At 48.6% G+C, this 143,216-nt stretch overlaps 2 protein-coding genes across 3 annotated transcripts; one reads left to right on the top strand and one right to left on the bottom strand.

Annotated features, from left to right (window-relative positions):
• Positions 1 to 36,716: 36,716 nt before the first annotated feature.
• MSH3 (mutS homolog 3) lies at positions 36,717 to 128,509 on the bottom strand. The gene is made up of 25 exons (XM_040985861.1): positions 128,302 to 128,509; positions 127,933 to 128,239; positions 127,318 to 127,488; positions 125,984 to 126,207; positions 125,261 to 125,458; positions 123,642 to 123,758; positions 122,851 to 122,968; positions 121,132 to 121,277; positions 119,955 to 120,121; positions 100,132 to 100,244; positions 97,339 to 97,453; positions 90,775 to 90,859; positions 88,563 to 88,672; positions 80,893 to 81,025; positions 79,180 to 79,367; positions 78,279 to 78,447; positions 76,197 to 76,261; positions 73,702 to 73,818; positions 71,474 to 71,581; positions 68,941 to 69,052; positions 61,794 to 61,951; positions 49,089 to 49,275; positions 44,560 to 44,689; positions 39,356 to 39,527; positions 36,717 to 37,408 (listed from the first exon to the last, which is right to left on the bottom strand). Exons 1-25 carry the CDS (start codon positions 128,491 to 128,493, stop codon positions 37,318 to 37,320), a joined length of 3,693 nt encoding a protein of 1,230 aa, XP_040841795.1. The 5' UTR covers positions 128,494 to 128,509; the 3' UTR covers positions 36,717 to 37,317.
• On the top strand, positions 128,393 to 137,523 carry DHFR (dihydrofolate reductase). Of its 2 annotated transcripts, none has more exons than XM_040985980.1 (6): positions 128,393 to 128,471; positions 129,143 to 129,192; positions 131,013 to 131,118; positions 132,596 to 132,722; positions 134,445 to 134,560; positions 137,351 to 137,523. In XM_040985980.1, exons 2-6 carry the CDS (start codon positions 129,168 to 129,170, stop codon positions 137,427 to 137,429), a joined length of 453 nt encoding a protein of 150 aa, XP_040841914.1. In that variant the 5' UTR covers positions 128,393 to 128,471; positions 129,143 to 129,167; the 3' UTR covers positions 137,430 to 137,523. The 2 variants fall into 2 exon arrangements, with proteins under 2 accessions (XP_040841914.1, XP_040841913.1); XM_040985979.1 differs by lacking the exon at positions 128,393 to 128,471 and adding an exon at positions 128,739 to 128,890.
• Positions 137,524 to 143,216: the final 5,693 nt, after the last annotated feature.

The following is a 143,216-nucleotide window of genomic DNA, read 5'->3' as shown; positions in this document are numbered from 1 at the left end:
GGGAACACAACCCTTTCATTTTTACAATGCCTCCTTGAGTCCGCTAAGCCACTGCAGCTTGTTAGCAGGGGAACTGCCTCTTCTCCCCGCAAGCCAAGCCTCGTCTCCCCAATGAACTCATGTGTCATTTTGGCCCTTCCCCTTGGTGCAAAGCAGCACAGGAGGTGGCTGCAACCTGTATAAGCCACCCCTCCCCAGCACACAGCAGGAGAACTCATGTTCTAAAGGGACATGCCTTCTAGCCACTGAAGTGCTGAAGAGGCCACCACCATTTGCAAACACAAACACTCCCACCACAAGCGGCTGCTGGGGACCGGTGGCCTTGGACCTTCAGCCCTGGCCCTGGGCCCCCTGAAAAAAAAAGAAGGGGAGGATGAGAGATGGTTATGCAAATGAGGGTGGAGGGAGCAAGCACTGCTGCAAACCATTTGCCCCTCTTGGGTTTCACGGATTCTGTCCCGGGAGGACATTAAAATCTCTAGAGGAAACAAGTTTCCAGCAAGAGCAGAGGGAATTCAGAGCAAGCTTGAGCCTGGCCCAACCCAGCCACTGGGATCACTTGTGGAGTGAACCAGCACATGAATGCCTTCCTTGCTGTCTGGTTGGCTGGCTGGCTGGCTGGCTGGCTGGCTGGCTGGCTGGCTGTCTCTGTCTCTCTCTCTCTGTCTCTCCCTCCCCCCCTGTAACATAACTCTGCCTTTCAAATAAATCTTGAAAATTAAAAAAAAAAAACCGCAATGGCTATGCCCACCATAGCTTGGTCTGAGTGCTTGTAACCCAGGCATGTGTGTTTCTGATGGGCAGGCTGCCATGACATGACTCCAGGCCCATGACACACACCCCTGCACTGTGTCCCTTGCTCATGCTGCATGCAGAACCACCGTTTCCCTCCCAACTCCTCACCTCGTCTACCAGGGTCAACTGCAGGTAACCTCTCTCCCGCTCTCTCTCCCTACGCAGCCTCACTTGTCTCTCCTCTGGAGTTATTCTGTCTGCACTGGGTTGCAGGAGGCCTTCAAGGTTTTCCCCACGTAGCCAAAGGCAGATGATCAGAGAGGCACTTTGCTCCTAGAAGACCCCAGCCTTCCTTCTGTCACCTGCCCTGCATAGGGGGAGACCTTTATCTGTACCCCATGCCCAGGCTCCCAATTGCAGAATGAAACCACTGCATTGTACGGTGCCCTCTCCCCACTCCCCGGCAAACGGGGTCTCCCTAATGCTGCACAGCAATGCATAGCCTCTCTGCTCCCAGTAGCCTTGCCAAGTGTATTCCAAACCCAAGCCCACCTGCTCACTGGAGGGTGGGAGCAGGGGTCCACAGGTGGCCCAGGCCTTCCCATGTAGTTCTAGGCCCTTACAACCCCATGGCTGATTGTAAATGGCAAAGTGCTTGCATGGATTTGTCAATGTTGCCCAAGGTCAGGAGAGGGTGTCTCTTCCCACAGCATGGGAAGATGGTGCTGGAGTGTGGGTGCTTCTTTTATTTGTGCAGGCCTTGGTGCAAACCACAAAGAAATACAGAGGAGAGCAACGTGCATGTGCTTCACATTTGAGAAGAAACACAAAACACCATACACCCAGCCCCGGCAAACCACCCACGCTGCGCTGCGTTTCCGGGCCTCCAGCTCCTGCCTGCTTGGGGCCAAGGACAGGACTCTGAGCCAGAGTGGCAAGGCGGCACGCACTGCAGTGGTCCTGGTTTGCGGGAACTCTTGACGGGGACCACAGAGACCATCAAGTGGCTAGGAAGGGAAGAGCCCACAGCTGCTACCTGTGGTTTGGAGGGCATCATTACCAAGTGCCTGGGTATGGACTAGGGACTGCACATTCATGTCCTGGCCACACAGAATGCCTGTTGGTGCTCTTGTACCAAGGAGGGCTTTTTCTGCCCGCTGTATCCAGTAACAAGAAGCTAGAGTCTGCAATCATTATCAGGTCAGTCAAGAGCTTCGTATCACTAAGGTGGCAGCAACATTGCCAACAGCCCTGAATGAAGCCACAGCTCCTCCCTGCACCCCTGCCAGTGCAGGCTCACACACCCAGATAACACAGAATGCATCAGGCAAATTTACCAAGGGCCTCCAGAACCGGGAAGGCACTGAGCTGGACCACCAGTGCCAAGCCGGGTTTTGCAGTCTGTGTTCCCCAAGCTGCTGAGATGTAATGAGAATGAGAAAGGAAGAGAACTGCTGACAGTGACGACGTGGCTGCGTCTCACAGGTGCACAGCAGCATTTCCAGCTCACACGGTGCCTCTCCCCAGGAAAAGGCCCGGGTTCCTGCAACACGTGCCCTAGGAGGTAGCGGCTTCCCTCACGGGAGACTTGCAGGGGAGTTCCTGACTCCTGGCTTCCAGCCCAGCTGCTGTGGGCCTTTGGGGAGCAGACTACAGATGCAAGATATATCTCCTCTCTGCACATATACATACATGTAAACACACACACATATGCAGAATGTACATGTCCATATGAGGGTGCCTCGGTTCAACTTCTGGCTCTGGCTCCAGACCTTGGGTGACAGTGGTGATGGCTCAAGTGACTGGGTTCCCGCCACCCGCATGGGGCACCTGAACAGCATCCCAGCTCCTAGCCGTGGCCCAGCCAGAGGCCACTGTGGGCATCGGGGAGGCGGGGAGACAGCAGACAGGTGGTCTCTTCTGTGTCTATCTCCCTCTCCCAGGCAGACATCTCCCCCCCACACACACGCACACACACACACACACACACCCCACACCCTAAGAGTGAGCAAGCGTAAAGGCCAAGGATAGGCATCACCAATGCGGAAAGCAACTGAGAAGGCTTTCCAGGGCGTCCATAAATTTCCCGCTTAGTAACCTGGGTGCTGGTTGCAGTCGCCTTCCTGGGGTGCAAACTCATTGAGCCCCACACTTGTGGCCGCACACACTGCTGAACCAGTGTGCTGCGTTTCAAGCAGGAAGTTCCAGAAATGATCACTGTCCCCAGGGGAGTCCCAGAGCAAATGGCACCTCCTGCTCCAAAGAGAATTCACTGTACAGCCCCTCCCCTACTCCTGGGTAACAGCGCTGGGGGAGCTCTCCCTGGTGTCTGGGTTTGGGGGGCTGGGGGAGCTCTCCTTGGTGTCTGGGTTTGGGGTGAAGAGGAACTCCACCTTCTACAGGCATGAGTGCTGCTCTCGGGAGAAGGATGTCTTGTTCTCCTACGGCTAGCGAGCTGGCCCCCCACTGCTCGCCCTCTGTCCCTCCCCCTCACCAGGTGTGACCTCACCAGGTGTGACCTCACCAGGTGTGACCAGGTGATCTGGGACTTCAGCCTCCAACACTGACCTAGGTGCAGGATGCCATCCCAGCACTGACAACCAATCCAAGGAGCAAGGAAACCCTTTCACCAGCCCTGGCCAGCCCCAGCCCCCGTGGCTGCCCTCACTCACTTGTCCTAGAAACTTGTCTGTGGCAAGGGCAAGGCCAGGGGCTTCTAGGAACCCATGCGTGCTTCACCAGGCCCTGCGCTGAGCAAGCCGGAGCTGTTCCTAACCATCATCTTCAGAATTCCTGCAGGAACGCAGTCACCCAAACACCATGAGATTTCAGCGTGTGGTTGGCTTTATGCTCTCTCTGCACCCCACTTAGCAGTGACTCGTCTGGCAGCAGGACAACTGAAAGGCTCTTTCCACAAAGAAATGGATCCTATCGAAGCCTCTGCAAAGCACTGAGAGACGGGGAGTGATGCCGGTGTTAGCAGAGACCAGAACATGTGTCACGGAAGCTAAGGCACATGAGTTCACTGCAAGAAGGAGGGTAACAAGATGTGGAAGTAAAGTTCTTGCTTGGAGTACCCTGTGGTTGTGTAAGTTCATGGCTGTGCTTGCTGTATAATCGCAAGGAGCTGAGTGTCATTTACACTTCTTTAGATGAAAGAACACTGGTCACTAAGAGGCCACTCTGATGTCAGGTATCACAGGGCTGGAGAATCCTCCATTGTGCCTAGTTGCATGGGGGACAAGCAGGTGGTCCAAGTGTGGCCCAGATGTCAAAAGACACAAGCCCCCAGTGCCTTGATGGGGGTGCCCCAGACAAGTCCATCTCCACCTGACTTCACCACAGGATTGAGGTCCAGTTCAGTATCTGAGGGACTGGACCTGAGATGGGCAAGCAGAGTCTGAGGATAGGGGCCCTTGAGCCTGGCTACGGCCCCAGCAGGTGCCCTAAACTGAACCTGGCCCGGCCCCAGTAGGTTGCCACTGGGCCTCATTACAGCCTTAGAAGGTGTCTCCAACCTGGGCCTGGTCACGCCCCAGCATGTGGCTCTTGGGCCTGGTCACAGCTGCAGGTGTCTCCAACATGGGCCTTGGAGAGGGTAGAGTGGGGGGGTTGTCTCTGGGCTGCTGACCCGGGTCTCACTACAGCTGACCACAAAGCTGCAAGTGCCAGGCCCTCGCCCAATTGATCAGGCTCCCCGATTCAGTCTTCAGGAGAGGAGCCGTGCATCTGGGCTGGTGATGAGGCAGCATGACCCACCAGAGTAAGGGGTGGGGAAACCCAAAGCCAGTCCAAGAAACTGCCAAGCACGGTCAAACCATGGCGAGGCTGCCAGCCATGCCATGGATGCCATGTCCAGGGTAGCACTGCTATTAGTGAATGTGATCATGGTGCTCACATGCATGAGGTCATTGCAGACCCTCGGTCCAGCAGGTTAGGGGTCAAGCTCTGATGTCACTCATCTAGAGCAAGGCCCTCAGGAGCCAGGGCCGCATGTCCCTCGATTTTCACACCCATAACTACTATGACAATGACGACACCACAGACAATGGTGACGAGGATGGGGCATGTGCCCCCTGACTCCCACACAATGACGATGATGATGACCTCATGGTGTTGTGAAGACGGGACACGTGCAATCTGTGAGCGTGGTATCAAACACCAGTGTGCGTTTATTACTCAGCCCTCATTGTGTTTGTTTGACCCACAACGTGTGGGCTTGGCCAAAGTGTCCAGAAACTCAACAGAGTCCCAGCCTTTCTTGCTATGAGCCATCTTCAGTCACAGCTGCTGTCTCGTCTTTCACGTTTTATGGAAATAGCCCAGAACACATTTCCTGTGGCACGTAGTCCTTCCCATTTCCTGAGCCGGGCATCAGCCCCTAACTGCGCCAAGCAGGTACACCTGGCACTGCTCCAGGCAACAGGCAGGGGGCGTGGTTCCAGCTCCTGGAGCCTCATTCTCTCTGGGAGGCATCAGCAGCTACATTGCTGTCCAAACTGCACTCCTGCTCTCCTCCAGAACTGGAATCCCATGCAGAAATCCAGCCTGCAACAAAACATCTTCCATTTCCAAAACTGTGATGTCTACATATCAGCAGCCCCTGGCTCTCCCACCCCCCCCCAAGGATTTATTCACTTGCTTTTTATTATAAAGGCAGATTTACAGAGAGGAGAGGAAGAGAAACATCTTCCATCTACTGGTTCACTCCCCAAAAGATCACAGTGGCCAGAGCTGAGCTGATCCGAAACCAGGAGCCAAGGGCTTCTTCTGGGTCTCTCATGCAAATGCAGGGCCCCAATGACTTAGGCTATCCTTCACTGCTTTCCCAGGCCATTAGCTGAGAGATGGCAAGTGGGGCAACTGGGACACAAACTGTTGCCCAGATGGAATGCTGGTGCTTGAAGGCAGAGGATTAGCCTGTTGAGCCAGGATGCTGTCCCAGTCTGTGGCCTTTGACCCAATCCCTAAATTCTGTGATGTGCCAACAAGGCAAGCAGGACCTGAAAGGTTACCAAGGCAGCTCAGAGAGCCGCTGCATACCCCACCCTGCCTCCTCCCATGACCTGTGGCAATGGAACTGTGAGTGGGTTTGCTCACACAGCTCCCCGATGCTGTGGCTGCTGCTGTCTTCTGCTGTGACACGACTGGTGACAAAATCAGCTCCTGGAAGGAGTAAACCTAGCAGGGTTTCACTCGAGGAGCGCATCTATGTTTCTGAGATTTTCACCTCGAATACAAATTGGCAGGCACTCTCATCATGGGGGAAGCTGCAGCCACGGCTGCCGTTCATGGAAAGCACAACTTTTTGGGAATACTGTCCACCCCAGGTTTTGTTTTTTGTTGTTTTTTTTTTAAGTATCCGAGGAAAACAGACTTAGCAAATGCAAGTGCACAGGGATGCCAAAGGCCTGGTGAGAACGTAAGTGATGAGGTCGCATGGTGAGGTGCCGGTCCTTCTCACCTGTACCCGTGGCTGGTGCCTTGAAGCCACACTTCAGGACAGCCTCGTGGGGGTTTCCCAGGGACATGACAGAATACTGCTTTACATTTAGAGCTTTGAAAGGCAGAGCAGCACACAGAGAGAGGGGAAGCAGCGATCTACCTGCTAACTAGTTCACTTGCCAAACGTGAGCTAAGAGCCAGGTAGGCTAGGCCAAGGTCCAAAGCCAGGAACTCAGTCACGTCCCGCACAGGCGACAGGGGCCCCTGTCACATACTGCCCCTCTGGACTCATTAGCAGCGAGCTAGCTCAGGAGGGAGGGAGATGGGACTTGAACTGGCACCGTTACATGGAATGCAGCCTTACCCACCAAGCCACGATAGCCAGCCCCCTGGCATGCCCTGGACCAGCTTTTACACGTGGTATAAGGCAGGCATGTGCAGCAATGCCTTAATTTGTTTGCAAACAACAGCACATTTTTACAGACTGATTATTGAGATTCTATCTGTTCCCTATTAAGTTGCCTCTGCATCTTTGTCTAAAATCAACTGGTTACATTCATGTGGTATCTGTCCTGGGGCTTTCTACTCCTTTCCATTGGTTGGAATGCCTGTCCTTTGCCAGGAATGCACTGCCTTGATTACTGCTGCTTGATACAAAGTCTTAATCTCAGACTTGTTTTGTTCTTCTGTTTCAAATTTGCTTCAGCTATTCCAGCTGTTTTGCCTTTTCATGTAAATTTTGGAACCAGCCCATCAATACCTATAAAAATGCCACATGTTTCAGTCAGGGTAGCATTGAATATATAATGTGAATCTTGATAACAAGATGGTTGATATATAAGCACTATATTTCTGTACCTTTTTAGGCATCGCTGATTTATTTCATCGATATTTGGTAATTCCAGGAGAAATATCTACAAATATTTTGTTAGCTATAAAGCTAACAATGTTTAATTTTTGATGGCACTATAAATGGAATTGCCCTTTTATATTTCATTTTATTTTTTTACTTGAGAGGAAAGGAGGGGCAGAGGAAGGCAGGCAGGCAAGAAGAGAGAAGGAAGGAGGGAGGGAAACAGGGAGACAGCGAGCTCCCAACTTCTGGTTTGGGGCCCAAACACCCAGAGCAGCGGGCGCTGGAACAGGCCAGCATCTGAGTTAGAGCTAGAATCTCTAAATTCCATCTAGGTTTCCCATGCTGGTGGCAGGAACCCCATAACTTGAACCATTGTCACAGTCCCCCAGGATCCGTACCAGCCAAGTGACAAACTCAGAGTCAGAGTCAATTCACAAACTCACATATTCTGATACGAGATTCCTCATCTCAGTCACCAAGCTAAACACTAAGTGTTTCCACGTTTAAAACAAACCAAAAAGATGTAACTGCCTTAAAGGCAGAGTTATAGGGGAAGGGAAGAGGGCAGTTAGGAGAGAATCTTCCAACCTCTAACTCACTCCCTAAATGGCCAGGGCCAGGCCAGGCCAGGCCAGGCAGAAATTAGGATCTGGAGCCTCTGAGAACTTGAGGTAGCTTCCACTGCTTTCCCAGGTGCACCTGCAGGGAGGCTGATGGAAATAGGGTTGCTAGGATTTGCTAGGATTTGCATCACAGGATTTGTATCACAGGAGGCGGCTTAGCCGGTCCAGCCACATCAGCCCTAGACTTCCACTGCATACCTCACAGCGTATATTACATGCAGTTGGTGCTTGCTCCTTCACATATTACTCCAAGCTTGTCTCTTTGCTTGAAGTGGGGAGGCAGGCTCCTTTGCATTTTGTGTATAGGCAAAAATGGGCTGCTTCTCCACTCTGCAAGCTGCTTCTCTTTCCTGCCACACTGGCCAGGATTCCTGGGGTGCTGCTGCACATCGGGGGAGAGCAGACTTGTTCATTTTTGTGCTTCATCTTAGCAGGCAAATGTTGGCTCTTCCACCACACAGAAAATCCAGCTACAGTTTACTTTAAATGCATGATATCAATTTTTTAAAAATTCTCCAGTAAGCCACATTCACTGGGAGTGCTTCTCGTGAGCGGATGTTAAATTCTGATAAATGCTTTTTACAGCATCTTCAGAGATCACATGGGATTAATCAGACACATTCCAGAACACGGTCCTCACCGAGTTCCTTGTGTCTTCTCAGTCCACCAGCTGGGACCTGAGGACAGAGGGAGACAGCTGAGGCCTGAACCATGAGGAGAGACGTGGGAGCTTCCTGCCATGCGCGCTCCTTGGTGGTTGTTGGCACGTTCTCTGCTGCTCCACATCCCTGAGCATTCGCCCCGTTCAGGCCTCAGTTCCTTCTGTTTTGCATCAGTCTCTGGCCCAGACGACCCCTATAATCCATCACCACCACTTCGTGCAGACGGCACTGTCTGGCTGGCTAGGGTTGGCATTGTAACAGCACGTTAAGCTGCTGTAACACTGGCATCCCTTACTTGAGCAATGGGCTTGAATTCCGGCTGCTCCACTTCTAATCCGGTTCCCTACAGATGTGTCTGGGAGAGCAGTGGAAGATGCTGCACCCACAGGGAGGCCCAGAGGAGTTCTGCGCTCCTGGCTTGAGCCTGGACCCACCAGGGCCACTCTGGTCATCTGGGGGAGTGAAACAGCAAGAGGGACCTCCCTCCCTCTCCTTCTGCCCCTCCATCACTGTGTCTTTCAAGTAAAGCATTTTTTGAAGAACATCTGGCTTCTGATTCTGGCTTTACTCCTGGTGAGCGTGACACTTTGTGTTTCTCAGTTGCACCATCTGTCACAGAAGCGATGGGACCTTCTTTCATAAGGCTTGTTGAGAAAACTCCACATGCTAACTTATGTGTGGCGGCTGGCATTGTGAAACTGGCAGGTAGCAACTGCTGGCCAGCATGACAAAGTGTGCCTGCACACAGTAGGTGCTCCATGAAGGCTCTGCTCTTCTCGGATACAGACAGAGCCAGGGAAACCAGAGATGTAAGACAAACCCCAGCCTATTGCAGGGACATGTGTTTATCTACTGCTTCATCCCCAGATAACGTCAACAGCCCGGAGTCCCAGCTGTGTCCGACGTGGGCACAGGGGCCCAAGCACATGGACCCTCTTCTGCTGATTACCCAGGTGCATCAACTGGGAGCAGCTCTAGAGCCGAGCAGCCAGGAGAGGAGCCGAGCAGCCAGGAGAGGAGCCGAGCAGCCAGGAGAGGAGCCCAGCAGCCAGGAGAGGAGCCGAGCAGCCAGGAGAGGAGCCCAGCAGCCAGGAGAGGAGCCCAGCAGCCAGGAGAGGAGCCCAGCATCCATATGGGATTCTGGCAACCTTATCCACTGCACTACGAGGCAGCTGACGGTTTTTTAGCAGCCCTCCCTACTGACTTCCTAGACCTTACCCTGGCCACAAGCTTCTCATGCCACCCTCCAACAAGAGCGGTCACTCCCTCCTGTCTACTCCCTGGAGCCTTTGCAGCTGTCCTGGCCACTCTGGTGCAGCTCCTGCTCACCCCACTACTGTCCTCTCCTTCTCCCGAATGTGATGGGGAAAAAGGATCTCATTTGATGTCCAATCTATTCTTGGTGATTCCGCTCCCAAAACAGCCCCTTGGGAATCAGGCACATTCTGTCCAACAGTCAAGGCAGAAGGAACAGAGGTCCTCCACGGAGACCCAATGCAGGCAGGATGGTTGTAAGAGGGGACTGCGCCTGGGCCTCTGCCACGTGCTAGGGTACAGTGCCTCTGTGGTCAGACCCGAGGGAGAAGCGGTCGTGGACTGTCGACAGCACACGTGGAAGATGCCCCGTGGCTGAACCTGAGTTATCTCACCAGCTTATGTGATGCCAGAGCTGCCTGGGGAGACAGCCACCTGTTCCATATAAACTCAGCTGGAAGGGAGGATTCTTAGAGCTTTAAAACAAACTGAGCGACATTCACACATGTACACACAGACACACAGATAAAAACCACCCCCACTGCCAGGAAGGGTCCACTTTGAGCTGCAAGAGCTGGCATTCCCACAGGCACTTTGTAATGCTGTTAAGGCCAATTGCAGTGACACCAAGGTCTCGCCAGACACTTGATGGGAACCAGGTGAGGCCAGGGCAGCCTTGGTGCTCCTGTGCACCTGGACGGGGGCTGAGCCAGAGCAAGTGTCCCCCAGGAGGTTGGTGAGCGAAAGGACACAGGCCCACAGCTGCTCCCAAACACATACCAGGAGCAGGGCTGGGTTGGTTCTAAGTCATACTTCTCTTCGTCCATAAGATTTATTTAAAAGGCAAATAAGCAGAGAAAGGCAACACACACAGAGGACTGCTGTGACCACCGGCTACAATGTCCAGGGCTGGGCCAGTCTGAAGCCAAAATCTTCATCCGGGTCTCCCACATGGTTTCGGGGACACAACTCTCGGGCTACTTTCTGCTGCTTTCCTGGGCCATTAGCTGAGAGCTGGGTAGAAGTGGAGCAGCCAAGACTGCAACCAGCACCAGTGTGGGATGCCAGTATCACAGAAAGGGATTTAATGTACTAGGCCATGGTGCTGGTCCATTACAACTATTTTTTCTTTTAAATCCCTGTCCTATTGCTATACAATTGGTCAGTTTGGTAACTTGCCCAAAGTCATCACACACAGAGAGGAAACAGCCATGTCACCACAGTCAGGATCCAAGGGCAGGTTCTGCCCCTCTGGTGTCGGCAATGCCCGCGTCACCAAGCCGAGCGGAGGGTCATTTGTGTAAGGAGAATGCCGAATGCCGTTTATTGAAACTCCAGGCTGCCTTTTATACTCTGCCTAGTTCCTCCCAGTATTTATCCAATCCTTAAAATCCCCTGGGGACATAACTTGACAAACAGGAAGCAGGAACTGGCGGTTAGGCTGGGGGGCTAAATGTGTCACTCCAAGACTGCACGCCCTGTTACACCTCTTGAGAAACAAGCTAAACTGTGGAGTCCACCCTTGGGAGACCGGGCCCTGCACTCTGGCCCTGGGAGGACATTGCATCCACAGGGCCCATCTCAACTGGGAGAACCTGCCTGCACGCCACCAAGAGCCTGTGACTCAAGGGGGCAAGAGGGAGGGGTCAGCAAGCCCCAGCCCCTCCCTTCTCCCCAGCACAGCCTAACACAGGATCACAGGATAGCGACTGAGGGCAGCACTGGGCCATATGGAAACATCCAAACTTGAGGCCTCTGGGCATCCCTCCCTGGACCCCTCGGGGATCTCTCCAGGGAACTGTGGGCTCTGTGCCAGCCAAGCCTTTGAAGGTTGAGTCCTGCCTGGCAAACTTTACTTCCTGTGCTCCTGGGCCTGCACGCTGCAGAGCCACCCATTCCCTTGCCTCGGCTGAAACCATGCCAGCCTTGCACACTCCCCTTGCCTCACCAGAGCTTGAGTCAGGTCTGAGGCGGACATGGTGGCCTCGGGGTCTGGGTGGTCACAGGGATCCACCCACTCACTTCTCTGCTCCCCAGCAAGCCATGAGCTGCCACCCCCGCCTCTGTCCTAACCAGGCACAGCTCACCCCTCTGGAAACCTCTCCCCACATCCAAGTCTTCAGGAACCCCCTTATCCAGCTGGCCCAGATCCCTCAGGAAGACTTTCTGCACCCCTCTCCCTGTGCATACTATTCACTCACTTTTAAAAAGTGATTCGGTTTTATTTGGAAGAGAGAGATCTTTCCCAAAACCCCATAACTACCAGGGCCTGACAGAACCCAAACCAAGAGCTCTGAAGCCTGTCCAGGCAGACCCCAGAACTTAAGCCATCATGTGCTGCCTCCCAGCACGCTAGCAGGGGCTGTACCAGAGGCAGGAGCAGGGCATGGCGTCCCACCTGGCAGTGTCACGTGCTGTACCGTGGGTCCTCCTGCCCTTACGTCCATCTTTCTATAAACTGACATACTTCTCTTGCCACCAGCCCCCGCCCAGGTGATCTTAGCTCTCTCTCTCTCTTTTTTTTTTTTTAAGATTTATTTTTATTAAAAAGGTAGATCTACAGAGAAAAGGAGAGACAGAGAGAAACAACTTGCATTCGCTGGTTTACTCCCCAAGTGGCCGCAACAGCAGAGCTGAACTGATTCAAAGCCAGGAGCCCAGAGATTCTTCTGGGTCTCACACACAGGGGCAGGGTCCCGAGGCTTTGGGCCGTCCTCCACTGCTTTTCCAGGCCACAGCAGGGAGTTGGACGAGAGGCAGAGTAGCCAAGATACGAACTGGCACCCGTATGGGATTCCAAGGTTGCAAGGTAAGGATTTAGCCACTAGGCTACTACACTGGGCCCAAACTTAGCTTTCAATTCAAGGTTTCCAAAGATTTTTTTTTTTCATTTCAGTTTCTTAAACAATTTGAGAGGCTAAGAGAAAGAAGTAGGGGGTTCCCAACAGCTAGTTTGTTCCCCAAACTAGCTTACAGTGATACGGGGCTGGGTCAGGGACAGAGTCGGAGCTGGGTATGCAATCCAGGTCTCCCACAGGGCTGGCAGTAGGCCAGCTGGTTGTCATCACCGCTGCTTCCCAGAGCTTCTTGTGGCAGGAAGCCAGAGGCAGAGCGCAGGCCGGGCACTGAGCCCAGGCCCTGCATGGATGCTGGGCCCGCCGCCTGCTTCCCTTCTGCCTCTCCTGTTGCTGCCTGTAGCCCACTCAGCCGCAGCACACGTCAGCAGATGATCAATAGCAACATCATGGCACGTTTCACTTCAACCCTGCACTGAATCAGCGTCTTCTACCGATCTTAATAAAATCTGCTCGCTCAAGAGTGTTTTGAAACCATGCCAAGTCATGTAGATTTCCTTTAAAAAAGAGAAAGACGCAACAGGCGCAACTGGTGTCATTTGCTAACTCCTTGTCCCTGTCTGTTTCTCTCTGACACTCAGGTTTGCTTGCAAAAGCTCCTTTCTTTCTCAGACATGCTGGTTTTCCAGCCCCAAGAGTCACCACGAGGCCCACAAGACTCTGCCCCTAGTCACCACGGCGCACACGAATTTCAGCCCCGCTCTGGGTGAGATGGCTTTTATGAATTAGCCCAGAAACCTATGAGTTTCTCTGTGACCTCGTTTCCATGGAGAAACGCATTTCCAAGAAGCCATGCACAGGCGGCCCACGAGAACCTGGCCGCTGACACGCCGCCGGCTGCCTGGGACAGGGAGAGCCTAGGACCTTCATTTGCCGCAAGAGCTGCAGCGACAGAGCAGTTCCGGGCACAATTAAGTTTATTTTGGTAGCCACCCTCCCCCTCACACGCAGATGTTTCTGGAAGCTCCCAGTGTGCAAGAAGGGCAATTCTCCAGCAACAACAATGATGATAACAAAAATCCACAAATCCAAAGGTAAGATCACCATTACAGGGTGTAAGGGCATGGTGCCTTAGCGCCACGATGATCTTCCAGGACACTGTGTGTGAGCGGGAGGGGTTGATGGATTTCTTTCTATTTATGTCAAGCTTTAATAGTTCAAGACATGAACTGTGCTAGGAATTCACAGGTGAAGACCCCACCGACCGCCACGTGAGACCCAGACAGCACGGGAAAGCTGCAGACACCCGTGCAGGTCAGTCCTGAAATCCAACCGAGCGAATGCAGGTAGGATCTTACACAAGAAAGCTAGCAAGTTATTGTGGAAAAGATCAATTTAGATCACTTAGAAGAAAAAAAAACCCAAATCCTGTATTTGCTGTTCTTAGTGGGATGCTTTGAAAGGATGGAGGCGAATGATTCCATGTATCAAGTTTTATCTATTTCTCTCTTTTTATCAAGGTAAAAAAAAGCACGGACAATACAAACGGATGCCACGCATAAAAAGGACAGATTTGGCAAAAGCGATATGTATATAAACAGATTTTATAAACACCAGAGTGGTGCTAGAACAATGGAGATATCTGCTATCTGGAAACCTGAAAGTCGTTTTTATGATGTCCAGATCCCATACTCCATCCACTACAACAAAGAAAGAAGCCCCCCCAAAAATCATATTCCTGAGACCTCTTCTAGCCTACAAACCCAGACAGAAGAAAATGCTTAAACACAGCAAAACCTCTTTGTGAACCAGCAAAGCAGGGAAAAACAAGGCCCACCTGGAAACCATGAAAGACAGCACAACACCAGAGGGCAGCGGTCCCAGGGCCGCGAGAGAAGCAGACCAGCCCCCCAAGCCCAGCTAGCACTGAGGCCCAGGGCTCCTGGCAGGGCAAGCTCTGGCTTACCCAGAGTGGCGGCCACTGCCATGCTGAGACCGGCAGGGGGATCTTCATCGGGGCTTTCGTCATGAGGCCCTTCTCTTCTCACTTGCTTACCACCATGAGCCGGAGCAGCAGCTCTGCTAGCAGCTCTTCTGGCTGGACCTCTGATGCTGGTGCGGGCACACACGTCGGGGAGCCTCGGACCTGGGTAGCCTCGGAGACACCAGACACTATGCCAAATGGTCCCAGGGAGCAGGAGGCAGCCACCAGGACTTCATCAAGTACAACGCCCCACACTCAGCAACCTCCCACAGCTGTCTGTTAACGAGTTAATAAATCCATCAAGCCCATCAAGGGCAGCTGCAAACCAAGCTCAGTGGGAAACAGGCCAAGTGAACAAGGCTCAGTCTGCGCATGTCCAGCCAGCCAGGATGACCTGCCCAGCCAGGCCTGGGGCTCGGACAGTGCAGGAAGACTGCTCCAGGGGAGGTCATCGGGGAGACTCCCCACCCAAGTGCTCTGGCCCCAGGTGTGTGGTCTCTGTGGGGTCCGAGCAGCACACCCTGAGACCCACCACACTAAGAGGGGAAGGAGGCAGCCACACAGGGATGGCTCTCCCCAGACTGCAGCCACTGCTTGGAGTTTTCTAGAAGCTTTCCTGGATTCTCCTCCTTCAGACTGTGGGCACCTGTGCATGGCCCCCAGGGGCTGTCCACGGGGAAATCAAGGAGGCGGGAATGGCTTAGAGGACCCACATGACATGAAGGCAGGTTGAAAAGTTTTCAGGGGGTGCAGAGGTGGGGCCATGGATTGAGACAATTAACCTTATTTTGGTGCCAAGACACTATGCACGGGTTGGTTTTTTTTTTTTTTTTTGTCTTTTTTGTCTTTTTTGTTTGTTTTTGTTTTTGGTGGCTCAACACTAAGTTCTTGGGAGACCACAAACCTGTCTCAAGTTTTCCTGTTATTAAAAGCACAGCGCTCGGGGTGAGTGTTTGCCTGGCACACCTTCCTGCTAGGAGGTAGCAAGGTGGAGGCTCTACCGTCCCCAGGGAAGTGAGGACTCAGGTCCCGGCTCCTAAACACAGCCCTAGCCTATTTGGAAGGGAAGGAGCCAGCTGAAGCTCTCACTCACTTCCCCTCTCTGACTCACAGCCTCGCAAATATATCAATAAATAACTTTTTTTTTTTTAAGGCAAGCAGAGCCAGCAGCCTTCAGCATTCACGCCACAACAACGGCACCTGCAGAGCAAAGCTGGGGCACAGCAGCCTTTATAAGGATTTATTCCAATATCCCACCCTGGACCCTGCGCCATTTCTTCTTCCTCACTGTTCACGGGATTCGCGCCAGTGCAGCCATCCACCAATCGGATGTAACCTGGCATTCCACCTGAGAATCCCACCCCCAATCTCCCAGCCCCTTCCCCAAACCCGCCCACTTGCCAATCATCCCCAGGCATTCACCTGCAGGCACCAATCCCCTGGGGCCTTGCCCTCAATCCCTCCCAATCCCCCGCCCTCCCACACCTGGCAGACAAAAAAGGCCCCCAGGTGCGGTTCGCCCCTTTTTGCTCTCTGTCTTCCTCTCCTTGGTTCCTCTCCCCTGCTCTTCCTCCCTTCCCTCCCCTTCCCCTGTTCCTGCCCCACTCGGTTCTCTCTCTCTTGCTCTCTCTTGCTCTCTCTCTTGCTCTTGCTCTCTCCTTGGTTCCTCTCCCCTGCTCTCCCTCTCCTCCTTCTTACCTCCCTTCCCCCTCCTTCCCCTTCCCCTATTCCTGCCCCGCTGGAATAAACTTCCTAAGATATGTTGTTGCGTCTGGTGTTTTCAGCTCACGGTAAAGAACCAGGTTGCGAGAATTAGCTGCGGCGTAAAGTCTCTTAATATCGTATAACCTAAAACTAGAACTCTTACATTCTTTTAAATAACTAACATTTGGTGCCGTGACCGGTCGGTTTCCCCCGGCACTTGGCCACGTGGCCTTCGGGCCTTTGGCCACTACCGGGACCCGAACCGTGAGAACTGTGATCTGTGTTAACTGTCTTCATCTGCGCCACCGAGACTCGTCAGCAGCCATCAGAATCCGTCTCCATCCGCCCGCTGGTTCGTGAATTCGTCTCCAACGGCCTGTTCCTGATTTTGCCTTCTTCGGCCTGTTCCTGATTTCGCCTGCCGGTTCCAGAATTCTCTACCTCCACGTGGCCGTTCCTGAGTTCATCTAACTGACCGTGCTGGCATCTGCATCCATCCAGCAGCGCCATTGCCCAGACGCGTGCTCCCCGGTACTCCATCTCCACGCGGAGCACACGAGGTATTCCCCATCTTTCCGAATGCCACGTTGTTGCATGCATACACTGTTGTAGGTAGGGTTCCCTCCCCCAGCCCTTGGAGTTTTGGGTTTGGCTTGGCATATTTGCGCTCCTCTGAATAGGTCTGACTTTCCACTTCTGGGAGTTTTTGGGAGACCGGTTCTGTAAACCCCGGCCGAGTGCTGTGTCTCTTAGCCACTGGGCGGAAGTCCCCCGACCACTGGGTCACTGGGGGCCCCCCTGTACCTCCGAGTCGGGCCACTGGGCTGTAAACGACTTCGGATACAGGCGGTGTTTTGGGACCTGGCTCGTCCCTTACGTAGGGGGTGACGACCTTCTACGAGAGCCGTCTTTTCCTGACCACTGGGTCGTTTTTACGGACCACTGGGTCCACCTTGGTAAACCCCAGCCGGGTGCCGTGTCTCTTAGCCACTGGGCGGAAGTCCCCCGACCACTGGGTCACTCTGGGGGCCCCCCTGTCCCTCCGAGTCGGGCCACTGGGCTGTTTACGACTTCGGATACAGGCGGTGTTTTGGGGACCTGGCTCGTCCCTTACGTAGGGGGTGACGACCTTCTACGAGAGCCGTCTTTTCCTGACCACTGGGTCGCTTTTATGGACCACTGGGTCCACCGTGGTAATCAGTCCTGAGTTGTAATAATGGGAGCTATTTTTTCATTGCCAGTTCCTCCCAACTCCCCTTTGGGCTGCCTTCTAGCAAATTTAGGCACCCTTGAATTGGCTTGTTACCTAAAACTTTAATACGCCTCTGTGATGTGGATTGGCCCCACTATTCCCTAGCTAACTCCTTCAAGTGGTCAGTTAATGGCATTTCGGATCCGGACATCTTTCGGAACCTAGCTCATTGCTGCATGCATTCGGAAAAATCGGGGGAAGTCTCATTCCCTCTTCACTCTCGGCTTTCTGTCTGTCTTTTCCGTAGTTTTCTAGCCATGAAGTAGGAAACCCCAGTGCCCTCTTCCAGGGTCCTGGCGCCACGTGCAACCGCCATCTTATCCTCCATGTGCAGTCGACCCCCACCCTCTCTGTCCGCCATCTTGCCTTTTCTCTCCCTGCCATCCCCCACTGTTTGAAGGTCTCCATTTGCTCCCCACTGGGAAGCAAAGATTTCCTGTTTAGAACTTTTCTGTTTTAGCCCTTAGCCTAACTTGCTCTCCCAGTTTCTTTTGTCTTGACCACATCGAAACACCCTAAGGGCCTACATTTCTGTAGCTTTCCCTCCCACCCCTTAGCTGAGAGGGGTGGAGTAAGAGATAAGTGATTTAGCCTTTCTTTAAAAAAAAAAAACAAGGGAAAAGAAAAAATGCAACTTGTTCTGTAACTTAATGTAATGTGAAGTAAATAGATGCTTACATTTGTTTCTAGGTTCCAATAGATACTATTGCATCCATTGCAGATAGAGCTAGAGTTAAACAGTAAGCTACAGGTTCCAACTGAAAGCATCTTTAATTTGGGTTACTAAAAGCAAGATATAATTCTAAATAACTGGTAACTTTAAACTGATAACTTTAAAGCATTTTGAAACTTTAATACATGCTTACATTTGTTTCTAGGTTCCAATAGATACTATTGCATCCATTGCAGATAGAGCTAAAGTTAAACAGTAAGCTACAGGTTCCAACTGAAAGCATCTTTAATTTGGGTTACTAAAAGCAAGATATAATTCTAAATAACTGGTAACTTTAAACTGATAACTTTAAAGCATTTTGAAACTTTAATACATGCTTACATTTGTTTCTAGGTTCCAATAGATACTATTGCATCCATTGCAGATAGAGCTAGAGTTAAACAGTAAGCTACAGGTTCCAACTGAAAGCATCTTTAATTTGGGTTACTAAAAGCAAGATATAATTCTAAATAACTGGTAACTTTAAGCTGGTAACTTTAAAGCATTTTGAAACTTTAAACTTGTTTTTCAAAGGCTGTTACGAAAGCTGTTTTGTTTTATAATCTGTGTTAACTGATATGCATGTACATGTTTATGTGGCAAGCTATGTAGTCTATTTAATTAACATAGATGAAAGTGTTCATAGATGAAAATTGCTAAGTTAAATCTCTTCATTTTGTAAATAATTCCTTGAGATTAGGGCCACAGAGAAATCCTCCAACTTAGAATGCTTGAGGAATGACTGAGTATATTCCATTAGATCCTATACAGAAGAGAATAGGTGCTGTATAGATGCTAGATTCTTAACTACCCTGGACGTTAGGACAGAACTTTAGAAACTTACAAATGGGACCTGAACATACCCTGATATCCTCTTAAAGGGGTCACTATGGTCTTTTACCTTAAAGACCAGGAGGGGATCCCATGGCAGAGCAGGATGAGAGAGGTGTGTGCTCCTGGTTCCAGTGAGACCCCCGGAGGCCTCCCAAGTGCTCTTCGTTGCAGAAGCAATGGAAACTTCGCGAAGAATCATCAGAAAGGACACCCAGGGCCGTGTCCCAGCTACCAAGGAGGTCACTGGAGATGTGACTGCCCCTGAAGGCCAAGTACTTCAGGTCAGTCATTTCCCATTGGATCTCCCACATGGGACAGGAAGCAGCCCAGGAACCTGCACAGGCTCAAGGCCATCCACGGACTTCGGTGACACCACGGAACAGCACCCAAGAGCCCCGGGTGGTTCTCACAGTGGAAGGGAAAACTGTAAGTTTCCATATGGACACTGCCTTCTCTGTCCTAGCTAGCTTTGGCTTCTTCCCTCTCTTACAGTGACCATCAGGGTCTCTCAGGAGCCCCAAATTAGCTTAGGTGACAGAGTAATCTAGAAGCTCAGAAAAGAAGCCATTTCTAGGGAAAGGTTAGTTCACCTGTAACTGTTCAGCCTGCATCAATGACCAGGCTGCTGATAGACATGTTTGCCATCTCGCCCTTCAGTTTTACTAGACTTCACTGAGGTAGAACCCCTGAACTGTCATAAGGTAGACTTCATGTCCTCCTTATTTGCCGAGTCATTTCGGATTTCTCAGCTCATCTACTTAAGATTCTTATGTTCCTAAATTGCTAGTACATGCTTGTTAGCCTGTAAGTTAGTAGATTGCTTGCCTCTGCCTTAAAGTGTGTAAAGTTCTGTAAAATCTTGTTGGAATACTAAATAGTTAACATCTTGTGCCATCTACAATGTGACCAGTAGATCTTGTACCGGAATGTTTTAAGTGCTGTGCTTTATGTTCTAGGCTAGATGTCTTCTTGAAACTCTTAGGGCTTACAACGATTGGTAAAGTATAATTGTTTGAAAAATCAAACACTTGCCCATTCCCTAGCTAGATGCAAAACTACTATAGCATTTCCAAATGGAAGTTGGCTTGCATTTACCTGTATGTTCTGATGCCACATACTAATCCTTTCATTGTTTCAGATAACAATTTTATACAACCGAAAAGGTTTCATGTGTTCCATTGCATTCATTGGGTATGTTTCAAAATTTGGGATGTGAAATAGTTAAGTTAAACCTAATATAAATCTAGTCCATTGTTTTAATCTAATGCAATGTTTCCTCTGACAAAGGTTGAAACCGGACAATTATTTTATATCTAAGCTTGAAAGCCCAAGTATTCCAACTGGGTTTCTAACTGAACTCATGACCTGCTAAGTTGGGAAAGATTATAATTCTAATATGTTTTGTTATCTAGACCAAGAAAGAGAAGCCTTCAAGTGCCAGGCAGTAGTACTTCAGACATCTGATGACTTCTACCTTCTACCAGGAACCTCTAGAACCCCCCTACTGCTACAGTTGCTCAACGCCCCCTTTCAGCTCGAAGAAGCTAGAGCGGTCGTCGTCCCGTTATCCCTGTTCACTCCTGTTTGGCAATGTGAGGAGTTAGATAGTATGATAGGCAGTCAGGGTCTCTGGTTCCTGGTGAAGCTACTTTGTCTGCATTGACCGTTCAGGAGTAATGAAGAATCCAGTATAACAAGGCCTGGCTAACAGAAAATGAACTCAAGCCAGCTTTTCCAAGGGACTCTTAATAACCCTTCCCTCCATTCCCATCCACTGAAATGTAAAAATTCTTTTCTAATCAAACCATTAACAAGTTTCTTTTGCAGGACTAGAAGCATCCCTCCATCTCCTATTCCCACCAGGCTGCAACCACTGCCAAGAGAAAACAGCTCCTAGAAGCCATAGAGAACAATGCCCCTCTTCCTTTATATATAACAAAAGGGAGGAATATAAGGATTTATTCCAATATCCCACCCTGGACCCTGCGCCATTTCTTCTTCCTCACAGCTCACGGGATTCGCGCCAGTCCAGCCATCCACCAATCAGATGTAACCTGGCATTCCACCTGAGAATCCCACCCCCAATCTCCCAGCCCCTTCCCCAAACCCGCCCACTCGCCAATCATCCCCAGGCATTCACCTGCAGGCACCAATCCCCTGGGGCCTTGACCTCAATCCCTCCCAATCCCCGCCCCCCCACACCTGGCAGACAAAAAAGGCCCCCAGGTGCGGTTCGCCCCTTTTTGCTCTCTCTCTTCCTCTCCTTGGTTCCTCTCCCCTGCTCTTCCTCCCTTCCCTCCCCTTCCCCTGTTCCTGCCCCACTTGGTTCTCTCTCTCTCTCTTGCTCTCTCTTGCTCTCTCTCTTGCTCTTGCTCTTGCTCTTGCTCTCTCCTTGGTTCCTCTCCCCTGCTCTCCCTCTCCTCCTTCTTACCTCCCTTCCCCCTCCTTCCCCTTCCCCTTTTCCTGCCCCGCTGGAATAAACTTCCTAAGATATGTCGTTGCGTCTGGTGTTTTCAGCTCACGGTAAAGAACCAGGTTGCGAGAATTAGCTGCGCGTAAAGTCTCTTAATATCGTATAACCTAGCACTAGAACTCTTACATTCTTTTAAATAACTAACAGCCTTGGCTGCCTTCTTCCCTCCCTTCTGTAGGATCCTGGGAAGCAAGCTTTCTGCACTTAACAGCACATCTGAATAGATCTCGTGATGAACACAATCCTATGACAACATAGTACACAAATCACCTATGTAGGGGAAGCTAACGCCTTCATGCTCTTAAAGATCTATCCATTTATTTGAAAGGCAAGGCGGCAGAGATGGGGTGGGGAGAGACAGCCAGAGAGAGATCTTCCATCTGGTTCACTCCCCAAATGGAGGCGAAGCTAGGAGATGGGTCCCCCACACGGGAGGCAGGGGCCCAGGCACCCGACCTCTCCCCGCTGCCTCCCAGGGTGCACACTGCCAGGAGGCTGAGAGGCTGACTCTAACCGTGCACTCTGAGAGGGGTGCGATGCGGGAGCCCCAAGTGGGGATACACTGCCTGCGGAGTCAGTTCACCTGCCCTCTTTTGTTCCATAAAGAGCTTAAAATGTGGAGTCTAGATATTCTTCCCAACATTTTTCATTAAAATTCACATAAAACACAATATTATGTAATCATTGACTTCTACAGATTGTAGCCAAATATACGTAATCTAAATTTGCCATTTAAGGATGAGTAAATACTCAGTGGTCTTGGGCACATTAACACGCGTCGTCGGTGCCGCCTGTCTTCAAGGCTTCGGTACAAGCCCAGCACCCAGCAAACACTAACCCACTTTTCTTGTTTGTGTTACACGTTCTTCACAGCTTTTTAAAGTTTGTGTTTCCTTCTAACTTTGCCGCATTTAGACTCCCCTACATCTCCATGCATGCGTATGTCTGTGTGGTCACGCTCAGAACTGCGAGCTGCTTCCCTTCGCCGTCCCCCCACTGCTCCCAGGCACACGTTACCCGGTTCCTCCGTTCTACGGCCTGCCTTCTGCAGAGGGGGCCTCTCAGAGACGGCTTCTGACGTTCGGGTCAGCAACCAGGCATCAGCTGAGAACTGTTTGGGTTGAATCCATTCATGATCCGACGTGTGTAAGGCCACCAGCAACATCCAAGCACAGGTTCCTGTGCAAATACAGCTCCTCATTTTTTTAGGGTAAATGGCTAGAAGTGGGAATTCTAAACCATACGGCAAATTGGGTATTTAATAGAAACTGCCAAGTTGCTTTTCAAAGGGGCGCCATTTTGCCTCACACTAGTCATTTTTAACTGCTGCATTACTATTGCAGTGCCTAGTTTTGTTATAATAAGAAAAATGGCTATAGTTGGGGTCACAGCATCTTAGGCTGTCCGGCACAAACCGGACTCCCTTGTCAGAGTGCCAAGTCAGTTTTAGCTGCTCAGCTTCAGAGCCTGCTCCCTGCTAAGGCACCCTCTGGAAGGCAGTGGGTGATGACGGGGCTGCCTGGACCCCTGCCAACCAGGCAGGCTCCAGACCAGAATCTCTGCGCCAGGCCCCCTGCAGAAGGCCACTCAGTCGCAGCCTCCAGGCAGAGCCCACGGGCGGAGCACCTGGAGCCGGCTCAGCCCGGGTCCCTCCCTGGCCCTGTAGAAAGCACATCTGCAGCCTAGGGCAGGGGCCGGCAAAGGGGGTGCAGGCTCCACCATGTAGCTCTGCCTTTGTCAGCTGGCAAAGCCCAAAGGCTTCTCTCCCAAGCCGAGCCCAAGGCTTGGGGTCCCGCACTTGCCTGGCAGCTGGCAGAGGCTCCTCTCAGCAAGCGGTGGTGCGTCTCCGCCTGGGGCAGGCCTGGCCTCCTCTGAAATAAACGGGAAAGATGGACTTTCATCGTGTTACTGCACCGCCTCTCTCCCCCCACCAAGACCCTGGTTGCTTCTCTTGAGTGGGGAGAATGTTAAGGTGCTCAGGTGAGGGGGAGGAATTAAAATGGGAATTTCTGTGTGTTGGAACAAGGAAGCTGGCCTGGGAATCAAATCAGCACTAACAGCAAAATCTTGGCTGGGAGGATGGCGAGCTCTCCCTGGGGGGCGGCTTAGGGGACTCTCCTCTGCTCTCCCCAAAGGGAACTCTTAGGACGTTCTGGAAGAGACTCCACACCCAGAAACCCTCCAGTCAATACTCCAGCACAGGCGTGTGTGGGGAAATAAGCGCCCATACCCCACACATAAAAGCTGCAGTGCAGATGCAGACTGGTTCTCAGTTACTGGGGTGTCAGGCGCACTCTCCTCATTGGAACAGGAACCCAATGGTGACAGTGTTAGATGATGGCCACCGACCGCCCGCCTGCTGGTGGAATAATATCGGCAAGTTGTTCAGAGTTGAGATGAAATATTGGAAAATCCGCTCCTGGGCCCCCTTCGCGCAGAGGGGAAGGAAGAGGGAAGCGAAAAGGGTGTCTGAAATACGCGTGGAGGAGTTTTATACCCATCTAGACACGTGGGAAAGCAAAGGGGCTGTCTGTGCCCCAACTATGCAAGGAATGTCCATTCAGGTGTGCCATTGGTCACCTGGAATCCCGCCAGGTAGGTGACGTAGCTGGCTCCTGTGGCCCCTCCTCCTGTTACAGGCTGGAGCCTAGGAGATGTGGGGGCGGGGCAGACCAGACCCTAGTCTCCAGTGCCCTGGGCAGCCATCAGACAGTAATGATACAAATTCAAAATGTCCAGGTCGTGTGTTGGCTCAACTGGCTAATCTTCCATCTCCAAGCACTGGTATCCCAGCATCCCATATGGGTGCCAGCTGCTCCACTTCCCATCCAGGCCGAAACTCTGAGACCGTGTACCCGCGTGGGAGACACAGAAAAAGCTCCTGGCTGTGTTTTGGCTCACCTCCGGCCACAGCAGCCATTTGGGGAGTGAACCACTGGATGGAAGATCTTTCTGTCTCTCCTCTCTGTAAATTTGCCTTTCCAATAAAAAATAAATCTTTAAAAAAACTAAGATGGTCTAATATTACAGACATGGTGTGTAAACTCTTTGTATATTTAGAGTTTAGACTAAAAAATGTTATATTTATTACATTAAACTTGTGACAGGTGATAAAACAGGTAAAATGTAACATCAAACACTCAAAATGTGAAGAATGAAGCACAAATGTAGAATTTGTTATCTTATTTTTACTGTATTTATTTCTTTGGTTCTTATTATCCCCTTTCCTATCTTTACAATCAATCTTGTTATTATTTTGAGAAAGCTTGTTCTAGCCAAAAGAATGTTTTGCAAGCCTTGTGATAACCACAAAGCAGAAACCTACAATAAACTTAGCAGAAATAATCAGCAAGGAATCAAAGCATACCACCAAACAAAAATCACTTTACCACAAAAGAAGCTTGTGAGAGATGAAGAAAGGAAGAAACCACACTCAAAAACCAAGCAAGTATTAAAATGGCAGTTCTGAGACCTCACCTGCCAATAATTACTTTAAATGTCAATGGTCTGGAAAAAGAACAGGCCCCACATATGTGCTGCTGAAGGAGACTTCTGCCACATACAAGTGAAAGGATGGAAGAAGCCCTCCATGCAAAGTGGAAGCCAAAAGGCACGTCTGTCAGATAAGACAGATGTTTTTGTTTTGTATATAGATCAAACAGATTTTAAATCAAAAGCAGTGAAAGCGACTAGGGATGACCTTATATAATAAGATGCTGCATCCAGCAAGAGGAAACAACACTCATAGATACATATGCACCGAACACTGAAGCACCTAAAACATCCACGGAGGGAAGGAGACCATAACACAGTAAAAGCAGGGAACTTCAGCACCTCGCTTTCAGAAACAGAGCATGTAGACAGAAAATCAAAAAAAAACCAGCAAAATTAAGCTGTCCCCTACACATCAACTGGGCCTAACAGACATGAACAGGTTTGCCACCCGACAGCTCTAGAAACCCTCTCAACAGCACATCAATCTGTATGATGGAACATGTGGCAGGTGACAAAATAGTCTTAATAAATTAAAAGAACAGAAATAGGGCCCAGCGCAACGGCCAGTGGCTAAATCCTTGCCTTTCATGCGTCAGGCTCCCACATGGGTACTGACTTGTGTCCTGGCTGCTCCACTTCCCATCCATCTCCCTGCATGTGGCCTGGGAATGCAGTAGAGTACGGCCCAAAGCCTCGGGACCCTGTGCCCATGTGGAGACCCTTAAGCTCCGGCCATTGCGGCCACTTGGGGAGTGAACCAGTGGATGGAAGAGCTTTCTCTGTACCTTCCTCTATCCATAAATCTGCCTTTCCAATAAAAATAAATAAATAAATAAGAACAGAAATCATGTGGAGTAGCTTTTCTACTCATAATGCAGTAAGATTAGGAATCTGTAACAAGAAATGTAATTCACTGTAGAATTGGATTTTTTTTAGGAGTTTTTGAGATTTTCCCGATTCTTAATTTGCTCAGCAACTTGGGATTCGTTCTGAATGTTTCACATATTTTAGGTCTCTGGGTCGTGGTCAATGTTTATTTGGTTTTAACTGCTGACCTCCTTGCCTGGTTAGGGCGTAAGTTCTGACATCCATTCAGAAGGAGGTGGTTTTAGTGACCATTTAGTTTTTGGTTAGGTTTTTTTTAATGGTAACTTTTTTGGGTAAGTTTTTGAATCTTTTAAAGATCCATTTGTTTATCTGAATGGCAGTTACAGAAAGAGAGGACAGAGAGAAAGAAGGGGACAGAGAGAGAGATAAGAGACTGAGCCCTTCCATCTGTTAGTTTACTGCCAAAGTGGCACCATGGTCAGGCTGGGCTAGGCTGAATCCAGGAGCCAGCAGCTTCTATTGGCTCTTCCTTGTGAGTGCATGGCCCAACTCCTTGGTGCATCAGCAACGAGCAGGATCAGAAGTACCTGTACCAGTTGCAGCTAGGACATGAACCAGCATCCACATGGAGTGCTAGTATAGCAGGGGACAGCCTGAGCGGCTAGGCCACAACTCCAGTCTCTGAACCTTCAGTTGTTAGAGCCTTTGCAGAGTGAGTTACACCTTCCACTAGCATGTACCGGCTAGGCAGTCAGCTGCTGGTGGTTTGCACTATGGCTAGTTACTCAAGACTCTGGTCTGTTGTTCCAGAAGAGTTTCATGCAGGAGCAGCTTTTCCTTGAGCCGGGCACTTTCTATCCAGTTCTAGAGGACCTTTTCTCCAAACTCCCTCTTTTCTGTAAACTCTTCTCCATGTGCTCCTGCTGCCATTGGCCTCCTTTTCTGGTTGCCTGGCTAGAAAAGCAGAAATCCAAGGTCTTGCTTATGTCCCTTGCATTGTGGTGTGCTTTCTTAGTCGAATCCACCTCTGCTGCCAACTGTTAACACAACAGAGTGATAACAACAGTTACGATAACAACAAGGGGACCCCATTTCCAGTCTGTATGCTCAGAGGAAGGGAGTGTTCCATTCATGCTCAGGGTTCTGGGTGCCGGTGTTTCTGCTGTCACGGCGGCCACCACATCCTCTGCTCCTGCATGAGAGAGGACCTGGGACAGGGTGGGGAGACAGAAAACTCCTGGCCTGCAAGGAGAGTTCCTCCCTTTTTAGGTTATTTGTAAGTGACTTGATAATGATTTCTCCATCAGGGAAACTAGAAGAGTTAGGACAATCACCAAGAGGGTAGGGACACAGGAATATGCTGCTAAGGCAGGGCCATGACGTCCTCACCCTGGAGCTCCTGTTTGCAGCCACCAGACAGCTGCCTCACTGCCTACTGCATTTCTGACTCGGGAATTCGCAGCCTTCACAACAAGCACACATCAGGAGTTGGAACAAAACAAAACAGTCATTAGGACGTGGGAGAGCACGGTAATTAGTTGCGTGTCTTGCTAAACGAAACAGCTCTGCGTGTCGCTCCACCCAGCGGGGAACAGTCACAAAGAGACGTCGGAGGATGAACAAGGAACGCTGAAACAAAGGCTGCCCTCCGAACACACCTTACAGCTGCCAGGAAGCCCAGAATCGATGCCCAAAGGATCACCAGCAGGAACAATGATTAGCCTTTTAGCTTTTTGTTTTGTTTTGTTTTTAAAGGAAAGATTAGACTTTCAGGAGAACAGGGGAGGAACGTAAAATGCTACTTCTCCCTCTGAGAAACACAGGGCTACTAACACCGTCGAATGTTGAAAAGACACTGTCGATAGTGAATCAGGGTGGCCACAAATCAAATGCACAGGCGCCTGTTGCATCCACTTAATCGCTAGAACAGAATGTTACATGCACCAGTGACAGTCACAGCAAAGTTTTAAAATTATAAATGAGAGGCAAGGCAGCCAACCAACTGACCAGCCAGCTGGGACCGATACCCCTTACCCAAGAGTGGTCCTGGGCAGCACATTCACAGGGTTTTTATAGGGGCAGTCCACAATAGTAAGGTGGGCGGGAGGGGGGATGCCATACATTCCCTACCCATGTTGGCTGGACAGCCCATGCCTGGCTCTTCTCTGGTCTAGCAATTAAGGCAACCACCTACTTAATTATTTGGAGCCAGCTGTGAGATAACCAGACTTCAGCCTTGACTCATGAGAATTGGTGCCCATCAGTGCTAAAGGTTACAAAGGCTGTTTGGCCTGCAAGCTCTCACAGTTTCTTAGCAAAGCAAGAACAGAGGTTACCAAAGTATTGCAGTTAGCAATGAGCCATGCTTACTCCATTTTGTTTTCAGCTCAACACTCTGTAAAAGCAACTGTCAGATACAGCAGATGTGAGGCCGGCAGGTGAAGGAGGCTGCGGGACCCTGACAGACACCTGGTCTTAGCTGAAGCAGGACGCAGGTGGAGGGAGGAGGGGCTTGGGCGTGGGGGCCCCTCTTCCAGCGCTTGCTTGGCCCAACGGCAGCGTTGGTGAACGTCCACTTGCACAGCAGCTGATGGGTGAAGCAGCTCTGGAGGAGGAGCTCCAGCATGCTTGTTCAAGAGAATACAACTCTCTTGTTGGAGTAGGGTGTGCATGCAAGCACACCTGAAATGGGCACCTGCCATGCCTGTCACCCAGCAGGTACGGTCAGGCTGCAGGCCAGGTCAGTTACCTCCCCTCCCTCGTCTCGGCACCAGCGTGAGGGCAGGAGAGGAGCAGCAGTGGGAAGCAGCTCGTGATACAGCCAAGTGACTGAATGGAAAGCAGCCACAGTGGACCTTGTGGACAGACAGCTGATGAGCCCTGGGACCTCACTCCATCCTGCACTGAATGAAGGGGGTGCACAGGAGAGACTGGGGTTGTTCATTCCTTTCACCCCTCTGGCTGATGAAGACAAAACATGTATTGTGTGGCGATTCTGTGCTTGAAGAGAGCATACACCAACCACAGTGGCCGACCAGCTTCTCTGAATGTCACTGGGTGACACATAAGGAAAAAGGCAGGAGAATTAATATGCACCTTTACTACGCAGACCCAAGAGGGCCATGTAGAAATGACTCTGCAAGATAGGAAAAGAGCAGTAGTTTGCAAGTTGCCTATGTAAAAGCAATTTGTGTAAAAGTGGTGCATGCAGAATACACATTTAAAGAATTTCTCCTGGTGCCCACACATCCAGGAGGAAAAAAAAATGTGCCATGAGCCATCTCAGGTTCTGCAGAGAATCGGCAGGAAGAGAAAGTGACCACGACACAGCATAAGGATCTCACAGCCAAGGGGCTAGAAACAGTCGCTACTAAAATTACCATGCTGAGCCCAAGAAAGTGTCAACACATGGCGGCAGAGAATGGGGCCGGAAATTAGGCTCAAATGCAGAGATTTCTCTTCTCTATAAAAATAAAGCTGGAATAAAGACAAAAGAGACCAGGCTTCAAGAAAAATCTACAGACCAGGCTCGTTGATGAGACAAATCTTGTTTGTCTTGTTGAACTTCAAGAATAAAGTGTATGAACCCACAGGAAAACTGCCATCACAAAGGGTAAGCACCAGATGGCCAGCAGGATTCTGTCGGCAGCACAGAGGCTAGAGGGCACCGAAGCAAAGCCACTGTGCCCGAACGAAACGATAAGACCGCAGGTCCAAGCAGAAGGAAGCCAAAGTCAGCACGAGCATCAGAGCTGGTAACTAAGGGGCTGGTCAGGACAGCCACACCCTGCATCAGAGCCTCTGGGCTTCACACCTGACCCTGGCCCTGACTCCAGCTCGCTTCCTGCTAAAGCAGACTGCAAGAGGCAGTGTTAAGGACTTGGATTTGGATGACCTGGTTTGAGTCTCCTGGTTTCAGCCCTGAGTTACCAACTACTGAAGGCATTTGTGGAGTGGACCACTAGGTGAAAGCTTGTGCTCTCTCTGCATCTCACATACATAAAAACAGAACACAGAAGTAATTCAGGAAATGAAATAAACATGAGCAGTTTATCTGCTGGGGCTGGCTAATCCTCTACCTTGCAGCACAGGCATCCCATATGGGCACTGGTTCGTGTTCTGGCTGCTTCACTTCACATCCAGCTTCCTGCTAATGACCTTGCACGCCCAGGATCCCATATGGTTGCTGGTTCTAATCCTGGCAGCCCTGCTTCCCATCCAGCTCCCTGCTTGTGGTCTGGGAAAGCAGTCAAGGATGGCCCAGAGCCTTGGGACCCTGCACCCGTGTGGGAGACCTGGAAAAGCTCCTGGCTCCTGGCTCCTGGCTTCGGATTAGCTCAGCTCCAGCCATTGTGGTCGTTTGGAGAGTGAATCATTGGATGGAAGATCTTCCTCTCTGTCTCTCCTCCTCTCTGTATATCTGACTTTCCAGTAAAAATAAATAAATCCTAAAAAAAAAAAAAAACCAGGAGGAGGGAAAAACTACCTGTTGTCTTCAAGAGCTACAACTAAACCATTAGGACTCGGAAATGAAAAGTTTGGCCCTGAAAGAGCCGGCATATGGAAACCCAAGGACCGCTGAGTCCCAGTGCACTGACATGAGGCAGAGCTGAGTGCTTAGCCCTGAGAGAGCCGGCGTGTGGAAACCCAAGGACCGCTGAGTCCCATCGCACTGACACGAGGCAGAGCTGAGTGCAAGGCTCAAGCACTAAATGGAAAACTGTGGTTACTCTAGAACGAGGAAGGGCAGTGTAGATACACAGTGAAGATATACAGCCGTCATAAACCTTTATGTGACAGGTAACATGGCGTGTAAATATGCAAAGGAAAAGCCTCATAGACTTAGCATGCTTCTCAGTTCCAGACAGATTTGAGGGGAAATTATATACAATCTACAAAGTGTAATTAATATGGATGAAGTTGTACCATATGTCGGACGGGATGTGATTAACATAGGATCCAACACAAGGGCCAGCCAGGCGGTCAAAGGTTGGGCTCCGCAGACCATGTGGCCTCTGCCGTTATTCACAGGCAGTGGGCCAGGTTCGAGCCACACACCATGGTTTGCCTTCATCCCTGACTTACCAGTGTAAAACCTTAGAAAAACATGCACGTAAATCTACCGCCTGAGAACAGAAAATACACATCTCGCTAAGCAACTCATGGACCTTTTTGAAGTACTATAGAATGGCACGATTTTTAGAGTAGAAATGGAATGGCTGTTTTCCAACCACACTGAAACAAAATGCGACCACCAAATTAGGGATAATATGAAAACAGAAACAATAACAAAATCAGAAACAAAATAACTTCCGTGGCAGAAACCAGAGCCTGGCTCCTTCCTGCAGAAGAGGCTTGAAAGGCCAGGTCTGCACTCCTCCCACGCCCTGGAAGCTCCTGCTGCGTGTGGACACACCAGGCAGACCAAGAGCCAGACTCAGCCTCACGGGTGCAGACCACATGGCTCCACACGCAGCCTCCACGCTGCTGTGTGGTTTCTCTACCACCATCCTGAGGACACCACCTCTGTGAAGCACAGAGGAAAGCAAGCAGCAGTGGGCTCCCTACTGGGCACACTGCAGCAGGCAATGGGACATGTGCCCTAGGCACACTGCTTTTCATTAGAGTATCCAGGCTCTCTCTCTGAAATGCTCAAAGCTAAATACATTCCCCAGTGAATCTTCACAAGCTAGAAAGATTCTGTGATCCATAACCAAAAGCTTGGTCCACACAACCTGAAAATTTCAAAACTGTGTCCATTTTAATATCAAAGAAGAAAAAGCCTGTGTGGGGTCCGCTCACTCTGGGCAATGTGGCTTGCACTGAGCCACGCAGCTCCACTAAATGCACACATCCTCCGCCACAGCTTCATGGCTCCAGAGCAGAGGAAGCCATCTTCCAGGACGGAGTCTCAGAACAGGTGAAGGATAAAGCTCAACATCCGAATCAGCAAAGTTAGACCTTCCCACTGTCACGAGACAAAGCAGCTACTGACCAGAGGTAAAAACAACGGCTGGGTTGCTAGGGGAGGGAGGAGACTCAGTACATCCAATAGATTTTCTTTAAAGCTTTTAAAGAAATCTGGAATCGATCAAATCAGTAACGGTACCCATGAAGTAGCATCTATAGCTCAGATTAACAATATTTAGTACCCAAAACAAGGCACTTATTTGTTTATTCTTCTATTTGAAAGGTAGAGATACAGAGACAGTCAAAGAGAAGTTCTCCAAACGCCAACAGCCAGGTCTAGGCCAAGGAGAAGTCAGTAGGCAGAGTCTCAGTCCAGCGCTCCTAGGTGAGTCTGCACCTGCGGCCTCCCCAGATGCACATCAGCGGAAAGCTGGGATCAGATGTACAAGTGGCACTTGAACTCAGGCAATCCAAGAGGGGCGTGGGCACCCCAGGGACACCTTAACTGTTGTGCCAGAAGCCCACAAGCCTAATGAGGACACTTTCTGAAAATTAAAAATGTCAGAAAAACAGGTGTTGGCTAAGACTGTTCTATGCAACCAAGATAGCAGTCTCCATAACTTTGAGTAATATTTGGGGGAAGTTAGTTAACCTAACAATCATCACATAGCCTAATGAGAATGTTCCACAGAGGAACTGGCCTGAATTACAAAGCTACAGACCACAGACGGTGGTAAGACAAGTTCCTTTTTGTTGCCACCCCTAACCGTAGTGTGAAATATCAAATAGCACTTTGAGAATGACACAGCACGGCAGTCATGAATATTGATCTCGGAAGCCGGGAAAAGGTCAATGTTAATTTGTACAGCAGATTGGATTCGCCTGTTTTCCCCCTGGAATGCAACTGTGGGTGCTGTTTCACTAGCTCCATTCAGTACCACAGGCTGAAAGGCGGACACATTTCACTTCTTTAAGATACACAGACTTCTGGATGTGGTGTGGGCTCCTACCCAGACAAAGCCTTGATTAGCAAAAGAGGCATCTTTTCACAGGGTGTCTGACCTAGGAGGATATTTTTTCCCTTTGCTATTTTAACAAGTATTTTATTACGGCCAAGAGCATAGCATGCTCTAAGTGACAGACGAAGTAGAGACAAGATGGGTCACGTGACTGTCAACTCAATTAGGAACATGGCTTAGTCTTTTGTAATCCTTGAGACAAGAGGCTCACAAACCTGACTGCGCATCCCCGTCAAAGGAAGAGCTGAAAAGAAAATCCTGCGTGTCGCCACCTCAAAACCTGCATGGTCCATGAATGTTCACAGCAGCTATTCCCAACAGCCAAAAATGGAAGCAGTTGGAATACACGCCAGCTGCTGAGTGGAGTGGGTAAAGCGTGCTCTGTCCACCGAGATAAGGTTCAGAGACGCAGGGGCATACACTGCTGACACACTCCACCATGGGTGGACCCTGGAGGATGCTGGGCTCAATCCAAGGAGTGGCCCAGAGTACAGGATCTAGCTGATGGGTGGCTTCACTTTCTGGGATTTTAGTTACCCATATCTTAATATGGTCTTGCCAATATAAAATGACAAGCCAGTCATTTTATGACAAGTCAGACATAACTGACGCCACTCTCACCTACTCCATGTTCCACGGGAATCCTCCACATCCAGGCGTCCCTGCCTGCTAATGACTAAACTTAGGAGTTGCCTTGGCCACCAGGACAAATACTGTGGGATCAAAGGGCCCTTGTTTAAGGTCCCAAAGCACAGGAGTGATGCTGGCAAATTGAATACATGCCAAAGAGAAGCTTTGGCAAGGGCTTCCTTTAATTGAAAAGGAAAAAAAAAAATGTATGCCAAGGCAGTGAAGATATGTGAAGTCCTTATTAACCTCCTACTGTGCCTTACTCGCCCAGGTATGTATGTACAGGAAAAAACACAATGCACGCTGGGTTGCTATTACATGTGGTCTTGGGCATCTATGGGGAGCATCTGGCAATGCACCCCGCACAGGCTGAGTGGGACCACTGAGCCACATACTGTGTCACCCCACTCCCAGGAAAAGTCCACCACAGGCAAGCCCACAGAGACAGAGAGCAGACTGGTGGTTATATACAACAGCAGATTGTGGAGAAGAATGTTCATGGGTAAAGGAGTCGCTACTTTCAAAACTACTTCATTTATCTGAAAGACAGAGATCTTCAACCTGTTGGTTCACTGCACAGATGTCCGTTGGAGCTGGCACTTAGCCAGGCGCAAGCCAAGAGCCCGCACACCATCTGGGTCTCAGCACTTGAGTCACATCACCTGCTCCCCCACCCCAGTCTGCCACTAGCAGGAAGCAGGGACAGGCAGTAGAGTTGGAGCTCAAACCCGAGGCCTTTGGTATGGGACACAGGAATGTCAGCTGCACCGTAACTGCTACACCACACATCTGCCCACAGTTTGTTTTAGGGGGATGAGAAGGTTTCGCAATTGACCATGGTAACAGTTGGGCAATATTCTGAATGGGCACACTGCATAGTGTATAAATTGTGTCAATAAAGCTGTTAAGGAACTGCTTAACCCAAAGACTATGATTCAGTGGGATGAGGCTACTGGGATAGGCTGAGCTACTCAAATGCTTCTGCTTTTTATATTTGAAATATATATATATATTTCAAATATAAAAATATATATATAATATAAATATATATATATATTTAATCGGAGAATATATATAAAAATATATAAAAATATATATTTCAAATATAAAAATATATATATAATATAAATATATATAAAAAATATATATATTTAATCGGAGAATCAGATATACAGAAAGGAAGAGAAACAAAGAGGAAGATCTCCTGTCCACTGATTCACTCCTCAAGTGGCCACAACAGCCAGAGCTGAGCTGATGTGAAGCCAGGAGCCAGAAGCTTCTTCCAGGTCTTCAATGCAGGCACAGGGTCCCAAGCTTTGGGCTGTCCTTGACTACCCTCCCAGGCCACAAGCAGGGAGCTGGAATGAAAGTTGAGCAGCCAGGACACAAACTGGTGCCCATATGGGATTCCAGCCTGTGCAATATGAGGACTTCAGCCACTAAGCCACTGTGCCAGGCCCACATTTTTCTTTTAAATCATAAAATTTAAGGTCATTTTCCCTCTTTTAAGAATTTTATAGTCCTGTAGATTTAAAAATATTCTATCACAATAGCTATACTATCACAGAACATTTCAAAACCAGTACAGGAGTGGGTAATGAGTCTAACAGCTAACAAATGGCATCTCTCATTGCAGTACCCGAGTTCCTTGCCAGCTCTGATTTTAATTCCTACTTCCTGCAAGTGCCGATCCTGGTGACAGCTGAAGGAACTGCAGACCATGGGGGAGGCCTGTAGTGTGTCCCTGGCTCCTGGTTTCAGCCTCAGCCACTCTGGCTGTTCTGGGCATTCGGGAGTGAACCACTAGATGAGAGCTGTTTCTGTGTCTTTTTTTTTTTTTTAATTTATTTATACTTAGTGCAAAGGCAGATAAGAGGGAAAGATCTTCCATCTTCTGGTTCACTCTCCAAGTGGCTGCAATAGCCAGGAGCTAAGAGTTTCTTCCGGGTCTCTCATGCAGTTGCAGGGTCCCAAGGCTTTGGGCTGCCCTCTATGGCTTTCCCAGGCCACAAACAGGGAGCTGGAGGGGAAGTGGAGCCTTGGTGCCCATGTAGGATCCCGGTGTGTGCAAGCTGAGGAGTTAGCCACTGCAGCATCATGCCAGGCCCTGTGTCTGTGCTTTTCAAACAGCAACAAAACCACCCAAACCACACTCCAGTGAGAAAGAGCACCGGCAAGGCAAAGCAGCAGAAAGGAAGGATCAAAGCTGAAACCGGTCCCAATGCATGGAGCAGTTTTTTGGGTAGTTGGTGTTGTCAATGTAGAATCGCCAATTCTAAATTTGTACCTCTATGGCTAAAAATGGACAAGTACTAAAAGGAGCGGATCAACACCACTTCCTTTGCTTCCTGCCACCAACCCTGCCTCCCCTTTGGAAGGGTGAAGGGCTAAGAGAACAGGGAGAGCCCTGGGTCCACTAGCAGTCCCACTCGAACCACTGAGTCACCCCTAACAGTAGAACTGTGGCTTTCAGTTGGGAGCGCAGATCCGCCTGAGGCAAACTTTCTGACAATCCCCAAGGCGTCTGTGCAGCATTTACAGCTGGGATGCAACCCTGCAGTGTCCATCTGGTCCCCTGCTCAGGGTGGGCCTCCTCCTGCAGGCTGCTGACCCATGCCCACCTCACGCTGGAGAGCCTAGCCTGGAAGGTTCCACGCTCGGTGCCAGACACTGTGTCTGGCACAACCACTTCTGGATGCCTACCTGCCTACACGGTGACACTGGTCTCAGCCAAGGCAGAGACACAGGCAGTCCAGAATACACACCTGCGACATCTCCTGTGACAGCTGGACCCGCAGCTCCCTCGAGCATGCCTCGATTCATCTCCTTTTCTCCCTGCCTGCCAGCGTGGTCACAAGACCATCTCTGAAATCTGGCTAGAAAGAATATGAAACATGTAGAGGCACGTTGAGTGTTGAAATACAATATCATTCTTTTGAAGAGTACATTCTATCTCACTCTATTTTGAGACAGTTTTGATACTTTCACTGCACAGTGTTTCTAGAGGGGAGATGAAATCCATCTAACTATGTCCACCCTCAACCTAAAAAAAGACTGCCGAAGTATGGGTGACCCAACAGGGAGGCAGCAAACCACTGAGGTGCTGTGGGGACCACTGAGGATAACAGCCTCCAGAAGTGGACCCAGGGTGTTCACTGGATGTCGGGGAGCTATTGAGCTGAGCAAGGATAACGAACGGCTGGGAAACAAGGCAGAGCCCTTGCGCAAGAACCTATGTTTAGAAACAGAACACATGGGCCTGCACAGCCAGACTGTAATGCTGTCAGAGTCCAGGGACGCAGTGGAGCACGTGTCACCCTGAACCCGCAGAGAGGGAGTGCTGTCACAAATCAACAGAGTGATGGTCTCGGAAAGTTCCAGAGGAGCCGAGGAGTCCGCTCAGCTCTGCATGCTGCTGCGGTATGAGTGGCCAACTGGCTCCAGGATTAGAACCAAAGGGTGACAGGCTATCTGAAAAAATGAAAATTCAGGACACACCACCGTATATAGCAAATGCTCATTATATTATACTTTATTATTAGAACAAATGAGTTGATCCAACACTCTTGAAGTGACTTAAAACCATGACGATGTTTCCTCTTCAGACAGCCCCGTTCCTGCTGTGCTTTCACTGCTAAAAACCTGGCAATGGTTTCTGTTTAAAAAAAAAAAATCCTGCGTTCACGGTAAACTGATGGCATTATAAAAATTATTTTACTTCAAGTGGAAAGGTTGATTCCTGCCAGTTACCCAGTTGCCAATTATTTGAACTGGAACAAAAAACATGTCAATTAAATGTTTAGATTACACTCCCAAAGCGCATGAATTGCTTTCTGCCTAGACTTGTGGTTTTATGCAAGAGGTTCTGATTTTTGTGTGAAACTTCCTGTCTGTGAAACTTAGGGTTGAATAAGCGAAGTCTTACTATTCAAAAGGCACTGGGCTCTGAAACCCCGAGAGAGCAGGAACTTGAAAGCTGTCTTCGCACGAGGCAGAGCCCACAGGTGCACGCTGCGCCCACACCTCGCCCAGGCGGGCGTCACTGCAGGCTCCTGCACACCTGGACGCACCAGTCCCCGAATTCGGTGCATTGCAGTCGGGGAAGTCTACAGCCCGTCTTGAAGCTCCTCTGTCCACTCCCGCAGATCTTGTGCGCTGTGCGCTGCCCATAACTGTGTAAAGTACTTCAACCTTTTCCTGGAGGGGAAAAAAAAAAAACCAAAAAATTAGGTTAGAAATAAAACAGCAGAGGCAAATCCAGCGCATGGCCAGTTATGCAGAGCCTGTGGCCTGGGGATGGCAGGCCATGACACAGGTTAGAAAGCAGTGGCCACGGCAGCCTTCTGGGGGACCAAGGTTACTGGGACCACTGTTGCCTCTGCTCCTACTAAGATCCCTTGTGACAGGCAGGACAGAGGGTGACCTGCCCCTTCCTACTCTGGGTGTGTGTGTGTGTCTGCATGTACCCATGCCCCCCACACCCATCCAACTTGGGAAGAGAAAAGGGTAAGTGGCCAGTGCTAACAAGGCCTACTTTTTTTCTTTTTCCTGGAGAGTAGTGGGTTTCTGGGCTCTGGAGCTGGAATATTTGAGTTCTAATGACTGCTGCACCAGCCAGCTGTGTGACCCTGGATCTTCTTTCCCTTGTTGGGGCTTGTTTCCCTGGTCAGCATGTGAGGGTGCCAGCAGCATCTAAGTCACAGGGCTGGCCCTGGAGTGAAGTGAGTTAATGCACGTGAGAACAGCTGCTGGCACTGTGTCTGGACTTCTGCAAATGACCAGGCAAATTCCTTTCTGCACACAGCAAGTATGCAATGCACATGGGCAGCTACAATGAATCCACAGCCAGGCCCACACTTGGGCTGGCTGCTTTAATCCGGCCAACAGAACAGATGTTATACACTGATTTTAGTAAAAAGGTAATACAGCAAGTAGTGTCCGGATAAACGATCAGCTTCCATTCTGATGGGACCATCTCCTTGTTACGCGACATGTCAGTTGCAAGAGTTAAGATACGAATCACCTGTACTTTCCTGCCCTCGCTTTACAGGCCGGCCAGCAGCTTTAAGTGTAAGTCCTCCTCTTCTGCCACCATCTTCCACATGTATTTCATACAGTTAAGTTCTATTCTATTCCCATCCAGGAAAGCAACGAGAATTAAACAGAAGAGCTGAATTCATCTTTGGACTTTGCAGGGAAATCTGGGCTAGGTTTTTGATTTCATTTTGATTTTCAGAGATCACTTTCTAGAAACATTTCCTACTGCACTGTCCGTAGCAGCAACAGACAAAGTGATCGCATTCCTCCATCTCTGCTCTGACCTGAGGAGCGGCCATGGCACCTGCACCCCGTGCTCCTGTGTCTGCTCTGACCCGGGGAGCGGCCATGGCACCTGCACCCTGTGCTCCTGTCTCTGCTCTGACCCGGAGCGGCCATGGCACCTGCACCCTGTGCTCCTGTCTCTGCTCTGACCCGGGGAGCGGCCATGGCACCTGCACCCCGTGCTCCTGTGTCTGCTCTGACCCGGAGCGGCCATGGCACCTGCACCCTGTGCTCCTGTGTCTGCTCTGACCCGGAGCGGCCATGGCACCTGCACCCCGTGCTCCTGTGTCTGCTCTGACCCGGAGCGGCCATGGCACCTGCACTGGCCTGGCTGCTGGAAGGATGCTGGAGTGCAGGAGAGGAGGAAGGAAGTGGAGGAAAGGAAGATGAGGGCACAGAGCATCCGAGTCAGCAGCTGCTTCCTGAACTAGAATCACAGGTGCCAACCTGACAGCATCGCACGCTGGTCATGCCTCCCAGAACCAGATCATGTTTTCAGAGGAGCAGCCATGGACTCTTGGCAGGCTAGATCTTCTGGCGGAGGGCATCTGTTCATTCAGGGCCACAGCTGGTGACCAGCTGCAACTCCCCACCCAGCACACCAGGCTTCCTGGCAAGGGCAGGGTGATCTATGTGGCCTGGCATTTTCCTGGGAGGCTTCTGCCCAGATCCACTCCTGCCATTAAGGCTGTGTGCGGGATGCATTCACGCAGTACTCTGGGTACCAGGGAGAAGGGCAGGACAACGAAGCAGTCACGAACCATCCCTGAAGTGACTTGGGGAGAGGCTGAACACAGCGTGGTGCATTGCCCACAGACTGACCTTTTCGTGGTCACCAATCCTTCCAGCTCCTGTGACTTGCAGGCAGCTTTCTGCAGAACTTCCCCAGGGACATCTGCCAGCTTAGCCACATTCAGGCCATAGCTCCTGGCAGCAACTCCTCGGGTGATTTGATAAAGAAATGTGACGAAACCAGGGGCTGGCTCCTCTTCACCTAGGAGACAAGGTGGTGTGGGGGGGTAGGGAGAAAAAAGGGCATTTTGCTTACTTCGCATCCTGAGTGGCTGGGGGCTGGGCTTCCTGAATGGGTGGGCATTGCTGTGTGCCACCCAGGGCCCACAGGGGACTACAAGGATGAGTCCAGCCATAGGGAGCCAGGAGCTGCAGTGGGCCTCAGCGCAGGCCAGCAGCTTCCCCTGAGCAGTGTTGCGGCTGAGGTGACTACAGGACCACAGCAGCTGGGGGTCCTTGCAGGGCTGCTGTGGCCTGTAGCTACCACCTGGCCCTGCCTTGGGTGTCCCCAGCACACACCTCCCCAGTGCCAATGTCAGACTCTGGTCCCTGACTGCCACACGTGTTCAGACACATGAACCTTCAACTTTGAAAGAACCAGGATAAAAAGACATGCAAGAAATGCCGGGACGAGGCTGCAAGGTGTCGTTGGTCATCAATCAAAAGCATCACATGCAGCTTTTCCTGTGAATCCAGCATGACTGTGCCATGCGGTAAAAATGGCCGAGATACCTCGTGCTTGCAACCACTTTGGCAGCTAAGGACAGACCCCGTAAGCTTATCAGGAGCATTTTCTCATGTGTTAATAAATATGTATGCTTTCCTTCTCTTATTAGGAAACACTGAAAAAGTTGAAAGCCTAAATACAACAGGGAGCAGCATAATGGAATTCTCCTTAGCCTCCTCTCAGAGCTTTCTAAGGGCTGGGTGCTGGAAGTGGGAGGAGGAATTACAGACTCAGACCTCAACGACAAAGCACTAAGAATACCTCCTGCCTCCAAAGAAAGCTCAGGGAACACAAAGCGCAGGTGAGCAAGTGGGCGGGGAGAGGGCAGGGAAGAGCATGCAGGGAGAAGCTGGTCCTGCGAAGCCTGGATGCTCACACAAGACAGAGGCAACCCTTCCTCCTGGTCTGTCCCTTCACCTGGGTTCAGCTTAACCGGGAACACCTCCAGTGGCCATGGCTGACGGAACTTCCTAGCCCCACTGCTGGTCCTTACCAGTCAGACTCATCTGTCAGTCTATCCCTCTGCCTAGGGCCTACTTGTTAGGGCTGGACAATAGTCTGGATACCTTCAAAGGGGCCATGTATGGAGGGCCTGGCCCCCAAAGTCTTACACCAATGGGTTGTATTTATTTATTTATTTGAAGATTCACTTTTTATCTGAAAGACAAGGAGACAAACAGAAAGATCCTGGTCCCATGAGTTCACTCCCCAAGTGGCCAAGGACAGGCAGGCTCTGCTGCTTTCCCAAGTACATCAGCAGGGAGTTGGATCAGAAGTGGAACAGCCAGGGCTCGAACCAGGACTCAAATGGGATGCTAGGGTTGCAGACAGCAGTTTAACAGACTGCACCATAGCACCAGCCCCGATATGGAAGGGCTGAGGCCCTGAGGCTGCCTCCGGAAGGCTGTTCCTAAGAGGGCTGGTTAGACAGCTGCTTGGCCCAGCTGCTCCTTCTGCTTCCTGGCTTGCTGGGTGATCCTCCTACTACCTGGATGCTCACCTACCCCTCTCATTAGATGCCACATCAATGGGGCCACCTCAACTGACACTACAGGCTTTCAACACCATGAACAAAATAAACTCTTTCCTCTGTGTGTGTGTGTGTGTGTGTGTGTGTGTGTGCTACCAAATGCTTACTTTTAAGATTCTGTTTTCCATGAATTTTGTGAAATACTCTTCTGTACAGAGACAGCTGTAACGGTGCTTATTATATATAGTTGTAAAACAACACGAAATTACACAACATGTGACACCGCCCAGCACACCCCAGGAACACGTCTCAGTGCAATCAGAGGTGAGGTCCTCACCATAAACTGGCTCCCTTTCTGGTACAAACTGGGGTAAGGTGGGGACAGCAGTCATGCTGCCCCCTCCTCAGGGGGCTGCCCAGACCATCCCCCTTGAGGTGAGGCAAGTAGGTGTGCACAGTGCAGACACACAGAGGCGGAGGAAGCTGCGAGAGAGACAAGGAATAACAAACCTCACTTCTGCACGACCTGACACAGTCTTGGTGAGGACGCATCCACTTATAAGCTATTACCCTGTGTTAAGGGGAGATCATTGAGAAGTTGACCTGGCATTGCTTAGAGGAAGTAAGGGTAACAACTGGTATTTCTGCTCACTACAGGGAAAGTAAGCCTAACTCACTCCACGGCTCCACTTCTCCTGGCAGCCACCACAGCTTTAGTGTCCTTCAAAGGTCTGTTGGGACTGTAGGTCTGGTCCCCAGGCAGCAGATCTCGTGGAAGTGGGGCCTGGTGTGGGTGTGCCTGTGGATGGCTTCTTGGCAGTTCTTCCCTGGGGACTGTAAAGAAAGTGTAAACTTGGCCCCACCCACTCACTGTCTGTCTTAGTTGCAGACCTCACTGCCTGGATGGAGCATGCCTTTAGAAGATGCAGACTGGGGGTATATCCTGCCACAGGGCCTGGGCTGTGACCCTTGGACTTGGAATCCCTAAAACAGCTAAATAAGCAACAATCTCTACAACACAGGGTCAACTGAACACCATGGCAATGATTATCAAGATAGACACTGATCAAATAACTCTTGAAGTCATTTTTGGGGTGGATTCATAACAATTTAGGTGTGGGTTAAAAGTAGAATGACTTGTCCAAGTCTTTTACAGACATGAAATGTGTTTCCTGACTGCTGGCCCATTATTTTAAACAGACCAGCAGAAGACACTCCGGATGCAAAGCAGGCTGGAGGCCACCCAAAAGGCCTCTGATGCAGAGCAGGCTGGAGGCCACCCAAAAGGCCTCTGGGCATCTCACTGGTGACCCACGTGATAGCCGCTGATCTACCAGAGCTACAACACCAGAAACCAGGGAGCGAAAGAGCAGGGCTGCAAAAGTCTGAGTAGACATGATTTTCAATCTAGAATTCTAGTCCTGCATGAACCATAAAGGGCCTTTCCATTCATCAAAGTCTCCTTTAGATGATGCTAGCAGCTGTTTATCTGACATCTAAGAAACTCCTGGCATTATAAGGAATTAAACCTCAACCACTGACCTCAGGAATGGAATTCTAAGGCACAACTTGAAAAGTAGATCTGATTGACCCGAAGTCATCCGTATCTCCTTTCCTTCTAAGGACTGATTTAAGAACAAGCATGTGACTCGTTCTGAAAATCAGATGTGACAATCCCACGACACTAAAAGGCATCTGAGAAAAAGCTCCCTTGAGAGAAGCGGGCCTTCCCTCTCCTCGGGACATAACCGATGTGCCAATGGTGCCTGGCAGCTGTAGTTGTGATGCCACCAGCCTGGCCTACAGCTGGCCCAGCAGGGAGATCACACACAGGAAGAGCTGAGCCCACCCTAGCGAGGTGACAGGAATGTTAAGGCTCCTCGTGCAAGTCAGGGTCTGAATCTCTTACTTTCAATAAAATGCACAAGAGGACAGGTTAGAGACTTGCCAGGGTACTTGGCCAGCAACTGGTGGCAGCACACATACAAGCAGCTGCGGGGAGCAGGGGTAAGGGGCTCTGGGCAGCACCAAGCCTCCCTGGGGAGCAGTGGGCAGCAACAACTCCAGGTAACAGGCCGCAAGGGGGTCTGGGCAGCAGTGGGGATAAGTTGGAAACAGTATATTCAATCACATGGAGACATAGTGAGAGCAGCAGGGGGACAGGGAGACTCAGCGCAGCCTCAAAAATACCAACATGGGCAAAACCACAAGTCACGCTCATCTTCCCGAAAGTACCATGTGCAAAGTGCTCGTCTCCATACTTGGCTCACCAACAAGACTCACGCCACAATCATGCAAGCAACGACTGAATGAAACTGAACAAAATGTGGAGCGACATGCTGGCAGGACAGAGGGAGGGAGGGCCTGAGACTCCTGACGGACACCACGACAAGCCCAGAGGCCATGTTAACACTGATGGATCCTGAGGTGGGAGAGAGGACACAGTGCTGAGACACAGGACAGGAGCACTGCCTTGGGGCTGGGATGGAGTAGAGGGCAGAAGCTCCCAGCACGAGCCTTTTCACATCATTTAATTTTTAGAAGTTATGTTCATGGATGAAATTTTAAATTGATATGGTGACAGAGCACCTCAGGGGAAGGCTGGCTGTGGGTTCCGGGTCTGGTACTCCGTGGTCCTGATGGACCCCCTCCGTCCCGTTGCCCCGGGAGTTGCAGCCGACAAGCCTCTCACCACCTGCAGCAGGATGGATATGCAGCTTGTCCACGAAGGGATTTATAGCGTGTCTGCATTGGCCATTATTAAGTGGTTCTGGAGCCAATGCTTTGTTTTATTTGAACCAGTTACCCATTTCTTTTCATGTCCATCCTTATTACTTTTCCAAAACAAAATGTGGGCTCTGAAGTATCTTGGAAAATGGATTTCCCATTGTAGTGCACAACTGTACAAACCACCAGGGGCCCACAGGCTGAAGCTTCGAAAAGAGACTAATGAACAGGAGCAGAATATGCTGAAGCCCACTGGGCAACTTACGGTCCTTATGTAAATGGTGCCCCTTTTGCATAAAATTTCTCATTTCTGTAACACCAGTAATAGCTGGGAGGGCGGGGAAGACGCTGTAGACACACCCTCCCCTGTAGTTCCAGAAGAGCAAAGCAGGAAGGACCAGGAACTCAGAGGTGGGCTGTTGGCTCAGTTTAGTCTCGGCCCAAAAAGCAGGCACAGGCAAGGCACCTCTGGCCTGAGGAGGTCTCCCGCAGCACCAAGTTAAGTGCATGCCAGTGCAGGATGTGGCCCTTAGTGAGCAGTTCTGGGGAAAATCCTGGGCTTGTGGACTGTGATTACACTACACTGTCAAGATGAATCACGGGACGGGTCAGGGGCCAAGAAACCCCCTGCTTCTTGAAGAGGAGGGGATCCAAAGCTTAGGGAAAACACATCTGGACAAACGTAATATATAACTAAAATCCACAGCTTCCCTTGCGAGCAGGCAGTAAACCGATGCTCCTCTGAGTCTGAGTCATAAGGCAGGAACGGCCGAGCTAACCGCCCTGCGCCCACTGCAGGGACTTTCGTACCTGGGTCCTGTCTGGGCTCGTCCTCGGCGACCAGGAATCCCATGTGGTAATTGCCCACTTGCTGTGAGTAATGCTTTTCCAGTTCACAAACTGGTGGGTAATGGGTGACAAACAGGGTGAGGGACTTCACCTAAAGCAGTAAGATACACAACCGTGTTATTTGTACATTTGTATTTAATGAACAATTTGCTTCAACTTTCTGTTTTGAATTTCAAAAGTCGGGAGCAAGTTTTTGAAAAATTTCAAACTTTGAAAAGCTCCAAGAAAACTACAATGGACATCTACATATTGTGCTTCTAGATACCAAAATAAGACTTTTGCCACAGACCCCGTCTTTCCTCACACCCCCTTAGTCCTGGGCCATGTGGAGCTGCACAAAGCATATCCCTAAATCCTTAAGATTCCAAATACACATTCTCCTACCTGAACAGCATAAGTCACCACACTCAGGGAACGCGCTGCTCCAGAACAGAGCTGACACATTTCCTTCATCGCCAGGATAGCGTTTCTTTTTTTTCCTGCCTCTTGTTTGGGATCTTTTGACACTTGGAAATATCAAGGAAAATCATTCTACATAATGCCCTTCAATCTGGGCCTATTAGCTCCTGGAGTCTAGTTTAAACATTAGTGCCAGGAGCATTCCACCCGTAGGGGTCATGCACTCTTTCCAATGTGACATCAGGAAGGTGCAGTAGTCAACCGGACCCTTTCCAGACACTGGACAAACACAGTCTAGGTGAGCGTCCAGCAGACGGTGTCACTCCATAGGCCCAAGTCCTCTTTCTTAGTGATAAGCAACCTGTGTTAATGTATGAATAAACTGGCTGAAGGTCCTGCCCCCAACAACCTTTCCCTGCAGGTCTGACCATCCACAGGCCATCTTGGCCTGAATCAGGCATTATTATGGTGGTTCTGAAATTCTGACTTATGGAAAATACTCTCCACATGGATTGGCTCAGCCTTTTCCCCACTCATTCTCAGTTAAGTCAAAGTTAAGTTTTGTCTCAGTGGCATCTGCATGGCTGTGTGATTTAATGTACATCATTTTAAGGCATCTGTTATGTATTTGGCAAACCTGGATCTCAAGGAACATTAACCCTGATATTGGTCCAAAATGAGCAGAAGGGGAGTGATGAAATCAAAGAAGTGCGGTTTTTTATTCACCTACCACTCACCTCATTGAAAGCAGCACTTGTAGGCAAGGCCCAGCCAGGGTCTGTCGGTGCGCAGGGGCAAAACCTCCCCTTCCCTGTTTCCCCTAGAATGCTCTCCCCAGGCACTGAGCATAAATGGCACTGTGAAATTAAAGGCTTTATCCAGAAATCTGACAGAGGGGTTACAGTTTCTAGTCTAGTACTTAAGACACCAGGAAGTGGCCAGTCCAGCTGGACATGTAAAAAGGAAAGCAGTGAAAGATCAGCAACCCTTCTGAAAACTATTAAAGAGTGAAGTCACGGCAGACGGCTGCCTCCAAAGTCAGAGAGACAGGTGGACCGAGGCAAAGATTCAATTTCCTGAGTGAAAGCCACGAGTAGCAATCTCCTAGGGAAAACCAGTGCCAGGACAGAAAACCCTGTGGGCAAGCCTGGAGTTAAAACGCCAGGGAACCAGCCACGGGGGGTGGGAGGATGGGAGGGCACAGCTGCATGAATTTCATCTTCAGGAATTCGATCTGCTTCTCAATAATGAAGGAAACGATCCTGTGCCTCCCCCAGCAGCAGAAGGACCCAGAGAACCTTGGGAAGACACCAAAGCAGTCAGTCCCTGGCAAGGCTCGACCACAGAAACAGCTATCTCAGCAGGGTGGACACTGCTGGCAGAGCCTAACAGACAGAAAGCCCCAACACGGCCCCGCTAGGCTTTCACCCTAACAGGAGCACGAGGGGCCACGGAGAACTTCTCAGTGCAGAGGCACACTCACCAGGACTGGAGAAGCGCCCACTCCCAACTCCTGACCAGCACATTACCAAAGACCACTGACAGCAGCTCTTGTTACCCTGTATGTCAGACAGCTATCATGAAGTAAATTAAAAGTCTAAAGAGATAGTGAGCACCAGAATAAGGCTTAGCTGCAGCAGATGTTGGAATGATCAGACTGGAAAGCTGAAGCAACTAGGATTAACATGCAAAGGGGTCTTCGGGAAAAAGTAGACCAGAGACATGGAAATCCTGAGGAAGGGCCAAAGAGAAACACAAGCCCAAAAACATGAAAAGAAACAAAGGATGCCTCTGATGGGGCGATTGGCTGAGAACAGCTGAAGGAAGACCGAGCTCAACAAAATCTCAATAAAGAAGAAAACAATTAGGGTTACTCTGCTGTTAAAAGCTATTTATAATAGGCCTGACACAATGGCTCAGTGGGTAAATTCTTGCCTTGCACACTCTAGGATCCCATATGGAGATTGGTTCCTGTCCTGGATGCTCCACTTCCCATCCAACTCCCTGCTTGTGGCCTGGGAAAGTAAAGGATGGCCCAAAACCTTTGGACCCTGCAGCCATGTGGAAGATCTGGAAGAAGCTCCTGGTTCCTGGCTTCAGATTGGCTCAGCTCCAGCCACCAGGGCCATTTGGGGAATGAACCAGCAGACAGCATATCTTTCTGTATCTCCTTCTCTCTGCTAATCTGCCTTTCCAATAAAAACTAAAATCTTAAAAGAATTTGAAAATGCGCTTGGATTAGCTGTAACTGTAAACTGTAAAGGCTAAGGGAACCATTAATACAAGTATGAAAGGAAGAATAACTGATATGATAGGAAAGGAGAGAAAATGAGATCATATAATACACTCAACCAAACCACAAAAGGTAGCGAAAGCATGGAATAAAGTCAAGGGCAATAAATGGGAAGCAGTAACAAACAAGCAGGTGCTAGTACAGCTCTATCGATCACCTATGGGCCAGTGGTCTATAGGTACCAATGAAAGACAAAGACTGCAGAGTGATCAAAAACCAAGACTCTGTATGTTGACTGTCTGAAATCCATTTTGAATATAAAGCATTTATATATTAAAAACTAATGGGCAAGGGCTAGTATTACAGTATAAAGAGTTACACCGCACTGGCCTGCCATATGAGTACCAGCTCAAGTTTGGCTACTCCACTCGCAATCCAGCTCCCTGCTAACGTGTCTGGGAAGCCGAGGAAGGTGGCCCAAATTCTGAGCCCTTGCACTCACATGGAAAACTTGGAAAAAGCTGCTGGCTCCTAGATTTGGTCTGGCCTGACCCCAGCCATGTGGGGAGTGAAGTAGCAGTCAGAGAGGACCTGTCTCTTCTTCACCTCTGCCTTTCAAGTCAATCAATCAATCAAAAGAAAGCTAGAGCTGCTATACTGATTTCTGATAGAAGAGACTTCAAAGAAATCTGTCATGAGTAAGTACAGACATGATAAAATCATAATAAAACAAATTTTCTAAAAGAATATGTAACAACACTTGACAGGTACAGCCTGGGCAGGTCAAAGGGGCCAAAAGCGTCTTCCATTTCTCCCACATGCACACAGGGACCACACCTGGGCCGTCTTCCACCGCTTTCCCAGGCCATTAGTAGTGCAGCACTGGAACTCGAACAGTGCCACAGGTAGTGCTGGCTCCAAGAAAATGTGCTTTTTATCGGCTATTTGAGGAAGACAGAAAGAAATGAAAATGAGAAGATAGGAACAAAGTAGAGAGTGAGGAAATAGGGAAGGAGGAGGAGATAGCAGAAGAAAGCTGGAGGAGACAAAGCTCAGGGATGGGCATCTGAGGGAGAGAGGGCAGAGGGCAGAGCCAGCACAGAGAGGGCAGCCCCATGGTGAAGAGGACACCCAGGACCGGGCAGCCTGACACACAGGTTCCCTCTGACAGGCTCAGCAGTGCACTCTGCAGTGTACACCCAGAGGAAGCAGGTGCCACCAGACCTGGAGGTGATAGCAAGGCTCTCCCACTGAGGTCCTCCGAAGTACCAGGGCAGAAGTGGCCCTGACTCCTGGTGTTCCCTTGAGGGTACTGGATGTAGCTGCAGGACCCCTGACCCTGGCCTCAGTCCATCAAGGACAGTAGGATATAGTTCTGGGTGGAAATGACCAAGGAGGTTCATTTTGCTTCAGCAAGAGAAAGGAAGACACACATTAGCTTCAAACTTGACTTTGGGTGGATGTAACAGTTCAGTGAGTAGCACTCTACTGTCAAGTGGCAGGGTGAGGGTCAGTTTTAACAAGGGTGATCTTGACGATCTGGAATAAATTAGGAAAATGACGGGCACAGTGTGTGCCAACCCAGTGTTGCACAAAGGCCTATGATTATAGTTGATGAGAATGTATGGTATATTTCAATTTAATTAAGAGCACAAATTCCAAATGACTTAACAAACAAGACAGCAAGGTTATGGAAGTGTTGACTGCTTTCATTTAAACATTCCACACTATTTATATATTATTTCTCTATGTATATATCAAAACACCATACTGCACCAATGATTGCAATGTATATAATTATGACTGTCAATTTTAAAAAATGATATTAGTGTTTTTAAAAGGCAAGCAGGGCACTTACATCTCTAATAAAATACTCCAGAGTGGCGTAGGCGATGGCGATCCCATCATGAGTGCTGGTGCCCCTTCCCAGCTCATCCAGGATGACCAAGGACTGTGCTGTTGCCTTCCGGATAATTCCTGCTGTGTCGGTTAGTTCTTCCATGAATGTGCTCCGCCCTTTATATATGTTGTCTGCAGCACCCATCCTGCACATACAATGAAAACAGCATGGTTTTCTTCTGTTTCTTATTAGGAAGTCTAACAACACTTCATAATCAATGGATACAAAAGATTCCTACAGATCAGTCTATTTCAACCCACAAATACCAGAAATTATACTAAACAAGAAAAACATGACTGGCTGCTCCATTTTGGATTCATTTTTCTGTTAAAAGCTAGTGAAAAGCAGCTGAGATGGCCCAAGTGCTTGGGTTCCTGCCCGCCTCGTGGAGCACCTGGAGAATATTCCTGGCTCCTGGCTTCCACCTGACCCAAGCCCCAGGGCCATCTAGGGAGCAAAGGATTTTGTGTCTGCTTCTCCACCTCTCTCAATTACTCCAACTTCAATGTTGCTTTTAGGGACTGCCATGATGGCATAGTGGCTAAATCCTTGCCTGGCACACATCAGGATGCCACAACAGCGCCAGGTCATGTCCTGGCCACTCCACTTCCCACCCAGCTCCCTGCTTATGGCACGAGAGAGCAGTAGGGGACAGTCCAAAGCCTCGGGCCCCTGTGCCCATATGGAAGACCCACAAAAAACTCCTGGCATTAAACTGGCTCAGTTCCAGCCATTCTGGCTATTTGGAGAGTGAACCAGCAGAAGGAAGATTTCATTTTCTGTCCCTCCTCTCTGAATTAACTGACTTTCCACACATATAAAGAAAGAAAGAACTAGACCCCAAACACTGAAGGGTGTCTCTTTGTGAGGCATTTTAGATCCCACCACAGGAGAGCCGAGAAGGATCGTTGTATGGAAGAGAACTCTTTGGGCTTCATCTTAAAGCTGTTTGCTCTGAGAAGACAGAAGGCCACAGTTACGTGATTAAGAAAAAACTCGGTCTGATATTTTTAGGAGTGGCGACTGACTAATCTATCTAATCCCCTCCTCCCTCCTCGCCTATAGCCCTCATATAGGTCAACTGAGCTTACAAAGGCATCAGGGGAGACAAGAAATTATTGCTTCTTTGCATTCTAAAATCAAGAACAGTTGATCTGTTTTATGAGATCTCGAGATGATATTCCAGCTGTCGCTCACGTCTAGCAATTAGCTCGAATCACGACCACCGGGCCTTCCGCAAGGGGGCTGCCAGTGCGACAGGGAAGAGCGGCAATTAGCAGGCAGGCACTGATAAGCACTTGTGACTTAAATATTATAATTAGCAAGTAAAAGCAATGGTAAGTTATACTGCATCAGGACTCCTGGATACATTTTTTGTGCTTTTGAAAAACAAAATCTGGGATAAAATATATACAAGGGTACTTCAAAAGGCTCATGAAAAAGGGAAATTGGAATTAAAAGAAAATTTATGTGGTTGGGTCTTTGGCACAGGAGTCAACATGCTGGCTGGGACATCCCACCCCTTTGGCGCGCCTCGGTATAAGCTGCACCTCCACTTGCGATGATGGCTCAGGGGATTGCGCCTCTGCCAGGAACAGGGGAGACCAGCTTGAGCACTGGTCTTGGCCAGGACCAGCCCCAGCTGTTGCAGGCACTTGTGGAGTGACTCAGTGGATGGAAGACCTCTCTTTCTCTGTGACTTTCAAATAAAACGAAAGCAAATAAACACATAAGGCTTTAAAAGCTACGTTTAGTGTAACCAGGCATTTGGCATCAGGCACAATCACAATGTGGCATGGCCATGGCCGCCACCCACTGCTAGAACCTTTCCATCCCCCACTCTGCTTGCAGACTCTGTGAACTTGCTTATCCTACAGACCACATGTCAACAGAATCATAACAGATTTCTGTCTTCCAAGCTCTCTGTATAGAATCTGCAAAGGGGGACTATTTTGCTTCCTTTCTAAAACTTGACGGTGGTTCCTATTTGCCTCACCATAAATATTTGCAAAATTCCCCTGGTTAGTATTTCTGCCTCTTTTTCTTTGTATATTACATATAATTTTATAGAAGAATAATAATATGCTAAATAAGTACCTTAATCTCTGTAAAAAAAAATGGTAGAACAGGTCCAGTGTGGTAGCCTTGCAGCTAAAGTCCTTGCCTTGTACATGCCAGGATCCCATATGGGGCCCGATTCTAATCCCGGCAGCCCCACTTCTCATCCAGCTCCCTGCTTGTGACCTGGGAAAGCAGTCGAGGATGACACAAAGCCCTGGGACCCTGTACCCACGTGGGAGACTCAGAAGAGGCTTTGGGCTTCTGACTTTAGATTGGCTTAGCTCTAGCTTTTGCAGCCATTTGGGGAGGGAATCAACAGAAAGAAGATCTTCCTCTCTCTCTCCTCTTCACTGTATATCTGACTTTCCAATAAAAATAAAATGATAGAACAAGAAAAGAAAATTCAAGTCCTAGAAGAAAAGCTACAAAAGAATACCAATGACTGAAAGATAATTGGGCAGCAGATGGCATTTAAAAGGCACAACAAATATTAAGCATCAAATCTCTTTTTGTTAAACAGAAACACTGATCCACTGAGAGTGAATTCACAAATGATTTCCCACTAAATGTGGGCGTTTCTGAGAAGCCCTCAACAGCCAGACACATCAGTGCTGCCCAGGTGGTGAAATTACAGGTGATTTAAGGCTTTTCCTTTTTGAGCTTTTCTACAGTGGTTTTAAATTTTGCAGGATGAACAAACACTATTTGTGTAATTAGAAAACAAGTGGTATTTTAAAAATAAATGGTGCATTTAAAAACACTTCATTCCATATTGTAGCATTACATTATGATAAGGCAGAATGAACAGTAATTACCAGCTTTCTTCTAGCAAATTTGTTTTATTAGCATTGATTTGATTAGTCAAGAAAAACGTTTCTTTCTTAGTACAGTATTTTCCCTAATAGTTGCAATCAGACCACACTGAAGTGTTTAAATTTACTTTATAAAAGTTATGGAAATAATTAACTGCAAGCTCACTGTAGTGATCTTTTGATTCCAATGGAAATATTGTGAGGAACCCAGAGATTAACTTAGGAAAATGTCAAACCTGTATTGGCTCACAGAGGCCAAAGTTCAGTAACTACCTACAAAGCAGCGGTTAGCTACTTAAGAAGGAATGGGCAGGGGCTCTCCTGTCAAAGGAAATTCACAGAGTTGACTGTGTAAATCACCCCGATATGGCCAGTAAAAGACTCTATGAGCAAGTCCCAAGACCAGTAATGGAAAAGACCAGAACAAATGCTCTTTGTCAACTGTAACTGTGTCTGGACAGGAGCACAGACAACTCAGGCAGCAGAGAAAGATAAGACTATACAGTCATCAGGACCAAGATTAAGCAGATTAACCAAGAAGACATAGCAGGTAACTCAACATGACCATGGCTCATACATAGCGTGACCCTATTCCTCATTTTTCTTCTTGTTAGAAAGTGAGATTGATACAATGCTCCTTAAACTGGTCACATGTTGGAGTCACCTACAGAGATTCTAAAAAAAAAGAGTTCAAGGAAAATTTTCCTATTGTCTGCAAGACAATAAATCCATAATATCAAAAAGAACTGGTAAGATTAGAGCAGAAATGAATGAAACTGAAAACAGCAAAGCAATAGAAAAAAAAATCAACAAAACCAAAAGCTACTTGTTTGAAAAGATCAATGAAACCAATACACCTCCAGCAAGACAGCCAAGAATAAAAGAAGACACGAACTTCTAACACCAAAAATTAAAAATGAAATCTCACTACTGACCCGGTAGATTTAAGCATAGCAAATTATGGTAATCTAGACGAAACAGGTGAACTCCTTCAAAGACACATCTGCTGAAACTCACACAAGGAAAGAGAAAGTCTCAATAAGCGAGGTCTGCTAAAGAAAGGAGAAATTAGCAACCTTCTAAAACAGAAAGCTCTAGGCACAAAGGTCTTCATTGGGGAATTCTACCAGATTACTTATCTACAATGTCTTTTATAAGATGGAAATAGAACATTTATCACTCCAGAATTCCTTTCCTGCCAAAGCAGACAAAGATAACATAAGAAAATTTCAGATCAACATCTCCCATGACTGTATATCCTGATCAAACGGGATTTACCTCTGATATGCAAAGCTGGGTCAACAGTGGAAACACGACGTTGAGAATGTATATTGACATGAGTGTAATCCATCACATTAAAGGTTATGAAACAATTACATGATCATATCCACAGACGCAGAGAAAGCACCGGAACAGCCATTCATAATGTCAGGAATAGAGGAAAAGGCATTTTAGTTGTCAAAACACATATCTGTCACTGGCATGATGAAGGCCGGGAAACTCAGAGCTTTTTCACCGGGATTAAGAACAAGGAAAGGTGTCTGCTCTTACCACTCCTATTCATCATCATTCTGGAAGTCTCAAATACTGCAATAATAAGAAAAGGGGGAAAAAGTCATGTGGGCCACAGAGATTTATTCACGGATGACTTGACCATCTGTGCTGAACACACAAAAACTGACCATAAAAACTCCCGGAAATTGTCATCACAGCAAGGCTTTGGGAAACAAAGTGAACATGCAAAAGTCAATTGCTTTCATAAATGCCAGCAATAAAGTAGAATTTGAAATTTAAAATGCAGCACCATTTACATTACCAAAGCAAAATAAAAACCACGTCTCCATTCTTAGAAAACAGGAGAAAATCAAGATGAAGAAAACTCAGATTTCTCATGAAAGAATTTTAAAAGGGTTAAATAAATGGAAAGACACTCCATATTCATAGATTTTAAGACTTGATATTGTCAAGATGTTAGTCCTCTCCAAGCTGACAGATAGATTCAATGCAATAACAAACAAAATCCCAGCACAGGACATTATGGAATCAGCAAATTGATTCTAAAGTCTACAAGGAGCCCCCAGACCCAGATTAATTAGCACAACACCGAGGAGCAAGGTGACTGACACTGTCTGATTACAAGCCTTACCATCTGACTTGTGACTGAGACCCTGTAGTACACAGCACAATGCAACCAAGAGTCTTAGTCATTGTTACTGGGACAACTGGACACCCACATGCAAAAGGAACCCAAATGGATGCCACACTCTTCATAAAAATGAGTTCCAAATAGATCACAGACCTGAATCTAAAACACAAAACTCCTGGAATATGGCAGAAAAGCTAGAGACCTTCAGGCATGGTAATGACTTTGATGATCCACAAGTGAGCGAGGGATAAACTAGACTTTATTAGTAAAGTATTTTGGTTTTGTAAAAAACAGTAAGAGGAACAATGAGAAGTAGGCCACAGAGTATGAGAAAATATTAAAAAGACACTTCAGAGAAAGAACTGTTGTCCAAATTTACAAAGGATTCTTAAGACTCAATAATAAGAAAATAACCAGACAGAAAATGAATGGAAGATCTTAACAGATACCTCAAGAAACAAGACACAGATGGCAAATAAACTTAGGAAAAATGATCCACATCCTATGTCATTAGAGAGACAAAAATTCCAACAGGGAGACCCCACCTGCCAGAATGGCGAAAACCAGACACGGACACCACCAAATACAGGGGTAATCGGAACTCCCATTCCTGATACAAGCAGAAAAGTCTGGCCACTTTGGAAAGCATTTTGGTGGTTTCTTACAAGACTAAACAAACACACTCTTACCATATGACCCAGTGACCATGTTCCTTCACATTTACCTAAAGGAGTCATAAATGTATTAAATATGCAAAACCCACACAGCAGCTTTATTCATAATTGTCAAAGCTTAGATGCAGGGGTCAGCACTGCAGTGCTACTGGTGCTGTGACAATACTTAGATGACAAACAGTGAGTACGTCACACAACATTCCACAGCAAGAGGGACTCGGGGTACCAATGTGTCACTGTAGGGTCATCAGTTACAACAAACCCCTTTTGTGTAGGTGTTGATAATGAGGAAGAACAAAGGGGTATCTTGGAATTGAAGTTGCACCGCCACTTCATCAATACTCAGAAGCACAAGGAAGCAAGGGGAGTGACCTGAGGCATCTGAATCAGATGTGCTCTTTAAACTAGATGGAAGAAACGCAGGCAAACTTTCGGGGAGCTCTGAGCAGGCATTCTGGGTACCCCCAACCGACCACAAAGACAGAGATGTCAGGCTCTCAAGCAGATAAAGCAGGAAGAGCTGAACAAACCAGGAGACACCCACCCCATGGCAACATTTCTGCTGCCAATAACACCCTGACTCATTCAGGAAATGTCACCCATGTAGTTATTGTGCTGATATTTACTGCTGGTTAAGAGGACATGCACTGATTCAAGATGTTTTCCTTTGGTCTGTTGAAGAACGTGTTTTGCTTCGAGTACAATACTCTACAGTAGGTGCTTGACAAATATTTTCATAAATGAACTAAATTGGGTAAACACATCAGTTATCATCCACACCAGTTAAAAGCAAACATCCAAAATAATCTCACTTAAGAATATAAATGCCAGTCCTGTCACAGTAGCCTAATGCCTAAAGTTCTTACTTTGCAACCACCGGGATCCCATACCCCTGGGAGCCATCCAGCTCCCCACTTGTGGCCTGGGAAAGCAGTCGAGAATGGTCCAAAGCCTTGGGCCCCTGCACCTGTGTGAGAGATCTGGAAGAAGCTCCTGGCTCAAGGCTTTGGATTGGCGCAGGTCTGACCATTGCAGCTACACAGTGAACGGAAGATCTTTCAGTCTCTCCTTTTCTCTGTAAATCTTTCCAATAAAAAATACATAAGTCTTAAAAAACAACCAACCAACCAAGAATGCCCAGTGTCTTTCACCTTTCCACCTCTCTCTCTCTCTGGGACAAATGTAACAGCACCCTTCTGAGCACACAGCATCCGTGATGCTGCGGCCAGAAGGGAGCTCAGGGGGGATGCATTCTTGGAAATTAACTGGGAGCTGCTCATTGCAAAGGTCCCTTTCTATCTAATATTTAACTGGTGTAAATCCAAGTAGATAATGCCAACAAAAGAGGCCGATTGATTTGTTTATTTCAAACTATTTTCTAACAAGACTGCTTTTTGAAAACTTAATTACTGAGTACTTAATTACTGACTCTAAAAGTCTGACATTCGTCAGGATAACAAACCACGAATCTTACCTCAGTAGACACACTCAGGGCGACGATGAGTGCAGGCATCACAATGCTCGGATACAAATATACCAATTAAAGCCAAAGGTACAAGGAGACTTTAAAGAGTTTATAAGAAATGCGCATTATGAAGAAGCAACACATGGATTTCAATTTTTTAACATCAAAACAAACAAGTTTTAATTCTATTTTTGAAAGCTTTTGGAAGCACAATGCTATGCTTGCTAGAGTTCTACTTCAACTGCTGGCAAATCTGAGCACCAGCATGGAGTGTGGGTCAGGCCAGTTTCGGTCGCAACACATACCAGTGCACATTAAGGAATGCCAAGGTGAAGTGAGCAGTACCAGATGTGGTTGCAATGCCCAAACAGCACACATGAGAACCGGGGTGGGGGTTGGGGGTAGGAGGCAAAGCTGGCAGGGGAATGTAGGCTCCCCTGCTGGACAACCACTCCCATTGGAGAGCATGAGTTGGGATGGAGGCAGACCAGACCAGACCAGGCAGGGCTGCAACACCTATGGGCCTCATGTGAGCTGGATTGGAGAAGGGGGCCAGATTGGGCCGACTGTTCCAACTGGTACAATCAAAACTTAGAGTGGGTAAGGGTTGGTTGGGGTTTGCCACATCATCAGATGGCAGAGGCTGGCACTTGGGGCTAATTATGTTAAGCTAAATGCCTGCACCACCTGGAGAGTGCACAATCCAGAAGTTGGAGTGGCCTAGTAGGAAGACAGTGGGCACCTCCCTTGTGGGTAACCACTCCCACTGGAGAGCACGAAAACCAGGACAGGGGCAGAGGTGGCTAGACAGAAAGGCACCCGCCAATATGTGTGTGGGCTGGATACTAGGTTGATTGGGTTGAACTAGGCTTCAATGCCCACTGACAAGTACCAGAGCTACATGGGATGTGGGACAGACAACAAGCCTGCGGGACATACTGACATGCATGGGAACCAGGGTAGGGAGCAGGTCTGGTGGGAGTTATGGGGAGTCGCCCCAACTAGGCTGCAGCTCCCACTGGTTTGTGCGAGGATCGAGTGTGAAGTGGGTAGGACTGAGCTGGACTACAACACCCATTGGTTCAAATGGAAGACAGGGCTGAAAACAACTGACCCAGCAATTGCAACGACCAGCATATGCATAAGCTGATTGGGGTGACAGACTGTGCCAGACCTTGTACTGGCAAATTCACACAAGAATCAGATAAGGGATAATCTCAGATGAAGTTTCTTTGGAGATCCCTTCAAGTGAACCGCTGACCTCAGAACCCCAACCATGAAGAGACTATGTCAGCCGGTGGATTCTGAATAGGTTTCATCTCAATTGGAACAGTGAGATTGGCAGCAATTTAGAACTGCTGAACTATCAAACTGCTTGAGCAGGATCCTCAGAGCACGCCTCACATTGGGAACCTGGGATGGGTGGGAGGTTGGGTGGGGCTTTTCCCTTTGTTTCTCTTCTGACCCCAGATACAAGGAAAAAATGATATTAGTGTAGAAATAACGGTATTACCCACTTTCCTGTAGCCCTTGAACCTTTGTACCCTAATCAACTAAGTAAGATTACTTAAAAAAGAAAAAAAGCTTAGGGTAGGCATTTAGTCCAGTGGTTAAAACATGGAAGCAGTCATCATGGCATAGTGGGTTATGGCATCACTCGTGATGCCAGTATCCCATATGGTGCCAGTTCAAGTCCCAGATTTTCCACTTCTGATTCAGCTCTCTGCTAATGGGCCTGGGAAAGCTAAATACGATGCCCTAAACATCTTGGGCCCCTACAACCATGGAGGAGATCCCAAAGGAAGCTTCAGGCTTCTGGATTCAGCCTGGTTCAGCCCTGGCCATTGTAGCTACTTGGGGAATAAACTAACAGATGGAAGATAGGTGTCTCTGTCTACCCTCCCCTCCTCTCTAATTCTGTCGTTCAAATAAACAAATAAATAAACCAAAATAAAACTTTCACATTACACATTGGTATGCCTTGGGTTCCAGGCCTGACTCTGGCTCCTGACCCCAGCGCCCTCTAATGCGGATGGAGAGTGGCTCCTGACCCCAGCACCCTCTAATGCGGATGGAGAGTGGCTCCTGACCCCGGCGCCCTCTGATGCAGATGGAGAGTGGCTCCTGACCCCGGCGCCCTCTGATGCAGACAGTGAGTGGCAGCAGTGATGGTGCAGCTACTTGGATTCTTGTTACACAGGCCACTCGGACTGAGTTCCCAGCTCCTGGCTGCGGTCTGGCCCAGTCCTGGCCACTGTGGACATCTGCTGAGCGAGTAAGCAGGTGGTTGCCTCTCAAATGTAAACATATTTGAAATTGGTTTCTTCCTCAGGAGAAGGTTCCTGTGAGCTTGTGACACTCAGAAGAAAGGTTCCTGCCTTCCTGCAGAGCCATAGCTTTGCATCTACTTAATCATTTTTCTCAGGGAACAATGCACAGCACCCAGTAGGCATTCAGGAAGTATTTAAGGAATACACAAACTTCAGCATGGTATTCTAAATGTTCATCTGGGAATACCAAAATACGTAATTTAAAGGCAATGTTCGAGTCAAATATTATGTAAACAGCTCATTCTGCTGGATCGCAATATTTTTTCTTTAAGTACAAAAAGCATTTGAAGTGATTTAAAATAAAAATATGTTTCTGATAGCAGAATTATAATGAATGTGAAACCTAGGTTATAAGTTGTTCAGTAGATGCTCAAATTTGAAACAAAATTCAGCACAAACTTTTAAAATGCCAATTCTTGGCTACCACACTAGAAATCCCAATTTTAAAGAAATGTCAGATCTTTTAAAAATTGGGGCTGGTGCAATGGCTAAATCCTCCACTTGCAAGAACAGCTTCCCATGATGGCATTGGTTCATGTCCCAGCTGCTCCACTTCCCATTTAGTTCCTTGCTTCTGGTCTGGGAAAGCAGTAGAGGAGGGCCCAAAGCCATGGGGCCCTGCACCCTTGCAGGAATCCTGAAAGAAGCTCCGGGCTCCTGGTTTCAGATTGGATCAGCTCCTGCCACTGCAGTCATTTGGAAGTGAGCCCGCACATGTAAGATCTTTCTGTCTCGCCTTCAATCTGTAAATGTGCCTTTCCAATAAAAATAAATAAATCTTAAAAAAAATAAAAAGATGTGAGATATGATTTCAAAAGTAGCATTTTTAACAAGCATCATTCTAAGAACATGCTAAAGAAATACTGTGAGGAAGGGCAGGGACAGCGTGTGGCACACGATGCTAAGCCTCTGCCTGCGGCACCGTCATTCCATGTGGGCACCAAGTTCGGATCCTGGCTACTCTAGTTCTGATCCTGTGGACAGGCCAATGTAAGAGCTCTGTGTGTGCTTCTTTCTCTATCTTTGCCTTTCAAATATATATATTTTTTTATCTATTTCAAATATATTTATTTTTTACTAATAAATTTTAAAAAATCTTTTTTAAAAAAGAAAGAAAGAAATACTGTGAGAAGACAAACTAAATTTGTTGCCTCACCTGAGCCATGGCAGCCAAGACAAAAATGAATTAAAGAGCAAGCAGCAACTGGACGATAACTGGAACTGGGCAATTTGTCAGGGAAGGCCAAGAAACAAACTTACTTTGTTTGTTTGTTTTTGTAAACAAGCACAGTATGACGTGGAGGAAAACACAGTCTAACATTAAATCATTTAGCAGATGGCACTTCGTGTAACAGGAACGATGGCATGTCTTGAGCAGCTCTAGGGGGCACAGGCCGGCAGTGCAGGGGTTGTTTGCCCCATTTCACACTAGGCACACGGAGGGTGCGATTCCAAGTGGGTATGGCCTCCTTGGAGATCCTGGAAGGGGCATGGATCTTGCCACCCAGCAATTCCTCTCTGAGATGCAGCAAATCTTACACAAGAACACTAGAACAAGCATGGGAATCAAATGACCAGAACTGTGGTCATGCTAAACATCAGGCAAAGGAAATGAATGAACTGCACTAGATGCTTACAGTGGAACATCCTAGTCAAGAAAAAAAATTAAAGAACTGGAAATAAATGTACCTAGATGGAAAAATTCCATAAACTTAACAGTGAGGGGCAAAGTCACTTGCACAAAAATAGACGTATGGGACAGTGCATACACAGCTTCAAAACATATCAAATAGTTCTGTGCACTGTTGTAAAAAAAAATCCTGGCTATGTAGAAAAGCGCTCACAAGGAACAATGAGGCCAAGGCCAAGCTGCTGGTCTGGGTGGGGTGGAGGGAGGACCAAGTGCACTGGTCACTTTCCTGCTTTAGTAGAGTGGTGGGCATGAGGGAGACTGCTGAATGAATGAGTCACTTTTCAGTAAACACACTGACAATATGTAGGCATACCACTAAGCTATGTCCTAGCGAAGACTCCAGCAATATAATTTAATGTGGTCTATACAGTGCTGACAAGAAGATGGGGGAAGACTGGGCCTGCAAGGGCTGCAGAAAGTGCTTCTCAATGAGTTTTACAATCATATGGGATACCTGGAGTGACTGCCCGGACCCCATCCCAGACCGACCAGGATTCACAAAGGTCCAAGCATCAATGTCCGACAAAAGTTGCACAAAGGAAATAAGTGCTGTGCAATAATCGTTGCCTTCCATGCTAGATTTGCATCCAGTCAAGTTTCTATGACAAAAATGAAAGCCAGAAGCAAATGAATGAGAAACTAACTAAATGTTCTCTCACTCCCTCCCTGCCTCTGCTCCCTCTCTGGCCCTTCGCCATCCGGCTGCATCAGCACAGCTTCACAGCACTACCAGGCCTTCCCAACACCCAAAGAAGTGGCAGCTCTAATCCCATCACCTCCTCCTCACCAATCAAGCGCTGCACCTGCTACAGGATGTTCCCACTTGTTAAATCTTGACTCCAGGGTCAATTCATTCAACAGCCCTGCTCTTGAGTGTCTGTCTTACAGGTAGAAAGCGAAGTTCTAGGTTAAAGACGAAGAAGAGAATTGTGAAAAACAATGCACACTTCCTCCAGATGCACAACAGGATCGAACACACACAAAAATAACTCTAACACTCAAAACGGTGGGAGCCGAAAGAGAAAGAACAACCAAATATGGGAAGTACAGAGATGAGCGCATCAAGGAAGGCCTAGAGAAGGAGGATCTGGGCAATGAGAGGAATCTCACACGGGAAACTGACAGGACTGGTACTCTGGCGCAGGTGCCAGAACCGACAGGCAAGTACACAGAGCATTTCCAGCTGGCATGAAGGCCCGCCCATTAGCCAGCATTTCAAGCCTTCCACCCCTGCAAGGCAGAGCAGATGTGCTTTTAGCTGTTCAAATTTGCATTTTCTACATAGGATTCCATTTAAAGTAAAAACTCATTAACCAAAATAATTTGGAAACTGCTGGAAAAAAGGATCACCTAAGTCTCCTCTAGAATTAATACTCAGGATGAAATGACTCCTTTAAGCTTCACATTTTAACAGCAAATCTATTCATCTATTCATTGGATATTGTCGGCTTGACTTGTTACCAAAGGAACTGCTGCTTTTACCTTGTGAAAATGCCGTCCACAAGCCCCACCGTGGCCTCCTCTGCAGGGACATAGGAGCCCATCTGAGCCATGATGGTGATCAGTGCGACCTGCTTGATGTAGGAGCTCTTCCCACCCATGTTTGGACCAGTGATGATCATGACTCTCTCGGAGTCCCCCTAGAAAACGAAACAGAAATCAGTGATGCACCCCAAGGGCTGTGAAACATGCACAAGGGCTCCCACGGATGGGAGTGTGTTGGACCAACCACTGCTTTGTGTCTACTTAAAACAGGCCACAATATGAGTCTGTTTCCTAAAGCTGTAATGGGACACCTAAGGCTAGGTAATGTGCAAAGAAAAGAGGCTTCTTGGGCTCACAGTTCTTGAGGCCCAAGAGCTTGGCAACGTTTTCCACTGGCTTCTGGAAGGGCCTCAGGGAGAATGGCGTCATAGCGGGAGGGACACAGCAAAGGAGGAGACAAAAGTCAGAGATGGGGAAGGGCCGCCCTTGCTCTTTTTTTTTTTTTTTTAACATTTATTTATTTTTATTTGAAAGGCAGAGTAACAGAGAGAGATGGAGAAACAGCTCTTCTATCCACTGGTTCACTTTCCAAATAACCACATGGCTGGAATTGCATAGATCTGAAGCCAGGAGCCAGAAGCTTCTTTTGGGTCTCTCACATGGGTGCAGGGGCCTAAGCACCTGAACCTCCTTCCAATGCCTTCCAGGCCATCACAGGGAGCTGGACTGCAAGAGAAGCTCGTGGGACTTGAACTGGTACCAATATAAGGCACTCGTACCACAGGCTGAGGCTGTCTGCCACTGCAGGCTGTTCACCCAAATGGCTCTTTTTCTAACTCCTATTCATTTGGAAACAGTGGCCCTGTAGAAAACAAATTCAGAGTAGGAAGGACAGATGCAACTTGGCATAAAAAAGAAAACGAGGAGCTGGTGCAATGGCTCAACTGGCTAATCCTCCACCATATGGGCACCACTTTATGTCCCAGTTGCTTACCATCCAACTCCTCACCTACAGCCTGGGATAGCACTGGAGGATGGCCCAAGCCTTGGGACTCTGCACCATGCAAGAAACCTAGAAAAGCTCCTGGTTCCTGGCTTTGGCTTAGCTCTGGCACTTGCAGTCACTTGGGGAGTTAACCAGCAGATGGAAAATTTTTCTTTCTCTCTTCTCTATCTAAATCTGCCTTTCCAATAAAATAAATAACTCTTTAAAAAAAAACACAAAAACCTGAAGAAATGGGCCCAGCACAGTACCGTCCTCACCTTGCAAGCGCCGGGGTCCCATATACGCGCCGGTTTGTGTTCCTGTGGCCCTGCTTCCCATCCAGCTCCCTACTTGTGACCTGGGAAAGCAGAGGATGGCCCAAAGCCTTGGGACCCTGCACCTGCATGGGAGACCTGGAAGAACCTTCTGGCTCCTGGCTTCAGACTGGCTCAGCTCCGGCCATTGCAGCCACCTGGGGAGTGAAACAGCGAATAGACGGTCTTTCTCTTTGTCTCTCCTTCTCTCTGAAAATATGACTTTTCCAACATAAGTAAATGAACAAATCTTAGGAAAAAACTGAGAAGTGATCTAAACTATATCACTATTATAATTTTCTCACTGCACATTCTTCAATCTGCGTGTAAATGTTTCTCATATTGTTTATATTTAAATTTGACTTATCCTAATATGTGTTTTGTTAAATATATTTTAAAAAATTTTTCATTGGAAAGACAGGTTTACAGAGAAAAAAGAGACAGAGAGGAAGCTCCATCTGTTGGTCCACTCATCAAGTGGCCACAATGGCTGGAGCCGAGCTGATCCAAAGCCAGGAGCCAGGAGCTTCTTCTGGGTCTCCCACATGGGTACAAGGCCCCATGGCCTTAGGCCAACCTCCACTGTCCTCCACAGGCAGGCAGCTGAATGAGAAGTGGGGCAGACATAAACCGGAATCTACATGGGATCCCGGTGCCCACAGGCAAGGACCCAGTCACTAGGCAACTGTGCAGGCCCAACCTGTAGTGTTGTACATCTGATGTTCAAGGTTCTATAGTGGGTTAGTGACACACACTTCTTGAATTACAGGTGGATGACCACTATAACACCAAATTCTAGATATCAGCGCTTTTATCAGCTTTCAAGTTTTCAGTGGCATTTTACCAGTCCCTATGAAGGAGCACAAAGAACTAAGTTTTACAGTGAGTTAGTGATCAGGAAGTTCCTTATAAGGGGGAAGACGCAGGCATGGCGGGGGTTGCGTGGAGCTATCCCAGCTGTGTGTCCAAGATGAGACAGAAAGAACAGGCCCGAGTCACACACAGCTGGGGCTGGGGCAGCGGTGATGGGTGTGAGGCTCAGAGGTGCATGGGAAAGAGCACACCTGGGCCAAGGGAGCTCCACTGGCCCAGGAGGCACTACAGCTCCTAAGAAGGCCAAGATGGTGAGAACTGAGGCACGGGCTGCATGGAGAGCTGGTAAGGTGCTCACAGGTGTCTGCAGGCGAAGGGGCTGGGCAGGGCACAGCTCAGGTGGTCAGTCTGCGGGAGCAACTGGAGAGTGGGAGCAACTGGAGAGTGGCCAAGAGTTGGGACCTGCACTAATCCTCAATTAGCCTCCGCTGGCTAATCCTGCCTTTGTAAGTGCAAGGACCCTGCATGGGGAACAGTCTGTGTCCTGGCTGCTTCACTTCTCATCCAGCTCCCTGCTTGTGGCCGGGGAAAGCAGCACAGGGTGACCTGAAGAGGAGGTATAAAGAGCATTCTTAAAACTGGGAGGGGAGAAGTGGGCAGAAAGCAGGCTTGTTCAGAAGGAATGTAAGGGTTTTCCAACACACCGAATCCAGATAACTCAGTTCATACAGTTTATAAATATGAAAGAATCATTCCTACACTTAATCTTAGCCAAAAGCCAAGAAGCAATGAAAGAATCATTTTTGAAAACTCCATGATTATCAAACACAAGGCTGTTTAATTTTGAGGATATTATTTTCTGCATATATTTTATAATATAACCATATTTCCCTTTAAATTGAATTTTACATAGTAAGAGCTTTCTCAATACCATCCCTATATATAAATTTACATCCCGATAATAGAGTGCAATTCACCATAGCAACAGTTCTACATCCACTCCTACTCAAGTTAGAAAAAGCAAATGTAAAAGAAATGAATATTCTAGAATATTCTGAGGCGCCTGCTAGAAAAACACTATGCCATTTATTTATTGTGTGAAAATTCAAATTTAAGAGCTCAATGTTTCTTAAAATTACCCTTGTAATTAGACAGAATGTTATTTTTAATTTCTCAAGCCTTGCTTTACTAAACAGTATAACTCACTTTCTTAAAACAGAGAGGGAAGGAGCCGGTGATGTGGCAGAGTGGGTAAAGCCACTGCCTGCAACACTGCTATCTGAAACAGGTGCCAGTCTGACTGCTCCACTTCTGAGCCAGCCCCGTGTCACTGCGGCTGGGAAAGCAGCAGAGCATGGTCCAACTCCCCATGTGGGAGACACAGAAGAAGCTCCTGGCTTCAGACTGGCCCAGCTACAGCTGCTGGGGTCATTTCAGGCCAGAGGTGGGGTTGGTTTGGGGGAACTGGAGGAAGAACCAGTGAATGGAAGATCTGTCTGTCTCTACTTTCTCTTTAACTCTGCCTTTCAAATAACAACAACAATGAAAAAGTTTAAAAAATAAACAAAGGGGGGGAAGAGGGAAAGTCAAATGAAGAAGAAAAGGAAAAAATGTCACTGCCAGGACGACATATATAGGATCAAGCTGGTAGGCATGAGAACAGTAACGGAAAAGGATGTGTCAGTGGTTTACAAATCAATCGTGAAGTTATTAAAACTTAGTAGTACATTAGCTTATGTGAGAAGAGCTCTTCCCTACTAATCGTACACAACCTAAAAGGGAAATTTCCACATTCTTAACTGAAAGTGAAGTAACAAGCATCCTGAAAAGAATGGACCAGTTTACAGACACGGGCCTCGGGCGGCTATGGGTGGACTGCTTGTATCCCCCAAGCGTGCATGTTAAAATCCCACTCCTCGGGGTGACAGGGCTGGACGGTGGGGTGATCGGAAAGCCCAGGAGAGCACCCCCAGAGCTTCAGGCGCCTCATGAGGGCACGGTGGGTGCCTCTGGTCAGCAGCTGAGTCTGGGGCTTCCAGACGATGGGAGCCAGATTTCTGCTGGTTTCTAAGCTATCCAGTCTCTGGTATTGTTGTAGCAGCCTAGACCGGCTAAGAAACAGGTTACACAAGGGTACTTAAGGAAAAACAGAATTACAAAACATTTTTTCACTGAGAAAGTATGTAAAATACAAACACAGTTTTTTTCATGATTCACATTTTCCACTGAATCTCCTACATGGATTTCTAAAATTTCCTGCACCAAAATAAATGTATTTTCTAATTCCATTTTTCTCAAATACTGTGAAGTGTTCTATATGATCTGACAGCATAACTGTAAATTCAGAGTGTTGCTTTTCCCCCTCACCCCTCCTGCAGGCAAACTTACCACACAGTCACAGCTCTGTGCCTCTGCACTACTGCTCAGTGCTCAGGTCTCTTCCTGCTAGCAGAAAATGTTTCAAAAACTGTTGCTTTATGTATAACCTTGCTGCTTAACCCTCTCCAGGCACAGTGGCTGAAGCGGAAACCTGGCTCTGGCCTTGGCGCTTGCAGCCCTACAGTTAGGGAGCTGAGCTCTCCCTCACTTCTCACGCCACTCTGCCCAGTTTCTTTCAGGCCTTGCCCTGCTCAGCCTCCCTGCAGACACCTCCAGACTTTCACAGCCCCATTCCTGGAGACTTCCGACCCTACGTCACTGTCATCTTCCATGACAAATCCTGCTATCCCATGAGATGATCCGACATTTACAATGCTGATTCGCACCTTCCAAACACCTTCTGTCCTCCGCTACCCACCTTCCTTGGCCACACCTGGGGTCCTGTCAACACCCAGCAGAACGCCAGCTCTGAGGCCAGGGATCTCACCCTGGAAACACTAACTTCATCGTTCCCTATGCACTCAGCCCAGAACCCATGCCAGCCAATTCTCTGTGTTGACAGACTCCCCCCCCCCCACTCCAGCTGCTTCTCTGGGATCTAACATTGGCCCGGAAGGACTCCACAGCCTCTGAGTACTAACAGTTTTGTCACATGCCCTACTAATAACCACAAATGCTAGCAGGTTTCTCAGTCAAGCCTGAATCGTTAGCTTGACCCTGGCCCATATGTGTCTGCCTGAACACGTGTTAGTGTTGCCAGGCAACTTACTTTTTCTTCCAGCCAAGCCTTGCTGATAGGCAGGTAGTCCTGCGAGGCTCTTAGGAGAGCCATGACTTCAGAGCTGGCAATTAGAAATCCTTTCTCTCTCTGCCCCTTTGCCAGGCACATCTCCCATCACTCTAAGTTAGTAAACCCTGGTGGTTTCAATGTAACAAACCCAGCTTCTCCACCCGGAGGTCCTTTCCTCTCTAATCTTTCATTCTCCCTTTGAAACTCCCAGTCACCAAGAAGTCTTTTTTGGTTTTGTTTTATTTTCCTTAAGATTTATTGCTTCATTAAGGGAATGACATAGTTAGAGAAAGAGAACTGTTTCAACTGCTGGTTCACTTTGCAAACATCACATCTGTAATGGTTTGTCTGGGGAAAAGCCGGGAACCAGGGGCTTGTTTCAGGTCTCCTACGTGGGTGAGGGGTCCAAGCACTCCCGCTATCCTTCCCTGCATCCTCAGGCCACCAGCATGGGGCAGGATCGGAACAGGGGCAGCCAGGGTGTGAAGCCGCACCCGGATGGGCTGGTGGCATCTAAGGCAGAGGCTCACCATGCACCACAACTCCACCCCTGCCCCCAGCACCTTTCCAGTCGGGGCAGCCTGTTGGTTTTAAGACGTACGTTGCCATGCCCACGTGCCATGTCAGAGTGCTCAGCTTCACGCCGCAGCTCCACTCTGGATCTCAGCTGCAGGCTAATGTCAACCTTGGGAGGTAGCTGGCTCCCACCACCCACGCGGGAGGCATGAGTTAAACTCCCAGCTTTGACCCAGCCCTGGAGGCATCTACGAACTGAAAATAGCAAACAAGACTTCACTCACTGCCTCTTGAATAAAAATACAAAATCAAATCAAATGCCCAGTCACCACTTCCCAACTCAAAGGCAAGTTCCACTCACACTGGACTCCTGCTTAGCACAATCTAGCACAGAATCACCTCAGACAACACACCCTTATCACTGCAGTAACTTCATGTAACATGTACACCTGCCACAAGTTCACTTTTTCCCCAGATTCAACCATTCCCTTGCTAGTACTGTCAATCTTTCAAGGGTTAAAAAGCATAACGCTCCTAACATGGCAGCTAAGTGAATCCATCCCATCTTAGTCTCTGAACACTTCTTCCTCCTCACCCTGTGCTCCACCCCACTCACCAGCTTCTGTCTCTCGGTCTCACCTCCCGAGGTCCCGGCACACCCTGTGCCACTTCCCTGGTTTACGCTGACTCATCTGTCCGTGCATACCGCATCCCTCAGAAATCTCCCCCAAAGCTCTCTACCTGACCCGAGGCTGCCCTCCACATCACAGCACAAACCCAGCTGAGTGGTATCTGCCTTTCTCCACACAATCCCAAGCTCTGTGAGAACACAGGACAGTCCTGGCCTGCCCTGTCCCTAGCACTTGCTTCACTAGCTGGGCCACAAGCACTTGTAAGTATTCAGGATCACAAATAGCCTACAAGCCGCAATTATGAAAATTCTCACCACAGAAATTATCTGAAATAACAGATTTGTTCACAGAACATTTCAAAACCACTTCTGTAGACAAAGCATGTGATGCCATATGCTAACAGGAAAGGCATGATTTGATTCTAACATGGTTAGCATATTCGGGTAGTGATGAAGACAATATGTTTTGATTAGGCTTCCTAGAGTACATAATTAAGACCAGGCTTTCAGTTGCTACATCCTCTCCATGTATAATCTTTCATTGGCAAAAAACACTAATCCCATATTTGGTTGTGAACATAAAACTATGCAGAACAGTCCATTTAAAGCAAAAGTTAAGATATGGGTCTGTTTTCTTATGAAACCATTTGCTGCTTAGACATGTGGGTTCCATGTTATCACCTCTTGCTTATTTCTTGGCATATAAAGGTACTTACTGATAAATTTGTACTATTGGGAACATATTGATCCTGCTCTCCAAGCAATACATCAATCACAGGATGCCTTCCATTTTTTATTATGATTTTCCTTTCTTCTTGTACAGTCGGTCTGCAAAACAAAGTACATTTTAATTCATGAGACGCTGTAACAGACTTTCTAAACAAATCTCTAAACCGATAACAAAACCCTAAATACAGATGTTCAGAACACACTGGCATGTGTGGAAGGGGCTCTGAGTGTAAAGGTTCCATTTGAACTGCCAAACGAGAACCCGGAAAAGCAGTGCTACAGTAAGAGCGCCCAGGTACGCAAACAGCAGCAGACTCATGGCAGCTGCACCAAGGACTCCCCCTTAGCCACGTCCTCTTTCAGTCTTCATTTGCTGCCAAGGAGGACACAGATATTTTTTTGTTTAAAAGCATACCATACTGCCATGACTTTTTTTTTTTGTCTTTGTGTGTGTTATTTTGTCCCATGACGTCTTTTTAAAACAATGGAACCATACAATTATATTCCATTCCTTAACCGTTTCTATTTTAACTCAATAGTTTATTTTAACCCTCAGTATATGAAAGAATAGATTTCATCAGAGTCCAGTGAACTTTTTCAACTTATTAATAGTTCTACAGAAGTGGGAAGGAAGGGATAACAAATGTCAGTCTTGCAACAAAAAGTTAAAGAAATCTCCGATTCTTATCCTAGATTTTGGTTTTTCAAGACAGGCACACTGGGAATGGGCAGCACACACTGCATAGAACTGCTCATCCGATGCCATGCAGGCATGCCAGCAGAGCCTAGAGTTCAAAGTTCATATATTCCAGCTCACAATTTGTGTTCTAACACTTGCACTAACAAACACATGACTGAAAAGGTTTTTGAAATCTTTTGAAGTTCATAATTTCTCCTAAGGCAGCCAATTTTGTTCTTTAACTGAAAAACATTTTCATCTGTACATTCAGAAACACTGATTAGAAAAAGCAATTGCAAGAATGCTTTCATTTCTACATCATCTATGACCAAACACCAGCTGGCTCTCCACCTACTGAACCTATCGAGTCAGCATGAGTGAGCAAACAGAGAGCAGCGGTCACCACACATCTCCCAGCAGAACACGGTGGAGCTTCCCGAGGAACAGCCAGCGCACGGGAACAAATCATCAGAATGTGCTATTCACCCTCAGTGCTTACGGCCGAGGCCGGTCCTGCAGGATGCTGTCCTGGAGCATTCAGTGTCAACTGAACTTCCAAGGAAACTCCACCGTCATCCCTAGGGATCAGAACCTCCTCCTCACACTCAGCTTCTCTCCAACTTGCAACAGTGACATGTCTGCCGTCCACTGTTTCTTCTTATTGCTGTCATGGGTGACAAATCAAAGATTCTGGCATCTCATCCACATTCCATGAGAGTCAGAAGATGACTCCCACGATGGCATCTGGGCAAAGAGCAGGCAACGCTGCGGGCGGCACCACAGGGAAGCAGAAGGAAGACATGACAGCCACTCTGCTTCTCTTTCACTTTGACATCATCACCCTCCACTTTTCCTTTTACTTCAGACTCTTATGATATAGTGGGAATAAACGATAACCAATGCTGAAATGATTCCAAGGAAGATAAAATACAAAAATGTTTCAGGATAAAGGAAAGATCACTGAAGATTCCAAAACGCATCATATATATAAATAAAGGGTCAGGTGCACCAAAATGATAATTCTAAATCTTATTCTCCATTTGCAAAAAAAAAAGTAAATTTTTGCTTTGTCCTATGGAAGACCTCCAAGCAGATGAAATTCGGTCCGCCAGACCAACCTCTGCAATATGGCACCTGGACAATGAAGGCAATTCTCACCAAGTTTCCAGCATCCTGTGGAAGTGGTCATGCAGAGGTGGAACGTTCGGACTCTACCTTTTCGCTGTAATAAGCAGCCCTGCAATGAACAGCCCTATCCTTTGTCTCCACATGCCCAAGCCTTCCTCTAAGCTGTAGTGAATGCCTGAAGTGGAATTTCTAGAACACAGAATATGCATATTTTTATTTTAATAATGAGAACAGCTACACTAATCCACCTTCTCAGCTGCAGCCTCTGACAGCTGACTTGCTTTTTTCAAACCCTTACGTCGAGCTGCAACTATCAAACTTTCTGTTTCTCATAGTTTAGTTTGTACCTATTAATTATACCTTTACACATCTTTGGTCTTTTTCAGTGATAAAGTATAAAAATCAAGAACACTCAAAAGGGTCTTAAAAGGTTGCCTATGTAAACTTAAGAAACTAAAGTATATAACCTAAAGTTATACCTATGTAACCATTAGTTACACTGACACCTGCTTTCACTGCACCCAGCAGGACTGCAAGCAACATAGGAACCCTGTTCATTGTCCAGTCAAGCCATGCTGTATGACATTCAGCTATATCAAGACTCTAACACATCTGAGTAGCTGATAACATTTTTATAATAAAGACATTAAGATGACTGAATAATGTCATCTCATGAAGAGCATGAGAAAGGGGATAAACAAAACACATATTACCTGCAGTAATTTCCTTGCTTAGCGACCTTGGTCAGGGAGAAGATGCAGTCCATCGTTGCTAGGTGACGCACTGCCTTACACAGGGCATGATGGTGTCCACTGAACGTCCTACAGACAGGGTAGCAACAAAAAAAAGGGTGAGCAGACTAGACAGGGCCGCCACTCTTGCAGCTGATACTCAGACACCAAGACAGGAGAACCAGAGAGATGCGAACCACACTGACTGATTCTCCTTCTAATCCAACAGCGACATTCTGGTTTTGTTCAGGACAGAATTACATAAATCTAAAACAGATTCTCACATCATGAACCAGTCAGACGGGTGGCTTCCCCTTGGCCTTCTCCTTACAGCACCTGCTAAGGCGAATGTGCAGTAACAGTTTCAACTCCCTTCCCTCCAGTGCACAGTGCCCATGCCTGACTTCCTACCACTGCAGTCCCAACCGCCAGTGCTTAATGCTGACACAGAACCAACGCTGCGATAGAGACTTGTACAACACAAGCAAAGGGGAAAAAAGCATTTCCTTCAGTTATCTGATGAAAAATGCAAGTAAGCATTAAATTTTTTTTAAGATTTATTTATTGGAAAGTCAGATGTACAGAGAGGAGAAGAGACAGAGAGGAAGATCTTCTGTCCGATGATCCACTCCCCAAGTGAGCACAACGGCCAATGCTATGCCTGATCCGAAGCCAGGATCCAGGAACCTCTTTCGGGTCTCCCACGCGGGTTCAGGGTCCCAAGGCTTTGGGCCATGCTCAACTGCTTTCCCAGGCCACAAGCAGGGAGCTGGATGGGAAGTGAAGCTGCTGGGACACGAACTGGTGCCCATATAGGCCCTGAAATACATTTTTTTTTAAAGATTTATTTTTATTATTTTTTTATTGGAAAGGCAGATATACAGAGAGGAGAGACAGAGAGGAAGATCTTCTGTCCGATGATTCACTCCCCAAGTGAGCGCAACGGCCGATGCCATGCTGATCCTAAGCCAGGAGCCTCTTCCGGGTCTCCCACGCGGGTGCAGGGCCCCAAAGCTTTGGGCCGTCCTCAACTGCTTTTCCGGGCCATGTGGGTGCAGGGTCCCAAAGCTTTGGGCCGTCCTCGACTGCTTTCCCAGGCCACAGGCGGGGAGCTGGAAGGGAAGTGGGGCTGCCGGGATTAGAACCGGTGCCCATATGGGATCCCGGGCGTGCAAGGCGAGGACCTTAACCACTGCACCACCGCGCCGGGCCCAAAATACACTTTTTAATTAATACTTTCTGTGGTGTGATAATGGCACTAAGATTATACAATAGGGTCCAATGTGATGGCCCAGTGGCTACATCCTGGCCACTCAAGCACAAAGATTCCCTATGAGCACTGGTTTATGTTCTGGCTGCCCCACTTCCCATTCAGCTCCCTGCGAAGTGGAGGACGGCCCAAAGCCTTGGGACCATGCACCCATGTGGGAGACCTGGAAGAAGTTCCTGGATCCTGACTTCAGCTCAGCTCAGTTCTGGTCACTGCAGCCACTTGGGGAGTGAACCAGCAGATGGAAGATCTTTCTCTCTCTCTCTCCTCTCTGCAAAATAATCTGCCTTTCCAATAAAAATAAATAAATCTTTTTTAAAAATTATGTAACAGAGAATTCTTGTTTTCAGAAGGTGTATAGTTAAGTATATACAGTGAAACGTTATGGTATCTAAACCTCATTTCAAAATGGTTCAGGAAAAATTATTATAGGAGAGATGCAAAACAAATACAGCAGACACTGCCCAACTGAAGTGTGGGTACACAGCGATCTCTTTAACTTTCCCAGAGATGTTTAATACTTTCAAACTAAAAAGTTGGATGGGAATAACACAGAATGCTTAAAAGAAAAAAAAGAAGAAAAATTATATAGAGATGACAGAAACAAAAGAACTAACCCATTTTGTCCAACTCTCAAAGAAATAGTAGGGCTTTATATGAAAAAAGTAATTCTAAAGTAGAATTTCCAAAGGTGACTCCACTAAACACCATCAGTAACAAAATGCTAGTTCAGCAACAATAAAACATGCAAGGTTTCTCACCAAAGGCTACGATGAGCTTACATTTCAGTGGATTAAAAACAAAACCGGAGTGCGTGTAAGTACTCAACTCTTTCACAGTGGGTCACAAGCAGTAATCTCTACTTCTCTTTTTGATGGAAAGATTTTCCGGTCTATTTCTCAGAGCAAAAGTCAGATTCTATTTTTCATTGTAAACTCACTCTAGAAAACCAAGCCACTCGGCATTGCAGTCCAGGGCAAGCTGCTCTCGGAGCTGATTCAGACATCGGTAATTTTCGACAATAAAAGGAGAGTGGAAGCGACTCACAGCTTTTGTACTGGAAGAGGAGAAAAAACATAAACAGGAAATCAAGGTTAGAAGAATTCAGTAATGCCAGCGCTTCAGAAAATTAAAGCAGCACTTATTATTCTCTGATGAACCTTGAAAGTAAACCACTATAGACAGAGAACATTCTTTCATGACATGTCCAAATTCCACTGACTCCAAACAATGTGAGTTTGGTCAGGAAGCTTTTAAGATATCTTAAAAATTATATCCACATGGCAAAGTCAAAAGTTTAGCTTTTTTTTAATTTCAAAAGTAAAATGTTTTTCTCTTTAGATTATTCTAAATGGAAATGCATCCTTAAAGAAAGAAAAAAAAAGACCAAGATCAGAAGCAAATCTGGCAAGTCAGGCAGCACAGCAAAGCGAGGAAAGGCGCCCTGGTGAAGGCGTATCAATGTGCACCTTACACCATGCCGTGTGACTGCAGTGCGTCAGGAAAACCACAGGTGGAAAGCACGGTAACCTACAGCAATGCATCACACATACGAGTCAATCAGATCAAAGACAACGTCAGGACCTGACTGTCAAGCCCTGGCGGCCCTGGTGAGGAAGAAATGAAAGAGGGCTTCAGAAAGCACGTGGCAACATGCAATCAGAAGGTTCATCCATCTTAACACACACATACACACACACACACACACACACACAAATTTTGAAGCCAACATGCAGTATTTCCAGGGACTCTGTGATGACCCCTGGCTCAGCCCCTTGTCTAGGCTGAGGAACCTGCCCTCTTCATCAAGAGACCACAGAGCTTGCCGGAAGGTCAAGGTATGAGAGAAGTAGGGGGTGTCTCGCCCTGACTTGTTCTCTGAATGACTCCTGAGCAGAAGGAAAGGACCTTCTCTTAAAGGCCAGCCTTCTGCTGTGTTCAGCATGGAAGGCTGCGATCCCCACCTCTCAGGGCCACCAAGGAGACCGGACACCCAGCACCTGGCAGAGGGCCCTGCAGTCGGCACTCACCTCACTCACACCAGCAGTGGGCTGGCGGTGGCATGGGTGATGCCCACTGCTGGTGATGCTACAAGATGAGGTTGGGGAGGTCTCTGGTCCCTCTCTGCCCCCTCACTGTGGTAACACCGTCACAATCACCTTCAGCTTAGCAGACTCTGCCTTAGGTCGAAGCCTTTGGCACTCAAACTCTGAACAAAGAGGGTCTAACCTAGCCTGTGAGGACCACAAGGGCCACACAACAGACTCAAGGTCACACTTTCCCCCAACCTGTCCTGGTCACTCATTCCATTTACGTAATGTTCAGAGTTGAAAAGATGCTGTCACTGATTTATGCCTGGCATACTGCTTTTAAATTATGTAATAGACACTTCTATGCGAAAAGAGTTATTATGACTTTCTTCTCTGAAAAAACCCATTTACCAAGACATTTCAGCTACTTTTGTAGATGGATTAAAATGATATTTTAGAAATCTCTCTCCATCAGGTGTATTTCTACTCACTAGTTATAGCACAGGACAGAAGTAGAGAAAGGCAAGAGCGCATGAAAAGAAAGAGAAGGCAACATTCCCTAAAATAAAAAATCCTCCCTCTCAAATCCAGCTCGTGGTAACAGAGGAAGAACAGCTTTAGAGTACAGACCCGGGCTCAGACCATCGGGATCTGCTGCTGTGCCAACATGTAACAGTCTTCCTTTTTAGTTAAGATAAGGCATCAATAACCATCGACACCTCATGTCAAAAGTTGCCTTCACCATCAAGCTCGAGTTCTGTCCCCAGCTCCTGGCTGCTGTTGCACCGTCTCAGACCAGTGTCACTGTCCCATCCTAGCAAGCAGGCCTCTGCAAGCCCCCTCCCAGGCTGGAGGTTCCTCTGCCACTGCTTCCTGCCGGGAGGCCCCCCTGGGACCAACGCCCGACCCTGGAGAAAAGGCCAAGCATCAGCGTGCTTCCCTCATCTTTCTGATAATGTGTTTTTATTACTCAGGCTCCAGTTACAGAGCCTGTCTGTAACTAGCTGCCAGGAATGGCATTAGGATAAGAATGCTGGAGCGTAGCAAGGTGGAAAGCAAAATCCCAGCTTCTGGGAAGCAGCGGTGGCAGGGCACTCACGGAAAGCTCAAGCCACCAGTGTGTTAGAACTCAAGGGCCTCTCTCCTCCCTGTGTGTATTCAGAATCACAACAACAGTAAGTTACAAAGCAAGAAGAGAGCTGTATAAAGATACCTTTTAAAAAACAACTAGAAATCAGTGACAAAAACAGACAATTATCACCTTGATGAAAAGTTCTGAAAGGAAATCAAGAGGGAAAATTGCTTCTACCTTCAAGACTGCAGCTTGCATCACTCCAGTAACATACAGGCATACACATGTCATTATAATCCATGTTTTAAGAAAAAATTTATTTTTTAAGCCTACCTTCCAACCTTTATCCAGTCAGTTGGTATACAAGATAGAGAAGAATTCTTTATCTCAATCATAAACTGAAATAAATAAAAACATACAGTTAGACATCTAAATCACAAGTCAACATATTTTTAAAGCTTTCTCAAAATTGTGACACAACAGTTTAGAAAATATTGTTTTAAGCATTCAAAATAAATCCAGTACAGTCCTTGGGAAACTTTATAATAATCAACATAGTCAAATGTTATTAATTATGGTGTGACACCTGGGAAAGGGCACAATTCTGGACCCAAGATCACTGACAGATCCTGGTCCTGGTCTTCGGGACCCAAGATCACTGACAGGTCCCCAGTCCTGGTCTTCTGGACCCGAGATCACTGACAGGTCCCCAGTCCTGGTCTTCTGGACCCGAGATCACTGACAGGTCCTGGTCCTGGTCTTCTGGACCCGAGATCACTGACAGGTCCCCAGTCCTGGTCTTCTGGCAGGTGAGCAGGTCTGGAACCTTACCTCTCCACTCCTCTGGGACACAAATTCAAGTGCAGGATCCCAGAGATGCCCATGGGCACACCATGCCAGCTTAGGGCCTTTCCCTCCCCCTCCCCACGCACCCTTGGGACCTGATTTAGGCCTGCTCCAACAGCACCCAGCTTGAGTTCCCTGACCACAGATCTCATCAAAGTGAGCAAAGCCACTACTGGTCCGGACTCCATAGAGGCGGAAAGAAGCCGCTGAAGGCTCCGGCTCTTCCTATCTCTTCCGTACTGGCTATAGGCTATAACAATTTCTCTCTAGCTATTCCTTTTTCAAGCCTTGTACGAAGGAATGAGTAAGCCTTTTGTTTACAGATTTCATTGTTAAAGAAAAGGAAACCAACAAGTACTTTGGAAATCTTAGAAAGTTGTCATAGCAACTTTCCCTGCTCCACTCTTCTTGACTTTGTTCTTAGGTGTTCATGCGAGAAGTCTGCCTTGATTTGCTCCAGCAATCTCTTGAATTCTTCTCACAGGACCCAATTCCATCTTGGATCTGCTTACTCAAAACACAGCCTGTGGTCATCACTGGGCTGCCATCAATGCCACTCTGCTGAAATTAATTCACTCCAGAAAGTGCCTTCTGCTGTCTCTGGCACTACATGCTTCTGCAAATGTCCTTTCTTTTCCTTTGCTTCTCTTAAGAATTTTCTTCTTTTTATTTAAATGGTTCAACAGAGAATGTTTTTCACATTTTAAACACACTAAACAGCTATCCGGAGATGCTACATGCTCAGTAAAACTTTCTAGTGGTTTTTCCCCACTACCTTGTTCATTTTCCTTTAGGAATAATAAGACTGAACAATGACACCCCCAGATCAAAGTATTGTCCCATTCTGTATTTAATTCAAGATTATGGGATAGTTTATCTATCTATCTATCTATCTATCTATCTATCTATCTATCTATCTATCTATCTAATGTGATAAAGACTGCCACAGAGGCAGTGGACGATCTGTAAGATCACAAATAAAAGTGGAAAGGATGCACAAATTTCCTACTTAACAAAGCAGAGTTTGTCACATCCCCAGCCTGGAATGTCTGGCTGGGATGTCCGCATGTTAAATCCTGCAGAGACAGAAATGCTCAGACAGTGAACTTCTCCCATGCCCCGAGCACAAGCACCCACTGCACAGCACAGCACCGGAGTCCTGGGGCAGGCTCACTGCGCACACACTGTTAGTACGGTTCTGTTTGGCGTTTGGGGTTTTGTAGTAGTCATACTCCCAAATGGATCAAGCACTGGAGCCATCAGAGGATGGTGGCTTTGCATCATGCCATTCTCTGCTCAGTCAGGGATCCAAGATCAACTTGTCTCTCCTGGGTTCAGAACAAATGAACCCTCTAACAATGACAACAGCTAACATCCATCCACACCCCAGGCTGCAGGACTTCACAGAGACTAATAAAACATTGTCCACGTAGTTCCATTTCTATCAGAAGTTACCACAGTACATTTCCAAGGAACAAACAGGAACATTCCATCTTCACTTATTTACATGCTAATGCAGCTTTCCACTCAAGCAAAGCTCAAGGAAAACAAAAGCATGCTTCACATTACCTCCTGCCCTGACACTGTCACATACTGTGCGGAAGGATTTTTTAGTATTTTTCGGATGTCTTGCAAATGTATTTGGATCTTCTCTGTAACTTCTTGAATTTCATCCTTCCTCTTTTTTATTAAAGGGAAGTCAGAGAGGTCGTTGAATAATTCAGTTTTATCTCCATTCCTAAAATATGAACACACATATTGAAGCACACGTGTTAGGCCAGTTATCAATGATTTTCATCACATGATGAAGGATCAAAGGGCCAGTAATTAGGAAAATGTGGTTCTCACATCAGCTCTACCACTAAACGCTTCCGGGTACATTTCTGAACTCTGTGGGATGGACAGCTGACTCCACCGCCATTCTCATTTTACCCATAATTCTCACTGTGAAACCAAGAGATAAACTTACATTATTTGTCATGTGCTTGCTCAGAAAATAAGGACAAATGTACATGCCAAATCCTCTGTCTTCTGGACAGCGCTCCCTGTGACCCGCACCGTGTATCAACCACCCTCTCAAGGACAAATGCATCTGCAGATTCTCAATGCAAGGCAGACCATCCCCAGGACATCCAGTGACAATCAGATTCTCAACGCAAGGCAGACCATCCCCAAGACATCCAGTGACAGCAGCTGCTGCTACTGGGCTTTCTCCTCTCAGCACCTAATACCTGAGGCAGCGCCACATCTGTGTGACTTGGTGAACTGTCTAAATTTTTGCACAGCTTTCACATCAACTCTGGCTTGCACAGAAAGCTTTTAGTATCTAACGACATTTCTAATTGCATATGGACTCATGCAACTTGGACCCTGACTCTAGCCACGATGATGAACTCTTGCCTTGTTCAAAGGCAAGTGCATTGGACTGCATTCACTGCTGGCAAGGCAGAGCTGAGGGTCTGGCCCTTACTTGGCAGCGTGCTCGTTAAGGACGTGCAGGTACCATTCCACTGGGCTCAGGAGCTCGGGGATGTCTAGAGCACACGTCCGCAGCAGCTCCGACTGCACTTGGCCACTCACAGCAGGTGTCAGCGCTTGCAGTTCTGACTTCAGGTGACACAGAGTTTTGACAATCAAGAAAAACTCTTGAGTGGAACACTGAAAAAAAGAGCCATTTTAAACTAACCAGCATAAGGTACAGGAAAATGGTCTGTAATCTTATTCAAGTTATAAGCAGAAGACAGGAAAACTTATTACCTGAAATTAAACAAATTACTGGTACTTTCTGAGCTCAAACATTGTACAATACTTTAAAGATATGAAGAAAATAATTTAAGGCAGAGATAATAGAGACAGTGCTTATTTGTAATTTTTCATTTCAAAATATTTTGAATTTATACTATGAAAAAGCAGTAAGCAATATAAAAAAATGTGAAGGATAATTCAAGAAATAGCTGCAACATACACAAGAGATAAAGAAAAACTACTCCCCAGACTGAATGGGCTCCTCTGTGGCATAGCAGGTTTAGCCACAGCCTGACACCAGCACCCTAAAAAGGAGCCCTTTTGAGTCCCAGTCGCTCCACTTCCAAGTCAGCTCCTTGTTAGTGCATCTGGCACAGGAGCAAAGGATGGCCCAATGCCTGGGCCCTGCCACCCCTGTGCAGGACCCACATGGAGTCCCTGGCTCCTGGATTTTTTTTAGCCCAGCATTGGTCAAACATCTTCCAACAGATGGAAGGTCTCTCTCTGTCATTCTGCCTTTCAAATAAATAAATCTGCTTATTTTTTAAATGGGCTCTTACAAATTAACACAAAAAAGATGAATGATCCAAATAATAAGTTAGATGAAAAAAACAAAAAAATGTTCAATAAGCAATAAGTAAGTTCACATATAACTGAAGATAAAGTAAGGCGGTGGGCTAAACACACACATGACTCTGACTCTGCTGACACTACAGTCAGATTTTTACCAAAGGCACAAAACCACAGAATAACCAGGAGAGAAGGCGACAGCAGCAACAGGTGACATTCTTCCTTTAAGCGTAGAAGACTTCTTGCTACTGCTGTGCTTCAAACTATTAAACTTTCGGGATAAAGTTAAAATAATGCTTTTTAGTCATTTTCAACACCCTAACTGTATATTAGTAACCTCACAAACATCAGAGAGCAGATTTTTTCCGTTGTTAAGCCAAGTAAGAAGCTGTTTTAGGTAAAAGAATCTCTTCTTTCAAGTAACAAATGGAAGTGAAGTCCCCATTTTGATAACACTCTGATTTTGGGGGCTGAAATGGAATATTCTGGAGTATAACAGAGGGGCCCAGACATCCCAGGGCAGCACTATACCGTATCCACAGAAAAACCAAAGCTAAAAATAATATGTATTTTGCACAAACTTTTGAAGGCCCTTCATATTGGTATGGCTGACAGAAGTTGGAAAACTTTACTTTTTTACAACAGAAGAACTGGAATAACCCCTACTTGTGCAAGCAAAATTTCTGCAAATTTTACCATTCCTCATGCTATTTGTAAGGTCTTACCCCAAAACAAAACAAAACAAAACAAAAAAAAAAACTCAAGCCAGTTAACAACAGAGCTTCAAGCTGCTTTTCTTTTAAGAGCAGGTGCCCTCAAATTAAGGGCCATGATAAGCTTTAGTAGATCTGACTTACGTCGCACTCACCTTTTTGTGGTAAATACTACAAAGTCCTCTCTCAAGGTCAGGCAATTTATGCAGGTTGCTTTCTATGTGCTCAAACACACTGGATTCTGAATGGAGAACTTCAGATACAGCATCGAGTCGGGCATTGATGTCCCTGTGAGAGGAGAGCAGTTAGGAGCAGATATTACAAGGGCCATCGTCAGGTGTACACACTGCCCACTCAGAAGCCAGGGACAGGGACAGGGCCACTGAGAACAGCACAAATGAAACAGATTCCTGTCCTGGGGCCTTGCCTGCCTTAGCATCATGAGTTAAGAGGCAGATGCCAGACAAGGAAAGTCTTGGTAGGAATTAGCAGACACTGGTGCACCAGGCAAACACAGATTGTAACTCCCAGTTGCACCTGCCATTGGGCATGACCTCATCCCAAGTCCTAGTCAACATGTGTGGCTAGAGACTTTTGCGGCACCACCCTGTTTTCAGTCAAGATCACTTGTCCTAATGCCCTGTACGGCTACTTCTTTCCGCACGGTGCATTAACCCAATCCCACCAGAAACCCCCAGTCTGCTCACGTGGCATCTCTGCTCCAGCTCATCAATGATGTGCCATTAATCTCAGCTTCAAGAATGTCCAGAAAATTCAGCGGCCTACACGGGACCAGGTCCCCGTTTATCCCTCTGGTCTCCCTGGAGATCACCTGCCACTCCAGATTCTGGGACCCCAGGCTCTCTCAATTCCTGATGGCTCTGCCTAGAATGGAAAACTCCCACCTCCACCTACCCAGTCCATTTCAGCTGGCAAACTCCCTCCCATTCTTCCTCTGAAGGGGCTCGCCTGGCTCCTGGAAATCAGACTGAATCTCCTGGCCACTTTTCTTTCCCTCTTTTCTTTCTCCATAGCAGAAATCTCAGGGTATTTGCTCTGCAGTGGTACTTCTGACCTCATGGTCTCTGAATGCAGAAGTAGACCTGGCATGGGGCAGGGTCATTTCTTCATCCCTACCCAGGTCAAGGTGGCAAAACATGCTCAACGTACAGGTGCTGCTCAAATCAATCCAGTTCTACAGAATACATACCAAGCACACGGAGATGAGGCAAAATAAATACAGAATTAAATTTTCCTTACAGAGGATGTTGTGATCAAACAAATCAATATTTCACTTTAACATTTACCCCAAATGCTACTTTTACTTTAATAACTCACTCTTACATAAATGAAAGATGACACCAAATGGAATAGATTAAGTTGGTGCTACAGATGGTTGGAGGATGGACAAAATGATGCCATCTGTGAGCATGTAAGGCAGCCTACACAGAGAGCTATCATCTCAGAAACTAAAGGTTTCCTCCTGGGATAGAGAAAAAGTAAAAGATTAAGTCAGAGCTATACAGTTCTCTAGGAAAATTTCTGTTAAGAGGCATAAAACGATATGCTCTTTAGAAAGGCTGTGCTGAGTTGGTTTGGGTTCCGGGAAAAAAAAAAACGGAGGCAGATCTAGCTGAATCTCACGTCAGCATTTAAAAAAAAAAAAAAAAAAAAAAAAAAGCAGGATGTTCCGGATGCATTCCCTTCCTGAGGTGAGTAACAGCTCAGAGTTCAGGCTGGGGCCCAGAAGCCAGGGGCCAGGGTTCAAGCCCAAGCTCTGCCACTTGCCAATTCCTGGACCTTGCCTCAGTGTCTCTGGGTACAGGGCCAGGTGTGGGTGCCAGTACCCACCAGATACCCATCGTGTCCTGCCACTGATGCAGTCTTGGCCTGCACACTGTCCCGGCATGCATGCCACTGTCATCCAAACTGCAGGATTATTGACGGGGTGGGAGGGGAATGCTGAAATGCAAACTGGTGGTCATGTTGTCTGGGTTTTACCTTTTTATCTTTTTTTTTTAACCCAAAAGATCTGTTTTAAAGACAAAGAATACAAAATGATTCCATTAAATTTAGAAATGAACACACTAGTCATGTGATACAGCTAAGCCAATTGCCAGACAAGCCTCTATCCTAAAGGAACTGACGTCTCACCACCAGGACTTACCTGGCTTCATCTTCCACACACATCAGTCATTTATCATTCATTCACTCAGTGGATGACGATGGAATGCTACAAAGTACCAACTGTAGAAGGTGGTAGCTTTAAGGCTGTAATTTTTTTAACATTTTTTTAAATTGAAATGATATATAGCGAGAAGGAGAGACAAAGATCTTCCATCTATTGGTTCACTCGCCAATGGACATAATGGCCAGAGCTGAACCTATCTGAAGGCAGGAGCTTCTTTCAGGTCCCCCACATGGGTGTAGGTCCCAAGGTTTGGACCGTCCTCTATTGCCTTCCCAGGTCATAAGCAGTGAGCTGGAAGGAAAGCAGAAGAGCCAGGTCATGAACTGGCACCCATATGGGATCCTGGTGCACACAAGGTGAGAATTTAGGCACTGTGTGGGGCCCAGGGTTGTAACTGTTAACAACAGTCCTTTGACCTCTTTTCTACAGAATTTGCTCTGCCGTGCTGTGAACAGTAAAGTTTTTTTTTTAAAGGAGAAACAGTGTGAGATGATAACCAGGTTATGATCCAGGCACAAAGGACACCTGGGAGAAGCAGCCATGTCCAGGGGCAGGAGGACAGCCTGAGGGTCTCAGCGTGTGACTGTGAAGGACATGGGACAGGAGGAACGGGGACCAGTCATGTGAGCAATGCAGACCCTGTGTCCATGGACCTTATCCTGGGAGCATGAGAACCCAGGCTTACTGTGTGAATGGGCCTACAGAGGCGAGAAGGAGAGAGGAGTGTGTAGGCTCAAGACATCCCGAGGCAGAACTACAGGAGCGGGGCTCATCAGATCGAGAGGAGGAAGATATGTGGTAACAAGACGCAGGGAGGTAACCTCCACCAACACCGTGCTCCAAGCTGCACAGAGCACCAAAGAAAGGCAAAATTTTATTTATAATATTACATCCTAAAGAGCTATTCTGAAAATATTTACACTGCTACTAATTATAAATCATCCAACAAGCTTTAAAGGATTTTTATTACTCAGGTGCTAATGAGGCTATATTTTGTTCAATAGAGCACAATTCACCTTTAAAATACTAACAGCCTGGGCCTGGTGCGGTAACCTAGTGACTGAAGTCCTCACCTTGCATGCACCAGGATCCCATTTGGGTGCTGGTTCTAGACCTAGCTGCTCCACTTCCATTCCAGCTCCCTGCTTGTGGCCTGGGCAAGTGGTGGACAGACCAAGGCCTTGAGTCCCTGCACTGACATGGAAGGCCCGGAAGAAGCTCCTGGCTTTGGATAAGCTCATCTCTGGTTGCTCCTGCCGCTGCAGTCTCTTGGGGAGTAAACCAGCAGATGGAAGACCTTTCTCTCTGCAAATCTGATTTTCAAATAAAAATAAACAAAACCTTAAAAAATACTAACAGCCACACTGAGCCTTTGAGAAAAGCAGCAACAGAAATTCTGCTTGCTTCTGGGAATGGTGGGACTAGGAGCTTGCAGCTCACCCCTTTCCACTGAGCAATTTTTGAAGCTAAACAAAACATAAAACCTTGCTCACAAAAACATCACTGATGAGTGCCTGGTGATCAGTAACTACACAAAAATCTAAACAAAAGCACGACGCCAGAGAAACAGGCACAACCATCTTGTGTAGAATCTAGTCACAAAATGGAGTCGCTGTAGTTCAGGCCTGCCTAAGTTTGCCAACCCGCTCTTTACGCAGTACCAGCTTCCTGCTCTTGGGCCAAAGCACAAGGTGCAACATGCCCTGCCAGTGACCCTGGTCCCCATGGCGGCCTCCCAAGGCTGCCTGACCCACCTATTCTATAAAAACCCTTGCAACTACTCCCATCCTGGGGTCACTCTCTGAAGGAAAGGAGAGCTGACCCCAGCCACTTGGTCTGTTTACCTGCCTCCTCAATCAACTTTCCTGCTATGCAGATTTATCTGGGCTGCACTTATGGGGAGAGGAGGGGTTGGATGCAGAGAAACATGGGGAAACATTTGGGCTGCAGAGAAATATGAAGGGAAGATCCACTGGGGAATGAGCTGGCCTCCCGGGAAGGGCAGTCCTGCAGTCTTTCTCAGTGTCACTTGGAGCAACTGACACATCTTCAGCATTGGCCTTGAATTATCAGGGTTCCAGAATGGTAGTGCCTTCAGGATCTGAGCAGAAGCAAACCAAACTGCTCTTGGGTAGACAGCATCTGCATCCCTGTCTTCCTGTTATCCCAAACACTAAACTTCCAAATAATATGACTGTGACCTAAACTAACAGAACTAGGCACAAACAGAACCCTGTGAGCAGGAACCAATAAGCAGCAGGGTTTAGACTAGTGGTCACGGCAGTGGTTAAGTCACCCCATACCCTACGCAGTGTCTGGGTTCAACGCCTAACTCCAGCTCTCAACTCCAGACTCTGGGAAATGGTTTGAGAAATTGAGTTCCTGCAACTCACTGGGAAACCTGGATTAAACTTCCAGCTCTCAGCTGTGGTCCAACCCAACCCAGCCGTGGTTGTGTAGAAATTTCAGAAACAAACCCATGGTCAGAAGTTCTGAGTCTTTCTGTTCTCTCTCTCTCTCAAATAAAAATTTCGAGTTTTTAAAAACAGCAACAAGAAGTTCAAGAGAGCTAAACTGGTATTTAGTTTTGTTAATATAAAACAAATGCTAAGTGAAAAGAAACAGGTAACATTCTGTTACTTCATCATTTTGACCAGGATAACAAAAGAAAAACACAAATGTCACTACTACAAATACATTCGTTTGCCAAAATAAAACTTTTACTGGTTCAAAAGAATTAAGAAGCCTTAAAATATTCTGAGCTCACTAAAAATCACCCAAAAACGCAGCTAAGGATCTATTTCCTTAACGTAATTTTCTACTCCCTTTACTTTTGATTGTGCATATGATTTTAAAGGTCAGCAATATACTTAAACTGCTTAATTTTCTTGAGAGATTTACTAATAATAAAATTGAATTAAATCTTGAACTGTTCCTCGCGGGCCGTGACTGGGGTCCTCAGCTGCGCTTTTCTCTCCTCCCTTCGAGAGCAGGCTGCGACGCTCTCCAAGAGGACGCCCGTGAGACTAAACTGGACTCAGCCGGAGCACCTGCCCCACACTCCACAGGAAGAGGCAGCGCGCAGGGATGTGCAGCTCGTGGCCCCTTCACATCACGTGCGAGCCACAGGTGAGCCAAATAGTTTAGACTAGCAATCACTTCCCATCCAGCTCCCTGCCTGTGGCCTGGGAAAGCAGTGGAGGACAGCACAAAGCCTTGGGACCCTGAACCCATGTGGGAGACCTGGACGAAGCTCCTGGCTTCAGATTGGCTCAGCTCCAGCCATTTGACCACTTGGGAAGTGAATCAGCGAATGGAAGGTCTTCCTCTGTCTCTCCTCCTCTCTGTATATCTGACTTTCAATAAAAATAAATAAAATCTTTAAAAAAAATTAACTAGAGGCCACTGTACGTTTTTAAAAGCCAATGTGGTATTGGCACACTGTCTCAATAATGTAAGTAAACTCTGAAATCAGTTGGTAAAAGTAAAAGCCATTCGTAATTTCTAAGTCACTAGTCAAATTCTACACCTGAAAGGCTATTTTACAGAATAAACACTCAGAGGAATAGAAACGTGAACACAGATTTACAAACTCTGTACCGTTCAGGGGCCAGAACAGGGTAAAAGCACAAAGAGCTCTTAGAGGATTCCAGAGTTGGCAGATGGCTCATCTGCCTTACCGTGTCAGTTTTCTGGTTGCCCACTGTTTGCTCTATGCTCTCCCTGCGGAACGAAACCAGACCCTAAGCTAACACATGGCCGTCAAAATCAGAGAACACGAGCCTGGACGGATGTGAGCAACAGCAACCCCAGAGCCAAGCACTCCCTCCAGGGATCTGCTGGGAACAGGCCACAAGTGCCATTAACACTGAACTGGAACTGTTCTGGAAGCGGATTTTAAAGAAGTAGGAAGATGAAAGCTTTAAAACCATGACCTAAAATAAAGAAGAGCAAAGACAAGATGTTATGTGCTGCTTGCTTTCGGCTGATGTGCTAGGCCAGCATCAAGTTCCTACTGGGAATTACGTGTGGTCCCTGTGTGACATGCAGACAGCATCCCGTGGGAGACACGAGTCAAGGCTTAAGAGCAGACACACACGGTCCACTGAACTTGTCTCCAATTATTCCTGGTTACATAACAGAAAGCTTAATATTAGGAAGAGAAAGTTGGTTTATGTGCCAGAGTCTGCATCTCTGCTGCTGCACAGCCCAGGCCAGCAGGGTTCAACAGCATGAACTGAGGAGGGCGCCTGTCCACGCAGTGTCGGGCAGTCAGAACACTAGATTGCTGCTCCCTTATGCTGCGGGCCCCACAGAGCCAGCCAGGCTGCACGCGCTCAAGCACTCCGCAGGGTCTCCCGCTGACTTCACAGGATTCAACCAACAGAGATTCTTCCACTTCTGGACTTTCCCTCTTCAAGCTTTTAAGGAAATCAGGGGACCCACAGAATCTACAGTGGTCTGGTAATCACTGTCTCAGAACTGTCCCAGAGCCTACAACCAACAAAGATGACACCCGTCCCGCAGTACAGACGATGATGGGGTCATCCCCTCAGCCCCGCAGCCCCCCAGCACAGGCCTTGCGTCAGGTGCCCGGCTCTCAAAGGCTATAGGGTCACTGCCTTGCTCTGTTCCTGACAGCAGTCAGGGGAGACTCAGTGGAAGGACAGAGCCCACGTGGCAGCTGGTCTCCCCTACCCACACCTCTCTGGCCCAGTTGTGGGAGGAGTTGGGCAGGCAGTTATTGTCCAGGATGAAGCTTTACATCTTAGTGTTCTACCAGCCAGGCAATACTGAGCAGGCGACGGAAGCTCTGCATAGGCCACACTGGTACAGAGCCAGGGCTTGGCAAGAACAGCACTCAGCCAGCCCAGCCCTGTTCCAGGGCAGAGTCCCCATATCCACCTGCCTGTCAGAATTACTTGGGGAACACCCCAATCCAGAATCCCAAACCCCCAAACACACCTAAACAACAGCTTCAGGGGCTACATCCAGGCATCCCGACTTGGGAAAGTGTCCACACTTGGAAATGCCATACTCAAGGCAGGCCTTGGAGGAGCACCTGGTCTACTCCTGCTACTGTCCTCACGTCACACACCGGTCCCTCTCCTGCATTCCTGCTGTGACCGCTTAAGTTCCAAGTTCTCTACACCTATTAGGGAACTTACTTAACATCCTGACCCCACAACCACCATCACCGCTACTGCCACAGCCACTTGAGCCCGTCCTAATAGTACACAATCCCAGCTGTGACTGTCCTTATCCCAGCTTAGGGTTACTAATTAACTCCTTCCAGCTACCAACACCTCGGTCTCACTGCAGAAGCCACAAAAGGCACCCACCCCCCTCTCCAGTCGAGGCCTTCCTTACTGCCTTCACTATTGTGGGTCCAAACTAACCAAACACTCCCAGAAAACACCACACCTGCCAACCTACAAGCAGGACCCACTCTTGGGACGATGAAAAATCCTCAAGTGACTTCATCAATTGCTAGCGACATTATCAAATCTTCCCTACTTTGAAATGAGGTCTTTACAAACCAGGGTGATCTTAGCTTTAAAAAGACTACCCTGCCTTTAATTTTATAATTTTGTTACTGCAAACTAAACACACAGAAAAAGAACTCGTTTTTACCTCAATTTAAGGAGTGGTTGGGTCACCCACTTCTTTAACTGCCGTCGTCCAAATGAAGTCTTTGTGTGATCCAAGACCCAAAGTAAACTCCCTCTGGTTTTCATATCAGTCTAAGAAACACAAGAAAACAAACTTTATTAATTAGACAATCAAATTTACACCAAATCATTTTTTGGGGCCCCCTGAACAATGACCTCAAATCCACCCCAGATGTCAGTGTTACACATACCCAGCCCAAGCCGTGGCTCCTGGTCAGCGTTCACTGAATAATGCTCATGGCACACAGACGTGTTAATATGCACCATATGATCAAGGGTCGATACCTCACAGAGAAAAGGGAGTCTGCAGCTTTAGGTTAGGAATAAATTGTTTAGAAGCCTCTGTGGAAATATACGCTTATTTTCAGCATCTTAAAAATATGATTTCACATTTCCATATTTCGGGAACTATACTATGGTGAGGACAAGTTAATCTTTCTGTAGCAATTCAGTGCCTCCCACCATTTGTGAGTCACCATTTTCACAGCCGTGTTGACACTCTCAGGCCAACAGTGAGCAAGTAGAAGATGGCAGAGCCAGAGTGAACTTACACTGCCCCATCTATGGGCCCTGCAGGTCCTCCTTGTCTGTTTGGCTACATCCCTTAGTAAAGATTTATCTGCCTCTCCTCTGCCACTTGAAAAGTTAAACCTGCTATGACAAAGTCTGACATTTTATTTGGAACATAACATTGCTGTTTCCACCTGAGTCAGAAATTTTGTCTTTCCAGCTTGTGAATGTGGCAGTGCCATCACCAAACGCATGGCCCAAAAGCTTGGAAGAGAAGACTCATGCCAGCTGGCAGTCACCCGCCAGGGTGGAGCCCATAAGGATGGGCTAGGCAGGTAGGTGGACCAAGGAGGTGGTCCAGCTCAGAACAGCACCACACACTCTGCCCAAGAGCACAAGGGGCCTGTTGGTAATCAAGGGACCTGTGAGGAGGACAGTGGCCAGGAATCAGTCTCCAATCACCTGACATCACTGGAGGGGCAGTGGGAGATACGTGTCTTACAATACCTCTGCTATACTGACACTCTGTGCCCTCCCGAACAATCCTGTCCATCATTCTGGGGGAAGGCAAGCCAGAGTTGAGTGTGCAGTCAAGCACGAGGCCTTAATTCTCAGCTTCCCTCCCTACTGAGCCCAACGTCCTGAGCCCCGGAGGAATGTGCAAGGGTGTTGCCATAGGAACCTGACAGCTTTAGAAAGGTTTGAACAGGGAACACAAGGCATGAGCAAGGACAGCTTGGGATGCAGGAGCTGTGTGCTCTACTCCTCTTCGGTCAAGAGACGTCCCTTTATCCCCACGACCTCTTTCCTGTCCTGGGGATGTATGCAGACAAGGGAAGAGAGCCGGCCAGGCAGGAACACAGTGTTTGGAGGACACACTGGCAGGGTAACTATGGAACTGAATCAAAACAAGCCTGACCTGGGCATACAGGGACAGACTAGGGGAGGGAGAGACACTGTCAGACAAACTGCCTAATAACAAGTCTGAGGATCCAGCAGTCAGGAGGATGAGTTAGGTCCTCAATTGCAGCAGTAACAAGTATTCCTAAAGGGTTCTGAATGCTTGATTCACACTGTTGCAACTCTCCACTACTTGATCAAATAATGTACAATTATTTTTTATTGCTATGACTTTATTTACGCCATTAGTTTTATGGCATTTCCTTTTCCAACTGACAGTTTAATCGATGAAAACAATCATTTTCCATGTCTTCATTATCTTCCTAACTCATTAATAAAGAAAAAGTAAACAATAACACTATATATCTTCTGGCCAAACGTATCACAGTTAGCTTGTTTCAAATGCTGGCTAAAGAAAGACTTCTAACAGTTCTAGAAAAGGTTAAAGGTATATACAAAGAAACATAATCAGGCAGAAAGAAAAATTTCATTTCATGTTAATTTTTAACAACAATAGCTTTCCAAAGAAATATCTGACAAAGAAACGCTGCCAAAAATGACCAGCCCATGGTGGCGACCTGGCAGGCTCTCCTCAAGGCCTCTACGCGGGGTCTGGTGTCCGTGATTCTCCAGACGGTGAGGGCTGGGTGCATCACACAGGGGCCAGGGGCCACACAAGGGCAGCCTGCAGATCACCCTGGGTCACCTTCACCTGCCCACGTTCCAGAACCCCTGGACTCAATGAACCCTCAGCTCCGCCTCACCTGATTCTGCAGGATTTCCAGATTCCTCAATGTCGGTCCATTAATAGTCATAAACTCTGCTTCACCTGAGAGCTGCTTAAAGTTCCTGGGGGAAAAAAAAATGAGTGAGGTGTAAATATGTGAGGTAATTACAGAACACATTTAGGGACTAGAAACAGTCCTGCAAAATGATAACAAAATTGGGCCCTTTTACAACAATTCAACCCAAGAGAAACAAAATGACAATTCATGGAGCTATTGCCTTCCAGCAAGCCGGGGCTAGAGGGGAGAGACCCTCCAAACCCAAACACCTGAACACAGGAGGGAAATGATGGGAACCAGGCTGTGCTTTTGTCTTACACAAGAATAAAACCAAACGTCATCTTTCACCACTGGCAGAGCCAAAGTGCTGTCTTCAGGGAGAAAGTGTGCAATTAGCTCCAGCAACATGTCTAACTATTTAAAACCATCCCCCTTATTCTTGAGCGTGAGCTCAACTTGATAAACACATTAAAAGTTTTGACTCAATATCTTGGTATGTACAGCAAATGTTATGTACTCTAAAATTACAATATTCACGTACCTGGCCAATGTGTGAACAGTACAGAACTACAACAGTAGCAAGAGCTATTTCCTTAAGCTCAAAGAATTCATAGTCCCAATGGCCCTGTAACTATCAGAAATAAACTAATAAATTCCCAGTAGACTTGAGAATTGAGATGAGGGAAGGGGTGATTCTAATTCCTGTTAGGAAGCAGGCAGCAGCGCATTGCCGCTGCAGGAACGTGATGCCCTTGGCCAGCCAGTGCCTAGGTGTTTCTGTTAACATTTAAGACTTGATGGATTATTTCCGAAGGCCAGAAAAGTAACAGCAGGTCATTCATCTATGTCAAGTGATTTCATCACCATCCATGTTTCTCAATGCTGTAATGGGATTTTAAGGATAATTCCATTTCTTAAGCTAGAAATAAGCCCTCACCCTGGAATCTCAAACACCCCAATCAGAGTCGAAAGAGGCAGTACCCACGGAGGTCGCTCCAGTTCCTGGGGACCCCCACCAAGGTTCAGTGCGCTGAAGAGAAATAAGCTGTCCCCTGGTGGAAATGTTGCCTGGCAACCACATGCTGTCCTTTGACCAGGCAGTTATCCGTGGCAGGCTTGATGTATCCCCTAAAAGATGACAATCTGTCCATAACTTCTAGAGGGAACCAACTCCAAAACAGAATGACGGCAGGCACACCCAGCCTTTTCTTTTCCTTTCCTTTGATAGCAGTTCCTTTTCACATGTCTTGATTTACAACAGTTTCTGCTGGGCTTCTACCCCCACTGCCAGAGAATCCTGCTCATCCTGTCTACCTGCAAGCCTAGAAGACACTGATGCTCAAAAGCATCCTTGGGGACCGGCATGGTGGCATGTCAGGTTAATCCTCAGCCTGAAAGCACAGCACCCCACATTGGCACCAGTTCATGTCCCAGATACTCCAGTTCCCATCCAGCTCCCTGCTAACGGCCTGGGAGAGCAGCAGAGGACGGACAGCTTAGGGGCCCGGGACCCTGCACCCACGTGGGACACCTGAATAAGCTCCTGGTTCTAGGCTTCGGATCGGCTCAACTCTGGCCATTGCAGCCACCTGGGTAGTGAACCAGTGGATGGAAGTCCTTTCTCTGTGTCTCTCCTTCTCTCTGTAAATCTGCCTTTCAAATAAAACTACATAAAGCTTTAAAAAAAAAAAAATCTGCTCCCTTTTCATGAGAAGACAGTCTGAGGTGTTTGTTTTTACCCTTTGAGTCATAAAGCTCCAGAAATGTCTGTGAGATGCCCAGAGACAACTATAAAATGTAAAACATTATGTAGAGGAAAAAGTAATTAGGCAATGATCAATTGTGGGGCTGATAGCCATCCCACAAACCCATGGTCAAGAATCGAAGGTGCAAGAGCAGCAGGTCTCTGAGGAAGCCACCCTGTTGGCCAGGAGCTGCATAAGAGCCTTCTCCAACCCCTTTTCTGGACCGGTTTACTGGCTTCAGTCCTCCGGCAGTTAACATGTGAGTGCCCCCACCAGATACACCTGCACGCTGGGTTGCTAGTCTCAGCTGCTCAGGCAACTGGCACAGCACACTTGAGACTGTCCTCTTACACCTCTGCAGGCTCAGAAGGCCAAGGCCAAGTCACCAGCAGACTCTAGGCCGGTGACCCTCTCTGTCCTCACATGGCTCCTTCTCCAAGCTCCTCTCCGCAAGAGGTCTGCCCTCTGAACCCGCTCACCTCCAAGAGGCCCCACCTCTCAGCATCACCACATGACTGGGTTTCAACACATGCAGCAGTGAAGGGACACAAACCTTCAGACCACACAGCTGGCAAGACAGAAAGGCCTGGCAAGGGACCACACTCCAACAGCCTTCCAAAAAGCAGAGCAGCTTGCTGCTTTGATCACCCATCGGCAGCAGAGTGCAAGAAACAACTCGTCTGGTGAAATCCATGGCACTGGATGGAAGATCCCCCAGCAATAACTGGCCTCACGCGTGCAGGCTCCCACATCCTGTAAACTCTTCAGTCCCGGGCCTCCCCCTGGATGGGGCGTCAGGCTTAGGGTCCTGCAGGCACCCTCTTTCTACCAAAAGCCCTGAGCCCTAAGGAGAGCCCTGATGACAGAACAGCTCCAAGGCGGGTGGGCCGCCCCCAGGCGGGTGGGCCAATCCAAGGCAGGTGGGCCGCCCCAAGGCGGGTGGGCTGCCCCAAGGCGGGTGGGCCAATCCAAGGCGGGTGGGCCCCGTCACACAGCACCATTCACACGCTTTACAGTGCGGGGTTTTGCTTGGATGGGTGTGGATTTTTTTCTGCCTTTACTGAACATTAATCTGAACTTCAAATCAGATACGCTGAAAAAGTTTCTTTCCAACTAACCCAGGCAACAGTTTTAACAGAAGAGATCAACCCGTAGGCAATCCTCAGGGAGGCAGTTCCTCTGTCAGAGTAAGCAGCAGCTCCAAGAACTAACTCTGCTTTGAATTCCCGACTACCTGGCTGCTAAGTGTTCTGGAGCTGTAGCCTTTCCTCCAAACACCACACAGCGCCCTTCTGTCACAGCGCCCTTCTGTCACAGCCTGCTAACCGTCAGTGATCACGTACTTCATGAGGCAAGGACTGCATCTGTGTGTGATCATAAGCCTGAAATAACCAAGCAGTCCTAAATCATTTTTTAAGATTTATTCTATTTTTATTGCAAAGTCAGATATTCAGAGAGGAGAGACAGAGAGGAAGATCTTCCGTCCATTGATTCACTCCCCAAGTGGCCACAATGGCCAGAACTACAGTGATCCGAAACCAAGAGCAAGGAGCTTCTTCGAGAACTCCCATGTGAGAACAGGGTCCCAAGGCTTTGGCCACAGCAGGGAGCTAGATGGGAAGCAGGGCCATCAGGACACAAATTGACACCCACATGGTATCCTGGCCAGTGCTAGCTGCTAGGCTACTGCGCCAGGCCCTCAAGCAGTACTAAATTATTTATCCTTATGGAAGAAGCCAGATTTTACATGCTTTGAAATGAATCTAGTAAACAGTTCCTGGCTAGAATTCATGCTGTGTGAACCTGAGAAGAAATTTTAATAAACATAGCAAATACTTCAGTAATATTTCAGTCACCAAAAAGTATAGAACATACGTTTTATAGTGGGAGGGAAGTATTCCTGCCAAATGCTTGCTAGAGAAAGGGAAGACTATCATTTCTATCCTACTTTAAAGGATGTTAACCGATCTTTCTGATTTAAATAAAGGTGGAAAAGGTGCTTTATGTGACTTTATGTGAGAGATCAATCCATTACAAAAACCCAGTTTAAATATTAAAGGTGGAAAAAACCCAAAATATCAAATCCTATGGAATATTGCAAACAGTTCTCCAGGGGCTGGCTTATCCAGCTTTGGGATAAGGACCTGGAAAATACAGCAGAAGATGACTTGTCCTTGGGTCCTTGTCACCCACGTGGGAGACCCAGATAAAGTGCCTGGCTCCTAGCTTTGGCCTGCTCCAGCCCTGGCCACTGTGGCCAACTGGGGAATGAACCAGCACACGAAGATCTATCTTTTCCCTTCTCTCTCTGTAGCTATCTCAAAATAAAAACCAAATCTTTAAAAAGAAGAAAAATTAGATTTCTTGTAGGTTTTAGAATTCACGAATTCACTCTTTGTCTAACTTCTTGGCATTTAATTGTATTCAGAAAAAAAAAATGATAATATTTCAATTTTGCTGTAAATGTACTTCTAATGGAGTTGTAACTGAACACAAACATGACCACCTTTGCATTCCTATATGCTGTGTACAGCCAGTCGAGGGGGAAATAAGGAAGGTGTTTGTCAAGTCCCCAAGGTCACTGCCAGGTTGAAGAGTTCCTTAGGTGGACTGTGATGAGAGAATACCTAGCAAGCCAGTGAGGGGGAGACCAAGCAGGGTGTCCCTGGAAGCTGGTCATTTTCCCAGTGAAGAGCTCACATCTAAGAAGCACTGTCTGCTCCGGAAATCTGTCAGAAACTCAGTGTCCAGGAGTCTGCTGGGGGCTGGTCACTTAAGTAACCCCTCTACAGCAGGTAGAACTCAGGCTCCCAGAAGGCCAGCAGGTGTCGAGCACCAGCCCCACAGCCCGTACGATAGCCGCAGGGAGGCCATTCCCATTAGGAAAAGGTAGAGACCCTGCCAAAACCCCAACCCAGACTGCAGCCAGGGACCAGGCTGGCCTAAGGCCACTGTCTCATGCAGCCTGCTTGGCCAACTCCATGTGGACATTCCTCGCTCCAAACTCTGCTCCTCTCAAAGTTTGTTATGTTTATTCACTGCATTCCTTCGAGTTTACTTTGTCCCTACACAGACCTTTTCCTTTGTGTTAACCTGTAGGTCTTTCTTAAATCCCATTACCGTACTTAAAGAGGCTGCCTACCTCAATCAAGTCCATCTGCAAAGCTTAAAGTACAATCCAATGAGATGCAATGCCAGGCTGTGACTTTGTTTAATAACACATTTCAGCTACACTGGCACACATGCCGATTAGTACCACACCAGGTTAAAAACAAGAGGCATCCCTCAGAAATCCACTGTGCCACCTGCCAGCTCTCACTGCTCTCCCTGGTTCTGCACAGAAGAAATCCCTCTGTGAACCTGTCATCACCTCAATGCATTTCTTTGTACCTTCACTAAACATGGATGTGCTGGTAAGCATCATATAATTGTTTCATATTTTCTCAACCCTGCAGAAAGAATCACACAGCAGAACACACACCAAAAAATCCCTAGAGAGGACCAAGGCAGTGGCAAGCCCATCCACAGCCTGCAGTGTCCACATCCCATACAGGCACCAGTTTGTCTTCCAGCTGCTCCATTTCCAGTCCAGCTCCCTGTTAATGGGCTGGGAGAGCAGTAGAAGATGGCTCAAGTCCTTGGGCCTCTCCATCCACGTGGATGACCTGGAAGAAGCTCCTGGCTCCTGGCTTTGGATTAACTCAGCTCTGGCCAATGTGGCCACCTGGGGAGTGAACCAGCAGGTGGAAACTCTCTCTGTCTTTCCTTCCCTCTAACTCAGCTTTTCAAATAAACAAAATAAACCTTATAAAACAAAAATTACCAGAACCTGCCTTTCGTCCTGCTCCCAGGTAACCCTGAGCCAGCAGGCCCTCTCGTGCCTCAGCTGTCACCTGCTGTCACCTTCTCCTCCAGGGAAGGGGAGCAGTGATGGATCAGCACGGAGGCTAAGTGAACACAGAGTGCATGGGGGCTGGGAAATCACACACTGCCTCGCTTCTATTCCACTGGTTACTAGACTAATATTCTCCTAAAATGTCAAGGGTCAGTTTTCATATCCCCCAAATCTATAGATCTAATCACTCCTGCAAAAGACTTTTACAGGCAAAAAAACTCCTGTAAAAGTGGTCACCTGGGGTGCCAACGTTGTGCTGCAGTGGGCTAAGCTATTAACTGTGATGCTGGCATCCCATATGGGTACTGATAACCCAGCTGCTCCACAGCTTCCAGCAGAAGAATGGCCAAGTACTTGGGCCCCTGCCACCCACTTGGAATACCAGAAGAAACCACGGGCTCCTGGCTCTGGCTTGGCCCACCTCTGGCCACTGTAGCTGTCTGGGAAGTGAAAAGTGAAACAACAATGGGAGATCTCTCCTTCCCTCCCATTGCCTTATAAATCTTTTTTTTTTTTGTAAGTAGCTTTCATCTCCAACTCTGTGATCTGGAAAATAAGAACTGAAATGAAGACCAAGAAAGGCACTGAAACTTTATGAATACATTTGAATACTCCTTCCTAACCCAGTAAATACAAGCCACAGTTTTATGGTCCAAACCTTGTCTTATAAATATCACAAAACAATCGGTTTGACAGTATTGCACCAGTATTTTTCATCAATTAATAGTTTTTAATATTCTCTGGCAACAATACCAAACAGTTCATCCTTGCACCCTGACATACTGGGTCGATTTCTCCGAATCTAATACTTTACCAAACTCATTTTGGTTGCATTTTCAGTATAACTCCTTTCTCCCCAACCCCACCACCCCATATTTTGTCTGTCTTTAAGAAATCACTTACTCAGGTTTGGCAAGCATCTTTTCCAAGTTAAACTCTTTGAGGTATTTTATTACAGCAGCCAAAGAACAGACCACAGGCTTCTCTAGGTTAAGGATGCCAGAAAGACTCTGAGAACCTAAAAAAAAAAAAAAAACCACAATAAACTCCCTTACCGTTTGTTACCTATTACCATTATTAACAAGTTACCCTAGATGCCAGCTCTGGGGCACAGCACGTTAAGCCACCACTTCTGATGCCAACACCCAACACTGAAGTGCCAGTTTCAGTCCCAGCTACTCCACTTCTGATCCAGTTCCCTGCCATGTGCCTCAGCAAGGCAACAGAAGATGCCACCCACGAGGGAGACCCACATGGGTCCTCACTTCAACCTAGTACCACCCCGGCAGCTGCAGTCATTCGAGCAGTACACTAGCAGCTGGAAGATTTCTTTCTATTTCTCCCTATCATTCTGCCTTTAAAATAAATAAATCTTTTTTTTTTTAATCTATAAAAACTGATCTTTGAGAAAATATAAATGATGAGAAAAACCTAGGGCATGGGAAGGGGCACTTTCCAACAGTGAAATAAAACCCAACTTTGGAGACGGTCAGTATCTTTTTCAAAACATAAAGCATTCATCCCTCTTCATCCAGAAATGTTTAATTCAAAATGTGTAAGGACATATATACTCAAGCACCTGAACTGAACATTATAATTTTGAGTTGAGTAATACTTTGCAATAATGAAAAAAAAACCTAGAGATAACCTAAGTGAACATTACTAGGGAAATAAATTACCTTTTGAGAACCCAGACTATCAGGCATCTGCTGACAGGAGTGGGGTCTGCCAGACCAGTCCCTGCACGTTGCCAAGGGGACAGCTGCGTGGCCCATCTCCCCCTCACCACAAGCATGCCACAACTGTCCACCTGTCGGCCTGTCCTCCTGTGTCCCTCTGGGCTCTTCTTTACAGATCAGACCCGGGAAAGCTTCCCTGGGCAAAGAGCATTCGAGTCACTTAGCTCAGAAATCTCAGGCACTCACCACATGCCAGGGCAGCCATCTGCACACACAGGGCACACTGGGGCCACTGTCTCGGCTCAGTCCAACCCCCTTTCCTACCTTTTTTTCCTCCCAATATGCCTCACCTTCTAACACAATGTTTCATTGTCTATCTCCTACCAGGAGAAAGTAAACTCCAGAAGAGCAAGGACTTCTGTCTACCTTATTGCTTATTATATGCCCCATACTTGGCACATAATAGACAGCCAATAAAAATCAATGTAAAGCATAAACCCAAGCTGTATGAGACTGTGACACACACAGACACACAGACAACAATATGTGGCTTCCCATGCCAAGATGGGGACTCTCCTGCCTCTCCCAGGAGCTGGCTGGCCCCCAGAAAGAACAACTTAAGCTCCCAGCAGTTCTAAGGACCTGCAAAGGCTGCTCTAAGGACATGGCCACTAACAGGACCACAGGCCCTGTTGGCAAGCTGCATTTTCTATCCCACATCTTTGAGGTGAACCAGATGCCAAGATAGGATTACAACAGCCTTGGAATTCTGCCTTGTTGAGACACACCCTGGGCTGAGAGCCGGCTTCAGGAGTGCATCCTCTCGGCCACTGGCTTCAAGACCACACATGACTGAGACGCTGATGCCTGGTGGGTGTGAGGGCTGCAGCACGGGACGAGGACTTTACAATGGACACGCCCAGCAGGAAAGACACTCACGGTCTGGGAAATCGACCTTAATAGATGATGGGCGGGCCAGAATGAGGTACAGATGGGATCCAGCCCTGACGCTAAGCTCAGCTCGTGGGAGCCCCCCCCAATAATAGTTACCACAGACACTCAGCCCCTGCCACTAACATGGTAGCATTTTCATTCTGGCAGTCAACCTTTCGGAATGCTAGCCTTCATCAGAGTATGCGGCCACACAGCCTATAAACTACAGCACAAGCGGGCACATGGCCTGGCAGCTCGCACCCTGTGATGTAGTAGTACCTGGCTCTATTGCCAACCCTGGCCCTCCAATCGCAGCTTCTTGCTGACAAAACATGCTCTGCAAAGCAGCAGGTGACAGTCCAAGTACCGCGGCTTCTGCTTCCTACAGAAGCAGACTGAGTTCCCAGCTCTGTGCTTCAGCCCACCCAGCCTCAGCCTCGGCAGGCATCTGAGGAACAGAGCAGCTGCGGGCAAATCTCCCATCCATCTGCTTCTCAAAAAACAGCCCATCTTTAGAGACAAGCAAAAAGGAAAGGGCACTGACTCCTTACATCCCAGTGAGTCTGTCGAAAGGCAGCCTGCAACTAAAAGGTCAGACTGACAGAAGACTTTATTAACTGTGTTCTCAGCAACGCGGGCCCAGGGAGCGCTGCCCTCCATCCTTATCATCCTGTTGTCACCAAGCAAAGGTCACTGACACACTATTATCCAACGCTTGGATGAATTCAGTCTGAAGACACATGACTAACACATACAGAATATCTACCTATGCGGCCAGGAGTGTGGCCTAGCCAGTAAAGGCACCACCTGTGATGCCAGCATCCCACAGGAGCACCAGTCTGTGTCCTAGCTTCTCTACTTCCAATCCACTGTCCTGCCAATGGCCCAGGTAGAGCAGTGGAAGAGGCTTGGACCTCTGCCACACACTTAGGACAACCAGATGAAATTCCCTGGCTCTTGGCTTCCACCTTGCTCAGCCCTGGTCACTGCAGCCACTCAAGTGAACCAAAAGATTAAAGATTTCTTTCTTTCTCTCCCATTCTGACTTCCAAGAGAACAGATAAATCTAAAAAAGAATATTTACCTTGAGTGTCCACCGTATCCTTTGTGTAAAACTCAGTGACCGCCTGGAAAGCATGGCTGTACTCGAAGTACACGTCCTCCAGCCTCTCCACTCGCATCCTGTCATCCCGCACGCTGAAGGAAAACACCGGATGTCAGTGATCAGGTCACTGTGTTCTATCAAGAGCTGCCTGCTTCCAGGCACGGGCCTGACATGGACCAAAGGGCTAAAGGAAGGACCCACTCCAGGGAGAGGATCAGACCGCTGACACCCAGCCATTCTTTTTACGAATGAAAAAATACTCAGTGTATTTTATAAAATAAAAGACATTAAAATATAAATTACTTTATATTTTAAATCACTTCATATTTTATATATATTTATAAATTACTTTATATTTAATACCTTTACATATATATTTTAATACTTGTAATTTTATACGAGTGGCACTTCCATATATCTATCCTTGCACAACTTGTTTTTGTACTGTTCATCAACTGCACATGAAGGCAGACATATTTTTTAAGATTCACTTACTTAATTAGAAAGCAGAGTAACATAGAAATAAGGACAGAGAAGGAAATGGTCCATCTGCTGCTTCTCTCCCACGTGACCACAGCAGCCGGGGCTGGGCCAGAGCCAGGAGGGAACCAGACAGAGACCCAAGCACTTGGGCAGTCATCTGCTGCCTTTCCAGAGCCACCAGCTAAGGACAGGATCACAAGCGGGACAGCCCACACTCAAAATGTCGTTCCAGTTAAGAGGAACAGCATCACGGTGGTTCAAGCCACTGGGTCATCATGCTGGATCCAGGAGTGCTTTCTAACTGCTGGCAAGTACTCCACTTGCTCAAACCAAACTGTATATATCTTTGTGTGTGAGTAAAGTTAGAGACTCAATTTGATTTTCCATATAATCATTAGTTAATGATTAACAAGATCCATTTATAGACCATCCCATCCTTCCTTGCTGACTACACCTGCCAACATTCTTGAGTCCCATTCCGTTCCAACTCCACAGGAACACCACAGGGTTTCAAGTGCCAGGGCTTGGCATCAATGTCCAGGGAGTAAGGCCCCACCTGGCTCTGCAACATGTCTTGGCTACTCCTGGACTTCTGGCACTCACGATGAAATTCAGGTTCACCTCATCCGATGTCATAAGAAGTTTATTAGGATTTCACTCGGGTGTGTAATGAATTAATTTAGAGAGAAAAGGATATTATAACAAAGTTGAGCTATTAGGGCCCACAAAACAAAACATTAGTCACTAAAGGAGTGGGCCCCCTATACCAGGAAAAAAAAAGAAAAGTTGAGCTATTGCACTGTTAAAATGAAGTACTAACAAACTGAGATATCCTACTGTTTATGATCTTTCTCATCCAACAATAATTGCCTGGAGCTCTCTCCAGGCACCTTTTATGTATCTTTTGTTGTGCTATCTCCTAGGTACATTACAGATTCACACCACTGTGAAGGGAAGCTTTGTTTATTACATTTGCTAAAGAGTTATCATCCATGTACATGATCCTGTCTGGTTTCACCAGTGGAGATTATGCTAAACACCCCTTAATACACTTCTTCAGATTGTCCAAGTATGTGCTAGCATCATTCTACAAAACAAAGCAGACTGTTTCACCTCTCTCTTCCTCTCTCCTGTAACTCTCCCTTTTGTTCGCTTCACTTTTTTTTCTCCCTATCTTATTTGGGCATCTAGAGCCTTCAGGACTGTGTCATACAAAGGTCTCCTTTTATTTGCCGTGAATAAGCAAAAGTAATGCACTGTTTCATAACTTCAGTAAGTACCATTTTCCCCATTTTTCTTCACACAATAAAAAGTTATTTCCAGGTTTTTGTTTTATTACATTCAAAACCATACAATTTTTTCAGTCTCCTCAAATTCTGCAATAAAAGCAGAAACTAAAATGGATGGGAATGACTCTAACTGAAATGCTTTGCACGTTTTGCTCAAAGCTGACATCTCAGCACGCAGCTGCTGAGCATGAGGAATTCCTGCACGGGCGGCCAGGATGATGGCCCAAGAAGCTAATCCTCCGCCTGCACATGCTGTTATCCCAGAGGGGTGTTGGCTCATGTCCTGTCTGCTCCACTTCCCATCCAGCTCCCTGCTAAGACCCGGGAAAGCAGTGGAGGGTGGTATAAAACCTTAGGACCCTACAGCCACATGGGAAATCTGGAAGAGGCTCCAAGCACCTGACTCCTGGCTTCAGAGCAGTTCAGCTCTGGCTGTTGCGGTCATTTGGGGAGTGAACCAAGGGATGGAAGATTTGTCTCTTCACCTCTCCTACTCTCTGTAAATCTGCCTTTCTGGTAAAAATAAATAACTCTTCAAAAAGAAAAAAATCCTGATTCTTAGGTAATGCTGTCTTCACACGTGCTGTGATGATGACAGTTTCTTTCACACTCTCTCCCGTTATCCCCGCTTTCTGAATGATTCTTACACTCCTGTGATTCAGCACACTTGTCAGGATGCTCTGTGTAGCTTAAAAGCATGTATTTGACTGCTTGTGTTTTATTTTCTCCCAGGCTCATAACATTTCTCTCTTCTGTCATCTTCCCGAGAAACAGAACTGCTAAGAGTGCAGCCAAGCATCACGTATAACACCCGTGAGCCCCACCGCGAACGCGCCCAGGAAACCAGAATGTGACAAAAGAGCAAAGACAGTGGCTCTGGAAGCTTTCTCTGATGTATTCCAACATGAGAACACTGACTGTGCTAAGAATGCAGAGAGGACATGTACAACCAGCTGCATCATGAATTCCTGAAGATCTAGAAAGTTCCCCAAGTCCCTTCGGTCACTACACCAAACTGAAGAGGCCCTGATATCACCCAGAGCCCACCTAATTCTTTACTCTACAAGGAGACTCTGCACTCTGATGGAAGATTCAACACCCATGGGGCAAACTGGGGGGTGGGGCAAATCCCAAACCCTATGGAATGTTACCATAAAAATTCAAAAAAAAATTTTAAAAAGCAATGAAATGGGTCCTGAAAAAAAAGGACTTTTGTCTGGAAAAATGATTATTCATAATTGCTTGTACTTTGCAAAAGCAAGTGAATAAAAACATGCACAAAATTCTCACAGGTGCCCAACACACATCAACCCAGCTCCCACTCTTTGTGTACAACTAAGACAAGAGCCAGAGACAGGACAACAGACAGCAGGAGAGACACCAAGGCTGTGACACACAGGAGCTGCCCTCCACCACAAACATAAGCAAGAAGAAACAAATGCATCATTTACAAACCCAATAATGAGTTACAAATTATTTCAATAAAAACGACTGTTAGTTCCCAATTTCTTCAAATTCCCAACACTTTTTTTTCAATCTCCTCACATTCTCCCACAAAAACATTAATAAAGAGCCAAACCCAAATCCACAGACCATAGGTACAACACAACTACATCTTAAGATACACTTAAGAGGCTCTGAAAGTTAGTCGGTGGGATTAATCACAGACAAGCATCCAACCAGTGAGTGCTGCTGGTGTTCACAGGGAAGAAGCCAATGCAAGCAACAGGGCATCCGGTAACCACTGTGCTCCCTGCAAAGGTGGCACATACTCTGAGTGGCTGAAACAGAGGTGGGTGTGTACGCAAGCCGCAGTAAGGTCTGAAGGGATCCAAGAACTCCAGGCCCTACAACCTCCAAGCACAGTGCACAAGACAAAATCCCACACTGGGGAGAAACTCCCGTGAAGAGAGGCCACAAGGAGCAGGTCAGGGAAAACAGGAGTGAAAGTAAACAAATAAGGAACCAGAACAGAACCAGGAGACACTGTCATGTTTCTGAAGTTTGGACTATATGAAGCATGGTGCATAAACTACAAAACCATTACACTAATTGAAAACAATCACACTGAAATGTCTGTATACTGTAAGACCCCATTCATGTGGAATTAAGTAAGCAAAACTTACTTAAAAGAAAAAATAAAGGAAAATTCACACTTACCTGGGAACAATGGCGGGGGGGGGAGGGGGAAAAACTCCTAAGGTACAACAAGTTTACTGCAGGCAAAGAACTGCCCCCACCGTGACTGCGTGCTGGAGACACAATCAGACAGAACTGTCACATTGCAAACTGAATGAACTCAGAATGTGCGAACTGTACTGTTTAGAAGCAGTACATTCAAGCTTTAAGAAACACCTTGTAGAGCTGTGAAGCTAAAACTCTATGCTTGGTCTGTGCTTCTGTACTGCAGGTGGGTAGGACGAAGCAAGCGAGGTCAGACACGACACCAAGAGACAACAGGAAAAGCAGGGACAGACAGCACGGCAGACGGAGATGCCCGGAAAACATGAAAACTAACCTAGAATTTCAAAACAAGCTTCAAATTCACTCAGGAAACAAAAATGATTTAGAAAAATTAGAATCGAACTACTAGGGGGTGTGGGAAAAAAAAAGAAATGAACTATTAGAAAATTAGAGACAAGAGAAAAAGATCACCACAGAAACAAAGATGGGACTAAAAGGCACAAAACTGTACAAATCTACAGAAAATAAAGACAAAAAGCAGAAAATGAAAAAGATAAAACATTTTCAAAGTAAAGGAAGTAAGTACAAAGGTCTCACACATGCTTGAAGGTGCTTGAAGGGCAAAGCTAGAGGCGCCAGAACACCTGAACCATCACACACCTGCAGAATCCACCAGAACTACTGCCCCATAACCTAATCCAGCTCCAGCACAGCACAGTGACTCCAGACAATGCAGAGCCTGGGAGGCTCCCGCATTAGCTCTGGGCTCCAGGCTGGGGACCAGCCCTGCGCCACTGCAATGATTTCTGGAATTAATCCAGCAGAGGCAAGTTTATCTCTTTCTATCTGGATGTGTGTACTTTGCAAAAGCAAGTGAATAAAACATGTACCACTGCATGTGTGTGTGTATGAGTGTGTGGGGGTGTGTGTATGAGTGTGCATGTGTGGGGGTGTGGGGGGGTGTGTGAGTGTGCATGTGTGGGGGTGTGGGGGTGTGTGTGAGTGTGCATGGGTGGGGGTGTGTGTATGAGTGTGCATGTGTGGGGGTGTGGGTGTGTGTATGAGTGTGCATGTGTGGGGGTGGGGGTGTGCGTATGGGGGTGGGGGTGTGTGTGAGTGTGCATGTGTGGGGGTGGGGGTGTGTGTATGGGGGTGGGGGTGTGTATGAGTGTGCATGTATGAGTGTATGGGGGTGGGGGGTGTGAGTGTGCATGTATGGGGGTGGGGGTGTGTATGAGTGTGCATGTATGGGGGTGTGGGGGTGTGTATGGGGGTATGGCTGTGTGTATGAGTGTGCATGTATGAGTGTGTGGGGGTGTGTGTATGAGTGTGCATGTATGAGTGTGCATGTGTGGGGGTGTGGGTGTGCGGATCTCCCAACTTTTCTTCTTCCCTCTGTCCACTTGTCACTATCTCTGTTCTTCTGCCTCTAAATGATTTTTTGGTCAAGGGATGATCAAAGAATATCACTGGCTACTCAATTAACAAAAAAAGATAATTATATACTCCATAATAGAAAAATATAACAATCTGTTACCGTCTTGTCCTTCTTCAGAAAATTTTTAAAAATGAATTTTATTAAGCCTCTCAACTCAACAAAAATCCTAACACAGAAGAACATGTTCAAATCTGCAGAATTGCAATCATCCAAATTCAGACCGTGGGAAACTACAGGAAAAACAACTGTATTTCTTCAATGAATGAGGTAACAAGACATGAAGAATCAGTGATAACAAGAGGCTTTGGAAGACATTTTTAAAAGAAACTGGCAAAAGCACACTGTAAGATGCTCAGATGGGTAAGAGCATGAAGTCTTTTAAGCGGTAACACTGAAAGTCACAGTCACGGTTCATCCCAGGGCTGTGATCAGCAGGGGTACAGAGCTTCCCTTCGGGAGGAAATGAAATCTTTGTCATTGTATACTCAAATTTATTCTGAATGGACTGCACCTCTCTAACTCAGAAAGATAAAATATCAGGAAGTTACAGAAACAGACTTTTTCATACTCAGATAGGCAGAGAGTTCTTCAGACACACAAAGCACTAACAATAAATACGCCAACATTGATCAATTGGGCCATAATAAAGAACTCAGTCCATAAAAATGACACTGAGACTATGAAAGCACAAGCTACGGAGGACACCTGCAATAAATATGTCCCCCAAAGATGCCCGCATCCAGAACACAGAGAAGCTATAAATTAATAAAGAACAGAATACCCCTTAGAAAATGAGCACTACTCAAACAGGAAAGCTAGCCAATGGCCACCACACACAGGAAGAGGGACTGTCACCAGCCTTCTGTGAGATGCAACTGAAACCAGAGTGGCGGAAAGATTCCCAAGACCAAGGCGGAGTGCCCTCAGCAAAACACCCGGGACGACCCCGAGGGAAAACCATTCCAGCTGCCCAGAGGGTAAGAAGCATGCACAACCCAGATACAGCATCCAGAACATTTCCTCATCTCAAAACAGCGTGGAGGCAGAGTAGTGTACACCACAGAATTTCACTTACTCATGTTTATTTTCATCTCACTTAAGAGGAAGAGTAACAGAGAGGGACAGAGGGACTTTTTATCTAGTACTCAGTGCTAGGCCAGACCAAAGCCAGGAGCCGTTCTGCTGAAGGAACGCAGGAGTGAACGAGTGAGCACAAAGGCCACTACTCACACACTCTCTCCCCACCCCAGTGCGTTAGGCCCCAGCCCCGACGGGACATTAGGTACAACCACCAAAGTCACACAGAGAGGTAACAGGTTACGACACCCAGACCTGAAGCCCCTAGGCCTCCAGGGCTTTCTCCACGCTAGGCTGGAACAAGCCGGGTCAAAAACAAAGCTGAGGAGGAGGATTTTCTCTACAGGGCTTTGGAGGGACTTTTTTTTTCTCACCTTAATCCACTACAGACAGACTACTGGGCTAAACTAGCAAAGCTCTTGTCAATTTTTATCTTTCTGTCCAGTTCCCTTAATGCCTGGATTTTTAGAAGCCTGCAGCGAAGTTATTATTCAGCAAGCCAAAGAGCAATGAATGACCTGCCCAGTGCTCCATGTTTTTCTACAAGTTCATAAGAGTGAATAAAAGAGGCAGCTGGTTACTCAATTACAGTTCTAATTAAGGTTTGTTTGATAAGCAGATAAGGATTTAGAAATCCATTAAGACTGATGAAAACAGACTTGTCAGTTACCCTTGAATCTTTCCCAGAAGCATTGCAAGAATGTCAAATTCATGGTCCACAATCTGTATACTAAACATCCTCATGCAAACACATTTTTCAAATGGAAAAGTTATTATAAAATCTCTCATCTGTATTTTCCCACGTTTCTTAATTAAATAGCATTATGGTGAAGCCAAATCATTTTATCTTTGAAAACAAAACTTTTTCATGTGGAACTTGCCTCTTGTTGCCAAATACATTGGTTTTGAAAAATTAAATGGTGATAAAACTGACTCAACCAGCGCACAGCTCACACTAAGACGGGGACTTCAGACCTGATGTTATCTTCTAATATCAACTTGGACATAAAACTGTTGACTTTGGTGTCAAATGACACTCTAGCTACAGATTCTGAACTCACGCGTGTGAGCTAACATTTGCTGGCCTACCAACCTTCTATCTGCTGACTTCAGAACCTGATTTTTATAGACCCCTGCAGCCACTCAAGGCCACAGGCGCAAGGTCTCGCCCGCCTGTGAAGTGGATTACTAACGAAGACAGACAATGCAGCATGCCACTCTGTCTGCCTGTTAGAGCCGGGCATGAAATTTAGCAACTTCTTCAATGGTCACCACGGCAGACAACTCTCAGGGGCCTCTTAGGTAAAGGGCACTCCGCAAAATCACGAGGAAAGAACGACCACTGAGACACACGTGCCAGGGCAGCTCCAGATCATCGGCAAGGACAACAGACGGCACAGAGCCCAGAACAGCCGGATGAAGCTGATGACAAACACACCCGACACATGCACAACGGCAATGAGCTAACCTCACCTCTGAGAGCAAGATTAGAAGGAAAACAAACCCAAATCTCTACTCTCAAAACAGGAACACAAATCAAAGTCATCCAGAAAGGTTAAAAATAAATGGATGGCTAGGAAAGAAAAAAGCCTGCTCAGACGTGCACAGCAAGCAAATGTGAACACCAAGCAGGAGCTGCAGCGGATCCCATCATCAGGAGAGATTCAGATCACAGCGTCCACCGGGACAGTGAGGCACTTCACACTGCGTGCTCAAGCGTGTGGCACTTTCATGCCGCACCTGTCTACAACACTTCTGAGGTTCTGAACCAAAACTGCACTAGGGACCCCAAGTGAGCTTAGGACACCCTGGCAGGGGCAGGTGAAGGCTCAGGTCCCCAAGTCCTGGTCACCCACGTGGCAGACCCAGACAGAGTTTCAGGCTCCTGGCTTCAGCCTGGCTCAGCTCCTGATGGCGCAGGCATCTGTGATGAACCAAAGCAAGGGAAGGATTTTTCTCTGACTCTCTTTTTCTCTCTTTTGCTATTTCTATGTTTCTGTCTGTTGTTCCAAGATAATTTTTAAAAGTTTTAAATCGAGGGGCCAGCAATGTGGCTCACAGGGTTAAGCCTCTACCTACAGCATTGGCATTTCAATGCACTAGTTCAAGACCCAACTGCTTCACTTCCCACCCAGCTCCCTGCTAATGCCTGTGAGCGCAACGGAAGATGAGCCAAGCACGTGGGCCTCTACCACCCACTCAGGAAGATGGATATTCCTGCCCCCTGGCTTTGACTAAGTCCAGGCTTTTGTGATCATTTGGGGAGTGAGCACTTTCTCTCTTCTCTTCCTTGACCTTTCTGTAATTCTTTTAAGCAAACAGATAAATCTTATTTATTTATTTGAAAGTCAGAGTGAGAAATCTTCAAACCCACTGGTTCACTCACCAAATGCTCACAATGATTGGGGCTGAACCAGGCCAAACTCAGGAGCCTGAAACTTGTTCTGGGACTCTCACGTGCATGCTAGGGCTCCAGCACACAATGGGCCTTTCTGCTGCTTTCCAGGCATACTGACAGGAAGTTGGATCAGAAGTGGAACAGACAAGACCTGACCTGGCACCTCTATGGGACGCTGGCACCACATGCAAAGGCTTAACATGCTATGACACGGTGCCTGTCCCATAAATAAATATCTAAAAAAAAAAAAAAAAACAATAATAATAGTGGCTTCATAGCAAAAGTGCCTATGAGGATTAAAGCATTTAAATAAAAAATCTTTAAATCAGTGTCTAACACAGAATATCAACTATTGTTGATACTGCTTCTGTTTACAAATGGAAGATAGGGGGACCCAGTACAGTAGCCTAGTGGCTGAAGTCCTTGCCTTGCATGTGCCAGGATCCCATAGGGGTGCTGGTTCATATTCCAGCTGCTCCACCTCTCTTCAGCTCCCTGCTTGTGGCCTGGGAAAGCAGTGGAGGATGGGCCAAAGCTTTGGGACTCTGTACCTGCAAGGGGGACCCGGAAGAAGCTCCTGCCTCCTAGCTTCAGATCACCTCAATTCTGCCCAGTGCAACCACCTGGGGATTGAACCAGCAGATGGAAGATCTTTCTCTCTGATTCTCCTCTTGTAAATCTGACTTTCCAGTAAAAAATAAAATAAATCTTAAGGGGAAAAAAAATGGGACTGGGCTTCAGAACAGAGGAAACACTGGGCGGGGGGCACACCCCAGCCCCAAAGGCACACCTGGAAGATGGGCAGGCAGGGCAGTCTGAGGAACCACTGGGAGCAACGGGAAAGCTCATGGTCCCACATCACATGCTCCTGCTGTGGAGCAGGTAGACAGACCCCAACGGCAAGACCACCCAGGAAGGAAACAGGAGTTGTGGAACCAAAGCAGGTGTTCCATGAGAAGAAACTCAAAGAGCAGGTGCCTGTCAGGGAGCAGCCTCCGAGATGACTAACAGTGACAGCGGATGAGGTCGGGAGGCACTGAGGCAGGGGCAAGAGGGGCTTTGCTCCTGCGCTCTATGGTGCCCAGGACTCTGGGCACATGGTCGTCACTCAGAAATACCACACCAGCAGTGGGTCACACTGTGAAATCAGGCAGACCCTGGCAAAGCAGGAGACGGCCAGAGCAGTTCTGGACATTTTGGTGGGGGGTGTGGAGGTGGCGCTGGTGGCAAGGACAGCTCTGACCATGGTTGTGGCAGCTCTGGAGCAGCCCCAGGGGAGCTGGACGTGGTGGAGATGAAGGACAGAAGTGACTCTGGAAGTGGCTGAAGCCACCTTGCTGAGGCAATGACAACAGTCAACCTTCACACCTGGGATCGTAACAGACGCAAACTGTGGCCCCTGTGGTAGTGAAAGCCAATACTTTTGCCAAACCATGCAACCCAGGTGGCCACAGCAGCCCTGACAGCAGCAGGAGGTTTTATGACTACCAGGAAACAAGGCTTAGAAGGAGAGGAGGCCAGGGAAAGGATGCGAAAGCCACAGGTTACAACAGATTCCTCAACTTAGCCAAGTGGCGAAACCGACTCGCTGCTACCAAGATACGATTTTATACAAAACTTACTGATATGAGCAAAAAAAAAAAAAAAAATTGAGGACTATATTTGTGACTGATTGTATAACAGGCTATTTTAGTTTCTATTCTGTGGAAAGTAAAAAACCTTCCCACAAAGGGTTTTAAAGTAGCTTTTGTTCTTCTTTTGCACCCAGCCTGCAAAAGCTTATTATTGTTAAGCATAATAGCCTGGTCATGACATTGAATAAATACTAACACACACTCACTACATTATCAGGTCTGCACAGACAGACCCACCCAGGGTTGACAAGGCCGCGGAGTGACAACTCACACAGCTGGCGACCACTAGGGGCAATACTGAGCTGGTTTTCATGCAGTTAAATATACATTTACCCACGCAAGTCAGCAACTCCACTCCCAAGCATCTGCTCAAAATAAAAATGTATGCCCACAAAAAGACCAGTACAAGAACTTTCCGTAGCAACCTTACTGAAATTAACCAAAGGAAAGCACCCAAATGTTGGGCAAGCAGCTGGATAAACATAATACACACAACGCTGAACAAAAGGGGCGGCCTGCCTGATGCAGTTAACAACCTCAGGCCGCGTGAGAGGAGCTGGACGTGCACACCGCACCACTCCCTCTCACGTGGGACCCTAACCACCGTGACAGAAGCGACAGCAGTCACTGCTTAGAGTGGGAAGAGGAGGAGGAAGAGATGACAGCAAAGGGGCACAAAAATGACTTCTGGGAAAGGCTGCTGTATTGATGAGTCCACCTGTCAAAACCGAGCGAATTGATAGTTTACATGTACAAACTTTATTGTACAGAAATTATAATTGGTTAATCGACTAAAAAGGAAGTTCTTTATACCAGGCATGCATCATTTATAGCTCAGGTTTTTCTATGAAAAATGCACAAAAATGGCAAACGCCTCTTTAAGTGTGTGTTTCAAACACATCTGTGCAGTAGAATCCTAACTGATGTTTCTATACAGCAACAGGCAATAGTGAAACATTGTTCTCATTCTGAAGAGAAACACCGACCTTGACAAATGGGTCCCACATCAATATGACGGTGCAAATGTCACTTACCAGTTACCTTGCTATACACAATAATTAAAAATACACCCCTTGTGCTTCAGGGTGATTTTCTTTCAATAGCAAAATCACCAACTCGTTATCTGACATTACATATCTACCTTGGGGGGAAAAAAAGCAAGAGTTCTCACAGGCTCCTATGGTGCTGGGGAGGCCACGCACCATGACAACACAGGCAGATCAATGACAATCCATCACATTCTGCTTCATGCCTGATTACAAGCATTTTCTCAGCAACTAATGAAAATATCAAAACTGCCTCAGTCAAATTGGGTGCCTTCAGTCGACAAGCTCACACCTGCCTCAGGTGACCTTCCCTCTGTACACACTGACACTGCTTCAGAACAAACCAAGTGTCTGAAATCCACAGAAAAAAACAATTTTAACACTACTTATTTACGAAACATCACCAAGTAGTGTTTCCTCTTCAAGTCCAGTCAGCAGCCTGTGACCGTGCCCAGCCACGGGGATGGCATCAGCAACGTGTGACCATGCCCGGCCACAGGGATGGCGTCAGCAACCTGTGACCATGGCTGGCCAGGGGATGGCACAGGAGGAACAGAAGGGTACTGCCCACTTGATGAGACAGACTAGACCCCCTACCCAGCCATCCTTGCACCTCAGCAGCTGGTTATCTGGAGACAGGGTCTTTTCTGAAGCTATCAGGTGACCTGGGAGGAACAAACCTCCTGGGATGAGGCCCAAAGGAGGAAAAGGGCTCAGGCATGGAAGGGAACCACGGAAAGACATGAGGAGACAAGGTCCTCTGTAAGTCAGGGAGAGAGGCCTGGAACATTCCAGATCCTTCTTCTCCAATACTGCTGACAGCTTCATTTTAGACCTGTAGTACATTACCATTCTGCTGGGAGAGCAGCCCTTGTAAACTAACTTAGCCCACCAGGAAGCACACATCTGTCAGAAGTTTTACAACAGCCAGCACCCTGAAGAAGCCGTCATGGCGGTGTCTGCTCCTTTCTGCGGCGTGAGCATTCCCTCTCCGGCTGAGCTTGAGCTGCTATTCCTTTAACAACCTGACACAAGATTCCTGGAACTTTACCAAGCCACACTTACAAGCTGCAACAATCCAGGACCACCACTGACCAGACACTCGTGCCTGAGTGATGTAAACATCCACTCCAATCACAAGTGGAGTCGTTCAGGATCCCAGCTAGAAATGGCAGGGCCGCCACAACTAAGACACAGGACTGTGGGCGTTCAGCCTGCTTCAAGAGACAAACCTGGCAAAAACGCACTGAACAACTTGAGGACAGACAGGACGGTATGAGAAGCAAATGCAAATGCATAATAGTGGCTAACACACAGCAAGCAGTTCCCCACCTATCATATGCCTTGACTCACTCACAAGCCCTTTATGGAATGCTTACCTTAAACCCACACCTCTTTTTCAGTAAGGTCACTGAACCACAGAGCAGTTAAGACTCGCAACCAAAAGGAGAGTTCATTCATACCAAGCACAGGCTGCCGGCACCCCCACCCCACCTCTGCACCTAGACCACCATCTGGGTGGTCTCTGCCTGCGCTTGTGGTGGTCAGAGAGTGGCAATTAGTCTGGGATGGCAGAGCCCAAGGAAAGGGGAAAGAGCCAGCTGCAAAGGTTAACCTACAAAGGCAACAGGGTCACCAGTCAAGCTCTCAGACACGAAGTCTTTTTAACCTTTTGGCAGAATTCATTATTTAAAAACCTCAAATTAAATTAAAGCTTGTGAATTCCTCAAGTCCACAAGTGAATATCTTCTTGGAAAACCAAATCGCCCCCTCCTAAATTAGCTTGTTTCTAAATTGTGAGATGGACATACAAGGCTTAACTCAGCAGGCAAAAGGCATCTGTCAGCCCTTAGAACAGCACGGCCCGGAGCCCCTGGGAACACAAGCAGGCCATGGTGCCCATTCCCCACACGTGAAACAGCCCCTGGAAGACGAGTCCGCCCTCTAAGCATCAAGCACTGGGGCCTGAGCATTCCACTTCTAAGGCTGGGAAGCAAGACACCCACAAATGCTTCACATCGCCATGGCCCTGGGGGACCTACGGGGTGACACCTGAATCCCACTAGTTTGTGCTACCATTGACCAGTACCAACCTCTAGAACCGGCTTGTCAACCTCCACATCCATGCTTGCTGAAACTGCAGCACGTTGACAAAGGTGCTGTTTCACAATACAGAATGACAGTGGCCATATACCTGCGTGTCACGACAGGGGCAAAGACGCAAGCTAGACGTGCCTCTCCTGCCAGACACACAGGGCTGCTTGTCTAGGACCCTGGAGATAACTCCATTTCCACTGCAGCCCTGGCAAAGTGACAGAATGTGACATGGGCAAAGAGATGCATCTCTCCACAGGAAAGGCAACCCATAGCCAGGCCATTCCCACTGCCCTCTGGAAGGTAGGAGAGCTGGACTTTTTCTGCCTGGATAGGCACTCACTCGTCTTATCCAGCTTAATTACCCACCAGTAAGCTTTCCCCTATGTGGCGGTTGACAGTTCAATTACATAAATGACGGTAATTTATACTTACCTATAAGTTAATTCACACACTGACGTCCTGAGCTCATCCCCAGATGTTGCTCAGCCTCACAGGGACAGGGATGGCTTCATGAGTGCTCTCCCACAGCCTGCTGTTTCAGCTCCTGACTCTCCGATGGCAAGAAAAGGTGTGTCTATCTAAATGAAGCTGAGTCCCTGCCAGCTAAGTGCAGAAGATGAGGCAGAAGAGTTGTGCTCTGGTTTGCCCCAGTGGGCAGCTACTGAGTAACAGAAGTTCTGGCAAGTGATTATCCACGTTAAGAAACATTTCTCAAGGCCGGCACTGTGACGTGGCAGGTTGAGCCACGTCACAGTGGCTCACTTCAGCACTAGGTCTTGTCCCAGCTGGTCCACTTGCAATCCAGCTCTCTGCTAATGTGACTAAGAAAGAATCAAAGTTGGCTCAAGGGCTCAGGCTTGTGTACCCAAATGGGAGATCTGGAAAAAGCTTCTGGTTCCTAGTTTCAGCCTGGCCCAGCTCTGCCTAATGTGGTCATTTGGGGAGTGAACCAGTGCATAGAAGACCACAGTGTATTATGTTCCACAGCTACTGTAATTCTTTCAGACTGCATCTTTCTGTCAGAATTCTACGCTGTCTTCAATCCTTGATGCTCTGGCCTGGCAGGACTTCTGAGCAGACGCCGTCTGCCTGTGCCTGCTGGCCGGTCACTGCCTGCCCATCACACACGGTCAGCAGAAGCCACAATGAAGGCTGGCAGGAAGCAGACCTGGGGGACACGGGTTCTGAGGAGTGGCATCTTGGGGTGTCCCTCGGACTTCACTGCACAGCTCTGACCTACTTACTACCATTCAGTTGTGCTTTTTGAAAAATACACTTCAAGGGCCCAGTACAATAGCCTCGTGGGTAAAGTCCTCACCTTGCATGCACCAGGATCCCATATGGGTGCTGCTTCATATCCCTGCTTCCCATCCAGCTCCCTGCTTGTGGCCTGGGAAAGCAGTCAAGGACGGCCCGAAGCCTTGGGACCCTGCACCCGCGTGGGATATGGATCCTGGCTTTGAATCGGCATAGCATCGGCCGTTGCGCTCACTTAAGGAGTGAATCATCGGACGGAAGATCTTTCTCTGTCTCTCCTCCTCTCTGTATATCTGACTTTCCAATAATAAATAAATAAATCTTAAAAAAAAAAAAGCAGTAGAGCAAAAAGGAAAAATGCCCCAATAAGGTACAAGCCCCTCCCACAGGCAGCCAGCATCTTGACAGCCCAGACGATAGAAAAGGCTAGGTCTTCTGACACACTTCTGGGACATGTCCATAACCTTGAATTCTTGGAAAGTTCCAAAAGAGAAGTGAGGGTGCTAATCTCATTCCAGGATGAGATCCAGGCAGTGAGCAGTAAGCTGACTGACCCAAACTGTTCTCTGTAAATTGCAAGGTTCTGCTGTTCCCTAGTAGGTGGGATGTGACTCACTGACTGGATAGTTTAAAGTGCCTGACGCTTAAACTGGGTATCTGCTCCACGCCACCACGGCTGACGGGATCATTTGTGTGGTGCCCTGACGTAACCTGGCCGACTGGGCATGCGCACCACGTGCCAGTGCTCTCGCAGGTGACTGCATGATGACTGCTAAGATCTGAGCACGGCTCGTGGAGCTCCTCTCTTCCACACGTGGCGGGACAGGACCGACTGCCGCCTGAAAACAAAGGCTCTTGGGCTTCTAAGAGCCTGCTCAACTTCTGGGATAGACGCGGTCAGCCTGCAACACAAGGACACCCCTCTGACATCAGCCGTGGAGTGGGGCATCTGATACCCAGGCTGTCCTCTGTCACCAGTCCTGCAGTGGATCAGCCCTCGCTCCTAGGTGCTGGACAGCCAGGCCACTCCTCAGCAGCACACGCCTCATTCCAGTCAACCTGCCAAGCCCCCACCCCGCAGGCACACTGCCTCAACCCCTCACTCCCCTCTGTCCAACCTTCCTTCTAAACCTAGGGGCTTCGCCAACCACAGTTTGTGTGCTACCCAGGATCTGGTCCAGGACTCTGCACCTCTAAGGCCCGAGAACTGCACTGAAATGGCTCGAGAACAAGCCCACAGGACTGAGCTGAGAAAGTCCTATTAAAATAAATCAAGGGCCCGGCGGCATGGCCTAGCGGCTAAAGTCCTCACCTTGAACCCGCCAGAATCCCATATGGGCGCCGGTTCTAATCCCAGCAGCCCCACTTCCCATCCAGCTCCCTGCTTGTGGCCTGGGAAAGCAGTTAAGGACAGCCCAAAGCCTTGGGACCCTGCACCCGTGTAGGATACCAGGAAGAAGTTCCTGGCTCCTGGCTTTGGATTGGCATAGCATCGGCCATTGCGCTCACTGGGGGAGTGAATCATCGAACGGAAGACCTTCCTCTCTGTCTCTCCCCTCCTCTCTGTGTATCTGACTTTTCAATAAATAAAAATAAATCTTTAAAAAAAAAAAAGGACTAAACTGAAACATTGTCACCATTAAATTGCCAACCTCAAATACTAACAGCATCTCATATTGTTAACCAAGTTAATGAATAAAGCCTCCCTGTTTTTCTCTCTAACCCTTCACAAAGATTTGTTGTTTTCACTTGGTAAACTCAAGTCCCATCAGGAAGAAGCTGGACTCGAGCAGCTCCTGCTCTGCTCTGTTTCCTCTGACATCTGACCCTGACAAACTTCATTCTGACACTAAAACTACATCGAACATTTCCCACCAAGAACTTCAAAAAAAAAAAATCAAAGTGCAACAGCAAGTAAGGGACAATCTCTAACATATAAATTAACTTAATAAAAGAATGCAAAGCTAAAATACTGCCGAGGCGTTGTCAAATCTCTGTCACCTTGAGCATCACTCAGGTGGGCGTGATCTCCAGATAGAGGCTCACAGTGGACCATGGCGCAGGTGAACTCCCACAATGTAAGACCCTCCAGACGAAGCACATAACAACATATTTCTCTTCCCAGCAGGCAGATAAACAGCAGGGGCCATCTTACGCCCCATCACGAAGACTGCAACGTCTTCCCGAGTTAGCACGTCCATCTCAGCACAGCACCACAACCCCAGTCGTGGCGACACTGCAGGCACTGCTCCCTGGACCTGTCACAAATGACACCACTGCCGAGGACTAGTCTTCAACCAAGCACCTTTCTGAATGCCATGTCGTCGCCATAACTGGTCATGGAGTTAACACTGTACAAAGTCGTCTTGCATCACTGGACTGCAGAGGGCTACAGACCACCAGCAGCACCAGTGCCCCACCCTCTGCCACCAGCTCCTCTGCCAGGCCCCTCACTCTCCCTTTCCATCCCCAAGGACTAGCACCCTCCCTGCTCCTTGGTGCCACTCTTCCCCCTGCAGGAAGTCAATGTCTTTCTTCTCTCAGTGGTCCCATGTAGCAGGTGGACTCGCCTCTCCTCCACCACCATGCCACGCCCCTTCACCCGGAAGCTTTCACTCCCCTCACAAAGTGTCCACACAGACCTCTTGGCTGGGTTTCAGGATCCCCCACTCGTTCAGGCCCAGTTCTCAGCAGGAAACTTGTGCCTTCCAAAGGTATGTTTGTTTCACACTTCTCTAGTATTTCCTGCCTGTGTGACACATCTCCTACCGTTCCCATACTCACACCACTACTAACTCAAAGCCTTTCACCCTGCAAGTGTCCCCCTGCACGCCCACCTGCCTGGCCTCACTCATTTCTACGAACACGGAGCTCAGCGCAGCTTGCTGTGTGCATCTGACTTGCCCTGGAAACCAGTTCCTTTGCTTTCTGGTATGAGTCTTCCTTGTACAGATCATATATATGTTTAAAAAAATAAGCTAAATAAATAAATAAAATAAGACCTGGTCAGCATTACTGACATTGCTTAGTCTTCCTCTCAACAGCCCTATATACACACATCTTCAGCTGAAGCAATCTCGGAGCTGGCACCGCAGGACAGTGGCTTAAGCCTCTGCTACAGCACCGGTATCGCACACGGATGCTGGTTTGAGCCCTGGCTTCTCCACTTCTGACTCAGCTCCCTGGTCCTACGCCTGGGAAATCAGTAGAAGATGATCCAAGTGCTTGGGACCGCAACCCATGTGGAAGACCCAGGAGGAATTTGAGGCTCGTGGCCTTGAATTGGCCCAGCTCCAGCCCTCGCGGCCACCTGGCGAGTGAACCAGGGGGTGGAAGATTTCTCTGTCTCTCCTCTCTCTGTAACAATGTTTTTCAATAAAAATAAATAAATCTTTAAAAATTAGTGAAGCTATCTCAACTACAGTTCATGAAGTCCCCAAACCTTGACCCATCATCAAATTTCACTAATACTTGTTCTAAATTACAAAATAGGTATTTCTGTCCACTTTACATATGAAAAGAAATGTGAGCATTGAATAGCCTTTAAATTGTAACTCACAAAACAGAAAATCCTTGGGAGACCTCTTGTGGCTGAAATTAAGAATATCCAAAAAATAATGTTTTAAGGTGGACATACTACTATTTCAAGAGAATTGTTCTTCCCATATGGCATTAATATACTATGTCTTCCATAATAATTAAAACTCCATCAATAATTAACAAAAACTGCCATATGATTCAAATTTTGCATGATAAATGAAGAAATGTAAGAGACTTTTTTTAAATAAAAAAAGTGATTTAGCAACATAATTTCACATTTATGAAGAATAAACTGACATCCACACTTGGAAATAATGCCAAAAATGTGTAACAGTGTTAATCTTGGGGCTGCTGGAGTCAACCTACCATCTTTATCTTTCTTTTTTAACTCCAAAATTCTACATGAACATAGCTTAGTGTTTCCCGTTGAAAAACAAATTATAAAAGCTACTTGGAAAGAAGCTAAATTCAAATGAAACTGAGCAGGACAAACAAACAAGGAACTTCGCTCAGTAAGTCAGCTGCTCTTTCTGACTCTAACTGAACTCGAACCTACTATGATGGAAATTCCTCACGTCTTCCCTGCCTGGTCTAAAGGACAAAATGCTCCAGATACATTGTCGTCCACCAAATGCCAAGCCCCTTGCCAGTCCCCGTGCCACACGCTCCTGCAGACGGGAGCCAAGTGCCATCCCCACTGGGCATTCGACACACTGTGCCCAAGTCCTGTGAGGCGCTGGCCGCTCCTGCTGCACTATGACCTCGGCCATATACGCTGCACCCTGTCTGCCACAGGGCCTGGCACACTGCTTCACAAGCACAGGGCACGCGCTCAGGGCTGCCAAGGCAGAAGCACTGCTCTGAAACCTGAACCATCTCTCACGCGTGACACACAAACTCTCTAAGTACCAAACAGCAGCAAAACCCCTTTAAAAGACTGACTTCTGGGGCACACATCTGGCACAGCCACTGAGACACTGCCTGGAATGCATACACCCCATAACGGAGACCCAGAATTCGGTTTCTGGCTCTGTTTCAAAACCAGCTTCTTGCTAATGCACAGCCTGGGATGCGGCGGGTGACAGTTCAATGCGTGGGGATCCAGATGAGCTGAGGCTCCTGGCCTCTGCCTGGCCAAGCCCTGCTGATGCAGACATCTGAGAGGGGAAGGAGCATTCTCTCTCCTCTGCCATTCAAAAAGAAAAAAAAAAAATAGACAAAGACTGCTGAAGTCTTACCTCAAGGTGACCTGATGGGTAGTTTTGCTTTTTTTTTTTTAATTCTCCACCTCAGCTCAAAATACCACAGAGAGATTGGGAACTGAACGGAGCCCGGGACTGGCCCCAAGGGGCCCCGTACCTGCCGGCCGTGGCTCTGCGAAGGAGGCGCTCGGTCTGCTCGGACAGGCGGGAAGGCAGCAGCAGCTCCACGGGCTGCAGGGCCGCGAGCCGCGTCTCCAGCTCCGAGCGGGAAGCACAGTCCTGGAAGCTGTCGAACACCACCTCGCCTGTGGAGGGCTGCACCCCCTGAAAGTAAAGACAAACGTGAGCTCTCAGCGAACACACAGCCTTACCAGACACAGCCACGACACGGCACAAACGGCCAGCGAGGGGGCAGGAGGCTCTCCCCAGGCCGCGCTCCACCGTTCGAGCTCCTGCCGGCTCTCCAGACTCCCTTCCACTGAGCACAGACTGCTGGCCCTGAGCAAGACTCGAGGCTGATGCCCCTGTCAGAGTGACAGTGACAGTCACTAAGCCTACTGGGCTTCAGCATCTCCCTCCACACATGGGAATAAACCAGCCTGCTTCACTCTCAGCATTCTTACAAAGGAACCAATCAGAAACCAAACATACAAACGTGCTCAAAGTGATAGAGCACTGCTCAAGTCACTAACTGTGACAAAGGATTTTGTTTGTCACGACAAAGTACCATTTTCCTATACATCCCTTCCTCCAAATCCACGCGTGACAATCCCACAACCATTCATGTCTCACCTCCTACCTGGGGAGGAAATACATAAAACCCTTGGCTACCCAGACCACAGGCAGGTCTGCCACTGTTGACCTTCAACCCCCAAATCCTAGGACATAGGGACCAGAACGCGGATCTCTCCAACAGTGTGCAGCACCGACCCGGGCAGTGCCAACTCGCTCCTGGGCCTGCCATGCTCTCAGGACAAAGCACACTCATCGGACACCCTCGCTACTCCTGCACGCTCACTCACACTTCACTGCAACGGACCTGCCACAGGGCCTGCCCGATGGCTCAGTGCCTAAATCCCTTCCCATCCAGCTCCCTGCCTGTGGCCTGGGAGGGCAGTGGAGGACGGCCCAAAGCCTCAGGGCCCTGCATCCATGTGGGAGACTCGGAAGAAGCTCCTGGCTCCTGACTCTGGAACAGCTCAACTCCAACCACTGTGGCCACTTGGGGAGTGAACCAGCATATGGAGGATCTTTCTCTTTGTCTCTCCTTCCCTCTGTAAATCTTATCTGCCTTTGCAATGAAAATAAATAAATCTTTTTAAAAAAGTACGTACCACGATGCCAATGCCAATGCTGCCCTTTCTTTTGTCCTTAGCACTTTCCTTGTTTTCACAGATGCACAGGAGATAGTCGGAAGCAGCGTCAGCCGTGACCTCGCCCACATGCACAGCATCATCCAGTTTGATCAGAGGATTCACATGTAACAGTGATTAAAGAAAACCACACCAAGTGCCCACTGTAACATATTAACTGCTTCTCCTCTAAAACAATGACTCGTGCAGGTCTGGAATCGCCTCAGACGAGGTCTCTTTGGGGATCCCCTCGACTGAACCTCTGGACTCAGAACTCTATGGTCAGAATGTGGAGTGCCTGTGTCAGAACTAGGCCTCCTTAGGTACCGAAGACAGGGCAGCAGCTGGCACGCCCAGATGCACGTGGAGGATACGGTAGTCCATGGGGCCTGCAGAGGACACCTGGTACCACAGCAGAGGAAGGAGGGCAGAACAAACTGGTCAACTACTCCAGCCAAGCGTTGACAGCAAATATCTGGGTGAACGGAGACTCTAGGTGGACTATATCAGTCAGTGGGCCTTAGGAGGATTTCCTCATCCTTGGATCGGTGAGACCAACAGCATTTCAGAACTACTGAAACCACTTGAGCAGAACCCTCGTAGCATGCAGCACCTCAGGGACCCTGCGATGACATCGGGTCGCCATTCCCCACCCCCAGTGCTGAGGTGGTTGAGACTGGGTGCAGCTTCTCTCCTTTCATCCCCCTTTCCTCCAGACACAGCAAGAAGAAAAAGAAAATTTGGAAACAGTGGTCTCACCCACTTTTCCTAACCCTTGATCCTTCCCACCCTGATCAACAATGTAAACATCATCAAAAATAAAAATTAAAAAAATAATAACGACTCATGGGGCAAGGTTTGGTGCAATGGCTGCCCTACACATGAGGTGCCCACATCCCATTCTGCAGTGTCCGGGTACAAGTGGTACAAGTCCTGACTCTAGTCAGCCAGGCTCGAGCACCTGGCTCATAGCACCCATGGGAGACAGGGAATGAGTTCCCAGCTGGAGGCTTTCGCCTGTTCCACCCCAGCCACTCTGTAAACATTTGGGAAAGGAAGCAGTGGAGGTTTGCTCTCTCTTCCTCTGCCTTTTAAATAATCTTTTTAATTTAAATCGATTCTATATAAATAAATAAAAGTTCACTCTTTCAGGGACCTCTGCTCTTTGCAAAAGTCTTCAATACAGTATGCCTTCTTCAGATATCCCTGGGCTGTTGTCACATGCCTTCTCTTCCCAAAGATACGGATTCATGAGATCAGGGAACCACACTTACAGAGTGAAAAGGATGCAACAGGCTGGACACCCCACTGTTAACCCACTCCCCCACCCCTACATGCTAAACAACCTCATCTATCTAATTCCCAGGTCAGAGCAGACACACACTAAACTTCCTCCAAGAGTGTTGAAAGTGCACAGAAACAGCGGCAGAATTTTTAAAAGAATGAAAACCAGGAACATGCATTAGACTGCCAGCTTGCATGGCTGGGCACGTGCACATGTGTGTCAAGTCAGTCTATTAACCTGCTCGGGGAGAGAACCAATGGACAGATCTTCCTCTCTGTTTCTCCTGCTCCTGTATATCTGCCTTCAATAAAAATAAAGAAATCCTTTAAAAATCAATCGATCAATAAATAAAACTGTCATCCTAAAGCAAAGCCCTCCAAACCTTGAAGAGAAACGCGGCTGCTGAGCAAGGATATCTTCCCCAATGAGCGTGGACTTGGTATACAGCGCGGTAAGCTTCCGGTTGAACACGGAGCCCCTGGTGTCCCCGACGGCCTTCAAGGCTGCCGTCTCAGTCTGCTTCACCACGCCCACCTTCAACGAAAACAAGGCATCAGACACCACACACCATCAAAGATGAACTAACCTCAAAATGCTTAAAGGCTAACTCGGCAACAGATGCGATCAGTGACTCAGTCCCGATGTCTGGATGTGGGGTTGAAGCTCTGAGCCCCGCGGGAGCCGGCAGCGCAGCAACATCACTAAGGAACCCTCTGGCACAAACGGCCGCCTGAACCGCCCAGCAGGACACTGAACACTCACAGTGACCAACTATCATGAGGCACTGAACATCGCCAAAATACCAACTTCGTTCTTTCGGGGATTTATTTGTTTTTTTGAAAGGTGGTGTCACAGAGAAAGACCCAAAAAAAAAAAAAAAAAACAAAAAAAGGGAAAGACAGAGATGTTCCATCTGCTGGTTCACTCCCCAAATGGTTTCAATGGCCAAAGCTGGGTCAATCTGAGGTTGGGTGCTGAGCCGCTTCCATGTCGCCCACATGGATGCAGGGCCCATGCTGCCTTCCCAGGCATATTAGCATGGAGGCAAGTCAGAAGTGAAACAGCCAGAACTCAAACCAATGCCCAGAGGAGGTAGCGGCTTTACCTACTATGCCACAATGCCACCTCTGCAAAATATCAACTTCTAAGACCCAAACACCCAGCCAGAGGGAATGCCCCATGCCCACAAGGTGAAGCCAAGACTGACCTTGTAGCCTTTGGCCACGAGGCGGCGCACGTGAACAAACAGCCTGTGAGTGGGTATGCTAGCCGTCTGGAAGTTGTGATCCAAATGGCAATAAATATTCAGCTCTCGAGCTGCAATCTAAAAAAACATTCAAAGGCACAGTGTTAATACACCAATTTTTATTCCAAGAGCCCCTGTGTAGGGTTTGTTACTCTGCTCGAAATTCCAGGTATGTATTCAGGATTTGTGTACCTCTCCTAGCGGTGCAGTATATTCCCAGCATGGAAGCCTGCGGTTGGATCTATTTGGAGCAGGACTCAAGGCCGTGTCTGAATTTACACATGACTCACGAACACGCCGGGTCCTGCTCTGTGGCCTCAGAGCTCCCAAAACCTGCCAGTGCTGAGCTGTGCCCACACAGCCACTGAGTCCAACAAGTCTGACGCTGTGACGTACTAACAACTGGCCCTTCCATCAGCCTGCAGACACCACAGCTGGAGCACTCCCATGGCAGTAGGGACTTGAGGACAGACGAGAAGCCACGTCCGGTTAGCTGACTGACAAGAAAACAGAAATGCCAAGCCAGCACCTGACGCCCCACCTTTTTCTAGAAAGAACCACGACCACAGCTTCCATACCACCCGGCAGAGCTGCCAAGGAACTCCTACCCCAACTCTGAGCTGTGCCAGTCCCTCCCCAAGGGCAGGAAAACACCTGCCAGGACCGAGGTCGGGCCTGACGAGAGCACCGAGCCACTGGGGCAGTTTCTCTCCTCCCCGACCTATCAGCTACGTACCCTGCTTTTAGCTGCACGGTGGGTGACACGCTCTCCAACTCAACTTTCCCAGCAGCGTGCAGTGCAGGGTAACTGACTTAGAGCGCCCCTTTTCCTGCCAGGTCAAGAGAGCTGAATGGGGTCGGAGAGACAGCTGGCCGAGCCTTCACTCCCCAGCCACGCGGCAGCCCGGCCTATGGCTGGGAACCAGCACCACCCGCGCCCTCCAATCACGCATCCTCGGGCGGACTCCCCGGGCCGGCCCATTAAAGGCTAGGGTTCACCAGCAACTTCCTGATGCAGGCCTCCCGCAGGCCTGATAATCAAACACAAAGCCAACCAAGACAACACCCCCAGGTCAGGGACACCCCACGCCCTTGAACCTCCCAACACCCCCAGATCAGGGACACCCCACGCCCTTGAACCTCCCAACACCCCCAGGTCAGAGACACCCCGCGCCCTTGAACCTCCCAACACCCGTGGCTGGGCGCTGGCAGTTAACACGCCCTTCCGTCGGGACTCGGTTTTCTTCCTGGCTGTGAAGTCACCCATGAGGGTACACTGGGCAGCGTTGTCTGTACAGCCGGGCACTTTTCTCTCGCTTCGTCTGAAAACACACTTCCCTGACATGCTTCAGCCACCAAACTGATTGACCCGCTGAGCTTCAGGTCGATCAAATGCACTGGCCTAGCACGGTGAGCAAGGACAAACACCCCAACAGGGACCCCAAGTCTGTTTGTGTTTTGGTTTTCACTTTAAGGAGCAGGATTTTTAAAGGGTGGCTGGTCAAATCAGTTTTTTCTTAAAGTTAGAAAATCAAACAAAAATGCCGGAAAACACAAGAGGCTGACACACAGCTACTCGCCTCGGCGTCCTCCCCGAAGAAGCGGTACTTGTAGCCGCACTCCACGCACAGAACGGCGTCCCGGTGCTGCCGCTTCAGCTCCAGGTACTGCAGCTCCAGCGGCGTGTACACGCTCTTGCTCCGCTTGTTCGCCGGCGTGGCCCCGCCGGGCTTCTGCGCGTCCCCGTGGCTAACACGTGACGAGCCAAGTGCACTGAGCTCAGAAAGGGTCTCGTCCTGCAGCCAACACACAGCGTTTCAGCATCTCCAGCGATGACAGCACCAAAACCTCCCCCAGCCAAGTTCAGAAAGCACAGCCCGGAGTGACTCCAGGGAAACCAAGCACAGCACAGTGGCCTCCGCCACCCTGGGTACAAAACACCTGTCAGGGCGGCATGGTGGCACAGCAAAATAAGCTGCGACTGCTGACACTGGCACTGTCAGTGCTGGCTGAAAGTCTGGCGGCTCTGCTTCCAACCCAACTCGCTGCTAAGTGCCTGGGAAACCAGTGAAGGCTGGCCCAATGCCTGGGTCCCCGCCATCACGAGCAGAACCTGGAAGCAGTGCTGGGCTCCTGTCTTCAGCCTGGACCACTGTGGCCATGTGGCAAGCTAGACAGTAGACAGAAGAGTCTCATCTCTTTACTCTCTTTCCCCCTTTCTGTATCACCTGCCGTTCAAATGAGCAGGTGCACCCTTCAGTACATAAACGCGTAGAAGGCCGCCCGCACACGCAGCTCCGCACCTGGTGGCCGGCCGGAGAGCAGGGGTCGCCCGCAGCAGCCGCGTGCTTGGCCCGCAGCAGGCTGATGTCCTCGTAGTCGGTGCACTTGGCCAGCACCGCCAGCCTCTCCCCAGGCGGCTCGGTCAGGGCTCGGGCTGGAGGGGGCGGCGCCGAGTCACAGCAGAACTGCCTCAGTTTCTCCAGAGACTTCAACACCAGCCCGGCCCTCGGGCACTTTCTCAGCTCTTAGGAAGGAACACAAGTCGGAAGAAAGCATGACAACAGCACGCGGGTTTCCCCTTGCTCCTCACCCGGCAGAGCTCTCCAGAGGCGGGCTACCGCAGGGATGGCACCCCGACAACCTGCCGCCTCCCCCTCCCCCCAGTGCCACCCCGACAACTAACCAAGGTTCTAACCCGAGGCACCCCTCTCCGTTCGCCCGATTTCTACCAGCTTCCATATAGCTGGTGCCGTGGGCGGGAGCTACCCAACGGAGACAGCCTGGGCGCTGCCGCCCACCGCTTCCTCCACACGAGGATGACCAGAGCTCGTGGGAACAATAAATGAGCCACACAAACCGCCCTGGAACAGAACAAGCCTTCAAAAGAAAAAACTAGTGGGTGCTGGTGCTCGCAGAATTACTGGAAAACCAAACAGATCAAAGCTGTGAGACTAAAGAAGCCAGGGAAGGCGGACAGCGCAGCGCGGCCAGGTCGGCCCAGACGCGGCTCTGCAGACTTAATCCCCCGTAGCCGTATAAACGGGGGCTTCAGAAGTCTGTCGGAAAAGTGAATCAAAAGCAACTTCCTGTGGCACCCCACCCGCGCTCCTTCCACGCAGGACGGACGTGGGGCATAGCCTCTGCCGCACAGAGGGCCGCTCCTGAGCGCAGGGTTGCATCACCTCATTTCCTAGGGGCACCGAGGCCAAAAAGCGAGACACGCCTGCTCATCACCGGCACCCGAGCCCTCCCTCGGCTCAGGCTGCTGGCTTCATCAGCGCCGTGCTTTGTGCAACACGCCTGCTACCTGGGAAAGGGTAGCAAATGACCACACAAAATGCCATCTGTAAAATGATTACAAACAAGCCAGCTGAGCTCTGTGTGTGTATGAACACAGGGCACCCCGAAAGCGGGCAGCAGGCGCCTCTGCAAAGGCGGGGAGAAAGTCTGTCGCGTCTTGCAAATGCCTGTCCTGTTGGAAATGTCCCAAGGAGAATCCTTAACTTGAGAAGCGGGCAAAAGTAACCAGAGAGAATAAAGGGCGGGGATGGGGGCGTGACGGGCCGCTCCCACCTCTTAGCCCTGCTTCCACACGACACCAGCAGCCCTGGCCTCTGGGCGCCCCACCACTCACCCGGGCTGCCGGGCAGAGCTGAGCCACCTGCTCCCTCCTGGTCTCCCACCGGCCGCGCTTTCTTTCTGGCCGGCCCGTCCTGCTGCAGGGACCTCCTCCTCCTGCCGGCCTCCGCGTCCTGCACCGGGGAGCAGGGAAGAAGCTGTGTCATCTCTGCTCTAGGCAGGCTTGCTCACGGCCGTGAGGTCACTTCAACCTGACCTGGGGACACAGCCACCCGCTGGCCACTCCGAGCAGAACCACACAACTGAAATCTTTCCCCTTGCACGCAGGACACCAAGAGCAATTAAGTTCAAAGCCACTCGTGCCAAGGGAAAGCCAGACTGGAAGGACATCACGCAGGAGACGCTGTCAGGGTCACTGAACTGCTTCAGATGCCACAAGAGTCTGCTATGTGTTGCTGGCAGGAAACTCGCCAAAAAGACAAACTAATTAAAACGGACTTAAAATTTTCACCCAATGGTGTGTACAAAAAGACGGCTGAGGTGAACCCAGGAAGGCGTTCCACCACTAAAAACATAAGGGCTGAAAAGGGGCGCTCGGTTTAGGACAGATACAGAAACGGGGGGTCCAGGGCACGGGGGTGCGCGCCCCACCAGGGGAAGAACAACCGACGGAAGGCGGCAAGCCGCGGGCCCCCGACCGCAGCGCACCTCTCCCGCGCCCAGAGGCCCAGGAAACACCTCAGGCCCGCGGCCGGCGGTGCGGCGTCGGAAACAACGCGCGACGCCTTCCACACCGGCACCCTCAGGGCGGCCGCCTCGAGGACCGCAGGCCCCGCCTCCCCGGCGAGCCGGCGAGGAGCCCCGGACGGCTCGGGCACCCGCACCGCACCGCACCGCGCGGCCGCCCAGGAAGCCACCACTTCCCCCAGAGCTACGGCGGCCGCGCGCCACCAGCGGAAGCCCCGCCCCAAGCCGGCCTTCCCGCGACAAGCGCAAGCCCCGCCCCCGCGGCGTGGCCCCGCCCCCGGAGCCGACTCACCGTGCGCGGCGAAGCGGTGGACGCTGGGGGCGCTGCGGAGCCGCGGCTCGCCATGTCGCCTGGGCCCGCCGGGGACGAGGTGGACCTGAGGCTCTCCTTAGCCCGGAAGAACCGGCTCAGCACCGCTTGCCTGCCCGGCGCTGGGCGGGCGGCGGCACCGAGGCCGCCCGGTGCAGACTTCCCGCGGGGCATCGCAATGCAGGGAACTGGGGCTGCGCGAGCACGAGCGCGCGGCCGCAGCTCCGGGCGTGCGCGGGCACGCGAGCTGGCCTGCCGGGGGCGGGGCTAGGGCCGGGGGCGGGGCCTCGCTGCTGCATGGGGGCGGGGCGGCCGCGGGTTTGTGCCAATAGGGCCGAGGAGGCGGGGCCGGGGTGGGGCCTCTGCGCCCGAGGGGCCGGGGCGGGGCCACGCCGCGCCAATGGGGCCCAGGGGGCGCGGCGGCCGCGGGTTCGCGCCACGCTGCGTCCGGTTCCCGGGCTGGGGCGTCCGCCGCTGCTGCCGTCATGGTTCGCCCGCTCAACTGCATCGTCGCTGTGTCCCAGAACATGGGCATCGGCAGGAACGGGGACCTGCCCTGGCCCCCGCTCAGGTACCGGCCGGCCCGGGCTGGAGGAAGCGGCGGGTGCGGAGGTGGGATCCGACCCCGTGACTCGGGGAGAGGGGGCGCCCAGCGGCTGGAGAACACGCAGGGCGCGCGGCCCGGCCGGACTGCGCGGGCAGCGCCGGCCCCGGGACGAGGTCCCAGCCCTTGCAGGTGTCACACGCATCCCGCCTGGCTCAGCGTTTGCTGGAGCCCCACCGGTACTGTCCTGAGTTAACGTCGCGTTTCTCTGGTTTGTAGGAATGAGTTCAAGTATTTCCAGAGAATGACCACAACGTCCACGGTGGAAGGTAACGTGCGATTTTTAAAGTGACTGAGATCTGTGTAGGGTCCTGCCCGAACCGAACCGGACTTGGAAAGTTGGTCAACTTGGTGCCAGATCTGTTCTCTTAGACGCTAGAGCTGGGCACAGCTCCCGAGGTTGCTTATGCGGCTTTGTGTGGCTTCCCAGGCACGTGGCAGGCAGCCAGGCTCTGTGTGGCATTCCGGCGTGGGGTGCCAGTGTTGGAAGTAGCAGCTTAGCACGCTGTTCCACAGCACTTGACTCTGGAATTTAAAAACGACTGGCAGGCATCAGGAGAAGGTACGGTGGTATTTGCCCTGACTTGGAGGATTGCAGAGAGAAAAGGATATCCTGTTCATAGGCCAGCTGCTCCACTTGCAGTCCAGCTCCCTGCTCACGGCGTGGGAGAGTCCTGGCCACTGCACCCATGTGGGAGACCCAGGTGGAGCTCCTGGCTGTTGCCAGCAGTGTGAGCCAGCAGATGGGAGAGCTCTCTCCCTGTCTATAACGCTGATTTTCAACTAACTAGATAAGTCTTTTTAAAATAATAATCATAAAACAGGAAAGTAAACAACCTCAGAGTAGAGTGATACAGTGTTTCAGCAAGAGAAGGATCTTTAGGGTCCTGAGGCAGAGTAAACTGCAGCAGTGAGGCGGAAGGAGCAGAGAGCCTCACTCGACCAGGATGGACACCAGGCCCTTGGACTTGGCGGTTGGTAGACAAGATGGCAGGAGCCCAAAGCAGAAGAATTGACCCAAACGCCACAGGAGTCCTAAGAGCGGCCTTTGTGTGTTAACATACCTTTGATCCAAGTTTTTTTTTTTTTTGACTGCTATTTATTTGTATTTACCTGAAAGGCAGACAGAGAGGGAGGAGGATCTTTTCTCTGCTGATTTACCCCCCAAGTGAGTGCAGGAGCTGGCTCTAGACCCTGGGGTGAAACCAGGAGCCTGGGAGTTCACCCAGGTCTCTCACGTGAGTGGCTGGCATGCAAGTACTTGAGCCAGCTGAGCCATCACTGCCGGGTGCACGCTGGGGAGCTGGCTCGCAGGCAGAGCGGGGCTGGGACTACAGGTGTCCTCGCTGGCGTCACGACCCTCGCACCAGGTGTCTGCCCCAGATCCAGGTACCTGACTCTTGAGGACTTTCCTCCTCAGTAACAGAACCGAAACTGCAAGTTCTGTATGTGTGAAATTTTAACAGTGGAGGCACCAATGAACATATCTTCAAGTTACATGTCTCTAAAAAGTTACAGAGAGGGAAGGAGAGACAGAATCTTTCACCTGCTGGTTCACTGCTCTAGTGGCCACAATGACCAGAGCTAGGCCAGACTGGAGCCAGGAGCTTCTTCCAGGCCTCCTGTGTGAACGGGAGGAGCCCCGCACGTGGACCGTCCTCCACTGCTCCTCCCAGGCCATCAGCAGGGGGCTGGATGGAAAGCAGAGCATCTGGGACATGAACATGTGCCCATCCTGGATACTGGCTCACAAGGGGCAGCTTTGTGCATTTCACCACCACACCAGCCCGGGGTGGGTGTTTGGCCCCATGAGCCCACCTGCCTCATTGGAAACCTCACTGTACATGTGTTTACAGATTCCTGCCAGCGTAGGCCCCAGGAGGTGGCTCTAATGGCTGTAGTAACTGGGTTGCTGTCATCCCCCTGGGAGAGCCAGACAGGGCTTCCAGCTTCAGCCCCACCAGGGGTCACTGCAGACAGATCACCACTTACTGTCGCTGTGACAGCCCATCAGTGGGTATTGCATGTGGCTCGGTGAGGCTGCGGGCCATTCCCTAAACAAGCTTCTCCTTTGCACCTGACTCGGCAGGTAAACAGAACCTGGTGATCATGGGTCGGAAGACCTGGTTCTCCATCCCCGAGAAGAATCGGCCTCTGAAGGACAGAATCAACATCGTGCTCAGCAGAGAACTCAAGTAAGTCCCGTGAGCCCACTAGGAGAACAGCGCGTCCCGCTGCTTTCAGGAGGCGGGGAGAGGACAGGGTGACGGTGGAAAGGAGGCTGCTTGGTGGCACTCAGGTGATTGCGGAAGTGAACAGGCAGTTCGGCGTGACCACTAACTCAGCTGCCCAAGTGATTCCTTGCTTTTATCACCATCAGTTCCCACTGAACTGCGTCAAGTCTCACTACACTAACAGGCTTGCAGACTTCCAGCCTAAGTTGTACAATGCAACCATTACATTTTTTCTGGCTTCCAATCATTCCCACCACATTTCAGGACTCATCCCAGCATGAGCTGGGATGGGCAGACCAGACTAAGCAGGGCTACAACACCTGTACGCCTCATGTGGACTAGATCAGGGAAAAGCCAGACTGGACTGATTATTCCTACTGGTGCAAACAAAATTAGAGTGGGTGAGGGTTGTTTGGGCTTAGCCATAGCATCAGCTGGCAGAAGCTGTCACTGGGGGCTAGTTCTGTTAAGTCAAACCACAGAACTATCTGGAGAGTACATAATCTGGGAGGGAAATAGTGGGCTCCTCCCTCTTGGGTTACCACCTCTATGGGAGGGCACGAAAACTAGGACAGGGGCTGGGGTGGAATGGGGGGCAGGACAGACTGGATTACTGCTACACATATTGGCAAACCAGGGTAGGGGGCAGGCCTGGTGGGGGTTATTGTGGGTTGCTCCAACTAGGCTATAGTTCCCACTTGTTTATGCGAGGGCCGAGAATGTGCTGGACAGCACCAGGCTGGACTGCAACACCCATTGGTTCCAGTGGAAGTCGGGGCTGAAAACAGAACCAACCCAGCAATTGCAACCACCAGCTGATCAGGGCCATGGACTGAGCTGGGCCCTGTACCTGCTAGTACATACAAGAATCTGGTCCAAGAACACCTCAGACAGAGTTTCTTTGGAGATCTCCCCAATCAAAATGCTGGACTCAGAACCCTAACCAAGAAAAGAGAGAAGACAGAACAGGTCAATCAACCATCTCAGCCATATGTTGGCAGCGAAATACAGGGCAAACAGAGATTCTATGATGGACTATGTCAATCAGTGGATTCTTCAAAGACCTCATAGTGCTTGGAGTGGCAAGATTGTCAGCAATTTATAACTGGTGAACTATCAAAACCAAGTGTGCACAGATGTTCATGCCCCAGGGGCGGGGGGTCCCTCACACCTGTGTTTCTCCACACACAGTTTCTGCAGGCTTGTTCCCCAGCACAGCTGTCAGAGTGGTCACTTGTGGTTTTGTTTTGGGTGCATTCGGAACCATGGTGCTGGTGGACCTGCAGGTCACCGGCCACCTGGGAAGTGCCTCGTGCCGAAAGGAATTTTCACAGTCTTTATGATTATGGGACCATCACTTATTCCTCTCCACAGCATGTGAATAGAATGGATGAATTGAAAAAAATACAAACCTATGTGCCGCTTTTTGTCACGTCAGGGAACCTCCACCAGGAGCTCATTTCCTTGCAAAGAGTCTGGATGATGCCTTAAAACTCATTGAGGAGCCAGAGTTGGCGGAGAAAGTGGATATGATCTGGATTGTGGGCGGCAGCTCTGTTTACAAAGTAAGTACAGTGGGTTCTACCCTTCCATCCTCCAGTTCCCTGAGAAGGCAAGGTGCACAGGACCCAACACAACGCAGCCCCTGGGCCATTCGGGTACCCAGAGACCCAGCACAACAGCACCACCCGGCCCCTGGGCTGTCCGGGTGCACAAGACCCAGCACGACACAGCCCCTGGGCCATTCGGGTGCACAGGGCGCAGCACAATGCAGCCCCTCGACCATTCAGGTACCCAGAGACCCAGCACGACCCAACCCTTAGGCCATCCAACAGTTAGACCTGGAGCCGAGGAAGCAGCACGGTCAGTTCCTCATCATTTGATACTAACAGGCACCTAAAGTCTGTCCTGGGTCACCCCAGATGTTTCTCATCTCTCCACGTGGGGAAAGTTCAGAGCCTCTCTGCTCAGTGTTGTAAAACATGTAGCCAGCTTTTGCAGACGGTGGTCGTCCCACCATGCTGTGGGGCATGAGAAGTTACTCCCCCCCAGGGAGCCTCCCCCTCCTCCCCCAGCACACCCCGGCCAGGAGCTGGTACCACCCCCCTCCTGCCCCATGCTGAGATAACATGGCAGGCTGCACAGGTGGCTGAGGAAGCACAGTGACGTGTTCTAGAATGTGCACATCGCAGAGCAGCAATGTTCAAGAACACGAACATTGTTGCTCTCTGTAGTGGCCTTTATGTCCTTTTATGTCCTTTCGGGTCTCCCCTGTGAGGACCATCCTCACTGCTTTCCCAGGTGTGTTAGAGAGAGACAAATCAGAAGTGGAGCAGCTAGGACACAAACCAGTGCCCATATGCAGTGCTGGCACCACTGCTGGAGAATTAGCTGGCTAGGCCATCATGCCGCATCCTCCACGGTTTATTTTCAGTCCATTGTTGTAGAGGTTTCCAATTTTAAATCCATTCTGGATCCTTCTGTGAGAGTCAGACTTGCACAGCACTGCAAAAAGGGTCATATGATTTCATGGCTTAAAGACAGAACTAGAGAAATAGTGCTTAAAAGACAAAAAATAGCCCTTTTTGTGATACCAGATGACTTGCAGGTTTAAAATGCAAGGGTAGTTTTGTTTTGCTTTGCTTTGTTTTTTATTTTGTTCAATCTTTTTAAACCCTAAAGAAAGGCGAGCTTTGGGCCGGCGTTAAGGTGTAGCAGATAGCAACCGCAGCGTCCCATTTAGGTGCAGCTGAAGACGGGCTCATTGTTTGGGCTCTGCCACGCAGCGGGGACCTGGAAGAGGCTCCTGGCTCCTGGCTGCGGCCCAGCCCAGCTGCTGCAGGAGCCTGGGGAGAGCACAGTATGCCTGCATTTTGACTGTGAGCCTTCATGTGAGGGCAGGTGTGGGGTTTTCCACTGCAGGTGTCCCGCTGGCACTCTGGTTTCTGGTTTTAGAGCCTTTGGACTCTCAGGTTAAGGACTATTGACTTGGCCGCCTGCTGTCCAGATGTGCACATGCGCCACTGTCCTTGAGAGCAGCTGGATAACCTGGGACCGCCACTGAACACGAAGAGGGGGCTGGAAGCAAACTAGAGGTCGCACCATACTTAAAGCCATCTCCTGGTTACTGGAAATGGTTACTGCCCGACGTGGTGGGCTAGGGTGCTGCAGCCCTGTCCTTGGGCAGTAGCAAGCTAGCTCACCTGGTCCATTAGCACAGGTGCCTGGAGAGGTTCTGTCTGTGGGCCCCTGGGAAAGAAGCCGACACGGTTTGTTTTGTGTTTCAGGAAGCCATGGATAAGCCAGGCCATCTCAGGCTGTTTGTGACAAGGATCATGCAGGAATTTGAAAGCGACACGTTTTTCCCAGAAATCGATTTGGAGAAATATAAACTGCTCCCAGAGTGAGTAGAAAACTTGTTATCCCAAAGCACCGGGGGAGTTGATGGGCTTGGTGGACAGGTGCCACGCGTGTTCCAGACCCTCGGACTGGGAATGTTCAAGTCGCAGGGGCTGCACTGGAATCGAGAAGAGCAGGCATGAGCCCTTCCTCTTGGCTTCAATCTGCAAGAATCCCCATTTCATAGGGACCCTGGTCAACATTCATGTTAAACTGCTTTCCCATATGGTGATTTTTATACATTCCCGCCCACGGAGAAGGAAGGTGGCTGGATGTGTAAGATTCGTCAGGCGTGTGATTTTGACTATATTCTGTTGTCTTGACTGGCTTATTACCATCTTAATGATATCGTTTGTCACACAGGCATTTTTAATTGATGTGATTCTTTTTTTCATCCTGCCTAAGAAACTGTCGCCTACCCCTGGCTCCCGAAGATTCGGTCCTCTGACTTGTCATACACATTCCTAGTTTAAGTTTTCCTGTGTAAGTCTGCGGCGTGCAGAGCTGATTTACATTTGCTGTGCGGGAGGGGTCCAGCTTTGTTCTTCTGCAGGCCTGGATCCAGTTGTCCTGGTACTGCTTGTTGGAAAGACTGGTTTTGCTCCCACTGAACTGTCTTGACTTCCTGTTGGAAACCCCCTGAGCCTGAACGTTGAGGCTTTGCTTCTGGACGCCCAGTTCTTTTGCACTACGCTCTGTGTGGTTCTTAAGCCAGTGCCACACTAGCTGCAAGTCTTCCAGCTTTGTATGACTGTTTTGGCTATCTTGGGTCTTCCAGCGCTTCTTGTGAATTTAACAATCAGATGTCCATCACTCTTGTCCCAAAAGCAAGCTGAGGTTTGGGTGTGGGCTGTCAGATTTGTAGAGGAGGGGAGGAGTTCTGTCCCCACAGCCCCGGTGCTCAGTCAGCACTGCTTGAGTCTCTTTCAGTCACATCTCGCGGGCTTTCAGAGTGCAGCCTAATGCTCCCTTGAGAAATTGACTCACAAGTGTCCTGTTGCCTGCTTGGTCGCCTCGTTGGACGCTGGTGGTAGAAGCGCCATTGCTTCCTGGTTTGATCTGCAGCTCGGCTCTGTTATTATATTTCCCAGGGCTTCCTGTGCCCGTCATATGCAGGCAGCCCAGTGTTTCCATCCTCCAAGTTGGAGTGCATTTCCCAGGGCTTCCTGCCTGTCCCGGCTGTGGACTCCTGGCGCCCCTGTTTGCCCAGTCCTGTGGCCTTGCCCGGCTGTTCTGCTCCTCCGGGAGTGCTGGTCCTGCAGGGTCAGCATATCCGATCTCCCGTGGTTTCCCAGCCCTGCCTTGGCACCTCTGCGCCATCCCCTCCATCTTTCTGAACTCGGTTCTTGGGCTCATTCCTACTGGTGGGCTTCCCCAAAGCTGGAAGGTTCTAGAAGGGCCTCCTCATCTGGGCAGTCCTCAGCAAGTGGGTGGTGTTTCCAGATCCTGTTGATGAGAGTTCCAAGTCCAAGTGTGGCTCTCAGACTGTGCTTTAGAACAGAGTTCACAGTGGTTATTATGAGGTGATGTCATCAGTTAAAGCAGTCTGAATATGGGTGTTCTGGGGAGAAAATGAGATTTAAGCAGAATTAAATTTTCTCCAGCAGACTCACTCCTGAGTGTTCAGGGAAGGGAAATGAAATCCAGGTGTTAGCAACACCTGTGCTTCTGAGTGCGCCACAGCACACAGCAGCTCAGACACACAACCTGTGGGTCCATCCACTGACGGGCAGCCAAGGAAAAGCCAGTGCGTGTGTAGGCACCGTGGAATACTGCTCAGCCATGAAAAGGATGCAATCCTACGGCCGCAACAGCACAGCTGGAGCTGGGGGGAGCTTGTGAAGGGAACTAAGCCAAGCACGCAGAGACGGGGGCTGTGAGCTTCCTCACAGGAACAGGTTATGTCAGAGAGGGAAGTGCTGCGTTGCCAGAGCCGGGCGGGAAGGAATGGGAGTTACATCTCACAGAAAAGGGTAACACTCGCATCAGTACGGATCATACCCAGCCAGTAGTCTAATCATCCCTAGGTTGTTCTTACTCACGGGTTAGAAATAACTTTCAGATTCTTTGCCTTTATCTCGTTGACTGACAATCTGGACAAGCTGGAGAATTTTGCACCCAAAAAAATAGGTAAATGTTTTTGTGACTTATCCCAAAGAAATTGGAATTGTGGTCCAAAATTATTCTAGAGATATCTTTCTTTAAGGACTTTTGCATAGTAAAACAGTGTAACAGAAATCATCCTGCAAGCAGCTAGTAAATAGAAACATGGCCTGTTCCTCTGAAACATAAAGTGTTCCAGAGAAAACCCCTTGCTTCCCCTGGACGTGATGATGAATTCGTGCTCTGTGTTTAGCGGAGGCTCAGCAATGCAGCAGGCAGCGAGAGTGTCAGAGTTCCCTGTGTTGGCACTGCCCAGCCTGAGCAGGCACTGAACAAGCCACTACATGACAGTGGAACGCAAAATGGTGCAGCTTTCTGGGCGAGGGTGGGTCACTGCTGAGCCAGGGTCCCATGGGTGCAGCCCGCAGACGCCAGGGCTGAGGCTGCAGTGGAGGTGAAAGGCAGAGAAAATCCCCCTTTGTGTTCTCTAGCTTTCCACACAACTTCCCGTTTTCTCTTATGCAAATGCTCTTTACCCAGCAGCCCAGCACCGTGAGCACAGATGTGCGGAGTGCACTCTATTTGCAAACGTGTGCCCTGTCGGCAGGTGGGCTGGACGCGTGCCGGACGTGCGCCAGGCGTGCTCTGCTGCTCCTGTCTGAAGGTCTGAGCGTGTGCATCTGCCTTTCAGGTACCCGGGTGTCCTTCCTGACGTCCAAGAGGAGAGAGGCATCAAGTACAGATTTGAAGTATACGAGAAGAATGACTAACACGAGGGTGCTTCCGGGCTGATTTCAACTTCTAAAAGGTTATGGATTTGAACATCAGAAAACCAGCGAAACAAGATTATTTGTGTTGACTCTAGATCTGTGGAGAATTATTTCTGAGTAGTGTGTTTTTAATTCCCTACTGACCTAAACTAGACTATTTGGGGCCCGTGTAGGGGATGTTTCACGCCTGCCTGCACAGGGTCCCCCCGAGCTTGAGTTGCCCCAGGGACCCTCGACATGGGATCCAGATGCAAGAGTCCAGTGGGCCAAAAGACATTGTAAAGGGAAGAGCCACAAGTCAGATTTTACAAGAAAACCGGACAGAAATGGGAGCTGTGGGTTCCTCTGTCCCTCGTCCTCAGACAGGGAGTCCGTGAGCTGAGACCGGCATCGGGCTCCATAGGGGAGGCAAGAGCTGTTTGGCCTTTTTGATGGTTAAGAGAAGGAAAGGCGTGGGGCCTTCCAGATGGCTGTTTCTGATCTTCAGGGGATAGAACAAGAACTGGCTGCTCTCTCCAAGAAAAAGCAACTAAATAACATGCCTAAGAGCTAGAATTAAAAATTCAAAGAAAGGTAATGAGAATGGCCATCTTGAGACAAACTTGAAAATGAAAATTGTGTTTTTCTCTCACATTAACAAAATTTCAGGAGCTCCAGGATGTAGAGAGACCTCACTTTCTGGGTCTGGCTTTTAGTGCAGTGCGTAAAACCACCACTTTGCATTCCGTATCAGCACACCAGCTCAAGTCCCAGCTGCTCCACTTCTCATCCCTGCTCGTGCAGCTGCAAAGGCAGCAGAGGGCGGCCACAAGTGCTCGGACCCCTGGCCCCCTTGTGGGAGACCCAGATGGCATCTCACTTGAGCCTGGCCCACCCTGGCTTTTGTGGCCATCTGGGGAATGAATTAGAGATGGAAGATCTCTCCTCTCTGCCTTTCCCCACCCCGTCTCTCTTGCTCTACCTTTCAGATAAACAAATCCATACTTTTTAGAAGAAACCGCATTTTGCCCCTTGTAAATTGATGCGACCTTTTAGCCTGGGAGACAGCAGTATCAGTCTGATTTCAGGAAGTGAATCCTGAATGAAGAGAGGGATCTACAAACTCTAGCAGCTTTTTTTTTTAACATGGAAATATCCAAATGTCAATCAGTAAAGCAATGACTCACTCACGTGTCTGCCTTTTGATCTGCAGCAGTTAACAGCGATGTGCTAACAAATGCCAAAGGCTGCTGAGCAAAAGGAAGAAATTCCATAGAATTCCATAGACCATGCAGCTTTTCATTAACGTATGCAGTCAGACTATGCTGCAAACTTAACAGTGTCAGAGTTGCCAAGTATTAAATTGAGTCTCTGAACCATCTGGTGTTTAGTTTATGGGAAATTGTTCAAGATGATACACTGACCCCTTATGTTCAGCAAGAAAATAACATCAGAATGACAAGAAATCTAAAATCTTTGACAAAGGGGAGAAACGTACAGAAAGATGAGCGTGATGCGGTGTGTTAAGCCACCACCTGAGATGCCGGAAACCCATATGAGTGCTGGCTCAGATCCCAGCTGCTCCACTTCCAGCCCAGCACTCCCATCCTCTAGACTAAACCCTACCCATGGGGCCAGTGGCGTGGCGCAGTAGGGGAAGCCACCACCTGCAGCCCCGGCATCCCATATCAAAGTGCAGGTTCAAGTCCTGGCTGCTCTACTTCCTATCCTGCTCCCTGGCCTGTGCACCAGGGAGACAGCAGATGGTCCAAGTACTTGGGCCCCTGCCCCCCATGTGGGAGACCCAGTCTTTATGGTCATCGGGGCAGTGAACCAGTATGTGGAAGATCTTTCTCTGTCCTTCCCTGCCAGTCTTTCAAATAAATAAAACTTTTTAAAACAACAGATGCCACCTGTTACTCCTTAAAGTCCTTCTCAGATTCCAGGACCTCTTCCCAAACCCTTCCCTCTCCCACTCTGACCCACCCAGTGCTGCCTGTCCCCCCACAGTCCCCCCTCAGGGCTGCTCACTGCCTGCCTCAGGACCCCTCAGTGCTGTCCCCCCTCAGGGCTGCTCACTGCCTGCCTCGGGACCCCTCAGTGCTGTCCCCCCTCAGAGCTGCTCACTGCCTGCCTCGGGACCCTTCAGAGCTGCTCACCATCCCACTGCCTGTCTTAGGATTGTTTTCAGTTGCTCATACTGGAAAACCCAGTTTACAATGGCTGAAGCAAACTTAGGTTTTCCTGGCTCTGATTCACGCGGGTTCCCCACCTCAAAGACACAAGATGGCTGCTACTGCTCCAAAAATCAAGTTCATGCTCACAGCAACAGAAAGCAGTGTCAGGCACATAGCACCCTTTGGTGCAGAAAGCAGCACTTGCTCCGAATCCTCCTCTACCAGCAAAGTCTCCCTTGGTACACAGGGACCAGAGCAGCAGCACGTGGGCTGTGACCCTGCTGCCCTGGGAACATACTGAGATATAAGGCCCAGCAGAAGGAAGGCCGCAGAAAGAGTTGGATGAATCCACTACTGCACAGGCCATCATTCATAAGGCAGAAGTGAGGCTTGGGGAGCCACTGGACAGTGGATCCTACCCCCTGAGCCAGTAGCAGGAGGTCCAGACAGCAGCTGGCCAGAGCATACCCAGACTTTGTCAAGAAATGGTCAGGTGCCAGGCAGGTGTCATGTGGAGGACTACCATGAGATATGCTGATTCCAACGGTTTTAGGAGAAGCTTCAGGGTCGCCTAGCAGGCGAGATGCAGGTTATAACTAAGATGATGGCGGTTGGGGCCAGCCTTGTGGTGTAGCAAGTTAAGCCACGGTTACAGTGGGATCATATGGGCACCAGCTCAAAACCTAGCTGGTCCACTTTCTTTTTTCTTAAGATTTATTTATTTTTATTGGAAAGGCAGATATACAGAGAGCAGGAGAGACAGAAATATCTTCCGTCCATTGATTCACTCCCCAAGTGGCAGCAATGGTCGGAGCTGCACAGATCCAAAGCCAGTCACCAGGAACTTCTTCCGGATCTCCCGTGCTGGTGCAGGGTTCCAAGGCTTTGGGCCATCCTCAACTGCTTTCCCAGGCCACAAGCAGGAAGTTGGATGGGAAGCAGGGCCGCTGGTATTAGAACTGGCACCCATATGGAATCCTGGCATGTTCAAAGCGGGGACTTTAGCCACTAGGCTACTGTGCCAGGCCCTGCTCCACTTTCAATCCAGCTCCCTGCTAACGTGCCCAGGAAAGCAACAGAATATTGCCCAAGTGCTTGGGCCCCTGCACCCAAGAGGTAGACCCAGAAGAAGCTGGCCCAGACCCAGCCATTGTTGGGAATGAAGCAGTGGATGGAAGCACTCTATCTCTCCCTCTGTCTTCTGAAATTCTGCCTTTCAAATATACATACAAATCTTAAAAAAAAAAAAAATGACAGCAATGAAATCAAGCCAGGTCCCACAAACAGAGCATGGCCTTGGTACCATGTGCCTTCATGTCCAGTGCTGGCTGCACCCTAGACCCACTGCAAGGGGCTCTGTGGCAGGAAGGCAGGCCCCGCCCCAGGAGTCTGAGCTAACAGAGACAGCAGAGCTGCTGAGTACTTGCTTCAAATCAGTTGATGGAGTTTTTGGCTTGTGGCTTAGGCCAAACCTGCCCCAGCTGTTACAGCTGTTTGGAGAATGAACCAGTAGGTGGAAATTTTTTTTTTAAGTTTATTCTTTATTGAAAGGGTAACTCAGATTTACGGAGAGGAGAGAAAGAAATATTTTCCTTCCACTGATTTACTTCCCAAATGGCTGCAATGGCCAGAGCTGAGCCAATCAAAAAACAGGAGCTTCTTTTGGGTTTCCCATGTGGGTGCAAGGTCCCAAGACTTTGGGTCATCCTCTGCTGCTTTCCCAGGCCACAAGCAGAAAGCTGGTTGGGAAGTGGAACAGCCGGGACACAAACCAGTGCCCATGTGGAATCCCGGTGCTGACTAGGTGAGGATTTAGCCATTGAGCTAATAAACTGGACCCAGACAAAATCTTTCTGTCTTGCCTTTCTGTAAATCTGCCTCTCAAATAAAATTTTTAAAGATTTTTTTTTAGAAAGACAAATTTACAAAGGAAAGGAGAGACAGAAAGATCTTCCATCCACTAGTTCACTCCCCAAATGGCCGCAACAGCCAGCATTGAGTTGATCCAAAGCCAGGAGTCAGGAGTTTCTTCCAGGTCTCCCACATGGGTGCAAGGTCCCAAGGCTCTGGGCCATCCTCGACTGCTTTCCCAGGCCACAAGCAGGGAGCTGGATGGGATGTTGAGCAGCCTGGACTTGAATCAGTTCCCCTATACAATGTCAACAGGCAGAGAATTAGCCAATTGTGCCATCATGCCACCCCTTTAAGTAAATCTTTTTTTTTAATTCACATTTAATTTCTATCACATATTCAATCTCATGATAATAAATTCTATGTGACCCCTACTTTGGTAGTTGATGAGGCATTTCACTGTGTCAGCCACAATATTATAAATTCAGTTCCCTGGGGTATCTTTAAAGTGCAAAGTGATGCTAGTCCCCCACTGTGTCAGCTCAGTCCTTGTTAGCTGCCTTAGCAGATAAACTGCAGATCTCAGCATGTTGCCATAGCTCCAGTTTATTTATTTCTTGTTTGTTTGGATCCCATCAGTGGGGAGCTCCAGGTGGCGACAGTGCCAGACTCCTTATTTAGGGGTTCTCTTCTGCAATGGAGTCTCCAGGTTGGTGCAAAGGAGAAAAGCACATGAAGACCACATGGGGCTGCGAGGTCACATGCCCCACGTTCGCCACATTCCACTTTGTCATCTAGCCCCCAGGGGCAAGGAGGCCGAGAAATGCAGTGTCACCGTAACCAGGTTTGGGCAGTGGTTAGCCGAGAGTCACCAGCGTGCCAACTTGACTTCTTCAACTGCTCAACATTTAGGATCCTTGTTCTGGGATGAGGACACTGGGTGGAAGGCTTGCCAACACACCTTGCTTCTAGTGACCACTCGTCCGGGATGTCCAAGACCAGGGTGCTCACGGGGCGAATGCTCAGTTCTTCTCTGACAAGGCGAGCAGTTCAGCGGTGTCCAGGCCGGCTGAGGAACACACGCAGTATTTTAGGAACGTACCTTCCTCGTGGGCAGACATGAGGCATGGCCCCTCTCATGTAGACTGTGCTTAGTGCACGGATACAATCTCCTGACCCAGGGCCACCTTTGCCACGTCACGCCTCCGCATCGGCCTTGCACTTTCTGCCACTCTGCACTTTCGTTGCTTGTTGTGTCTGCTGAGCAGTGTTCTGCTGTGGCCTGTACCACAGGTCCCAGAATGCTCATGGCAAGTGCACAGTCCCTTTGTGGTCCACTTGTCCTTATCTCCCTGTGTTCCTGTTTGGCCTTTTCTTTCAAGATTACTGTTGCAAGAGGATGACGATCTCAGCTCTTGTCTCACATGGAAGAATTTTGACATGGGCAGGTGGGGTCAATGAGCAAAGTACGAGGCATTAAAAGGAGCAACCTCGGGCCCGGTGCGGCGGCGCAGTGGTTAAGGTCCTCGCCTTGCACACCCGGGATCCTATATGGGCTCCGGTTCTAATCCCGGCGGCCCCACTTCCCATCCAGCTCCCTGCCTGTGGCCCGGGAAAGCAGTCGAGGACGGCCCAAAGCTTTGGGACCCTGCACCCGCGTGGGAGGCCCAGAAGAGGCTCCTGGCTTCGGACCGGCATAGCATCGGCCGTTGCGCTCACTTGGGGAGTGAATCATCGGACGGAAGATCTTCCTCTCTGTCTCTCCTCTCTGTATATCCGC

Source organism: Ochotona curzoniae, unplaced genomic scaffold, assembly GCF_017591425.1.
Source record: "Ochotona curzoniae isolate NIBS_2020 unplaced genomic scaffold, NIBS_Ocur_1.0 contig_4501, whole genome shotgun sequence".
Taxonomy (NCBI): Eukaryota; Metazoa; Chordata; class Mammalia; order Lagomorpha; family Ochotonidae; genus Ochotona; species Ochotona curzoniae.
This window is presented reverse-complemented; position numbering and strand designations above follow the sequence as displayed.

Excerpts from the sequence above, each read along its gene's own strand:
- MSH3 (XM_040985861.1), bottom strand. The coding sequence starts at position 128,493 with ATGCCCCGCGGGAAGTCTGCACCGGGCGGCCTCGGTGCCGCCGCCCGC. Across the intron at positions 90,860-97,338 it reads AAGATGCTTGCCAAACCTGA|GAACTTTAAGCAGCTCTCAG; the intron begins GTAAGTGATTTC and ends TTTTTCCCCCAG. Across the intron at positions 71,582-73,701 it reads GAGTGGCTTGGTTTTCTAGA|GACGTTCAGTGGACACCATC; the intron begins GTGAGTTTACAA and ends CCCTGTCTGTAG.
- DHFR (XM_040985979.1), top strand. The coding sequence starts at position 128,805 with ATGGTTCGCCCGCTCAACTGCATCGTCGCTGTGTCCCAGAACATGGGC. Across the intron at positions 131,119-132,595 it reads GTGCTCAGCAGAGAACTCAA|GGAACCTCCACCAGGAGCTC; the intron begins GTAAGTCCCGTG and ends TTGTCACGTCAG. Across the intron at positions 134,561-137,350 it reads AAATATAAACTGCTCCCAGA|GTACCCGGGTGTCCTTCCTG; the intron begins GTGAGTAGAAAA and ends TCTGCCTTTCAG.